The sequence below is a fragment of the Melospiza melodia genome, chromosome 2 (genome assembly GCF_035770615.1).
Source record: "Melospiza melodia melodia isolate bMelMel2 chromosome 2, bMelMel2.pri, whole genome shotgun sequence".
Classification (NCBI taxonomy): domain Eukaryota; kingdom Metazoa; phylum Chordata; class Aves; order Passeriformes; family Passerellidae; genus Melospiza; species Melospiza melodia.
Genome location: NC_086195.1, coordinates 14,461,067 through 14,605,245, shown reverse-complemented (window position 1 = coordinate 14,605,245; position 144,179 = coordinate 14,461,067). Strand labels below are relative to the sequence as shown.

Sequence of the window (144,179 nt, the reverse complement as noted above, 5' to 3'; positions counted from 1 at the left end):
CAATAGAAAGAGAGGTACAGACCTGGAGCTTACAGGCAAGTTTCTAAAGAATTGGAAATGCATCTGAGAAAGTGCAACCTACCTGACAGGCATCATTCCCTGTGCACTCTGCATCAAAATGTTTGTAGGAGGCTAAAGCAAAGGGAGAGAATAAGGCAAAATTTGGCCAGCAACATCCCTTGCTGCACAGGATACCTAAGGCTGTGCAAATATTTCCAGTCAGAAACATGGACTGCAACCCAAAATACAAATATGTATTCAGAGACACCTATTTCCCCCTAATCTTTACTTTTCTGATGTACATTGTCAGATGGTGAGTAAAAATTATTTTGGATCCCTAAAGGCACACAGGCACCTTCATGCTGACAAGAACACAGTGGAGGGGCTAATTGTTTAACTTCTCAGTTTTCAGTGGTGGCAGGCTATTAAATCAGCTTGGAGCTCACTCAGTACAATGCCCTCCAGTTGCAGAGTGGAAGATTTGTTCCTGTTCTCCCTAATTACTTTGGCATAATTAGTTTCTACTTTGCAACTGCCTTGGCCTCTCTCCTGCCAGCACAGCATTTTGTCAGCGGCCACTCCAAAGTTCACGTGTGCCATTTCACCCTGACCTACCACATCCTCTGTTCCCCTAAGGAATTTGGAAGAAGATACATTTTGCCTGGGGTGATCATTTAAGCGTTGTACATGTCCCTAATTATTTTCTTTACTAATTTTTCTAATAATGAGGTAAAGTTTCTTTGTAATAAGGGAACTATAACTCTTGCAAAATTCCAGTCCTCCTTTATGGTAGCTGGCTTTAGTGATAGTTCATGTCCTTTTGCTCACAGATGAACCACCAAAATGTTTTCAAAGCTCATGGGTGAGTACTATCTGGCCCTATTGATAAATTTCATTTTTAAATTGTTCCTCATCTTTATTATCTACAAAAAAAAAAAAAACAAAAACCTCTAGAGCAGGTATTTCCCCTTTGTCCACTGTGATGAAGATAAATGCCAGAGATTTGTTTCATTTTGCAGCAATTTTCTTATTATCCCAAACTCTTCCTTTTCAAAATGACGGTGTCTGCTGATGGACACATTGGATGGAATGCATTTGTTTCTCTCACTGTATAGTTTATGCAATAAATCTTCTTTTACTTTTCCAACAAGCTCTGTAGTAGGCAAGCTATCCTATGAGTACCACAGTACTACTGAGAAAATAATTTCATTTTTCCCTCCAGTGATGGGGGTTTTCCCTTTTTTCCCCAGCCAATTGCTACTGGTAGCCTACTGAAACTACCTCCCCCTTCACAGACTCCTGATCCTGAGGTTCTTGAGAAGATTTTCACTTTCTTTCCCCTTCCTACTAATTACAGTGCGTGTTCCTTCCCACTGACTTCACACAATCTTAAAAATTTACTTTTTTTCTTCCTTTGCTGGTTTAAGAATATGAACCAGTCTTAAAAAAAAAAAAAAAAACCATACGACACCTTGCGAGTGTTTTAGCACACCTTTGCAGCACAAATTTTTAAAATTCCACCTCCAGGGAGTTGTTGCACTGAAAACCCCTGTTACTTTTCTTCACTAAGCTGAGGGTCCCATGCCATCCACAAGATGCTGCAGAGACACAGACAAGCCAGAGAGCCTCAGCCCCAACCAGCAATGGAAATAAAGCATACACTATGCAGCAACTTTCCAAGACTCAGACACTCACCAGACTCTATCACACTTCATATAGCACAAGATAATCTAATTTATAATAATACTGCAGCAAACGAAAACAATAAATATATCTTCAATCTGCACAGCCACGTTTTGAGAAATGTCATTGTGGGCACAGTAGGAGCAATGTGTAATAAATGTTTCATTGGCTCCCACAGGTAAAATTTTTGCCAAGGCAGCTGGAGAAACTGTGCAAGTTTACTGGCCCTCATTTTCAAGCTCAGCATCTATTTGAGGAAAACAGCTGAGGACTATACACAAATTTATATCATAAAAATAATAGAAAACCTCAATTGCAGTGACATATTTAGCTCAGACTGTATCACACTCTTCTTTTGTTTTTATTGCTAATAATAACAGCAGTTTTACAACACCCAAAGCATGGAAAGTTTCAAAGTTTTATGTACAGAAAAAAACAGCTCTTGCATGATGGGGGTAAGAATTGACCAGGGTTGGGAATCCCAGCAATTGCATTCATTCAAAATTGCTCCAAAGCTTTCTTTTATGACAGACCATTTCCAAGTGCAGTAGGTGAGGGTGTGCATAACACAAGGATGAAAGAAGGTAGTAAAAGATAATATCTCCTCTTAGAGTCAGCATCTAACTCTAATGTTGACTTCAGAATGAGTTGAATTGGCTTTTAAGTTCAAAAAGTACTGAAGAACATTACTTCCAATGACTCCAAAGAGTTGAAGCATTCTCCAGAAAGCCCAAGATTTCTGAAAAATCAGGAAACTTAATTGGCACCCATTGCTCTCATGCTGCTCCTTTGGCATGCTCACCTACAAGGGATATTTCATGGAGGGATAAGTGTCCAAGACACCCTCCCACCTCTGACCTTGCATTTTCCAAGGTGGTCCCTTTAAAAAGAAGATCTCCCTTCAGGAGAGAAAGAATCAGTCTTTTTTCTGGCCTGAACAGAACAACTGAACGTGTACTTGGGAATCACTCATTGTTAATGGCAGTGCAGGCAGGAGAAAGTGCAGATATCAACATTTCCAGGAGGCTGACTGTGTTGATGTCTTTCATCTTCACCAAGAAAAGGAAACCAGAGCTGGGGCTGAAGCCCTTGTGTTTCTGCTGTGGGCCTTTTACAGAATTCAAGGCCAACTCTCAGAGCATCACTCTGTCTCTGAGAGAACACATGGTGAAGTTTCTCAAGGGGCCAAAAGACCATGGAGTGTTCTCCCACTTGGAGAAAGGACCATGTACTCAGAAGGATATGTACTCAAAAGGATATGTACTCAGAAGGAAATTTCAGCTCTTTCATTGTAGGCACCTCACTCCAGCATTTATCTTGAAAAAATATATCCACAGATCACAGTAGCCACAGAAGGAAAACATCTTGGACAACATTCACCCTTTCATCTTCAGTGCACATATAAACAAGAATGATCTGTAGCAAGATTGGACTATTTCTGTTTGTCTTGTTGTTGTAATGAAAATATTAATAAGATAGGTATTAAGTTATAGCGTTCCCTTTCCCTGCATTAGTAATTCTGATGGAAAACAATATGGACAGCTTATACTGTCCCTGGGCAAATATTAAATAAACAAAAGGCTCAAATACAATAAGCATTAATATTTCATGAAGTTGGGCAGACCATCAAGAAAGCTTTTCTTGATCACTTTACCTAGCATTCTCCCTGTGGGATTGGAAATGGCATTAATGAGAAGCAGAAAGAAATATTTCAAGCAGTGCAAGTACACACTGAGTATGAAAATGAACTCCTTTTTGGATGTCTCAGAGGAGCAGGGCTGTGCAAGAGACAATATTTCAGATGTCTTAGCAGTATATTTTGAAAAGTCAGGTAGCCAAATTCTGGTTTGCTTGTTACTTTATTTGCTGTTGCCCACAGGAGTTTTCAAAACCCTGCTCCATCAAAACACTTTGCAGATGCTGCTTCAGGAGGGTGACAGCTACTCAATATGGGACAATTTGGACCAGTGGATAACTCTGAAAATTGTGGCAACCCACAAGTACTGTGCAGTACCCACAATGGTTTAACCATGGCCTGAAGAGGTGCTGGAAGTGCCTTATTCTTTCACTGCAGGCTGGAAAGGAATCCAGCCCCAGGATCCCCAGAAGGGAATGCCTCAGGAGTGGGCTGGGCCTCCTCAAGCCAGCAATCTCATGGTCATTGATGTCCATGGAGTTTGCATTTGAAACCTACATGGGAAAGTGAGGAAACTCATCCACCAGAGGCAGGGGAAGCAGAGACCCAGCTGGCTCAGCAAGCACGTGTGCTGGAGCTGCAGAGCGAGAGGCTTTTGGATGTGTGCCATGGCCAGGGTGCACATGGTGATAATTTGTGCCCTTTCAATGGGATTTGTTTTGCTTGGTCTTAGACAATTATAGCACAGACATCTTCATCTGGGCTGGTTGTTATTCAAGGAGGAATAGGTGCTCCCAGGGCATAATTCATGTCCTCCTCAGATAGATGTCTGAAATAGAGCAGATGAATCATTTTCTAAAAGGACCTCCAGACTCTCCGTTGTCTCCAGAGTCATAAAGGAGGCCAGACAACAGGATCAGATGTAGACTTCTGCTTTTTGGCCTTATAAAATTAAGTGAGAAAAGTGTCACCTTTTGTGGCTGAGTTGCATTAGACTTGCACATTATTCAAGGTGAATACAGCATAGAATACAACCACCTTCATGTAAAACAAAGGACACCATAACTATAATTTTCATCAGCAAACGTTTTATTGAGCTGAGCCACATATAGTTTCAAGTCCATTCACAAGGAAAATGCCAAATACCCACTCTTCCTGGAAAAACTCACAGAATAATGTATAATTTCTTGAAGCACCTCTTTATGTCTCCTCTGGCATTTGTAAGTTTCTCAGAGCATGCATGGGCCCTTACTTGCAGTTTCTAATGCCCTAGCTTGGATGTCTAATATTCAGAGTGCATGACCTCTGTAGCCAGTTTATTTCTTTTTCTATCTGAGATTCAGCCTTTTAATGGATGTGGAAAGTTTATTCTGGCCATGGCCATTTATAATTATAATAAAATCACAGTTTTATTGTGGCCCTATATTCTTGAACTATGTGTACTCCCTACAGATTTTCCTGATTTCTAGAAGACAAAATGTGCTGCATGCTCTAAACAGTGGTTGATGACTACTGCTCTATTCCAGTAGCATTCTGTGCCATAAAAATATCTCCAGTCTGCAGCAGAAATTATATTCTGTAGTGCTCCTTTATTTTAATTCAGTTCAGCATTGCACAGTGATTCTGTTCCCAGAAAAGGAAGAGCTGGCAATCAATATGTTTAGACTGTCTGTAGACTCTACCCTGAATTAATTACCAATTAACTCAATGTATTTAGCACATTTGTAAAGCCCACAATGGACATGCTACATATTTATTTATAGTTATAGACGTCTGTTTCTTACCCAAAAAGGATCTTCTAATCTTTATGTAAAAACTATTTTTTTCAAATTGTTTTGAGGAAATGTGAAATGGTGTCCACAGTAGGCTTTATTAAATGTGTTAAATACTTGCTGCTAATTGACTGCTAATAATTCAGAGAGCTAAAAGTTTACAGTAGATGTATCTGCTCTGACTTGCCTGGCAAAAACATTTTCTCATTACTCATCAAGCAGGGTTGTGGTTAACTCCAGACACTGCTCTTCAACCATGAGCATAGCACACAAGGACAGAGCTCCTATTCTTGTGCACCAGGGGATTTAAGTGGCAGAGACCAGAAGTTCACAGTGCTCTGTTGGCTGAGAGTACCTGGGATGTCACATGAACTCCAGACACATCCCAGCTTTCCTGCATTTTCTGGGCTACCCTTAAGCATTTGGAAACAAGGAGCATTTGAAGACTGCTGTGAAGCAAAATGGACAGATTTCAAAAAATGAAATTAAAGTTAAGATGCTCTGACATAACATAACAATTCAAAGAACTTACAGGTAATTCAGAAAGTGATTGCATGAACACGTTTCCCACTTGCTACCCATATATATCAGCTCCCAGGGAAGGTTTCATTGTTCACCTTTCACCACAGAAACATTTTCAAATTAATTCAATTTCCTCTGCATTTTATACTAGAAATAGAGTTTCACAGAATTTAGAACAGGCTACTGAGGAAGCTTTAATATACTCATTATGCCATAACTTGGCCTTTTCTTGATTTCAGCATTTTAAATTCACATTGTCTTATAAGAACACCTTACCCAAGGAAAGACAGAAATTTTAGGGAAAGCGTCTGAAAAAAAAATAAATGAGTTTAATTAAACAGCCATTTTTAGATCTTTGTCGTTTATATTTGAGGAGCAGATTCTTTCCTAAGTACTAAAAGTGCACATTGTTACATTAATTTAACTAATAGGCATTAGTTATGACGGCCTGCTTGGTAAAGGTTCTGAGCCAGTGTCATTTCTATAGATTTATACACTTGGAAATGTGCACTTTAAATGAGAATCTTGCTGGTGTCAAAATTAAATTAAACTGAATTAAATCATATGCCTGATCACAAAGGCCTAAGATTCTTTTCAGAATCAGGTCCAAATTATAATCGTAACTCTAGCCTGACTACCGAAGCAAATTAAAAGGCAGTTCCAACTTCATTATACTCTGCTGAAGTTGCCGGCTATACAAACAGGGCAAAATCCTTAGCTCTGCAAAGTACTGGTGCTGGAGCACTTCCAGGACAGTTACTGCCACATTCACAATCTGAAAAGCTCCAATAGCAATGACATCCTGTGAAGCACAGCTCCTCCAGGAACTGTGATCACTGTGGGGTCAAAGGCTCACAACAAAATGAGCATCTCATACTAGATGCTCATCTAAGACTAAACTTCATCATCTCCATCAAGTCCCCACTCCTACTCCCCACCCTCTGAGTCTCATTTTCAGACCCAGAAGGGTCTAGAAGGGGAAGTGCTCTCAGGATTTGTCTGTCAATGTTGACACACAAATGTCTCTATGTGTTGATGTCCACCTCATCTGCAGTACTGTTGTCAGTCACAGTCAGTCCTGTCTTGCCCCAGAGCACACCAGTCAGAGCAGCCTTCACAGAAAGCAGAGGAAATGGGGCTTTGCCATCTTTAGTCCAGCAGTCCAGTGGTTTGTGGCACTTTGGTGTGGCACAGTCATAGTGAATATACAATGGGAGCTAGGAAGGGCTTTTCATCAAAGATGGAAGATGCTACAACAAACTCAGGGATGGAGTAAGACTCAGAGTAAGCCAGAATCCTTCCTGCTGAATTTGGACTCCTGTAGGAATCAGGATCTGGAAAATGGTGTCTTCCAAAAATATTTCATTTTGTATTTATGTGATTCCCACATGTGTTGGCTGACAGCAGCCACCTGCTGCTTCTGGGTCCATGCCAAAGGCTGTTACCCTCCCTTAAGCTGCTTGAAGCATCCATCAATGCATGATCAAGCAAATGCAACATCTGCAAGGCAATGTATACTGGGAGCTTTCCCAGCAAGAAGCCTCTCTCAGCTGTGCCATGCAGAATGTCTGTCCCTCCTGCTATGAGAAAACTCCCCAAGAATTCTTGAGAGAATCACAGAATCTAGAATCATCCAGATTGGTAGAGACCTTCAAGATCATCTATTCCAACCCAGCACTACCATAATAAACCCTAAATCCAGATGCCATGTAAACACTTTCAGAGATGGTGACTCCACACCCCTCTGACAACTTACTTCAATGCCTGACCTCAGTGAAAAACAAACTTCAGGTATCTAATCTGAATCTCCCCTGGTGAAACAGAATATCATTTTCTCTCATTCTTTCTCATGGCAGAAGAGACTGACCCTCTCCTGGCTACAATCTCCTTTCAGGTTATTGCAGAGAGCAATGAGCCTCCTTTTTCCAGTCTATACAGCCCCAACTCCTTCAGCTGCCCCTCACAGGACATGTTTTCTAGACCCTTCACCAACTCCATTGCCCTTCTCTGGACATGCTCCAGCACCTCAATGCCGTTTTTAAATGGAGGGCCCCAGAAGTGAACACAGGATTTGAGGTGCAGCCTCACCCATGCCAAGTACAGGTGAGCAATCACTGCCCTGGTCCACTGGGCACAGGATGCCACTGACCTTCCTGGCCACCTGGGCACACACTGGCTCACGTTCAGCAGATTGTCAAGCAGCACCTCCAGGTCACCAGGCAGCTCTCAAGCCCCTGCTCCTCAAGCCTGAGGTGTTGCATGGATTGTTGTGACCCAAATGCAGGACCTGACACACAGGCCTTGCTGTACCTCAGTCCTCAGCCAACAGATCCAATTTGTTCAGATCCCTCTGCAGAGCCCTTCAACCCTGCAGCACATCAGCACTCCCACCCAGCTTGGTGTCATCTATGAACCTACTGAGGGTGCACTCAATCCCCCCACCCAAATCATCAGCCAGTTGCTCCAGGAGAACGCTGTGTATTGAAATAATACCAATATTGCCGGATGGGGCATGCCTGGGCTCGTCTGGCCCTTGCTGCTTGACCAAAGGCAGCAGCTGTGGTGGTTTCACCTCAGAGACACCTTTGGCTGGCTGGATGTTGCAGCTGGGCACACAGAGGCAAGTCCAGGCAGGCAGGAGCTCAGGTTTACCTCTGGCGGAGAGGCTTCAAGGCAAGGTGAAGGAAAGGAGTCAGTACTGAAGGAGAGTTTTTGATCCTTTATTCCTGGCCCACAGGCCTCTGAAGGCAGCAACAGCTCCAACAGAACCACAAACCGCGAGGTTGCTGTGTCTTTTAACCCCAGGGAGAGGGGGAGGGCAGGGGCAGGGATCCCATCAACCAGGTAAGGGGCCAGAGTCTCAGGGGACAAATGGCACCTGGATGGCCCAATGTCCCCAGGGCTGAGAGGCATCTTTTGAACTCTGCCAATCATTCAATGCCCTTCTGGAATGCCAGGATTGACAGACAGCCCTCAGCAGGGGTCAGGGTGGGAGAAAGGAGAGGTGATTGACCCCCCTGGGGAAGAAATCTACAGGGAGAAACCCGAGGTATCTGAGGCAAACCATGACATCACACCGCCACAGCTGTGTCAAAGGCTTTACTGAAGCCTAGATAGACAACACCCACAGCTTTTTCCTCATTCATTCAGGGGGTCACTTTGTCACAGAAGGAGATCAGGCTGGTCACACAGGACCTGCTTTTCATAAACCCATATTGGCCTGACCCCCTAGTTGTCAGCACATGCTACATGATGGCACTCAGGGTGATCTGCTCCCTGAGAATGGCTGGCACAAGTCATAGCACAAACATATCAGACCCACAAAATCAAAAAAGATAACACCATGTCCTTTTACACGTTGTAAATATAGGCTTAGGCAGGCCCCACCTCTGCCAGGCTCTTGGCAGTCAGAAATAAGACCTTGGCAAGAAAACTCTGGGTATCATTATTGATCACAATTGATCTCTAGCCTTCAATCAATATGGCATTTGTTAAGTGAGGCGTGGAAGGTATGAAGTACATGAATGTCAAAGTTGTACCATGAAGCATCATTCATTCATCAAACCCTTGCTGACCTGACCAAACACAGTCCTGCAGCATCCATGGACTTTTAAGGAATGGTGTTAGAAACTAGTGTGGGTGAGATGAAGGTTTATACTTTGGGGAAAAGAAATTCTATCATGTGTATGTATCTCTTCCTTAAAGATATGTGGCTCATCTCAGGGTGAGATTTAGGGAATCTCTCATCATACAGTTGGATCACAGCCAATCTAGAAACCTGCCAAGTACCAGTCATTAAAAGTGATCAAGGGAACAGCCCTTCCCCTATGATGTCACAATACTGAAAAAGAGCAGACACAAACAAAAGGAGACACAATGCTCAAATCCACAGATATATCCACCCTCCTTCCACCCACAGGGTCTGCTGGGACTGGGACTGATAGATGTGCTGTGCTGGGGACAGATCACCCTCTACAACCCACATCTGCCCTGCGAGAGGGAGCTGTGCTCTGCAGCTGTAATTCTGAGATACTCAAAATATGCCAGACACCAAGCTTGTGCCCAGCTTTCTCCAGCCTCTCAAACCCTGCATAGCTCATCACTCCTGAGGATCATCTCACTGGTTTCCCGCTCATCCCTCTTTCCTGCTCAGAAAACAAAGCATCTTTTTCCATATCTACAATCAGGAGCCAGCTTTGTGCAGCTACCATGCCCAAAGGCAGCCTCTTGTCAGTCAGTCTCAGAAGTCTCTTTGAAGGCTGGTCTATTGGCTGCCTATGAGAAGATTGAGGGAGAGTGGGGGTTTTTTCCATTTCTTTGTATTTTCTTTTAAAGAGCTTTTCTTTCGAAGTTATGCTCAAAGGAATGCTCCATGCAATGTTCTCTGTGGGACAGGAAAAATATTACAGTTAAGACTTCTGTAGAAAAACATCATTTATTTTAACAAAAAAAACATGAATTATTTTTACAGAACACAACTTGTACTACTGTGCTACCCAAACACATGCAACAATAACCTGTACATATAGCACAGCTTTATTTGGAAACAAAGTCTGATATTGCATTTTTCACAGGTGCTGAGGTCTTCCTCCCCTATTTTAGTGCAACCAAGGTATGTCAGTATAGCTATCCTGTCTCACTTTTCATTTTCCCGAATAACTTTGAAAACTGTTGTTCCCTGGCAATGCTTCCATGCACACCTGCATTCAAAACAAACTCGTCTGTGCCCTTCTTCAGGGAAGGAATATGGTGGAGGGAGTGAAGGGTGATACAATAGCTGTCCTGCCAGCACTCAGCAGGGCAACACAAACAAAATCAGCAGCCCACTTAATTCTCTGAAATGAAAAAGCACATTCCTCTGGCAGAGCACCTTATAAGTCCTATCCAGCAGGGATCTCTCCCATCTGTGCACACTGAAGAGCCACAGATTGAATACCAGAAGTATTGTCATACCAGAAGTATTACAATGATGACTGCTTGGCATGAGCTCTCTTCCAAGTCAGAATCAAGCTGCAGAAGCAGCTCCAGTGACTTACTAAAGTGACCTGGACCTTGATAATAAGCTGCATCATCCATGTAGAAAGTAGTAGCAGCCATGGAAGGGACCCACAGGCCTCACATCCTCACCCTAATATTCCTTACCACAGCATCCAAAATCACTGAGTAACTCAAACCTTGTCATTTCCACCAGGACATTGGTAAAAAAGGTAAAATCTCTGCTACTTCTGCCAAAAGTAACTGAAAATTCCTTCAAGCTTCCTTGGTCCCTAATGAGTGATCATTAATCATGGGTACTTTCTAAGCACAGTTTAGAGTTTTAATAAATGCCAAATAAAGAATTAACAAGGCCATAATCAAGTAAATATGTTCCTTGATCACTGCAGCAGGAAGGTTCAGAGCCAATTAAACAGCATGCTGTAGTTCCAAGCCTTTCCTGTGTTCCTGCACATTCCTCCACTGGCTGCTTGCAGGGAGCAAGGCAGACTCCTGTTTTCACCTGTCTGCTGTCATAGGAGAAATCTGACTTCCCACTGCTTCCCCAGAGGGAAATGGAAATGAGGGGAGAGGGGCTCCTGACCCGGTTTAGTACAGTGTGTGCAAGACCTCAGCTCACCCACACACAGTGGTGGTGTCCAGAAGAGATGCCTTTGGAGGAAGGAAGCCACAGGAGGGAGATGGTTAGGTTAAATGCACAAAGCACATGTCTTATCCAAAGAATGAAACTGAATGACTGTTTCAAAGGAAACAGTCCCTTCCTCCTCCACCTCAGCTTGCAGGTACTTCCCTCTCTCCCAGCCACCTCCTGCAGCTCCAGCTTGGACTGGGAGTCTCTGCTCTTCGAGGAGGGGGCAGTACAGCAAATCCAAGACTGACTTGCTCCCTGTCCTGCCTCCCATACCACAGCCTAATTTACAGACAAACAGCTGTGGGCAGAAACAGAGCACAATTTCACTGACCCATTCCAAGTGCACAGAGAAAAACCCAAAGAAATGTACAATCTAACTTGGGACAAACAGATCCATCCCACGTGCCAGGCAGGAGAAGGCAATGACAGGAACAGTGCCCAATCACAACAGTTGGCTGCTGCAGGACTGAAGGCATTGTAAATGCACACCAGGAGAAACCATCAAGCTGAGATGAAACCATCTGGACCCAGTTAGGCAGCAGCAGCTGGCTGGGGAAGGCGGGGGATGGTTTGAAGGGGAATAATGCAATCACTGGTTCCTTTATGGATGGCAACTCTCTAAAACCCTCTAGGCCCTCTTTTCAGCAGGATGCAGTGCTAATCTATGATACCCAGGGCAAAGTGCAGTTGGAGAAGCAGCCTTTTGCTGTGCAAACTACACCCTGCCTGGGAATTAAGATTGTAATGATTGAATCTATCAAAGCAATGGGAGAAGGTGAGGTGGCACAAAATGCTGCAGCAGAGGCAATCACCATTCAACCAGTGCCCAAGAAACACCCACAGATAATGATGGGGCTTCACAGCTTTGGGTACTTACAATCTACTGAGTCCGTAGTGACCCGAAAACCTACAATTGGCTTTCTTCTTATTGTGGACCTCACAGACCTCAACCCAGCTGAGAGCATACAGGCCAGAGAAGAGCTGGATTTGTCAGTGTCCACTTCCCATTGCAGTTTTGACACACATCAGGCAAGTCGCTTGAACTCAGTTGCATTCTCCCGAATGGTTTTTTTCACGCCCCTTGCTGGTGTGACACGACACCCCCAGGCCTGACAGATGCAAGTGTCACAGTTGGAGCCAGGGGCAGTGATTCATGGAGCATGTGATGGCAGCTAAATGTTCATAGCAGTCATGCATTTGCCACACTGAATTCATGGAGATCTGTGATTTATTTTCTGCCTCCAGGCCCTGACTCCCTCCCTACAATTAACCCTGCCCAATCATCACTACCAAATATCAAACCCCACTTTCAGCCTTCTGTCCCCTGCCCTATCCCATCTCTCCTGTCCCATTGTGTGCCATATCCACATTCAGCCCAGGCTCCTCAATCTCCTTTCTCAGGTTCTGTCCCCTCCTGAGCTCCAGCAGAGCTCCAGGCCACCAAATGTCACTCTGAAGCCACCTGGGCAAAGTGCAGTTCTGCTTGCCTGGTGAATCTCTGTGTCTCCTCTCCTTCTCAATGGACATTCCCAGTGCCTGGCCCAGCTCAAGCTGCAGTTTTCCATCCTCTGGAAAGCTAATGCCTGGGGTTTTTTTAACCTTTTTTTTCTTTTTTTGCTAAGCTGCTCAGGGCTTTTTTTCCCCTTTACTTTTCTTTTGTCTTTTTCTGCTCTTGGTGTCTTTCCCTCCCCTTCTGCCAGCTCCATTGTCTCCAGACTCAAACCAAAGAGAGCCCCTTTTTCCCTCCCTGGACAGGACACTGGGAGATGTCCTCTGCTCCCATCATGCCCCCAGAACCTGTCTACACCCTCCCTTAGGACACCTGTGTCTTCAAAGCAGCCTTTCAAACCAGACTATGTATTCAGTTGCACAAACTTCCTTTGTTTACTGTAAAAGAAATCTTATCAACTGATGTGCATGTCTATTACAGCCACCTGATGAGGTCTCCAGGGTGAGAGAAGGATGAGAATCTTGTTTGATGATCAGAAGGCTGGATTTATTGATATATGATATATAATACATTATAACTATACTAAAAAGAATAAGGAGAGAAGTTGCAGAGGCTGCTAAGCTAAGAACAGCATAGAAAAGAAGAATGCATAACAAAGTTCTGTGTCCAGCAGAAAGCAAGGACAAACTCTTCTGTGAGTGATCAGCAAATCCAAACACTCACAGAAGCCCAATCACCGCTGCACCTGTTACATTCCACACCAGCCGATAACAATTGTTTACATTCTTCTTCTGGGGCCTCAGCTTCCCAGAAGATGAACAAATCCCAAAGAAAGGATTTCTATGAAAAAATGTCTGCGACACATGTCTATTTACAATCCAACGCTGCAAATAGTTGCTGTAGAAAATGGAAAAAACTTTGGAAGTGTAAAATTGCATTAGCATTTTTTAAACAAAACTGCTTGCTTCAGAAAATTTCATGGCCACCCAGAAAGAGTTTCTCTTAATACATGCTGCCAAAAAGAAAAATAAGTGTATTTTGGGTTAGACCAGAAGAACTTCTCCATGTTTTATTGGTTGGTTACAAAAGCAAAGACCTCATTAGCATTGTTCTGATACACCTTTTCAAATCATACAGATGTAACATTTGTTTCAGATCCGTGGGTGGAAAACTTACTTTTAAATATTATCTAATCCATAAAAAACTATACTTATGTTTTATTCCATGTAGTAGTTACCATAAAATCAGTCCAAAATATATCACTTGTATAGTATGTATTTATGTATGACTCTCCCCCCACTATATATCCCATCATGCCTGCAAAGTCTTTAAAATGCATTTTGAAACTGCAGAAACCTCAGAAAAGAACTGTGAAAATTATTCCAGAGTTGGAGATAACATTGCACCACAAGGCATTTTTAAATCTTGCCAGGAAGAAGACTCAGACATTGCTGGATTACAGTATCTAAGGACCTCTGGGGGAAGCTTTTCCAGGTGGGAGAAGACTGTTTAATCCACCAGAGAAAAGCATGTAAAGGAATGATGTTTGGAAGCTGAGGCTGATGAGGAATTAGGGACATGGATTTAATAGTGAAGATATTAACCAGTACAACAAGTGGTGGAGGATGTTCTTGGTGTCTTGAGGTCTTTAATGCAGAGTGGATGCTCTTCTAGGGACCTCATTTATCACAGATACTTTGCTGGGATCTCTACAGGAGTGTCAGGGTGAGATACATTGATAGACCTGCAAGTCCCACTTGTATTGGCAGGTTATGCCAAGATCCCTCCTAAATACATAACATGGATGCATTTCCTCTTCCTTGGGACTGAAAACACTGGATGGACTTCATTTCCCAGGATGTGTGTACGTATGTTGAGACGTGGCCAGGACTGTGAGGTCTCCCACACCTTACAGAACAAGCTGAGGGATGTCTGATACCTACAGATGATCTGAGAGCAGCTTCACACCTCATACAGCAGCACTGCATCCTGATGCCACACTGAGGGACAAGCATTCCACCGTCTCTGATCGGAATATCATTGACTGAATTCCAAACATAATCTACCAGCAGCATCAGAGACATTCGTGGAACAGTTTGATCCAGCAGACACCAATTACATCAGGCATCTGACCACCTTGTGAGATCTGGATGCAGTCATGGAGAAGATGCAGTGGAATTTGCTTTATTCTTTTTATTATTCCATCTATACTGGAGGAAACGCAGATATTCCCCTCCTTAGTGGAGAGCAGAAACAAAGAGCTACTGAGGGGAAAAAACCCTGTATTTTTCATCGTAATTCACAGTTTCTTAACTCCTCTGTGCCCCATCCAGTCAGCTGCAGACCTCACCAGACTTGTGGATGTGGTTCTTGCACATCAACTCAGCCATTAGGTAAGGACACTAAAGGCCATTCCTGCAGCACAGCTCCACAGCAGCTGGCACAGCCTCTTCCATTTGACCCTCCAGCCCAAAATTCAGGGAAAGAGAGCTGGCTGACAGCTGAAGTGGATACAAGGAGAGAACTCCACCTCCAAGGGCTTTCTGCCCCAAACAGTCTCTGTTTCAAGAAACTAATGAAGGGGCTTGTGATATCAAAAAATACTATTTGTATGTTTTATGCTGCCAGTTTTCCCTGATTACTCCTGATGTGCAGTTCATAAATATTTACCAACTTTTTTATTGGCCAGATGATTTGCTACCCAAGTTGGTGGTACTATTCTTGTCAGTAATTTTATTTAAGAAAAAAAAGCTCATTGTTTTATTAAAAGGTCATTAATTTAGCTGAAAATACCATTTTCTGCAGGAGATATTCCCTCCTGTGATTCAGTAACACAGAAATAAACACTCTCTAATTGTCCAGAGACAAACTGCCTTCTAGAAATTAACTTCCCCACAACATTTCATTCAGGCAGTTGGTAGTTTAATACTAAACCAATTAAAAGCAATATAGAGCTACATGAATAGGATATTAATTTCCTCACCAGAAGTGGAAATGAGTGGGTGCTTTGATTCCCACAGGGAAGGCAGCTCCACCAACCAGCAGCTTAATCTACAAAGGCTGCAGCCTCAAATGAGAGATTCACTGTGCACAACCGGATCATTACGCTGTGTGGCTATTATTGCTACAGACAAAGCCTCATCCAGTCTGCAGTAGCCTCAGGAAATACTGAAAAAATAAAGCAAGGTGATCTTCTTACAAAAAATAAAAAAAAAAAGCCCCACACTTTCCCCTGTAGCTTATCAGATTGTATGGATGTGATCGTTGCTGTGCCAAAATCTCTCCTGTGTAAATTGTCATTCCAAATCAATTCTAAGTATGAAAGTGCTTACATTGAACTGATCTGTTCAATCTCTTACTTCCAATTGCAGACAATAGTGGAAAAGAGCATTTAATCCACTTTCAGCATCTTCTTTTATTGAGGATTAGCCACAGGAAACAATATTAGTTCTCTCTATGCATTGGGGTGGCATGTGATGCTATCCAGGTAGGGATAGAAGGAAATTCAGATGAATTCTGCTGACAAAGCTCCTGCAGTCTGAAGTGGGACTGGATCATCCATGGAAAAAAGCCAGCAGTCCAGAAGCCATTTCATCTTCCTCTCTTGTGCCCCTGGTGTAGTGGCCAGGCCAAGAAGAGAAGGATGAAGCAGGATCATTGCCCCATCAGCCCACCAGCAAATACACTAATAAATACTTCCACACATTGAGAGCTAAATCTGCTTTAATTAACATTAGAAACAGATGTATAAGAGATGAAGCATGAGAGAAGATGCAAAATACAAGGTAACAAAATGAAGATGCAATAATGATGATAGGAAACTTTGCCAGAGTTCTATAATGATAATTGATTCTTTAAATGTTGCACATCCCAGGCAGCCAAGACTCCTATTTAGAGTGTTGTATATCAGAATTGAGCAGGACACCCAGAGAGGGGTTTTAATTTATTTTTAAGTTGTAATCATCTAGTCCTTGCAGAACAATTTATCATATGTCACCAAATAAATAACACTTCAGGGCATTTAAGTTTCTTAAAATCACAGCAGCTGCTTTTCCAAGTGCTCTCTGATCTGTGTACATCATTACAGGGGTCTTCAACATGTTCAATGGATCCCAGTGAGGTTTCATGTAATTTTTATATTCATATAACAAGAAGTATTATCAACACACATTGTCAACTTCAATATGACAACAATTTAGCATTTGAATTTTCACTCAAGCAAGGTCAGATCAGATGAGGAGTTCAGAGGATTTGCAAAGGGGAAAGGGAGAGAGAAATTCCACCCAGCAAAGTATCTCCAAGCTTCCCCAGCCCCATTGTGCCCTGCTTTTCCCCAGAACTCAGCACAAAACTCAGCTTTGCTCAGCAGTACATTACTTTGTTCCTAGTGGGTTAAATACTAACCTAAATTTTTGCCTTCAGACACCTGGAATGACCTCTCTCCTCCCACCTCCCTCATACATGTTCACACTGCAGGGTGAAAGGAGGGCCCAGATGGCTTAAACCTTTAGCTGTAAGCCTAAAACCTCTCTCCTCTGGCTTACAGGAGGTTCTCTGTCTTCACAGATCCACCAACTTTTAATACTCAATAAAGCAAAAAGGATCTTTATATCCCTCATAAGGTCAGCTACACAGTTCAGTATAAACACACAGTTCAACACCAAACATATAATTCTTTTTTCTGTTTTCGAATTGTCCAGCAGCATACCCCAATATCTGCATTGTGATGTAGTCCCAATAGCCTCTGTGTAGATTTTTTTCTTTTAGCCTATCAGTAAAATATACCTTGCCAGTTTTGAGCATCTTCAGCTAAAAGCATTTTGGTTTACAGAATAATAAAGCAATACATTTTTGTTCGGTGACTCTGAATGTAATACATGGCTTTCCTTGCAAGCCTTGCTGTGGATCTGAAAAAAAGAAATTCATCATCATTTGCAGTATTTGCTGTAATTGTCAACTTCCATGAATACCATTGCCAGCAAAGTACTTTACAAAAACATTTGAGGAAACAAAAAAGGGAGTAAGTGTGAGTACAGTCAAAGAGAAGTTCCTTAAAAATATGAATGAATATTCACCCTGTCCCACAGTTGTTTCCAGGCTCCTATCAGTTGAAGTACTATCCTGAAAGCTGCTTGCTGGCTAGAGCCAGATATTGATTCAAGCTAGTGCACTCTCACATTGTCATCTTGCAATAGCAGCTGGTGGGATGTCACTCATTGCAGCGAGGGGAGGAAAACACAGAAAATCCAAAGCAGATAGGGGCGTCCTTAAATGCATCTAATCCTTTATCTGTAGGGACTTAACCAAACCTCCAAACCAACACACAGATTTTTAAGTTCATTTTACCATTCATTTTCAAACTATCACAGTGTAGAAGCCTCTGGAAGTGCCAAGTCCTTTTTAACTCCCTCTGCCATCCTGCAATAGCTCACATTGTCACCCTGTCACTGAAAATACACCCAGCACCAGTTTTGACAACAAATCTGTGAAGGCAGGGTCTTTCTCAACTTAGTTAATGAAAAGCTATTAGTTTGATTGCAAGTTGGTAATTGTTCTAGCTCTGCAGAAAATGCCATTAAAATAATTTTTGCAGAACTCTTTTAATAACTAGCTATTTTTGTAGCACAATTGTTTTTAAATCTCATGAGGCCCATGTGTAATACATGACTGTTCCAGCCTACAGCTCTCAGCACTCAGAGGGTTTATATCAGGCTTCAAGTTGTTAATTTGTTATGGTAATCAATACCTTATTCTTTTTAACCACAGAGGCAAACTCATTTGCTCTTTTCAGTTTGATACTGGATTATGAGTGATTTACATCCATAACTACTGCAAATGCCGCATGACACCTAACAGCATCAGCCAGGGATTTATAACTTGTTTTCCACTGGGTTTTCAACATAATTTGGCTGCAAGTTGCCAGATGACCACCAGCAGTATTTGATGGTTTGGGAGCAATGCTCAAAGATGATTGCATCGATAATGATATATTCATAAATACATCAAAACAAAAATTGAAAAAATCAGATCTGATAATCAACCAGTCAGTCCTTTCCATTTTACCAGCTACCATCCATGCCTGCTAGAGTAGCAGAAAGCAGGCACTTGGAGCTTACCAGCTCTATTACATCTATCAACACCTTTGAGTTGTGCAGGAGCATAAGTAAATCTGATAAACATGTCTGCTAAACAGATTTGTGTCAGCTGTAAAGAGGCTTTTCAGACTATAATTTCTTGAAGCGTTTCCCAGGTGTCATCCTAGGTTATAAATTATATGTAATCCCAAGTGTAATCCAGAAGGAAAAGAGGATATGGAAATTTCAGCATTCTTTTCCCAGTGGTTGTTACTTCATCTCACATCATCTCTTAGGTTCTCCTTAGGCCACCACTGTGATGCTTTTCACATTTAAAGAACATGGTGAAGACAGACATGAAGGCCCATAAATATAGATTTGTTTACAGGATTCGGGGGTTGATGATATTTCAAATACATTAATTTTTTAATATTTTTAAAGGTTAGAATGACATTTCTTTCTTCAGCGATTTTCCCTGAATTTCCTGTCATTCACTGGAAGCTTCATTCCTTCTTTTGATTCCTCTTTTATATATAGTTTTTAATTGCTTTCTCAGCACCACAGATTTCCTGACCTATTCTTTTAAAATTAGTTTATTGCCATGGTCACACTCCAATATTTCATCTGGATGACACTAAACTGAAATGGCTTAGTTTATAGGCCATGTAATTTTGATGAGTCTTAATTTTGCATGAAGATCAAGAAGCCAGGGCAGGAAAAGTCATTCATGGAAAGTGCCTTCTCTCTGGAAGAACACTCATATGATGAACTCGTTCCTTGATTGAAACTATTTCTAATTACATTAACCATATTCTCCCTCTAATCTCCCACCATTACTAAGCTTGTTATTTCATTTCCTGAAGCCCTTGCACTTCCTAACTGACATCCCATATGAAAATATTATGGCTATATCTAACTCCAGCATATTTCAGCCTGATGTCTTTAGCTAGACCATAGATATTGAAACATACGAACCTTTTATTTTGCTAATAGTCCAAAAGAGAGTGCTTTGGCATAAGATCAGTCAGTGCTTGTCTAATGTAAATGGCCCTCATAAAGCACTGATTCTGACATTTATTTTAAAAATTCTCATTGCTGTTTTGTTTGCGATAAGTATGTACCAGGAGCATTTCCAGAACAACGTGACATAGAGCAAAATACGGGAAGCATTTGCAGGAGCTCAATCAGCTGACACTCAGTACATGGAAAACCTCAGGGGAGAGGAGTTTGTCTTATGCCTTAAGAGTGAAAGCTGAGCTCTGGCAGAGCCCAGCAGGGAAAACCTTCTGCAGTAAGAGCTGTATAGCACTGACACTTCAGCCGCTGGATACCTCTGCAAACCTCAGCTGAAATGTCCCTTATTTCAACCATGAAACTGGGAGAAAGGGTGGTCTACAAGTACCAATGCATTAATCCCATTCAGCAGCAAATCACTGCATTGAACTGCATCTTAAAGGCATCAGCAAGGTAGGTCTCTCCAAGCAGAATCAATCTTAGAAGTTCCTGCCTCACCCTTATCACTGGACAGAGGTAGCTGGGTTTAATGAAATATGGTTCAATAATGTATTTGCACACTTAGCCCTTGAGTTCAGCCAGTTGCTATTTCTAGGTCTTGCTAAACATCAACTTTCTCAAATACAATAGAAATTTAAAGTCATTTTCAGTTTACTTTTTCCCTACTTGTTGTGGTGTTGAGAGGGTCTTTAGGATGAGGTGAGAGACAAGAATTTGACTCTAAATTCTCAGAAGGTTGATATATTATTATATTATATTATATTATATTATATTATATTATATTATATTATATTATATTATATTATATTATATTATATTATATTACATCATATCACTATACTAAACTATAGAGAAAGGATACAGACAGAAGGCTAGAAAAGAATGAATAATAAAAACCTGTGACTGACCAGCTGGACTGGGATTGGTCATTAAATTAAAACAATTCACAAGCTGGGTAAACAATTCTCCAAATCACATTCCAAAGTACCAAAACATGGAGAAGCTGAAGCTTCCCAGCTTCCCAGGAGAAGAAATCCTGGTGAAGGGATTTTTCATAAAATATCATGGTGACACCTGCTCTCTTTGCATCAGTAGCTGTGTCTTACTACCACCTAGTCCAAGATAACAGTTTTATTTTCCACTTAGGTTTTCAGCTAAGCACCTTCTATTGCTGCTAGAGAAAAAAAAAAAAAAAAAAAACAACAACAGAAAGACATGCTTATATGACTTCTTGAAGCACTCTCTTGCCTGATGTCTACAAAATATGTCAACATTGAGCTCTGTGCGTGCTGAGGTCACTGTACCATGCTGAGCCACTTTGCTGCCTGTTTTCCTGGCCTCCTCAATATGCTGTCAATACCACTCGTCTCACATCCTAGCCCAGGATTGCAAGCTCCTTCTTCCCACAGCAAACTCTTCACAAGCCTGTGCAATAAGCTACTAGAATGGGTTGTGGTCCATAACTCAGTGTCAGTAGCAGCACCAGCAACTAAACCCCCAGGGGTTTCACAGGCTTGGCTACAAATTAATAGTTGACTAAAAACTCATACAGATAATTCAGTGTTCACAACAGAAAAATCATGGCTAGGAAAAGGAGCAAAGACACCACACTGATCTCATTCTAAAGGGCAGTTCTTCGGATTGCATAGAAGAGCATAACAGCATTGGTGTCAGTAGAATTATGACAACTGATACCAAGGACAGATGTGTCAGTCTTTCAGTAAAACTTACATGATGCAAGGTCATTTCATAAGGATTTATTGAGCTTAATATGTTGCTAACATTTGTCACTGGGCTTTCATTTCACAGTTTTTAAACCAACAACATCTCAGTAATCCCATGAGGGAAATAAAATGTCATATGACTTAGCACCCAGTGCAATTTTTCAAAGTAAGTGTTCCTAAACAACCTCACAAGCCAAAGTTATTCCCTCAACTAATCCATGAGAAAATGCAGATGCTAAATCTGTTCTTAACCAATTTGAGCAGCACTCACATAAGTCTGCCACCCACATCCTGCTTAGTCAAATCTTCTAAGCTTTCCTCAGCCCTAGCTATGGTGGTGTCCCATCTTTTTGAGGATTACTGATGCATGGCCAAATATAGAAAAGACAGTCTAGAAAAAAGAACAGCTGTGAGTTTGTGTATCAGCAGGGAGACGAGCAACAGCCTCTGACTGAGTCTGGAAACAGCAAACAGTCCCACAGAGAAAGAAGGGCTTCAAACCACTTCAGCAGGAAGGCCAGAAACCTTCTGTCATTTCTAGGTCTCTTACTGGGAAGCTATCAGCATGCTTAATGATTTGATGAACTTCCACCCATGGCACAGAACCCTCCCAAGGTCAGGAAATGTGAGAAATAAACCTAATGAAGAGAACACAGAGAATTTTTCTTTCTCTAACAACTTCTAAATACCTGTGAAAGCCAAATCAAAATTTGCCCCTTTTTTTTTACCAGAAATAAATATTTAGGTCAAAATCCCCATTTGCTTCAGATTGTTTTGGTGAGATTTCAAGGAATCAGTAGAGTAACTGAAGCACAGAAATATCTGCTTCTAGCAGAGCCACCAGGAACCCAGCATGGATTTGTAGTCTATCATATTTAATGTTGCTGAGTGATCCAAATGAATTAGCATTGATTTTTCTGTATATTTGTCCCTCTCCAAGATGTAAGCACTTATTAATAATACCAAAACTACTATTCTAAGAGATATTTTTTTCTTCAAATTATTGTGAGTTGTTTTGGTTTTGTTTTTTTTAATTTTCATTTTTGTCTCTTCTTTAACATGCTGTTAACAGGGTCAAAATTCCTGGGAGCACATGTATACTAAAACTGGCTTAGTAGCTCCTCCTGTAGGGAATTATGCCATAATCAGATAACCTGTCTCTCCACCTTCTCCCAAATCATGGCTTCATTCTCCAATGTGTAGGATTATTTCTGACAAATAAGTAACAGCTAATTTAAAATGGTCTACATGGCACATCAAACCCTTTTTCCATCAACATTTATTTTTTGACCCCTCAGGAACATACTATTTTTTCCTTATACAATAGTTTGTTGGTTTTTTTTTGGTTTTTTTTTTTTTTTTTGAGGAAAATACTATTACTATTGCAGAGATTTTGTAAATTCTCATAAAAGCAAGGAAAAATGCAAAGCTTGTGCAGTGACACCAGCTGTCAGCTCAGCATTTAGTTAAAATGTTAAGAGACGGAGCCAAGGATAAATTTGAAAGCATAATCTCATATATATCATGATGAATCATATCTTGAACTGCCTTACCTTAACTAGCCTGGAAGGGTGATTGTGAGTGAGTTGTAAGCGAGATGTCTGAGCCTTTTTGGAAAGGAACTACACAGTGTGGCAAATTTATGTGCTGGAGGAATAAAAATTTACAAGCAGCTCTTAAAGTTGGTGTGATATGTATTAATTAGCAAAGTTACAGTGACATCATTGCTAAATTTATTTTTACAGAACTACAGATATAGTAGAGATGTAGTACTGTAGGAAGCCATGTAGACATAGGCAAGAAAATCAAATAAAACTTTACTGGTGATCAAGATTTCTAGTTGAAGTTCAGAACAATATTTTGTTTCCTATAAGGGCCAGACTGAAATGTTAAAAATACTTTCTTCTGGCCATAAATATCTGTAATTCTAGGATAACATCACAAAGGTACTGGGATCTTGTATCATCATAAACAACAAGATTTGCCTGCAAGATCCAAGTATCATGAAGGCATGCAAATAATAAATGATTGAGCCACTTTAGATTTGAATAAAGCAACATCTCTTAAACTTAACATCATTGGAGCCAGGTACTTGTTCCATGCCCCATATTCCTTGCATCTGTGTTAAACCTAGTATCATAAAAGGTTAAGGGAAGAAAACCAAATCTAAACTTGCTTAAAAAAACACCCCAACCACATCTGAGAAACCTTAGGACAAGTGATACATTATAGATGCATAGCCACATTGAATTGAGGAAGGGGTAAGGGTGAAAAATAAGCACTACAAAGTGTCTGTATTTATCTTAAATAGATAGTAGAACAGTTTAAGCTAAAATGTCAGAATTTAAAAACAAAATAAACCAGAGAATGGCTGAGGGTGTTATGATCCTTTTATTGGAGAGATGCATCAACCCAAGTTCAGGTGCAAACAAGACCATAGGCTGAAGTCAATAGTACAGATTTTATTTACTCATAAATGTGAGGAAAAGAGGGAGGCAGAAAGAAATAGGAAAGATGAAGGGGGAGAGAGTGGGGGAAGAGAGAGACAGATTAAATAGAAACATACCCCCACCCATGGATCCAGCAGCATCCCTTTGTCCTTCTTCACCCTGGTCTTCTCAGCGACGGGTTTCAAAACTTCCTAAGGTTTCAAAACTTTTCACTACTTACACATTTTAGCAAACAAAGGAGTTAGTGCTCACTGGATACACAGTTTTCTGATTCTATTAGTTAAATTATTCTCTTGCTTCCAATGCTAATCAGTTCCATGCTCAGTCTTTCTCTTCTTTTGATTAGGTGGGTTCTTGGATTCTGTGGGCTGAGCACGATCTCCCTCTGCCAGAATTACCTCTGCTCAGTGGGAGATTTTGGGGAGAGGGTCTGTAGTGATGCAGAGTCCCCACACAGTGCAAAGGAGAGCCACTTTAGGAGAGGCACAGGACAATGCAGTGTAAAGGCTGTGATTTATTAATAATGTATTTTATTGCAAAAACTTGATCTTTTTTAAGCAGTTAGCCAGTTATCAGTTTACATAGTTTTAAATGATAACAAATGAAATGTAACCAACCACCATATAGCAAGATGTGAACACACCATGGTTGCATAACTTGTTTTTCTACCCCTAATTCAGCTGAATTTCCCACAGTCCTTTTCCACTTAGCTGAAGTAGCAGCCCTGAGCCATGATTTTACAAGGCCTCTCCTCTATAAAGCCTTTCTTGTAGGTAACAGGAGCTGCCCTCAGCACGGTTGCTGAGGTTTCCTCCCTTGGGGATTCTTTGCAGTGTTTCATTCCTCTCCCCCACCCTGTTTACCTCTCCTCTAGCCTGAGATAACACACAGGGAATGGAACCACTTTTATTTTATTTCAAGCTCCCATCAAGTGCCTTAACTGACAGTCCAAGTTTCAGGAATCCAAAGGCATATTCAGGGGCCAGGGGGACACTTTGGTGGTCACAGGTGCCATCTGTCCCCTACCTTGGGGTGATCTTTGTTTGACTGTCAGTGTGCTTTGGGGCAGTTGTCCCTCCACACATTTTGGCATAATTGGGGAATTTACCCAGGATGTGCTAGCCAGACCTCACCAGGCCTGGAATTAAAGCCATCCTGTGTTTATATCAGGGCAAAGTCCTTCTGTGATTTTAACAGTGTTTGAGACAGGCAATTGTGATCTCCTTACAGAGCTTCAGAAGTTTTTGGGAATTATTTGCCCCTCATCTGCACTCATCAGCAGAGACAACAAACAGTTTTGTCTGCAGTGTAAAGGGGAAGGGACATTGTGGTATTCATATGCCCTCTGAACAGAGAGAGATGGAACTTTCTCAGCATTCTCTGGAGAAAGGCTGTGAGAGAAGCAGAGAAAAGAATGATCAAAACAATTCTTTTCTCATTTGCTGCTCCTGTGTTTGTGCCCATGTGAAATGTGTTCTGGAGATTGTTTACCCAAGGTGGTTCCTTGATTGGGTTCTGGTGATGGTGTTTTGGATTCATTGACCAGCTGGATCCACACGTGTATGTGTGTGTGTGTGTCAGGACTCTTGGGCAGACAGCCATGGGTTTTCTAGTTACCTACTGATAGTTCTTGTTAGTGTGATATAGTTCTAGTATAATATAGTATAATAAAGTAATTAATTAGCCTTCTGATATCATGGAGTTCTGCACATCACTCTTTCCACCCTTCAGGCATCGTAACACCAATAGGACACAGAGAAGCCTCACCCAAGAAACAGTTCTGAAAAAGGAAAAGAAATATCTCCAGCTTTCACAAAGAAATCCTGTATAACAGATGGAGCAATTGTAGGTGTGAAGTATATTTAAAGTTTGCATTTATTTATTTTTTATTTTTCTCTACAGTAACTTTGCTGTCAGTAAATAATCAAAAACTTAGCCCTTTGCTTTACTATTTTTTATCTAAAGGCATATCTAATGTTCAAAGTGACTGAAATTATTCTAAAAAACAAAAAAGAATGGGGGGTTTGCACTTCTATGGAGATAAGATATCTAAGCAAAGAAGCCTTCCAGAGAGTTAGGAGCCAAGACAACTTTGGGACTTCCAGGAGTTGGTTTGTTTCCAGCCACATTCCCTTTGTGAGCTGACATGAAATAGCAGGATGGAAGGAGAGATTTCCCTGGGGTGTATTATCCTGATCCCCACTGCAGGTGGTAAAAAAGACAAGGCAGGTTTTCAAGAAATTTCATATCGTTGCTGAGTGTTATAACCATCTCCCAGTATTTCTGTGAGTGAGAGGCACCTTGTCCTTATCATTTGTTAGGCCATATGTCACCTTTTCAAATCTTTCTAACTTCAACAAGCTCATTAACAATTCAGTGCCAGGCCCAAGTAATTTCAGGGCTGATTTCTGGTCGAGTTAAAAATGAAATGGTCACCAAGCAATGACTGCACATCTCAGGTTGGTGCTGCCAGGTGCTCCTTTCCCTCAGTCCCCCTTGCTTTGGACAGGACTACAGAAGCCTGCATTCCCACCTGTTTTCTCATCCTCCATGGGAAGGTGATCAGTGCCACAGGATGGGATGGCTCTGGGCCCTCCTCTGTGCAGCAGCAAAAAATCAGGGTGTTGTGTTCTCCACAGCAATTCAGGAGGATGCAGTGTAAAGACTGTGATTTATTAGTAATGTATTTATGAGACAGAAAGCCTTTAAAACTACTGGGGAAAGAAAAATACAACCACATGGACAGTGTCTTTAAAAGCAGTAAGAATTCACCCTGTTAAACACGAAGCATCTACAACTTGCTCCCTTCCCTGCAAGCTCAGGACAACAAGTATTTTTCAGAACCAACTTCTTAAAGACTTGGTTGCCCCTGTAAAGTCAAGAAACTCAGCTCCTAGACCCAGCAGAACCTTTTTGCACAAGGACTGACTTATGTGGAGATAAAGGTTTTTTTTCAAATTGGTTTTATGTGTGAGTAGGAACTCCAAGACTTTTGACCCTTAAAGACCTCAGAAAATTGGTCTTCTACTGCAAGGTGCAAGTCTGCAATCATCCTTTTTGTCTTCCCTGAGAACCAAGTGACAGGTACCTATAGAAAAAAGGGGATAAAATCTGCTGTAATTTAGAAAGTGAATAGCTCAAACAATCCTCCCTGTAGGGAGAGGGGATAAGAGCAAGAACAAACTTACAATAAGTGTTAGTTTAGTGTTAGTAAATAGAGTACAGTCAACATACTTCTGGTATCACATCCTGGCTCCAGTAGTAGGCTAGGGCATGGTGCAGTAGTATCACTTTCAATTAAATAACTTCTCTTCCAAAGTTTTAACATGAACTGAAGCTTGGGAGAGTCTATTACAAAGCACATTCAAGTTAAAAAACTATAGGAACAATGATTTGTCTCAACTACACATACTTGAAAAATCTTCTTCAAGTTCACAGATAAATCTAAGATCATGTCCATTCAAGAATATTACACAGCACATCTAAGAGCTGTATTATAAAGCTATTTTTTAAATAGTGAAGATCTTAGGTCTAATATTAAAGGTTAAATTGACACTTTCAGATGTGATACTCATGAGGTTTAAATAAGAATACCAATATAATATTAAGCATTTTTAATTAGAGAGAAGAGTTAGTTTTAAAAACCGATTAACACTTGTTAAGTGAACTGTCAAATTAACTAATAAAATTTTAAAACTTAGCATAACTTTGATATTTTTGTTTTTAATGCTTTTTTTTCAGTGACTAAACCAATTCTTTCTACTTTGTCTTATCCATCTGGACCCCTGCTGGGAAATGTCATTAATGTTTCAGACCCCACTGAGTGGCAATAGTGCTACTTGCTGAACAGAGATAATTGAAACAGGGACAGGTATTTCTGAAAGCATTTCCAGAACTCCTTAGAGACAGACATATAAATCTGGAAAATATTATTTATCTTCCTGCAGAAACTGCTGCAGTAGGAGGGCAGATACCGGTGCTGCTGCTGATTTGCTTCTCAAGTGCAACACAATATTTTGGTCTGGTTTATACCAGGTTTGCAAGGCTTAGACAAAGGCCAAAACTTCTTTGAAAGGCACTCAATCACCTGGAGAAGGAAAGCAATTTAATATAAAGAAACATGTATTACTTATTCAGCTGCTCCATCTTTCTGAAGAAAGTGCCCTTGGTCCCAGCGATGTCTAGAAGCTCTCTGGTGGAACCATCTCCTGGCCAGCACCTCTGGAAGCCATAACTCCATAGCTGGTGTCTGAAAGAGTGGTCTGGGAGGACAGACACACAGCCAGCCAGCAGAGCAGCCAGCTCACCCTGAGCTCACCCTCTGTTTGCCACTGCTAGGTGACCACAGACCTCACCTCACCACGGCCAGCAAACACCAACTGCTCTAGGTGGGCTGTGTGTGACTTCAGAGCATGTGGGGAGCTTTAGGGAACTGGCAGGCACACAATCTTCTGCTGTGGCAAATGTGGGATGTGCCCCCTTGCCCAGAAGTTAGTTAGTTCTCAAGAGCAAGAGCATGATACTGCTTATCACAGGGGTCCTGTGCACCTGTCAGTGCCACAAAGGTAACAGGGAGATGTTGAAAAGAGTGCAAATGGAAGAGACATCTGTGGAGATGAGAGTATTTTCTATCAAGTGTCTACTTAGATAGTCAGCACTTGCCATTTTCACAATGACCTCAACAACTGGGGAAAGCAAGTGGAAGAGCCATGGAGACCGAAGGAAGCCCCTGCACACACTGCAGTGTATATCCCTCCTCTTGGGAGCTCCTGAGGACAGCTGATGCACCCAGCTGTGGCCACCAGGCCTTTTTTGCAGACCCTTCTCAACAGGAAGCCCCTTTTGAGGGATGCAGGTACAGCAATAGGTGCAAACAAACTTCCATCTGCAGAGCCCTAGCTCCATCTGCCTTGTTTATCAGGGCCTATATTCCCATTTTGTGGGAATACAGCAGCATCCCCACGGTGTGAATCATTACAAGCTGCAAACTACTTGCAAAATATGGGCACACGTACTCCAACCATGCAGTACAGCAAAGACAAAAAACTTTTAACTGGCTAAGTAGACACTGGCTAAAGGAGTGAGAAGGTCTGTGGTGCCACACGCTGTGGCTGGGGGCTGGTGCTCTCTGCCTGTCTCGTGGCAGCACTGCTGAGAGGTTTGCTCAGCAAGGCCCAGCAGAAAGGATGCTATTTTACACTGCAGGTGGTTTCCAAATGACTGACTCCAACACTGGAAACAGCTCCAGCGCAGCAGCACAGAGCTATGAAGCCTGGTTTGTCCTGTTTCACAGCAGCTTCCTGCATAAACAAGCTCTTTCTTTCACACATCTTTTTACTCTTTCCAAATCCCATCACATTGCAATGCAAAGGAGGCTGCGTTCAGGATATTTGTTTTTTAGCAAAACTGTTCTCACTTCTCTGTAGGTATTTCCACTGAAAATATCCCAGCTGGGTGTAGTGACAGCATCTGAAATGTGATACGACATCAGAGACATGAAAGAGATCAGCACTTAGCCTGCTTGGAGGGGGCGGGCGAGGGGGTGGTTTATCTCCCCCTGGACATCACGGTGCTGGATGAAGTGAGATTTCTCCCCACAACCTTGGACCATTTGAGGCTGGGGCACCCCACTGAGGGCTCTGGCTGGGCACTTCAGCCCTCTGAAAGCCATGGCCATCCCCAGCATGGGGCAGGAAGGGAGAGACTTGTTGGGAAGGATGAAAGTTTGACAAGTCTCACAGATATGTATGTTAGCAGAAAAAATTTTGAATGTAGAATCTGAAGAAGAATAGAAATGAAAGTTTTGATATAGAAGGAAAGAATTGCTGAGCCAGTCTCAGTGGATAACAAGGAGGCAAAGGGTATGTATGTCAAAAGGGGTTTTTATGACTTAGAGCAAAGGATAAACCCACCTCAAACAAGGAGATGTTTTTACCAAGCAGAAAGATAGCACAGGCAAACAAGCCTGCTGATGTTGCAAGTAGAAAAAGGTCTCAGAATTTTTCACTGCAAGAAAACTGAAAAACATCTTCTAGCTTAAATTGTAATGGACTAACTTTTAGTGATTGGAGAATAGTAACATGAATATGGTAATTATAATAGTTATGATAGGCTATAGGTAATAGTTAAGGTATAGATTGGTTCCACTTTATTAAGCTGCCCAGGAAATAGAAGTCTATAATGCATTTGTAACCTAAACTCAGGGTCTCCAGGCCTGCCTGCAGCTGGAGCTGACAGCTGTAGGCACAGGCTCTGTCACCCACGACCCTGGACTGCTGTAATGTCTTGGATGTGATAAACTGCATTTTGAAGAGGCACCTGGAGTCCCACATCTCTCATTCAGGCTCTTACTGAGACTGACAACTGCTCCCAAAACTTCCAGCTCCTCTCCTCCTGCCAGCAGCTTGCATGGCCACCACTCTTCCCAGGGAAGTGACTCAACCTATAACCATGGGGCAGGGTCCAGCAGCTGGAAGGGTGTCAGGGAGGGAAACTTCTTCAGAAGTGGAGATGAATGGATGGTGGATCCTTTAAATTTAATCCTGCATCTTGGAGATGTCAAAGAATTACAATACTTCTTTAAAGAAGTAGTATACAGCCTTTGGAAAACACAGAGATATTGAAATGCATCACTGAATTTCCCTTGGATTTAACCCAAAGCTGACATTTCTCTGACTAATTCCACTTCTTTCTCCCTTTCATATCCTCAAACACAGCTAATTTTAGCAAGAAAATAATGCTCTTTAGACTCATCAAGACACTCTGAAGATTTTTTTAACAATTATTCCACTTACGCACTGTGTCAGTCCCAAAGAAAAGCACAGCTCTGAAGACCCAAATATGATATGACATGATCTGCTCCTGGGTTTCCACACAGAACATCTGTATCCCACTGCTGCTCCACAGTATTCATGGACTCCATCAACTCAGCAGCCTGGAGTTCACTTGGAAAGCTGAATGTGAGTTAAGCTCACTCAACAGCCACAGAAATCAGGAGCAATTTCTTGGCCACAAATAGGACACCTGCATTTCCACTGGGAATTACTTTGGAATTCTTGTCCCATCATGGTAACTACATTTTGAGGGATCCTCTTGCTATTACAGCAGCTTTAGCAGCTGTACAGAGCTAAGTAGAAGTGTAGAGTTACCTATTGTGGGAGCTGGCTGGAAAGAGACAGTCAAATCTGGCTCAAAATAGATGTGCATTATTTCCACTTATCTGTACTTTTCTTTGGTTGCATCAGTGAAAATCAAAACTGAGAAGTGTCCATAAGAAAAAAAAAAAATTAAATTAAAAAAAAAAACCACCCAGTAAACATGGGTTTTTTGATTTAAATTCCCAGGCACCACTTTAAAATTAAACACTTTAATTATGAGTCATAGTTGAAAGTTTATGATGTATTTCTAGTCCCATATAGGTGCACCTGTGATGTTAGCCCTAGGCAAAAAATTAAAAGATTAGAATATCTCTACTATGATATCACAAAAAATTGACACAATAATTCACCGTCCCTGTTGGCAGGTCACAAAATAATGAAAATTATCAAAACTAAGTACAAATGAAAGTACCAAACAGAGGAAAAAAACCCCAAACAACACACTTCCAGACTTTGAAATTAAAAACTTAGAAACTTTGTCCAACCTTAAATTTTTTGAAAGGTGGCCTTTTGAAAATCTTGGATTTTGTTCTAAGGCCAAAGTAAAAATTAATTTCAATATGTGCAGATTTTGAAAGTTGACACCAAGGTGATTTCCCTGAAAGCAGTAGCTTCTACAACACCAGTATGAACTGATGTGAGATTCTCAGACAGGCTTTAGGTCAATAGGAGAAAGGGATGTTTTACACAAAATGACTTCTCCAAAAAAAAAAATTCTTTAAAGAAAAAATCTGAGACATTTTTAGCAGACTTCAGACACAGATAACAAAGGTGGGGGAATCCATATTCTTTTTCAGTGACATAATTTGCACTTGCCTTGCAAAACCAGGCTGAAATTATTTCACATCTTATGAGAGGCATTGTCCACACAGGGAAGCCAAAAAATCTTATTATCTACAGGCGAAATAATCTGAGAGAGCAGAAATAAAGAGAATAGGCAAGAGATTTCTGTAGTGTCCCTAGAGGAAGTGGATCTGAGGGCATCAAAGAGCATGGGGAACTTTGTGAAATACATTTGAATAATGCCTTTGAAATAGGAAGACTGGAGAGACATGAGAAGTGATAGAGGAACTGCTAATTTACATCCACTGTCTGTCTGTGCAGGCAGCACACCAGTGCCCTGAAGCTTCCAAGCCTTAGTGCCTGTCACCCAGTTCTGAGAAGGCACCAGAGCAGTGCCCTGGCACTGATGGCAGAACGGGGAGCAGCAGCAGCTCAGTCACCCTCCAGATTGGGCCAGTTATTTCTCAGTCACTCTCCAAATTGGGCTGATTTCCCCTATTACTGCTCTGTGGCTGTAAGTGCCCCAGGTCAGGTGGAACCTGCCTTCAGGTCTCATCCTCCAGGAGCACGAGAGAGCTGAAGCTGATTGATCTGAATGAAAAGAGAAGGAAGTGAAAACACTGGCATCTTCTATTTACCAGCCATATCCAGCAAATGCATTCCCTTCCAATGTAGGAAGGGTCACCTTATCCATTTCAACCTTTTATGTTTTGTTTTCTGTGCTGAGATTTTCTCTGAACTGTTCCCCCAGACTTGACTTCAAGATCTGAAAAACATATGATGGAACCTGACAAGAGTAAACCTTGCTCAGCTATAAGGCTCACAGTGACATTTCACAAGATGACTCTTCCCTCACATATAAAAACAGCAGAAAACATAATTTTCTTTTCCTTTTTTGTCCTTTTTTTTTTTTTTTTTTTTAATAAACCAGTTTAGGAAGGCAAAGTAATTCACCAACAGGCCAGATGAGATTCCAGGCCAGGGTGAGTGAAGCATGAAAGCTGTTTGTTTGAGAGAGGAAAGGACAAAAGAGGTCCTATTTTTTTGCCACCTCCAAATCTTTGCTCAGGTATCTAGTCAAACCTCACCCCTAAGAGCATCATCAGATAAAGACTACAGGCATTCCTTGCATCCTCACTTCTGTTCAGATATAGCCACAAAGAAAGGGCCTCCTGCAGCTTTGTCATCTGGGGTCAGATTCACCAGGGGTAGGGTGGGAACATGAAGTTACCCATGGAGCAGGCACCCTGAGACCCCTGAAACCCTGACCCAGCTGGCTGATCCAGCTCCACTTGTTCCTGCCATCCTTCCTAACACAAAGGTTGGCAATTAAGCTGCCCTTAGCACGAGGTTAATGACAGAATTGTATCTGTTCACTGTCAAGCAAGAGCAGCCATGATCTGGTCTGCATTGGTAAGTTGCTTATAGGGAGGAACAGAAAGGTCTAAACCACAGAAATTGAAACTAAGCATGGTACAAAGTTGTTTTGGTTTAGATCAAATGACACATACACAATTTTTGAACCACAGAATTTATGTGCTTTCCTAGTGATTAATATTTAAAAAGATTGTTTGGCACTGGACACTCAGTACATGTCTTGCAAGGACTTGGCAGAGAGAAGAGGTAAGTAATCAGAAATGTGCCAAAAACTTGTCAAGGAAAAACTTACGCTCAATACTAATCAAGCTCAACTCTGTGCCAGTCCTCCCACTCATCCCTCCATAGGAGAAAGTCTTGCAGCGTGAGCCTGCCCATGCTGCTTCAGAGACAACCAACACCTTCCACAGTCAGCTGACAGAAATGAAAGTTTGGGAGGCTGAAAACAGAGAAAAAATATGAAAAACACAACTCACCTTCTGCTTTGCAGCAAGGATCACTGCTGGGCGCAGATCACTGCTCTGCTCAGGGGATTTCCAAGAATAAAAGACTTAATTTGCATGCCTGCAGCACTAAGAAATAAATTTCATTGTGCCCCTCATCCGGCGTGTTTTGGTCCCCAGTGCCATTCCTTCACAGCAGCCACCATATTTTTCTGCTACGAAAAAATTCATGCTAGAGGCTGTATCAGACTCCAAACTCATTAAGAGTTGTCCCTGTCTGGATGAGAGATGCAGTTGCAGAGCAAAGTCATCCCTTTGCTTGGCACTTCTGGCATTCAGTGTGCTAAAGGGCTCCTCTGGGATACAGCCCATGCCCAGACATGGTGTGGGGCAGGGACACGCAGGTGGGGTTGGTCTGGAGTGGGACAGGGACACACAGGTGGGGTTTGTGAGAAACAACTGCTCATTTTGAAAATTTAAAGAGGTTTATTGAACCTTAACAAAAATACAACGAAGGACTACATAAGGAAAAATCTGCAGCGCTGGGAACTGCCCCTCATGCATTCCATGTGGCCAGTTCACCTTCAGGATGGATCTTTTATACCCCTGGGGTTGCATCAGCCAGCCCTGGCCCCTCCCAAAGTCTGTCAGACAGCTCTTCTTTGCCATTTATCAGTGGAAACTGCGTTCTTGTCACTGGATTGGAGGTCAGGTGCTGCCATGCCTCACCCCCTAAGCACGAAGCTTCTCCATTCCCACCTGCCCCATGCAAGGGACACATGTGCAGCTTCTTGGTACCTGTCCTGGACAGCCCAGGCTGTCTGATGGCAACAATACAGGGGGGAAAGGGAACTGTGGGGAGAACAGAGGGCATCTAAACTACAACAACATAACAGGCCACATTTCCTGCTCTCCCACCTTCCCTCACAGGGGCTCAGGGTTCCTTTCCAATATTAGTGAGCACGGCTGATGAAAGCCCTGCAAAGCCCAGAGTGCTCATCTTGCAGGATGGAGATGGAGACATTAATTATCATGCACGGGGGTGGGAGGTCCTTGTTGGAGCCACCAGTGTTGTTAGCACTCCCATCATTAATTTGCCTTCTGAATTACTTGCATCCACAAGTTTAAAAAGGTAGGGCTATTCATACCACTTTTTTGCACCTGAATTAGAAAATGTGTCCACCAAAGTGTCGAAATTAAGTAAGTGCTTTGAAATATCTCTTGAATAATATTTCTATCTCCAATGACTATAGAGAGACCCCAGAGACAAGAATTTCTGTCTGAATCTAGGTAGTTATAGTTAGCTGGTGTGCACCCCTGTTTCCCATACAGTTTATAGACCTTGATTTTATTTAGGCTTAAAAATAGGATGCATTAAAAATCTTCTGAGAATCTAAACCAATTTACAACTGCCTATGCACAGAAAGTTTCACTAACTTCAAAGTGTTTGTTAATATCACTCTACCCACACAGGGTACACATGTTTAAACAACTGCAGAGTCAGAACTGCATTTGACTGGGAATCTGAACCAAACCCTCTCTTAAATTTTTGTCATTTAAAGAAGAAATATATTTAACACTACATGGAGACTGCACTACATCAAGGATACTCATGGAAAGTGAATGTTAAAACAGCCAGGCCTACATGGGCACCACTGAAACACAGGAGAAAAGACAGCCACAACTTGTGTCACTCTGGCAAACAGCATTAGGAAAAGGAAATTAATCTCCCAGCTTCCAAAGCACATTGAAAAAAAAATAAAAAACAGAAAATTACTGCCCTCTTAATATATATATTTTTTTCTCTTGTAATGTTTGCAATCTCTTTTCTTTCACTCTCTAATCAACATTTTGAAACACTAAAAAAATAACACACATCTTTTCTACAGTGTTTATTTCCTGGAAGGGAAAGACAATCAGCAAACATGATCACCACAGTGGCAAACATGAGTCCAAAGTCAATTTTCCCAAACTTACTAAAGCAAGTCCCTTTTCCCCCTCAGTGAGAGATAACACACAAGTGTACAACCAGTAGGCACCAAGGGGATGGGGAAGAGGGGGAGAGGTGGGATAGAAGAGGCCCAAGCAGTGGAGGTACATGCATTATTTGCTTTAGATAATAGTTCAGAAACTGCTCAGAAACAATAGAACTCTTCTGGCTCTAATCTGCAGCGTTAAAAATATTAAGGTTGGAGAAAAAGTGTGATGGAGCAGCAAACATTTAAATATTGTTGTTTGGGAATATTAGCAGGAAAAGGAAATGTAGCCACTGCTGCTGGCACATTGATTTTCTCTCTCCCCATCTCTCAGCAAGGGTTCACACTCATCCTCAGCAGTCCTGCACACCAGAGTGACCCACGCTGCTTCTCTTGCTGGAGTTGGCAGTGGGGAAACACCAGTGTGCTTCAGAAGGCATTTCAGGATCCCTGGTTCCCAGGACTGGCAGGGGTCACACCAGACTGTGGAGCTCCAGTGATGCTGTTGTTCTTTCTCTGCCTGATGGATGCAGAAATCGTGGTCAGGCTGCTACAACAAAAGGAGCCCTGGCCCCCAGCTTGCAGTGCTGTACAAACTGTTCCCTTCCTCATTTCCAGATAAACAGACCAGTCTGGCCATGAGGAAACAGTCCTCTTGTGGTGGTGGCTTCAGGTGTAAACTGTAACCTCAGAAAAAGCAAAGACAGAGCAGTGCAGAGTTAAAAACTTTTCATTACATCTTTAATTTCAGTGTAACTTTCAGCCTATTATCTGAACAATAACTTCTACCAGTTTTAGATTCTCACTGCTTTTTCCCCCTAAAATAAAAATCTTTGCAAATTACAGTTGTTGTTATATTAATCACACTTTCTGCAGCAGGACCTGTGGCATGGAGGATTAATGAGCAGATAACCAAGAACTAATACAGATAAATGAGATCTACCTACCTCTACTTCAAGCACTTACCCCCACATGCTCCACACTGGAGCAAAGAGATCAGATAGTGTATATTTCTGTGCATCCTTAAGGCACCAGCCTAAAAGCCAACCCTCTCTAATACCCTCAAAGTACCAGGATCCCAGGGAATCTACAGCCCAGATAGTCCAGTGTGGTATTTTCAGGGTCCCCTGTAGCAGGAAGGAAATGATGAATCTGACTCCACATTCTTAGAAGGTTATATTATATTATATTATATTATATTATATTATATTATATTATATTATATTATATTATATTATATTATATTATATTATATTATATTATATTATATTATATTATATTATATTATATTATATTATATTACATTAGCTATACTGAAACTATACTAAAGAAAGCGAAAGGATACTTACAGAAGTAAGTACAGAAGGTTTAACAAGATACTAATGACAAACTTGTGACTCCTTCCAGAGTCCCCACACAGCTGGATGGCGATTGATCATTAAGTAAAAACAATTCACATGAAACCAATCAAACTAGCACCTGCTGGATAAACAACGTCCAAACCACATCCCAAAGCAGCAAAACACAGGAGAAGCAAATCAGATTAGCTCCTGGATGTCAGGGCTAGAAGAGGCACTTGGAGCAGCTGTGCTCAGCCCACCCTTAAGAGACAGAACCCAAATATCCCTCCACAGACCCAACCAACCCATCTCTGATTAGCATTCAGAGGGGCACTCAGACTGGCTATGAAGATATCAAGGGATGGCAAATCCATCATTCCTTTCATTCATTGATTCCTCTAGTTAATCCTCTTTACTGAGAAAAAAAATTGGGCTTCACATCTGAGTCCTTTATAATCTGTCACCCTCAAAATATGAAACTACAGTCCTGGAAGCTAAATGTTCAGGGTAGTTCTGTGTAAGTCTCTCTAAAAATATATTCTCTTGGACAAACAGTGTTTGGACATCTGACCAATCAGCCACATCTGGATGAAAACATTCATTTTAATTATATGGGCACTTTTCTTTAAATCAACTCTTCTGCCAACACTGTGCACCTGTGTCATGCACCTCACATTCAGAACAGGGTGCTGTTTCATCACAGAACTTTGCAGGGTGGGCAGGAGGAGCCAGAGCTGCCCAGGAAAAGATGTGTCTTCACACACAAACTGGCAAGAGGTTTCATTCAAGCATGCGCTTTGTAGGAATTCCAAGAGAAAAAGAAAGTGGTGGGTTTTTTTGATGTAGGCTCAAAGACACCATTTTCTGCCCAGTTGCCTTGTTTCATGGAATGTCAAGTAAATCTGCCCATTTAGTAGACATAGTCTGGCAATAAAACACGGTGTGTGAACAGAAAAGGACTCCTTATTCTGCTTTAAAGTATCATAAATCAAATTTGTCCTTACACACAAACTTGTGCAACAAAAATTGTGGAGTGTGAGCCAGCACGAATTTCAAGGAATTAACTGTATTTTAAAAAGTCATCCACAGCATCTGAACATGACAGCAATAAAAACTTATGCAAAAATAACTGCCCAGAGAGAGAAAAATGCACTTGGTGTTAACAGTCCAATAAAGATACCTTAAGATATCAAAGGTTAATGGAGGTTTTAAAAACATTAATGATTTAATTTCAATTATTTTAAGAACAACCATATACTTAATGCTTTACTGAGACTCCTTGGGCTTTGCTTTTCCACAGCAAACAGCAACTTGTGATTCCAACAAGGGCAGTTCACCACTTGGTATAAGGAGATAGTAGTTTAATAAGACCATAGGACAGCCATTTTTCCCATAATTATCTGACAGGTTTTTATCCACTTCCAATCAAAACCTTGTTCCCACTGAAGCATTTAATTTCCTTAAGTTGAACTTTAAAATTCCCTTGCAGCCATCAGGCTTGGAGTCTTTCTTAATATCACTAACATTTACAAAAAACCAAAAAATCATTCTATGGCAACACTCTAACCTTTTAGAAGAGTTTTCTTCTCTTCCCAGTGCCAAAGGGAGGTTTGGAATTAAGCTAGCAGCAAACAAGGAAGATGAGAGACCAGATATATCTGCAGACCAGAGCATGCAGAATATATATGCAGCCAGGGAAAAAAAGTGCAATGTGTGTGTTTTTCAAATGCATTTCATTGGAGGGAGTTTATAAGAAGAATTAATGATAGTCAGAACTCAAATCTTCTCTCTCTAAAGGGCAATGAGTCTTCTGCAAAGAAGAGATGCTTTCAGCTTAATTGTGGAGTTAAGTAAATAACTATATTTTTGACCAGGCAGAAGAGCAAAGATTTGCAAGAATTTGAATTGCATTTGAAATTATCTGTGATTTTAAATTAAGATGTCTCTAGAAAAAATGCTGGGTATTATCTTTCACATAGAACTGAAAGTGAAATTGGCTTCTCTACACAGAAGGTCCTCTCTCCACGGTACAATAAATTGTATTAATCCATTAGCAGAAATGTCAAGCTCAACTGATAATTATCAGCTGGCTTTGTAAAACCACCAGCCATTCCTCATTAAATTTATTAAGAGATCTAACTGGAGAGGTCCATTCTGAGATATCTGATGATCTTTCACTTAATGTAACAACCTTCTTGCAGCACAAGACTGCCTTTGCTGCAAAATGCACCTTGACTTGCAGGCTCCAGGGTTTCACATCAGGCAGAGAGGGTTCAGAGCATCCTGCCAGTCTGAGCAAAACTGCACCACAGCCAGGAAAGAGGGATGCACCACAAGTTCACTCCTACCATGCAAAATCCAGGCTGGAAGGTGTGTCTGTAAGCCAGGCAGGGGGATGTGAGAGCTGGGGCTTGCAGGTCACAGGGAATCACACAGTGGTGCTTGGTGTCCTTTTGGGTGGCAGCGCCAGTAACAGCTCCCCTGGCACACCCACAGCCCCTGTCCCCATCCAGAGCAGCCCAGCTGGGTCAGACTCTTGTCTTCTTTCTGCCACAGCACAAAGTCTGCATCTGCAGGATTGGTTCAGAGCGCTGAGGGAAATTCCTGCTCTGCTGAACACAGTGGTGGATTTCCCAACTGTTCCAGCAGTGCTGGTGTTTAGAAAAAGGGCTGTACAAAACAACATTGGCTTGCTGGTGAGAGGGATAAGCAAGAAAGATTGTTTTGGTTTATTCCAACCCCTCTGCTTTATTCCTAATGGCTAGATTTATGCAAAAAAATGCAGAGAAATGTATATCAAACAACTCAGTTGAAGGGATTTTTTTTTTTTTTAATCAAACGTCACCAAGATAAAATTTTGCCAGTTCTGCTGAAAAAAATAACCAACCCAGAAAATCTGTTTTAATTTTAGACAATCCTAACACTTAATTTACCATAAAGACTATGGACATACCCAGGCAAATGCTGGGGGTTTGCACATTGGGGTGACACTGTTTATAGCACAGCCTCGGTGAACACAAGGAGGGAGAAGCATAAAGACTTAATCTGTTCCCCCTGGAATGCAGAGCAGCGCCCTGTTGAGGCAGGGCTGGGCTGCCTGCTCTGTAGCAGCATGTATAATGGATGAGACTTTCAGGAGGTGGGTGTTCAGGTGCCAAAAACTGATGCTCACAGAACCGTTAGTCACTTCTGAAAAGCCTTTGGCAGGATCCCTAACTACATGGAACCCATCCATAGCTGTACAGCTCACAAGTGGGATGCTACAGACTTAATGGTCTGTTCTCAAGCAGATATACGGTTTGTTTTTGTTGAGTTATTGAGTTTGTTGATGGCTTCTTGGAGCAGAATGGGATTGAATGAAAAAGGGAAGGTGATTCACAGAAAAATGGCTCAGCTGACCAAAATACACCTTCTCTACTCACTGGCTGTCACTGTCAGCTCCAGCTACAGACAGCTTGGAAAGATTTTTTCCTTCCTTTCTTTTTATCTCTCACTGCACAACAACATGAGTGTGTGCCCTTCAGAATGACTGATGAAGGCCTGAAAGCATTTTAGGAGCAATAGGGTAAGAAGAGAGGCTGAGGAATAAGCCTGGTCCTAGTTCTGCCAGAGCAGTTCAGGAGGAGAACTATGTGGATATATCACACCAGAAGGGAAGAGCTGGCAGCACCAAGCCTTTAGCCAATTGGTTCCTTGTCAGCAGAAGACACTGGTCACCAGGATGAGAGGGGTAAGAAATGAATGAGGTTTGAAATGGCCATGGCTTATTTCCTCCTCAATCATTGGCAGTTCATTTACTCTCAAGTCAACAACTTAGCAGTTGTAGACAATGCCATCTCCTTTCTTTTATGTGATTACCCAAAAGGATTAAAAACCAGTTGTTTTTACTGCCACTTACTTTTAGAGCCATTCATGAGACTGAGCTTCAAAACAACAACAACAAAACAAAAAAGGATGCAAAACGTAACAGGCAGCAGAGAGCAAAGATGCACAGAACAGCTCCTCAGCCACTCAGCATCTCAGCTGCACTAAACAAGAGACCCTGCTGGCACTCAGGCCACAGGGACTGTGACAATAACAGGGCTTAGAACTGAGACACTGCCCTGTGCCACGGCAGCACCTCCCTGACCCAGAGCAGGCACTGCAGACACACTGGCAGGGGCAGAAATGCAAGAACTGCATGTGGATTTTCCCTCTGTGTGGAGCTAGCAAGGGCTGCATGGAATGGGCAGAAAGCTGCCCACGAGAGCAGGGAGGAGCCCCCCTGGGCTGGCAGCAATGCCCACTGCAGATCAAGGTAGAGGAGGCACTTAGAGCTTGTGCAGTCAGTCTTGTCTGTGCCTGCGCCTCTCCCCTTGAGATGACTCTGCAGTGCCCTCATCCACCTCTGAGATGTCCAGCAGCAAATTTTAGTATATTCTATATTCTTCAGCTGAGTCTCAACCCATGCGGCTCCTCTAGCATACACTCAGACTTCTAATCTTCCAAATGTTTAGTGGATCTGAGCAAAACAGGAAGCTTGACATGCACAGAGAGCAGGGGCAAAGAGGCAAGTTGTGAAATTATTTGTGAGGAGGATATAGGGGGGAATGGCTTTAGACTGAGAGAGAGTAGGTTTAGATTAGATATCAGCAAGAAATTGTTTAGTGTGAGGGTGGTGAGCCGCTGGCACAGGTTGCTGAGAGAAGCTGTGGATGGCCCATCCCTGGAAGGGTTCAAAGCCAAGTTGGATGGGGCTCTGAGAAACCTGGTCTAATGGTCTAAAGGTGTCCCTGCCCACAGCAGGGGGTTGGAACAAGAACATCTTTAAGATCCCTTCCAACCCAAACCATTCTGTGATTCTATGATATCCTAAATCCTTGCTTTTTGTTCATCATGGACTTTGCAGTGCCATTTAGGCACCTGCTTATCCAAGCAAAACATTTTGCTAGATGAGTAGACCAAAACTAAGTTTAGCAACTCTGTACATGTACCCAAACAACCCAGCCATTCCATTGCAGCACACAAAATCTACTGTGCTGGCATGGCTGGTTAGCAGTCAACACAAAAACCAATTCAGCCAAAATCTGACAAAAAACCCCAGCCTATTAATTTGGTTCCCATTTAACACATATAAAGGAGATCCAAGAGGATTTTCAAGGGAAAAAAACTACATAAGGGCTCTGCTCAAACATCCCATGGGTCCCTCATCCCCTACCCCGGGGTGAATTCAGCAGTGACATGATCAGCTCCTGGTCCTGTAATGGTGCAGGGCTGTCATTCTTCACCCGCCTTTCATGATCTGTGCATTTGACAGGCGTGTCACCTCTCTGCAGGGCTCAGATACAATCTCAGGCACTGACAAGGGAATGAAAACCATTTGGCTTAGGTACCAAATTGCCAGTCAGGAGAACAGGACATTAGGATTTGCCTCTTCCCCAGGCAGCTTTTGACATTTTGCAATTTGCAAGCATTACCAGAGGGCTTTTCACACCTGCCTGGAAACAGAAGTCAGGGCTTCATCATGGCAGGTCGAGTCTAACACTCTCTGTCATGATGACTTTCAGAGCAAAAGTATCCAGCTCTGCTATATAAAATCAGCACTTCACTCACAGCCTGCCTGACAAATCAAGAGAAATCAGGCTAATATCAAATGCTCTTTTAAAAGTCCTCTGGAACTTACCAGTACAACCTGTAATAGGTCAACCTGTCTTTAGGTAACTTATTCCTGGTCTTCAAAATAGAGATTATTGACTTTTAAGTAGCACTTACTGGAAGGATGGGTACCTCAACTGAAAACAAAACAAAACAGAAACCTTAAACTCAAGTATTTACAAGCAGACTAAGCACCTCTCACATCCAAACCCAGTAAATTAACCACCTTAACAATTACAAACCACTGGTTTAAATCCCACTGCTATCCAAATGGCATACATTTAGAGCCCTAACATCAAATTCATTTTATCAGCCTACATCCATGCATCTCATTCCTGTTCTCATGAAGACACTTGGCACAGGCCAATACACGGGAAAGATGCAAGAAGGGAAGGGATGGATAAGCACTGCCTGGCTTGCTCAAAGCTCAGCAGCCATTGAGATGAGGTCACAGCCAGCAGCTAAACCTGGAAGCAACTCAGCTGTGTAAAGGCAGTCAGCCGGGCTGACAGTTTTCTACCTGCACTAAGGCACATGGGTTTATCACCTGGTGTTCATTGATCTGTGCAAATTACTTGCCAAATGTAAACTAACTGGTGCACAATTTGCATAATCAGCGACATGAAACTGAGGGTAATATAGCACTTGTGTATTTATGCCTCCCAGGAGTCAACATTGTGCTAATATCAGTGCATAACCCTGTCCACTATAGGAACTCACCCAGGAGACAGCTCCAAAATTGTTTGTTTTCTGCATGACACATGTTATGTGCTCATCACAGATGTGGGGTAGCCTGCAGCCATATCTGTCCACCTTGGAACTGCTGAGCTGAGGTCAAAGCAGCAGTAAAAATGCAGCCTGGCATGGCCATGCATAGCCCAGGATAAGCACATGCTGGCTGAAGCTGCAGAGCAGCTTTGCTCTTCCAGGGCGCTGCTGGCAAAGCCAAGTGGAGAACAAACCCAAACACAGTGCCACCATCCAGGCCTGTAAGCTGATTCAAGTGTGTTTTAGTTAAAATGTATTAGACAAAATGATCATTTGGCTCTTTTCAACTACATTCATGTTCATCAGACTGCAGGAGAGGCTATTGCCCCACCTAAATACCCTTCAGTCAAAAACAAAGGTAACTTGCATCTTTTTGTTGGTGGTGTCTGCATGAGGGCATTTAATTACTTCATAAACCTGAGTGTGAAAAGGATGGATACTCCCATTTTCACCAATTACTCATAAATATGTTGGCCCACATCATACACATTTTTGAAGAGCATGTTAAGGATCTTAGCAACATTTTTCCACTGTCCTGAAAGACTTTAAGAAGGTTTCACCCACCCATAAACAAAGACCACTATGGAGAAAATGTCTGTGTGAATCCACCAAAACCAGCACTGTGGAAAATATTTTCTCTTTTGAAATGGAACAAAATTATTTTATGAACTATCCATGAGAAGCCATTCTAAGGGGAAAAAAGGGAAATATTCTTAATTTCCACATAGCAAAGGGGATAACTGTCTGTCTCCGTGTCCATGGGGTTGCCCAGGTCTAAACCATTGTTCTGGGGAGTCCCAGGCCCAGAAAGGATTCATGCAAACCCCTGGCAGTCAGGGGGGTTCTGAAAACACCAAGGATCCAGGAATAGTGTACAGATCTACTACATATGTCCAAGTCACCTTACCAGAGCTAAAACCCAGGAGAAAGAATCTCAAAAATTACTGGAGATATGAAAAAACAAAACAAAACAAAGCAAAAAAAAAAAAAAAAAAACCAAAAAAAAAACATTCCTTGCAGTGAAAGGCTTCTTTATCTGTTCAGTTCATCCAAGAGAAGGTTGAAATGTGGCTTGATCACAATTTACTAGGGGCTGCACCCAGCTTACAGCCAGTTTCCCTCACCAGCAGGGAAATCATCCATTTTAGCAGACTTTGATGCACAGTTAAACAACACATTGCTATTTTCTAGTGCTTCTGCTGTAGGAGAATGGAGTTTGTTTCATACAAAGGCAAGGCTTACCAGGAATGTTTGATGGAATAGAAAGAACCAGTTGGATCCCTAATAAGCTTGGAAGAAGGTACAGATAACTTCTTTCAAGTACCAGTGTGGAAAGAATCCTCACATCCTCAGTGGTAAGACTTCCTACAAATCCTTCACGTTTTTTAAGGAACTGTAATTCTTTCTATATTTTTGCAAATAGTGGGTTTCTTCTGTGCAGTTAACACTTGCTACTTGCTGTTGCCCACTGATGTTATCAATTTCTGTTTGAAATACAAGAAATGAACCATCATAATTTTATATGCATTTGGGAAAAAAATCCTTCTTCAGAAAAACCCAGACTTTAACATTTTACCAAAATAGAGGAGATTTCATAGCCAGATTCATGACCAGATCCCTGTGATATCTGATTCAGCAAGTCACAGCCTGAAGTGAAAGCCAGTACTTATTAGCAGAAACACAAAGCATTTCAGCTATTGAATTTGTCAGGTGTAGTGCTATAACAAAGACCACAGTAATTGGCAGCAGACTGATCACTTGGCTTGAATGCAAAGGCTAGAGCAGACTAATTTTTATAATTAAACATAAAGTGTTGAAAAATTAGATGCCTGGCAATTATGAGATGGGAGAAAACACACCTTGTTCTACAGTGGCTAAGCCCAAGAAACATGTGTGCTCATTTCATGATAAAATTCTCCACTGTTTCTCCTATAGTTTTGGAAAGTTACATCATGGGCTTATAAATTATTTGCTTCATCAGACTTTCCAAAATATTACTGATTTCAGCTTGGTAGCTATAACATCCATCCTGGTCATGAATATTTAGGATTATGCACCCATACACAGATATACAGACACACATAAATTAATGTGTCTATGTGAATACTAACACATACATTTTACACACAGACATATATTTCTAGATGTAAAAGTTTCCACTAACAATTTGACAGAGATGTAACCTTTCCCATTACTGAATGCTATTGCATTTTGGCTACTAATGACTAGCAGGGCTCAGAAGTTAACACACAGAACAGGCAGGCATTACTTCTGTGTGATGCTTGTTTGTAGATCTTGACATTTCTCTGAAGTCAGCCACTCAAGAAAGCAGCTATGGCCACTTGGAGGGCTCAGAAAAATGAAGGCTGACCTAACAAAATCAAGGAAATTTGTGATGAGTCACTGTCTGACACGTCAGTGTACCCATCACAGGATCCGCTGGGAAGGAGCCCTTGCCCACCATTTCCTCAATGAATGGATTGGGATCACAGAGCAATGCTAATCAATACAGAGAGCTAGAGTAGCTTCAGAAGGATATTTAGAAAAATAATTATACAGGATGCAACATTTCCAGACACCTTTCAATCCACTTGGCAGCACGATGCCCAAGGAGCACAGAAACAGCCAACATTCAACCATGCCCTTTAAACAGTTTGCCTGTAGAGACAGTGCATGACTCACAAAGCAGGGTATTCTCAGCTGAGACAGCAGCTTCTGACTCAGCAGCAGGCAGACAAATGTCTGCTGGTAAAGGTGATGAAAAGGTCACCCTGATAACTTCAGGGAAGGAGGAGCTGGTAAGAAGTTGAGCTCCCTACCTTGGGCAGCACACTTGGGCTGCAGAAGCTGCAAGGTGTCCTGGTGGTGCAATAATCAGTGAAGCAGTTGGTGCATTTTGAACTGATTTACTAGTTCTCATAACTACACCTTCCAAAAAGAAGCTGTTCATTGGATGTAGAGGATGACACGTGTGGCTCTGCCTCACAGAGTCTATCCTGCAAGTTCTTCATAAAGAAAGGAATTCAAAAGCAAAACTGTTCTTGCTGTTTACAGACCTTAAGCAAAATATGTCCCAGGCTAATATTCATCCATCCCTTCTCAATAAATTGTTAAAATTTACTTTCAAGTCAAAGCATGTCTCATCAAAAAAGGAAATTAACGAGTCAGATGTTGAATCGATCCTGTGAATCCAGCAGGGAGGGAGCCACCCTGATCCCCAGTGTCTGCTGCTGTCCCCATGGAAGGACATGTCCCTGGCAGGGACAGCCAGCAGGACACTGCAAGAGTTCTCAGACAAAGCCCTGGGGTACCACATGCAGCACTGTCAGTCAGAGAGAACAGAAGTTTCACAGGAAAACATGATGGCTGGCTATTGAGAAAAGTCCCCCTCCTCCTGCATTGCCTATAAGCCAGAAATGATGGCAATTGTTAGCAAAGACAGTAAAGATGAGGCTAAATGTAAAGAAACTGCACTCAGAAAGATGCTGTGTGGTTCTGAGCTCCTCTGAACTTGGTGAGGAGTTCAGAGCATAATAAACACACCTCTAAAAGAAGCAGCTACAAAAACTCATCATCACTTTATGAGCTGTGTTCATGTTCTGCAGTGGCATTTTACTTACTAATAGCCTGCTACATTACCCAAAATAGCACCATAAAGAAGACCCCTAGAAAATCTTCAGTGTAAATTTGAGAAAAGTATCACATACAAAGTGAGAAGAACTACTGCAGGGATGCCGTGAATTATCCAATAGCCAAAGTTTTCCCTTTTTTGCCCAGGTTATAGATTCACTAAGGAGTGTTATACTCACCTGATACTGGCAGTGAAAAAGTTTAGTTTGGCCTTGTAAAGGTGGGGTGGAAACTTTCTAGAATGAAAAGACTCAAGTTGATGAGAGGACTCCCATCCATCAACTCAAATGTGCTTCATTTCTTCCAGTCTTTGAGTATAGGTCTGTAAAGAGCAAATGTTGAGCCATCATGACTTTGGAAACAGAGACTCAGATTTACTCAGATGAGAAGAATTAAGACTAGATAAGTTCACTGAGAACAGAGAAGCTGGAGCATAACCTGTGGGTGTGAAGTTTGGTGTGAAATCAGAGTGCCTCTGCTATGCCATGAAGACAAAACTCACTGCATGCCTGAAGGAGGGTGTGAGGGCATGGTGGGGTGTCTGAAGGATGTCAGAAGGATGGTAGGGTATCTGAAGGTGCAAATCTTGCAAGAATAGCAGTGGAGGCCTGCTTAAAGTGCAGAGGGATAAACTTGGTGCAATCACAGCCCTGCTGCTCTTTGGAGATGGCTGCTTCTACCAGCTGTCACAGTGACTGGGCAGCACCTCAGAGAGCTCTGATGGGCAGGGGCCAAACCAGTCAGAGAATGTGCTGCTGTTCAGGCAGCATGGGCAGTCAGAGAGCCAGCTCTCAGGGATGCTGTGTGTTATTCTGCTGCAGATTTTCAACCAATGCAGCTGGGTTTACACCATCCCTTGGCTGAGGGAGCACATCCCCCCCTAAAACATGGCATGCCTAGGGAGGGAAAGGGGTGCCAGCTCCCCCCTCCTCCTAGCTCTTCACTTTTGGGTTTTACCTGTCCTCACAGAAAGATCCCGCTACTGCTGAGGTTGTTTCCTCTCCTCCAGGACTCTTTCCATGATTACTTGCAGAGATCAAGTGTCCTACAGAAAATCTGTGCAGGTGCTACAGAGCTATCAGATGGCAGTGATTCCCCAGCTGATTGCAATAGAGTTTTTTTAGTTCCTTGAATCACTTCCCAGAGATTTAAGAAGGAGTTCCCTGCAGCATAGGATATTGTCATTATGCAGCACAATCAGGCACTGTGATGAAATGCTCTTTTTTCAACAACAGGGCTCCCATGAAGCTCTGAGAAGACACAGAGGCTTCTGACACTGATTGGGCTGGCAGATCTGGTCTTGGATTTCTCTCAGTCAGGTATCCTGAGCTCTGTGAATAAATGCCACAGTGCAGATGACAAATGGACCTTGTTCACTGCCTCAGTCAGGTATCCTCCCCTGGTCTGCAGGGAACAGGCTGTGAGGAGATCTGTGATGGAACCTCTCTGCCAGGGCAGAGCTTGGGCTGAGAGGCACCTGCAACCCACCCCGCCACACATCACATATCCAGAGTAAAAAGGGAAGGAAACATTTTGCTGCTCAGAAAACTGGTAGGCTTCTTAACAGCACAAGGGGTAGGCAAGGCCAAAATGAGAAATCTGACTGCAAGCCTGAGCACCTTGGTTTCTATTGAGTTTTCTGATCTCTAAGAATATGTGGTCATACAGAAAGCTATTTCATAGCTTACCCATGCCATTACCCTGTGCTGTGTAACCTGCAACCATTACATGTAGTATATCCCAATTTCCCACTCAGCAGGTTCACTCATGAATGAAAAGTGAATTTGATTCTCGAGCAGTTGGTCCAGATGCTGTGGCTGACACTGGCTCTCCCTCCTGCTTCTGACAGATCACAGCAGAGCACTTCTGTCTGCAAAGCAACATCAGCATGTCAAGAAAAATCAATGAAAGCAAGAGGAAAAAATGCCTCTGGCTCTGCTGGGCTTTTAAAGCATAGCTGCTCTTGAGAGCTTGGGAAAAGCACAACGCTGAGGAAAGTCCCCGGAGAGCAGAGGAACTTTGGAATCACCTCTGGAGGAGTCTCAGGTCTCACTCTCTCTTGCCATTTTTGCTGACTTTAACTAAGGTAGGTCAAGTCACATGTTCCAGTGGCTTTTCAGCTGTTTCAGTGGGATGAGGATCCACCAAGTACTGCTGCAAACCGCAGTGCCAGACATGCTTTGAACTCATGCCTCATTTTAAGAAATGCAGCAGAAACACAACATCAGGAAACATAATTTGTATCTTTTTATTTGTGCACTTAAGTGTTTTTTTCATGACCAAGCAGTAGATATGAGAAGTTTTTGTCTCACAGAAATCTCCCGTGTGGCCATTGAGCACTGAATGCCCTTCAGAAGCTGGAATGTGCCTCATGCAAGGACGACGCTCTACAGAGCACTCAAAATGTAAATGCCATCCCACTGGGCCAAAGACTTGAACTGCTGTAGCTTAGGATGATGAATTTCTGGCAGATCCAAATCAGGTTCCCATTAAAGAACTTGGGACAAACTGCAGAGGTGAGCAGCCACAGGAGGAAAGGTGTGATGCTTTCCAGGCTCAGGAGTAATGAGCCAGGTCAGCATTCCAGGCTTCTTGCTGTGGACTCAGGATACCCAGGGCTCAGAAGGGCACCTCTAACTAGAGTTCCAGAGAGCTCCTGGGTGACAGAAATACAGCTGACAAGGATGTCATCTGCTCTGAGCAGCTGGCAGCATGACTGAATTTCCCTCATTTTAGAAACACCTGTTTTCTGAAATACAAATTTTTCATAACTTCTGATGTTATGCAGAGCATTTTGAGGCTGTCCCGGCCTGATTTCTATCACAACTGTTCTTCAAAAACATGATCCCAAAATTTCACTCTTCACTCAGACTAATTCCATACTCCTCATCCAACAGCTTCCTATTAGAAATCCCAGAACTGCTCCTTCTTGTCAATGCAGCCTTCAAAACCCAGGCCCAGCAATACTTCATGGACAGGTCTTTAGCTCATAGAAGTATCTATCCCCAAACATTCTTCTTCCTTTTGTCCTTCTCTATATTCTCTCCCATGTGCTTTCCTGAACTCCATCCCATACATTTCATCTTTGTTTGAGCTTGGCACAATTATGAAATATTATATGACTTAGTGAAAAGTCATGTCATTCAATTGGTTCAACAAGCAAAACACTCAAATCATAAATATTAAAATAACAAAACACATATGTTCAAAATGATGCTTCTGTTTTACTGTAGGCATTTAAAAATCTTAATAAGAAACAGCATTTTATTTAAACTGAAGGATGTTGAGACTTTGAACTTTTTTTGACCAGGTCACATGCACAGGATAAGTGATTACACTCAGCCATATATCCATTTCAGAGGACATACAAGCCCCTGCAAACACAGGTGGCCACGTGGTTCATGAAGTTGGCTGTCTTCCTACTCCACTGCACACCTCTGTTTATAATTTTCTGCTTATTTTCCTCCAGATTACACCCTTTGAGCTTGTTTTATCTGGCTAACTGAATCTTTTGTTCAGTCCAAAAGTTTACACAGTGTCTATTTCACATGGCTCAGGGTAAAATAAATCTTGTTCCATACATTGCACCAATAGAAAAAATAATTATTCCCCCTATTCTTCTTCAAATACCTATCTCTACTCTTCTCCACGGTCAGACAAACTCAAAGACTCAAAGGGATCCCTCTGTCAATATCTCTGTTGCAGGGAATGAGTACAAGAGAAGAATACTCAATGGTGCTAATGCAATAAGGAAGCTACCGGGCAAGCCCTGGGCCACAGAGACAGCGCACAATGCTTGCATTACCATTTCAAGAAGATTTTTCAAATCATAGACCTTGAAATCTAATATTTGCAATTGAAATTGTTTTTCACCATCCTGGGAATAAGGGTCAAGAAAAAAGCTAATGATGGCCTTACAAATTTTACACACAAAATAAGCATCCCTTACGTGCGAAACTGCTCTCAAGAGATCACCTCATTAGCAGCTGCAGAGTCTGAATTCTTTGGTCCTGACATTTAGACAGGAATCCAAAAAGCCGCCATGAATCACACAGACATCTCAGACTTAGTTATTCTCAGTGAATCCCAGCTGCCCTCAGGGGCCATTTGGAGTGTTCCTTGCTGAACCACTCTGCATATTGTCCCTGCCATTTCCAATCCCACTCACCACACTGCTCCTGCAAAGGCCAGGTGAACTGGGAGACCATCCAGTTCCACAGAGCTGTGGCTTCAGATTCAGTCAGCACAGGAGAAAGGGGATTCTGAGCAGAAACTCCTGGTGTAAGTCACTGGGAACTGTGCTCAGCTCTGGGGTCCTGGCCTGAAAGGGCCTTCCCAGCTGCTTTGTACACCCTGTAATGTTTCAGAGCCACTGCTCAGGTGTGACAGGGGTGTTTGTGGGTCCAGCATGGCAAGACAAGCACTACAGGATGCAGAAACTACAAGGGGAGTACTAAGATCAGTGGGAAGGCTTAAAATGGCTCTGCCATGGAAATGGATCACCAGAAACCCTCCAGGAAAAGATGCTCAAAGGAAGTGAGGTTTTCTTAATGAAAATCAAAACCCAGTTTCTTACTGAAACAAAACACCCCAAACGTGCCTTGCTACTGGAACACCAGCCTCACTTTATTCCCCTTCCACACTGGCACAAAGAATTAGGCCAGGCAGCCTTTTGTCCCCCTTTTTCACTCTTCAGCCCCCAGAAGCCACACAAAGAAAGTATGCAGACACCAGATTCTTCTTTCAAACATCTTTAAACCATTCACCTCAACCAAAGCAGGTCTCAATCACCCCTCTGAGGAGAAAGCTATCAAGCCTACAATTTTACTACCATCCAGCCCAGTTTGTTGACCTATCTCCTCTGTCATTCATGTGAGCAATGTAGGGAACAATTTAGCCAGAAAAAGGCTTTTCATTCACAGCCACGTGCCACCCACACAGTGGCCAAGCCTGGGCTCAGAGGTGGGGCTGGGAAGGAGGAATGCAGTGGGCACCATTCTGGGATGTACTGCCTTGCCATCCCCTCTGTCCGTCCAGCACCAGGGCTTCTGCTGCACACTTGGGATGAGCAATGTCACAGGCACAGTATTATTGATATTTGGGGAGTCAGTTTCTGCCATCCACTGCTTTAACTTACCTCAGAAGGAGTCAGCATCCAACAGATGACAGGTGCTGTTTATACCCAAAACATGAATGTATCAATCTGGAAAATACCCACATTCAAAAAGAAACCCAGTGGGGAATTTATAGCTCAACCAGGCACTAAAGGGTTACTCTTTTCTGCTCCTGACTCTCAGGAAGGTCACTCCTGATTTCACACCATCTTTCCAGAATCAGGTCAGTAGTGCCACCCTTGGTTTGTCATTGCAGTGGTGACAGTAAATCAGTAAATATAGAAAAGAATAAAAGCTGAAGGAGGAAAAGGCAGAGAATGTGGCAGGAAGGGGTAAATCTTCCAGGTCACTGAAGAAAGATGCGCCTGTTACCTTCTGTGTGAGAGTTTTCTCAGCACAGTCCTGCAGCCTTAGCTGTGGATTGTCTCTGTGATTCCCTGTCATTGCCTGAAGACAGAAACAGGCCCATAGGCTGCACCTGTCAGCGCTCAAGCTTCATTATGCAGAGTAGGATCCAAACAGGCATCTCAATTAATCATACTCATGTATTAGTAAGTAATTCATTAATTCAATAAACTGCTTTAGGCCATGGCATAATCAGTCATGTCAGAGATTATAACAAAAATCACAAACCAAAGTGTTAAACATGAAGCCATCCTTGCTGATTCATCATTTGTAGCAATCATTCATGGCACAACAGGTATACTTTATATACTTTAAGACAGGTGACGTGAAAAATTTATCATCTTAATTGTGCAGATTTCCTCTATCAGATCTGCTGGCTGAGCAATATAAGATCTAAATTGCAGAAAACTCACATGCAAACCAACTTAGAAAAAAAATAAACATTTTTGTGATCTGCTCACTGATAGCCAGTAAACACTCTGCTTGATGAATGGCACTAACCTGTGCAGTAACTTGTAATTGCTCATCCTCCAGCCCTCAGGCACAGGGCTGAGAAGGTGCTGTAAGAATCAAACCAGCCCCAGCTGGAGCTCTGAGAGCCCACACTGAGCAAGCTCCTGCTGCAACGCCGTATCTCCATCTTCCTAATTTCTACTGTCTGTTACAAAACAGGCCACTGCACCACATGAAGAAAATGTCAATCAATTCATTCATTTGGACCTATCCATTTGGTAATGTTTTTGTGGCAAGGAAGAAGGTCCACATCACAGAACTCAAAGGACTGGGCTTGAAGGACCTCAGACCCTGATGTCCACTGAGCCACACCTCTCTCATTGTTAGCAGATAAAAATTACAGATTTCAGATCTCAGGATTACAGATCCCAAGTAATATCATCCCCAGGCAATGTATCCCAGCCTTTCATTTTGTGTACATTTAGAAATGTTTTCTTACCATCTTCCTCACACACTTCTTGTTATGCCTACCACACACTTGGAAAAGGTTCTGCTCCCTTACTTTCTGCAGTAGATTTTCCTTTTGTGCCTCTGAAGTTTGCTGCCTTCTTCCCCATCCAGTTTCTCTTCTATACTCATGATTCAAACTGTGATATTTTGGGGTCAAATTCCCTTACCTATGCAGGAAAAAAATGCAGACTCAGAGAGAACAAGACTGCCTGTAGATTAATACTTGTGTCATTAAGTTGGTTAAGATAGGCAAAATTAAGTTAAAGCTAGAAAAAGAGAGACAGGGAGAGCTTTTTTTAAAAAATTGCCCTACATACAACAAAAGAACTCATTCCTACTGACAGACCACTTCTACATCTTTTTAAGCCCAGGAGAGGGTAAGCTACAATGCAAGGAACAAAGATGATTTCTCCTCCTTCTGCAAATGAATTAAGTTATAAGTTTTATAGTTATAGCAAGCAGAAATTGAAAAAGCTTGCTGAAAAATTCACAGTTCACCTTTTCCCAAAGAAAAGGCCCTGTTTCATCCCAAAAAAATTCCCATTTGACAAGTTGCCATTAAGTGAATACACTTTTGCTTTCATTGTCCCAGCTTGCAGATGGCATTTGGAAGTTGAGTTCTGCAGAGGTGAGTTGCTGCTCCACGTTGCCTGAATTGAAGAATGCACATTGTCACACGTCACACATGGTAGGGACATGTCCAGTGAAATGACTAGACGTGACACAGGCTGCATTCTCACCATAAATTCATCATTGTAGTTTGCATGATTTGCCTATAACAAAATTTGCAGTTCCTTACATATCCAAAGCTGTTACTTTTACATATGAAACAATTACACCTCTGGTGACATAGGTCTCATGTGGTTAGGATGAACATTTTATCTGCCAGTTTACAGCCATAACAACTGGCCTTGCTCTTGGAAATGTGCTTATATGCTCTGCCTACTTATAGATCAATGCTGAACTGTTCTGGAGGTTCATTACAAGAGATGCTTCGAGTCATCAGAAGCAACGTGGGATCACCTGTAAGAGCCTGAATGAGAGATGTGGGACTCCAGGTGGCTCTTCCAAATGCAGTTTATTGTATCAAAGACATTACAGCAGTCCAGGGTGGTGGGTGACAGAGCCTGTGCCTACAGCTGTCAGCTCCAGCTGCAGGCAGCCCTGGAGACCCTGAGTTTCGGTCACAAATGCATTATATACTTTTATTTGCTGAGCATCTTAATAAAGTAGAACCAATCTATACCTTAACTTTTATCTATAGCCTAACTATTGTAATTACCATATTCATGTTACTATTCCCCAATCACTAAAAGTTAGTCCATTACAGTTGAAGCTAGAAGATGTTTTTCAGTTTTCTTGCAGTGAAAAATTCTGAGACCTTTTTTCTACTTGCAACATCAGCAGGCTTGTTTGCCTGTGCTATCTTTCTGCTTGGTAAAAACATCTTCTTGTTTGGGGTGGGTTTATCCTTTGCTCTAAACCATAAAAACCCCTTCTAACTAACACACCCGTTGCCTCCTTGGTTAGCCAGTTATACAGGCTCAGCAATTCTTTTCATTTATATCAAAACTTGCTTCCATCTCTATTCCTTCTTCAAATTCTACATTCAAAAATCTTTCTGCTAAGCACACATATCTGTGAGACTTTCTTGTCAAACTTCCATCCTTCCCCACAATCACCAAAGGCCTGATCCTGGGGAGGGCTGTGTGCTGCTGTCCCTGCACAGAAACCCTGACAGTGGTTGGAATCACTCAGGACACGCTGAGGACTCAAAGCTCTCTGTAAGAGTGAGTCCTCCTCAAAATGGAGAAGGTCATAGGGATAATTATTTTTATGTGTTAGGCTGGGGATAAGCTCAGTAGACATTAGATGTTTTCCAGCTCCTGCCTGTTGTATCGCCATTTTCTTCCAACTGAGAGTCAGTACAGTAAGGGCAAGATCCATCACACAAAGCTGTCTGGGAGTCTGGTCTACACTCAGCAGGTTTTGTCCTGCAAAGTCAACAGAGAGAGGGGTGCCTTCCAGAGCACAGTAAATTTTAGGATATCCTAAAACAGATTGTGGAAATACATTAAGTGGCTCCCCAAATGCCTATTGGAGATTAGACATTTAGCCTCACAATTGTTAAGATTCAGCAGTATAAATTACCCAAAAGGTAAAAAACTAATTCTTTTCCAAGCAAAGACCTGGTTTTATTTGAAGTTTGACACTCCATGCTTGAGAGGGGGTTAGAGAAGCTGGGCAGCAGCACACACCATGAAGGTCAGGGTGATTCTAGTGTCCAGGATGTCAGCTGGTCCCACAGTGGTGCAGCCCATGAGTGCCTCCAGCTGGACCAAGGTGTATCCAGGTCATCCCCTGGTTGTGGTACACTGTTACACAGGCAGGCATGAGCTCCCTGGCCTAGGAAAGGAGCTGCATTTCAGGCTCTCTTTACCCAACACAACCACTTGGGACTATTTCTTCACATTTCAAAAACCAAGTAATGCAGGCTTTCTCCTGCAGGGAGCAAGTCCAGCTGAGCTGTCACTGAGATGCAATATGGCAGCTTTCCTCCTGTCTCCCTTGCCCATCGTTGGAAAGGAGAGCCAGCTCCCATCTTTTCCATCAGTCCATGGCATGAGTTTCCCTGACACAGGACACCATTGTGTAATAAAGGTTCAGACTGACTGCTGCCTGCCTTTCACACCCTCTGTCACTCCTCAGCACTGGGGCTGTCCCTGCAGTGGAAGCAGAGACCCTCTGTATTCCTCCTTGCTCTTGCTGCTGCACAGCCTGTGTCATCAGCCCCAGCTCACTGTCCAGACACATGGAGCCCACTGAAGCACAGAATTATTTCAGACATTCACTCTGGAGATGGCAGAGCAGAGCTATCCTTTTGTGGGATCATTCTGTTCATCAGGAAAGCTGCTGCCTTTGCAGGCACCTGAGCGCAACACACATCCCTCTAAATCACTGCAGTCCAGGTTCAAGCTAGAAACTCTCCTCTTCACCTCTGCACTGCCACAGAGGTTGGAGCACATGGAGGACAGACCAAGAACAGGATTTATGAAGAGCTGCCCCAGGTACAGTGAGAAGCATGTTTGATCTTCCTTCTCCGAACCCCAGTGGTGTCTCCTGGTGAGGCAGAAAAGCACAGGGACTGTGCAGTGCTGAGAATGCAGAGTGCCCTGCTGCCACCAGTGTGATAAGCAGAAACAGCTTCCTTTTTCAGTCAGAGTTTTCTTTCTTCTTTTTCCTAATACTGCTTATTTAACTCTTTGTCCAGATGATATCTGGCTGACAGCTGTGCATTGAGAAAGCACAGAATAAACTGGTTTCGCACATTTCATTATCACTGAAAGGGTAACAAATTGCTCAGGACTTGCAGGGAATTCTACTGTCAGGAAAAGCCATCCTAGTAAAAGGCTAACCACTTCTAACAACAACCTGTGATTTTAAGACTCAGAACTTATAATAAATAGTATTCAAATGCATGCTAAACAGTCTCAGTATAGTTATCTACTAGAAACCTTATTGACAATATTTACAGCTACTAAGTACATTAAGATAAAAGGTTCCCACAAGTGATTCTAGAGTATCAATTTTATTTTTTTTATATATTATACATATTATAGCTTAAGAAACCAGTAATTCTACATTCAACTGAGGAAAAACATTTTGGAAAGAGCAGATAAGGTGCAAATATCAATGTTACAATGCAGAGCTTGAAAAAAAAGTCAGAATGGGTTTTGGTGTCCTCAGAATGAGCATCCCTGGATCTAAAGTTATTTGATGTCAATGGGAAGGCTCCTCTAAGTAGTCTTTTGGAGGCTTAGAAACTCTTTATAGTCATCAAAATCAAAACAAAAGTCTTTCCTTTGGACAGAAACAGCTTGGAAGTATATATTTAAAAAATGCAATAAAAATAAAAAGCAGGATGGTCTTTCCTGAACAGCAGGAATTTCCTTTTAACTTATGTAGCCTTGGATTGCTGAGGAGAGGTGGAATCCTTTGTGGATGTGTGTCCATTTGCCTGTATTTTGATGCAAATATGAGTATTTTGTAGTAACTTTAAATGGAAAGAAAAACCACAGCAACAGAGAAATATTAAGAGTTGTATGAAATGGTGGAAATGCGCACAGTCTACTGACACACAGCCGATGGATTTTGCCCAGCTCTAGATAAAAGCTACAGTTGTGTCACTGAAATAGTGCTTTTACAAAACCACAAATTCCCCTACAAAACAGATAATTTCCTCTCAAATAAACCTCTTCTAGGTAATTAAAAAGACAGAACATTAAAAAAAAACAAAAAACACTCTTTCCTAGTGTAATTAGAGTTCCTCAAACTAATGGTCCAAGGAATTCCCAAATACTCAGATGCCCTCTTAATTGCAGCTGAGCAGCTATAATGGTAAAAAGCAGTTCCAGATAAGTCAGGGCTGGAGGGTAGACAAGCTGTAAAACCCATTCTTGCTGGAAAACCTGCCAAGGCCAAGCACTGAAGGTGGCAGCTGCATTCAGCATCATTTCCCCATTCTGCAATAAAGTTGACAAATTAAGTGACATTTAAAACAAGAAATCTTGCTTGAATGTATGTGCAAAAGTATGCCACACTTCACTCTTGGAAGGGAATATCATGCTAATACTGAGGAAATGGCTCTATCAAGGGACAAAAAGCCCAAATATTTTAAAAGCAAAGGGCTGTCTTTTCTGCACACATCCCTATTCTCGTTAAATATGAAGGATGAAGAATAATTCTTCCACAGTACAAACACGTTCCTGACTTTAAGCAGATTTAACTAGACGGCTTCATTGGGATACTCTCTCCATTAGGCATATGTTTAAGCACCTCAGCAAGCCCAGGGCTGATTTTGCAAACAATTTTATCACACAAGTAAAGAGCAATAGAAGGAAATTGAGAAATAAAAGTTGAAAGAAAATCCTCATTAGTTTCTAGATTTTGAGGTTAAAACAAGATTTTCTCCCAACATAGGGTGTGAAAGTGGACACATTTTTCAAAGGGGCTTAGAAGGCAGCTCCTTATTGCAACCCTAAAACACCTCTGGCCATTCTGAGGAGGCGGCCATGTGGGCATTGAACTGATTTGAAAATGTGTCACATCTATTCATACTTCCTGACTATTACCTTTAAGTGACCAGATGATCTTTGCATAACATTCACATGTTTTTATGTTGAAACTATATTCACAAATATGACCCGTGACCATCTCTCAACAAGTACAGAAGTGCCAAAAATTGCACATCAAGGCAGAAAGGTCAAACATTTCAGGGCTTGCTACTCCAGGCTGGTGCTCAGTAAATTTTGCATGAAGCTCTTATTTCAGCCAAAACTGAGATTTTTTTGTGTCCAGGGCCCAGAAGGGATGTACTCATTGCCACAGCTGGTGGCTGCACAGCACACAGAACCAAGCTCTCATCAGGGGTTAACAGCAAAAGAGCAAGAGGAAATGGGCACAAGTTAAATCCATATGGAGATAAATTCTCCATGAGAGTGGTCAGACACTGGAACCAGTGTCCAGAATGCTCAAGGGATTACCAGCCTTGGAAATATTCAAAACTCATCTATACAAGGCCTAGTCTCAATTTTTAATGTCACCCTTGTTTAGTGGACAGGATTAATCATACAATCTCCAAAACACCCTGGCTGCCTGAACAATGCTATGACTGCATTATCCTCTCTATACAAGGATTTAAATGCACATACATTTTTGGCAAATATTATCAAAGCATTTTCTGGTGACATTTGTATATGGGTGTTCTCCTTTGCATACCCAGAAATTCCTGGTTATTCAGCAGCATACAATATTCCCTTTTTTCCATTTTAACTGGGTTGTCTGACATCAAAATGAGAAATAATAGCAGACAAAACCGTTTTCTTTTATTGCACCTGAGATACAGAATGGTATTTCCCCTCAAAATATCTTTTCCCCCAAATCCACTAAGATTGAATATTTGTTCTTATATGACTGTACTCTAAAAAGAGAAAAATATGAGCAAGCATTATGACAGACAATTTAAATATAAATAAATCTTTTCAGTGCCATGACTGGAGTATAATAAACCCATAACTCAGTTTCATGTATATTGACCTAAGGATACATGAACTTTGTCAGAACAGTGGTACTTTTCTAAGTATCACAGGTTCAATAGATCTCATTTCTCTTTTTCTCCAGACACACACAAAGAAACCCATTAAATGTTTTGGATTTAGCCAATACATTTGAATGTAACTTTTTCTGTTTCCTCTGAAATCTCTCCAAAGTGGAGAGTATTTCTCAGCGGCTCAGACAGTGAACACATTAAAGAGGGAGATTTTTGAAAGCATAAGAAAACAGAAGTAACAGCAGTCCTGTCTCTGACTGATGGTCAGATGCTAAAACTCTGTCTCCAACAGCAGCCAGAACCAGACACCTAAAGTGGAGTCTAACAGTGAGGTGAATAAACTGCTTACCCTGAATGCTCCTCCAGCCTCCACCAATCTGCCGCTCAGGGACTTTCAGAGCCTGAGGTGATTTCCATGCACTCAGCCACCTCCACAGAGTGGTGAGTGCTAATGGCCAGGTTAGTCCATCATTCTTATGTATGAAGTCAGGATTGTTGATGTCCAGTATGTCCCATTTTAGATTAAATTTCCTTTTTTTCCTATTTTCCTGCCCAATCCCTAGGCATGCAATATTTTTCTGCTGTTCTGCACAATCAGCTTTCAACTTTACTACTCTGAAGAATTTAGTATCATCAGTACAAGTCTGTCAACAGTCTATATTCATCCCCTTTTACAGAACATTGTATATAAACTAATTCATAAATTCATATTTTGAATTCCACAGGGCTTGGCACAAAGCATTCTGGATCTCTCTTCCCTGGGAAAACTTTCTCCTTTTACCCTCTGTTACCTATCTTTTAAACAACTTTTTACTGTTTTGCCTTCCTTCTTCTCCTTGGATGCCAGGGCTTGTAAAGGAATCTTGGGGAACTCAACAAAGAGAGGGGCTGATCTCTTCCCCCCGGTGTCCACTGGCAGCGTCTGTGGGACTGGTTCAGAGCTGCATTGTCAGGGGAGGTTTAGACTTGGTTTAGAGACATTAAGAAGCATTTCTTTACTGAGAGGGTGGTCAGAAGCTGGAAGAGGCTTCCCGGAGAGGTGGTGGATGCCCCAAGCCATCACTGTTTGAGAAGCATTTGGACAATGCCCTCAACAATGTGCTTTAACTTTTGGTCACCCTGATGTGGTCAGGCTGTTGGGCAAGATGTTCCTGTAAGTCCCCTCCAACTACTCTAGCCTAGTCTAGACTAATCTAGTCTATATCTAGTTTAGTCCAGTCTATATCAAACAGCCTGGAAACCTGTGTGGGTGGTGTCTGCTGCAGCTACATGCAAAGAATACCAATAGGAGACACACACACCTTTCCACTACACAGCATGTGGAGTGACAGCGTCCAAACGTGATATTCATTCTCACTTCCATGGATTGTACTCTTTACTGACCCAACAGGTCTGCTCAGTACAGATGTTTGGCACCAGATTTTCCCTAGTCACCTTAAAAATTAACAACCCATTTAATTCCTAAAAAACTGGCAGAAACCAAGGAGTTGTGCAAGAGAGTCTCTACAGCACAGGTAGCAGCTGAGCAGTTTTATCCTCATGTTCCTCTGGAATGCTGGGGTAAACACCCTCTCATCACGGTGACTCGCTGTTTTTCACTCGGTGTCTTTGCTCTAAAATTAGTCACATACTTTTGGTGATTCAAAAGTTCAAAGCTGAGCTAAGAGCAAAGCAGATTATATTCCAAAACTGTATAAGTGCCTCACTCCTATTATCCTGTAAGAAACAGTTATGAACATGATGTCTTTAGATGAACTACATGGATAGATTCCATAGATATAAGTATTTTCTAAGTAAAAGTATCCATTCAAGTAATTCTGGTAAACCTGTTGCTATTCACTCAATCCATGTTTACAGTGATGAAGTTCCAGCTGCATAGTCCTGCCCTTGTCTTGAGGCAGCCATTTACCTTCAGTACTTTGTACATTTAGGAGTGTTCTGTCAATGAAATAGAAATATAAAATATATAAATATACATATACAACATAAATGCAAATATATATTCTATATAAAGATATATTTATGTTATGTTATGTTATGTTATTTTTATCTCAAATGCCTAAGCACAGCAGAAATGCCACTGATGCAGGTCTACACAAGGGAATTTCATTTCATAAGTTGTCATCTTCTGTAACTATTTAGCACAAAAGCACACAAAAGAAAAAACAAAGCTGAAAAAATAAAATTTTTCATCCATTGGTGCAATCTCCTCTCCCAGTTAGCACATTTCAGCTGGCACTTACTATGTCATAGTAACTGGTTCATGGACTCACTTTCTTTAATTTAGCAAGAGCTCAGCTGCAGACCATGGGTTCCAATAGACCAGTACAATCCTGATCTATATTTTTCCACGGTGGGAAAAAATATGAGCTCACTGTTTCAGAGACTGGAAGTTTTTGTGCAGCAATATGAAATTTTAAGTAGATCCATTATATATCCCTATGGGTTTAGAAAGAATGCACTTCCTTGCCTCTGGAATAATTCTTGGATGCAAAAAAACCCAAAGTCTCTCCCTCTAATCTGTCTTTCTGGCAACAAGGCCAGCCCTTTATCATTACCCTAATGTTGTCAATTACTTTCAGCTAATGCCAGATCCCTCTCATTAATGTCAAGAAAACATAAGCTCCTCTCCTTCCCTGAATTCCCCTTACGGAGGCAAGTGTTGCCTGTAGTGGAATGTGTGCCCAACTGCAGTCAGTGGGAATTGCTGTGTGAGGCTGTAAACACACTGCCTGCCTGATGCTCATGCTGCTTAAGACCTGAGAGGATGAATAAAAGAAGTTTCATCGCTGCATGCCTCTTTTCTAACTCAAAGTAGGGATTAGGAATTGTGAACTTTTTTCCATTGTGAACTAATAGGCATAATAATCCTATCAGTGTTTGCATTTTTGCACTGGTAAGTGGCTTTGTTGAGCAGTCTGTATCTACCTTAGACAACACACACAAAAAAGAACTTAAAACAAAGCATTCAGCCAGTGCAGGATGTGTGTCTGTGCAGGGACCTGCCTGTGCCCCCACCCAGCTGCAGCAGTCCTTGCAGACCCACCCTGGCAGCCCAGCACTTCACCCAAACCCCCTCCCTTACCTCACACCACCTCCAGCATCTCCCAGCTGCAAATCCTTCCCACCACTCGTCAGCACCAGATTTGGCAGAAGCTTTTTTACATAAATCTGTAGCAGAGAAACCCACGGCGTTGGGAGTGGGGGGACAGCATATTTATTGCTTCTGCAGGGCAGAGGGGAAACTCAGATTATTAAAGCTCAGTTTTCACCACTGGTGGAAAAAAATAGGACTAAAAGAAATGGTTTTACAAAGTGTTTAAGCTGCCCACCCACAGCATGTACTCAGCATGCCTATTCAGGTCAGCACACTATTTCCTATGAGTCATGTTCAGCTGTGCCTTAGCTGCATATTTTAGTCAGAGTGATCTTAGCTGAAGCCTGTGCTGTGAGGAGGCTGGCAGTGTCCAAATTTGTTCTGGTATCCTGGAATTTGCTCCTTTGAGTGTCGTGAGTCATTATAATCCTACAGAATTAAACTGTTTCTGCGTACCATTCCCACTGAGCTAATGAAATAGTTAAAAACCCCATCCATGGTAGAGAATTGCAACACAATTGTTAGAGAATTAATAATACAATATGGAGGTGGGTTATACAGCTCAAATGCAGCTACACCAGCATTATCTAGCTGAGCATGCTTCTGAGGGAAAAAGCCAAGGCTTCTTTTCATAATGCAGCTGCCAGCTTCAAGTTCTTATTACCCCTCTCTCAGCAAGGAGCGTGACTATCGTTTTTGGCTATACAAATGTGGGGAAATAGTCACAGAGCTGCTCTCAGGAGACCACTCAGCCCACAGAGGGATGGTCTCCCAGCCTCTGATGTCTGCTGCAGGCCATGGCTTGGGTGCCACATGTGAACCCCCAGCCTCCCCAGGCAAAGTAACCAACAGCCATTGTTAGAAACAGAAGCTCCAGCTCTAAATCCTCTATCCAAAGAAATATCCATGTTGTCATTTTCCTCTAACCTAGCCAGTCCTGGTCCCATGAGCACTACAGAGTACATTTTGCTGGGAGTTAGAGTTTTATGGTTCCTTAAGTCTTGCCCAGCCCTTTGAAAACCCCAAGCCAAGGACATCGGTGCTCATGGCGCTGCAGCAGCAAATTGCATTGCTGAGATGCTTTTTCTCTTACAGCTCATAAGCAAAACCCCTAATGGCTGTTAGGGTGACAGGCGCCACAGCCCCAAGGGATGAGGAGGCTCCAAAGCTTCTTTCACAAAAAGTGGGGAAGGGGAGCAGACAGGAACAGCAGAATGGAGCAGAGGGGAAGACCGAGCAGTTTACAAGATGGTTTTGTTTCCCCTGTGAGCAGTGGGCTCACGCCAGTCACTGCTGGGATGAGTCCCTCACCCAGCCCTGGCTGCACACACAGGGAGCAGAGGCAGAATGACTCCCCACACCCAGCAACCATTCCACCAGAGGCAGAACAATTTACTGACTTTGTGTTAAATGGGCAGGCTCGTCACTTGGGATTACAATTAACGCTGGAAGGAGATCCAAGGAGTTGTAAAAGTTTAAAGGCATGCCTGTCATGTAATATTCTCTTCAACTTAAATTATATCAAAAATCTGGGGCACATGCCTAATAAGTAAGAGTAGAATTAATCCCCTAGCTGTCAGCAACAGTGCTCTGAAATGGTGACTTACATCTAATTACATATTTTTTTAAAGCCTGGCTGCAATCAGTTGGTTTCCGCCCCTCCTCACAAAGAGAGGAGCCATGGCTGTGATGTGAGATTACAGGGGCATTTACACTTGTGTTCAAATAGTTAAAGCTGAATGGGCTCAACACCTCCAAACTCAGAGCAGCGCAAAATGAGAGCTTGCAACCAACACCCTCCAGCTCTTTTATGCCTGAGAAAGGGCACAGGAAACCTTCTGTGCTTAATGCATAGTTCAGACCCATTTCCTTTTGATGCTCTCTCCAGCATCCCTGCTGCCACCACTGACTGGCCAGGCCATGCCACACCACTGCAATGAGAGCCAGGTAAGAGGCTCCAGAGGCTTGTTTGGGGTTTTTTAGGGAACCTACAATGCCTCCTAAAAGAGAGGTTAAGATAGGAGGAGTGACTAGAAAGCACAAGCTCATACATTTTTACGGTATTCTTAATAATGTTATGTTTCCTAAGACATTATAACAGTGGAGCAATCTAACCAGGTTAGAAAATCCTCTTCTGAATTTTCTTGCTTTTTTCTCCTAGAACCTTATTTTTCTAGCTTGATGTCTATTTCCATACTGAGGCTGATATCCACTGTGGGATAGAAGTGCATGAATCTTATTAGCTCTGTTTCCTCAAATGAAGGTCAGTAGCAAATTTGTTATTTGTTGGAGTTAATATTGCAGTAAAACAAGAGAATTTTAATCTGTAGGAAATACTTCCTACAGCAAGCTAGTATAACATTTTGGGCCTGCAGTTTCAGACTAGTTTGTATCAACCCTGAAAATGGGGATTGGAACTAAGGAGCTACTGATGAATGAAAAGACCAGTGCCTAAGCAAAGAGAAATTAAAAATTACAGTCAGCCTTTGTACTGAGATGTATTAACTCAGCTTTATGTTAATTTCTAGTGTTGTAAAACCACATCTCACAGCTGACTTGGCCCACTCTGCACCTCTGCACACTTGGATGCCCCCAGTAAAATGCATTTTTTCCAATAGGGCCTGATGAGGCCCACAGTAACTTTTGACAGTGCATGAAGTAAAGCTGGTAAGAGCAGCCTCTCTCCCCAAGTCACACCAGACTACAATAAAGTTTATATTCTTATTGAAAAACCTGTCTCATGATTCCCATCAAAAATATGTTTTATTAAACCCCCTCTAGACACAACTGATTGGGACTTTTAATAATGTATTCAGGTTTTCTCCCATCAATCATCCACCAAATTGTTCTTTCTTTTTTTTTTCTTCCATTATTATTGAAAGATTAGCTCCACCATGCAGCACTAATTAGGAAGGAGGATTGATTGAAAAGGCAGCATTGCATTGAACAATTGTTGCTCCATTTTTTTGCCAGGTTAAGGCAGGCTTCTGCCATTATTTTTACATAACCCAGCCCTTAGAGACAGAAGCAACATCCTGCAGAGAGCAGAAACTACTTGCTTTGGAATACATCTATAAACCTGACAAGAATCAGCATCCAGAGACTGCTCCAGCTCCTGTCTGCAGTCTCTGAAGTTTTCAGCTGAAGTATAGTGAAAATGAGTTTCTGCAGTGCTGGATCCCAACCAGAGAGGAGAGTGGGTACTGCAGGTTTTCACTCAGGAATCTTCAACAAAAAGCAACAACAACAAAAAAAACATCCCTTGCTTTTATTTGATAAAAGCATCTGTAGGAACTGTCTGTGTGAGGAGGGTGAGAAACTTGTTATTTTCTCTGGCACTGGGAGAGCAAATGAAAGCTTCCAGCAGGCAGTTTTGCTAATAGGAATTTATTTAGTGGTAGCAGTGGTTCCTGTTCCATCCTGGGGATGCAAGCTGGGGAGGGGTCACTGCAGCTGAACTCACATCCCATCCCATCCCATCCAGGTGGGTGCAGAAAGGAGAACCCAAGGAAGTCAGACCAGGCACAGACATCCAGCACCCTCCCTCTCCCTCCAAGGTGACAAAGTTGGAGCTGAAATCACACAGCAGCAGCATCTTTGTAGCAGATTGAAGTAATGCTGGAAGAGACTTGTCTGCTCCTTGGTATGTGCCATTATGCTTTTACAATATTCATTAGAAAGAGGCCCAAATTACAAAATATGGATATCAATTTGGCCTGCCCAGTGGGTTAAATGTAGATGTACTAGCTTGAGGAGATGAAGTTAGACAATATAAATTCTTGGGCAGGATTTGCATTCACTTCAAGGCATCTGAACTTGGAGCTGGTTGGGAGGAGGGCTGAGGCATGAATGAGAGATTTCCCTAAGAAATGGCTCCTGACAAACACAGAGAGGGCCAGAGGAGCTGCTCCAGCTACAGGAGCATCCAGCAGCCTCTTCTGGAGTGGGGGAATACTGAAAGAGGAAGAAAAAATTCATCTTTCAGGGAAAGGAGGAGAGTTCATAAGGACATTTCATGAGGCCAGGTAGCTGAAGGGGTGGCCAGCTTTGATCAGTAACTCTGATAAACTGTACACAGTCCTAACAGCATCCTGAAAAACCCCTCACAGGTCCCTTCCCTTGACTCAGTGGATCTTCACAAAGAAAGAGAAAAGCCTGAGCATTTCTTGTAGCTTCATTTCAGGGTTTAGCCCAGGCATGACTGCAAAGCAGCTTATTGTTTGTTCAAGAGCACAGCAGGAATTTCTTTCTCTCTCCAACAGAAAGAAGGTAGCTGGGATCCAGGAGAGGAGCAGAGATATTCTAAATACATAGGAAAGGGATAAATGAAAAGATCAGAAATATTGTCTGAAACTAGGTGTTGAAAGGAGCAGATATACTGTCCTCTGTGGATGTCCACTGCTGAAACCACAGCAGCCCAATTTCCAGCAGGACTTTCATAACACTACCACAATAATTAACCATTAATAAAAGCAATTCCTGTCTGGGTTGGTGGGAAAATACCACAACACAGATGATTTCATTGATTCTCACCTTGAGAAAAGGTGTGAAAATTAACCTCATTGGGGTCCAGGAAGAGCAACTTTTCAAGCCTCTCCTTATTTGTCCACTTCCTAAAAGCAAGTCCCTTCCCTTGGTCTCACCTCCTGCACGAGTCTTCTTTTCATCTCAAACCAAACCAAACCAAACCAAACCAAACCAAACCACGCTCGGTTCTCGCTGGCTCAGAGGGGAGCAGAGGAACTGAGGCAGTTTCTGGATCCCTGAGGATCCTGAGCTCTGACTCTCTCTGTAGGCAGTAAGTAGAAGGATGCTTCATTTGGTTTTCCATCTTTGCAAGAATTTAAAAACCTGCTGAGATCACAATTTGCCATCGTCTGGCATTGCTCTCACTGTCTTCAATGAATCCTGGCTCAGTCATCCAGTGAATCAAAAATTCTGTGCCATTTCTCTCCAAACCTCAACATCTCTCCCCCTTGGCAGGTAGTACTTCCCGGAGCTGTTTCCTTCTCTTTCTCAAGGAATCCCAGCACATCAGCTCCACCTCTCTGCAAGGTTCCTCAAGAAAGTTCTTTTGTATAAAACATTGGCCCCGATAACTGCAAATGAAAGACAAATTCAGCAGATAAATGAGCTCGATATTATTTTATTGTAATTTAAACAATCATTTTTGAAGTGTGTAAGATTATATAGAACCTGTAATCAGAGCCAAGAGATGTCACTGAATAATACATGACATGATATAAATTAAGGAAAGAATGATTATATGTAATAAAAAGAATAAGAAATTTCTTCTTGCAGGAAGGATAGGAACCACATTATTGCTGAGCAGAGAGTGATAAAAATCATCTCCTTATGAATAAAGCAATGGGAAAAGGAAATGCCAGAGAGAATGGAAACGACCAAGGAAGGCTTGGCCAGGACTTAGTAAGCAAAGCCAGGGGCTTATAACTCTTCCCAACAGAGCAGTGCAGTGATGCTCACAAATAATTTATTCCACCACCAATGTATAAACTACTGATGAGTATTTTTTGTTTTTCAGAGGGTTTTGCTTTCTACAGCTTCCTGGCTGATAAAAAAACCTGGCACAATGGTGAGCTGAGTCGTGTCTGGAGAGGGAATTGTGAGCCAGCAGGAGAGCAGCCTCCCTGTGCTGCAGCTCCCCTGTGTAACTGGGGGGTCCTGGCACAGAGCACAAAAACCTCTCCAGACCTGATGTTGTGCTGTTCCTCCCACAGATTTACCTCATCCTGAGTCAGCTGAGGGGTTAAAAGTGTATTCATTCCATGGAAATTCAGGCCTCCGCCATCTCCTGTATTGAGCAGCTATACAATGAAAGAAATTGCCTGTGTCCAACCACCCACAGCAGGCCAATCACTCAAGGCAGGATCATCAGCCACCAGGGTGTGATGAGACCTCTAAGAATGTGGCAGCCTGGCAGCACCAGCACTCAGAAGCTTCCAGCTTGTAAGGACAAGATTTATTACTGCCTGGCCCTCAAAAGCTTGCATCCCCAAAGAAAGCGTGGCAGACTAAAACTTGTACCCCTTAAACCAGAATTAGTGATGGTTGAATAGAAGTTCCTATAGAGTTGAACAACTTTTCACCCAGCTTAGAGGAAGAAGATGAGAAACACAAAGAGGTGCCATGCTGAGGACAGAGCAGCAAATAACTGTGCCTCCTGTCCTGTGGTCTGAACCTCCACTGCCTTGCAGAACGAAAAACAAAGAGGTGCCCATACTCCAGATAAAAATTCTGCCACAAAAGTAAATTGCAGGGTCAGATTTGGTGGACCAAAGAGGTGTTTTCTGCAAAATCTAGTGACTACCCATAGGGGGAGGTGGCAGAGAATCAGACACTCATCTACTGGGCTTGAGAACTTTTACTGGAAATCAGACAAAATTAAGTTCTTGTTAAAAACAAACCATGATGTTTCCAGGGTAGATCTGTAGATAAAGATGTGCCTTCAGCTTGAGAATGAACAAAGTGCAAAACTCACTTTTGCATCAATTTAATTATCTTCTTAATCTACGATCCTCCTATCCCATAATACATCAGCCCTACACAAATATTCCAGCACAGGTACAAAACCCTTGCAATTGCTTTCTTCCTGCAGCCAGCAGGAGAAGATAACCTTATGGTGTTGCAGCTTGGGCTGGGAGTGGGAAGCAGAAGGGCTGCAGTGCTGACTGAGGCAGAGCTGGGTCAGCAGCCTGAGCTGGCACCACACAGGGCTCCAGCTCTCCTGCCTGGTGGAGAGAAGATCCCCAAATCCCAATACAGCAGTTTGCAATAAGAAAAGGGTTTTTGCCTGGGATTTTGGTTTTTTTCAGTGCTGTGACTTCTGAAGAGGGAGAAATGCCCCGTTAATCAGGAGAGAAATTATGTTACCACAGCAATTTAGCATGCAGGATTGATTTCTAAATGAAAAAAATATGCAGCCTTAACATCATGTCTGGAGACATTTCAAGTACAACACATAATTCTCCATACTTTCTTCATTTTAAAAATTAGTTCTTTCAACTTCTCCAGCTAACATCCTGATGGCTGCATATCCATTTCTCCTCCATTATCTGTTTACAGTGCAGCATGTCCAGCAGACTGTCTCATAATGCTTTTCCAATAAACAAAAACAAAAAAATTAGCATTAACATCTGCACCTTGCTTCATAAATTCATCAAGTCTCTAGATTCTGCTGTGATTTTCCTTGGTATCTGTGAGTTTGGGGTGAGCTTTCCAGCTGCTCTCACTTTCTTGGGCAGCCATTGCAAAACCCTCCCAGCTGGCAATGGTGTAAGGAGAGTAATGGTCAGTTTTCAGTGAATGAAACTTCAGAGTTTATAGTTTATTATTTTGGACAGAATTTGTAGTTTGTTAGTTGTTACAGAGTAGTCTAGACAAAAACAATTCTGACTAAAAATAATCATCTTCATTAGAAAATTCGATTCCATTTAGAAAATTCAATTCTATGAAGGTGATGCTGCACATCCAAGAAGGAATTTCTAGCAACCAAAAAAGCTTTTTTGCCTACTTCAAGTGAGGACTTACAATCTTTAACCTTACAGTCACAGAGATGCATGAGCTCAGAAAAGTACCTTGCAAATTCTGCCTCTTCTAAGGTGACTGGAACTCATTTAAAAGACATGAAGAGTGTTTGGAAATTATCTTTTCTTAGCAGTATTTACAGATCTTTTTTAAACTCTATCTGTTTCTTCATGGTTGGCTTGCAAGTTAGAAACATTGATAATACCTTGCTGAATAATAAATATTAATGCAAATATTCATTTATTTAAGCTGCTTTGAAAGACTCTGTGTCATATTCTGCCTAAAGAGACCTATTTACCACTTCTTGAAATTTTGAATCTTTTTAAATACCCATGATCTTAACAACCCTCTCCTGGTTTTCTCCATCTCCACTTCCTAAAAATTTTGGATACAATTCTGTTCATAAAGCCCAGTAGATCAAAGAGAGAACAAACCAAGTTTAATAGGTGATTTATCCTTCTAATTTTTATTTTGCACTTACCTGGTCTCTTTCAGCAGAGATCTCAAAATATTTTATAGAGCATATTAGGTGATAGATAAATTACACCTAATAACATGCCAGGAGGTAATACAGTAAGATAAACACAAATATAGAAAATTTAATTTTCAAAGGTCAAATAAAAAGTTATTTTTAAAACCAAGCAGATCCACTAAAGGGTTCTACCTATGGTTCCTGCAATTTACTGTATGAAATATGCCAAGCCTGATTTGCAGCTGCCTTCATCTTTGTGTAATTATTTAGTGCAGTGCAAGACAAGTGTAAAACAGGAGTAAAACTGGTGCCAAATCTGAGTAGCACAGGTATGAAAGGATGAACAAGGGAGAAGAAAATGCAGAATCCCTAAATTCTTGCCCATCATGACCAGCTGGTCTCTGGTTCATTAACTCTCTTGTTTGCCTACCAGCATAAATGATAAATTTTGTAGTGCTCTGTTGACAAAAGGGCTGGCTAGTTATCATTTTACTGATGGATGGCTCTGCAGCAAATTAAATCATTATAGGTGTACTCTAGGTGTCATATCACCTTTTTCCTTCTGGTTTTTCAGCAATGACATATAGGTAGAATTAGAATTCAGATTTATTTTTTAGTGTGCTGTATATCAGGTAGCCAAATCTGGGTCTTAAATTTGACAGAATTCTCTTAACCATAAGTTTATATCACATACATAGATATCAGAACTCTCACATCTTGTTGCATGGGCCTCACTTGACACTTGTATCATGACAGACAATATTAAATGCAACTTAGTTTGAACAAATTATCGAAAGTGTAAGGTAACATTAAAATACCTCTCCCTGAAATACAAAGTTACTGATTTAGCAAACTGCTTCTCATAACATTATCCCTTCTTGTCGCCAGATGTTCCCCACCAACACTTCAGCACACACTCATTCTCAGCAGGGACTTTATATTGAAGGAATTTTATATTGAAGCATTAAGAGGCACTCACTAGACCCACTGTATTTTGGGTCCATCCTACCTAGAAATGAACTAGAAATGTTATATTGGAAAGATTTTTTTTTTTTTGGCTAATGCATAAGCTACATAATAAAACTCTGGTGAGGAGGAGGAGATCTGATGATACTTTTTTTTTTCACTAACCACAAAAACTTATAGCTGTGTTCCAGTTCAGAGGCAAATATTTTATTTTGACACAAAAGACTCAAGTTTTGAAGCAGTTTGGCTGGGTTTCTCTGTAATGGTACATTCCCCTGCTGTGAGATTTTGGTCCATGCCCACCTTTGGTTGGGATATTTTTCCTGAGCAGTCCCACCTCCCCTCTTACAAAACAGCTTTTTCCCACAACTTGCAATACCTACATTTGGCTCCAGTTGGGGTAAATACTGACAGTAACATTTCCAACAGCCTAAAAAAAAATTAGAAAACATATCATTCAGAAACTGTATTTATGCCCATTTCATTGCTTCCCTATGGGAATTATTTCTTTAATGTTGATTTTTTTTTTTTTTTTCTTGACAGGATAAAAGCCCATATTAGGAAAAAAAAAATCTTGAGGTCTAACCTTATGTCTCCCAAAAATGAAATCAAAATAGAAAGACAAAATATTCCTTTAAAAATAAAAAAAATACCAACAAGCAAAACAAAGCAGGCATTTTTTTAAATCACAAAACCAGAAAAGACAATGCAAGTCACTTTTAAATTAACAGCAATACTAGCTTATTCTTCTGAATATGATATTAAAAAATCTGTTTGAAAGCATAAATGGTGAGATACCAGGCTAAGTGTTTTTACAGTGATTCTGCGACTAAAGTGCTTTTTGTGGTACTGTCCATGCAAAGACCTCCCAGCAATTTTCCAGCGCTGATGCGCTAACTCCCCTGACATTGACAAATACACTGCTGTTCTCTTTAGCAGTTGTGGGAGCTGAGTCACAGAATATAAAGTCCCTCACAGGAGGCTTTACAAGAAGCCAAAGTTTCCTAGGTGTGTCAGTTCTGTAACTCAACAAGCAGGCAATTTCCTCCACCCTGCAGGTGCCAGGTTCAAAATCCCCAGCTGAAAATCCCCAGCTGTACCTCCAGCAGCGTGGGTCTCACACACCCTCCCTCCCCTCTGGGACATGGACTTTCTGCGGCCCCCATCACCTCTGCCTTGTCAACACCTCCAACATAAATATCCTTAATTTTCCCACTATAAAGTGTGCCTAAACACAATTCTAGAAAGGTCTAGATGGAGGATTTTGTGTTCTACTTGAAAGCCACCCTCAGCTGCCGACCTACCCTAAGACACCCGACTGCTGTGTCCTCCTTACACCTGGTGCTTCTTCCCAAGCTGCTGTGTTTGCTCCACATGCTCCTTTACATCCAGTTCCCTCCCAAAGCATCTCCATGCCTTCACTCCAATTCCCACTGAGTCTGGAGAGGGCGTGGGAGGGTAAAGACAGGGAGGAAAAAGAAAGTCTGCAATTCAACAGACCCTGAGATACATTCATGCTGCAGTGAGAAATGGTGTTATCCTTGCTTTCCCCACCTCCCCTCCTCTCCTCCCTCACATCTACTCCCCTGCCTATGATCAGTATTTGTCTCACAAAGATGTGACAATCCTTTCTCAGGGCAAGAAGAGGAGCAGGAGCAGGAGAGAGTGGTGCAGGAGCTCACAGCCCTCTCTCTCCCCAGCCCCAGGCCAGGGCTGCTCTCCATGCCCTCCCCAGGCAGGGGCTGTGCCTCTCCTCCTGCACATCAGATTCCTTGTGTGTTTGGGAGCACATGGGAAAAAAACAAGCTAAAGAGGAAGCAAGCCCTTCAGCTTGGCTCAAATGCAGTTTTCAATGCTTAACCTTTTTAAATGGCATCAGCATTGCACCACAATTAGATTTTAATATATCATTGCCTAAAACCATGTATCTTCATTCCAAGTATTATTTACTGTAGAAAACATCTTATGATGACCTGCCACCACAGCTGAAATACATTCACATCTGAAATACATTCCAGAATTAATTAATTTATTAATTATCATAAAATTTCATAGTCAACTCTTTTAATCATGCTGTCAACGGCCTGTGTACACAAGCTGGGGAGTACGCACACCTTCTTTGAGGTAACACTGGTTCGCATAAATCACAATTATGCAATAATCACAGTGAATAATAACCAGAATTCACAGTACAGCACATTCATCTTAGGGAAAATGAGAGTGACCAGGGTGGGAAAAAAACCTCCAAGACCAAAGATCTTGCTTGTGCTGATAGCAGAGGCTGGCAGATGAGAAATACAATGAACCCAAAAGGTAAAGCAACTAAATTTACCATTGGTTCTTGTAAGCAATGTATGATCAGTAAAACCCCATTGGAGACATGTTTGAAGCATATTAGGAAATGGGGAGAGGGACAGCTTCAATTAGGTGAATCTTCCTGGTCCATGCCTTGTTTTCCACAAAGGCAGCTAGAAGTGTTGGAAGTGAGCTGTGGAACAGCCCTTCATACCAGAAAACCACAGAGCAAAACAATGTTTCTCACCCCCTTATTGAAAATAAACTACAAACCAGAGCTCCTCCTCAAGGCTTCCTAGCAGGGCACTGGGAGCTCCTTTTCTCCTGCTCAGTTTAGCAAAACATGCAGGGAAGGGAGGTGATAATCCCCTGGCGACATTTCACTTAACACTTCTCTGGGAGGCAATAATTCCTGTGTGCCACAGGAACCAGAGTAATGGAAGCAGGCTCTGTCTCAGAGAAGTGTGTTAATGCACTTGCAGCACATAAAGGACATTATTATGAGCTTAATCCAAGTTTTGATGAAAGCATTGTAAAGCTCTCCTTGGTGACATTAGGCACTTTCACTTAGAGCAGGTGCTGTTTGGCAGCCCTGAACAATGAGAGGCTCCAAACCAAAGGAAACCCAGGGCTGACCCAGGGATATCCATATGGAGATGGATTCCACACACTGAGGTAAGTGAGCCACATCCTCCATCCCTTACCTTCAGGGTGAGCACAACAGTTCTGGCTTCAGTAAATAAGCAAAAATAAGCACATAGACACAAACACAAAAGTAATAAAGAATCACATTGGAGCTTTTCTGTATTGGGGCTGTACAAGGAATTTCATTTGCTAATTCACAAGAGAAGGCTAGGAGCATAAAACTGAGGAACTGAGCCCTATCCCTTCCTTTTTTTGAAAACTTATGTTCTCCCTAGAAATCCCTTGGCTCATCCACCTTGTAGGCCCAGGTTCTCTCCACCTTCTTTGTGCACCTAACATCAAGTTTTCTTCCAAGCTGGTTTATCTTCACCACCAGTAACATGCAGCCCGCATGCTAACATATCCTTATACATTTTTAAGGGCTGTTGTGGACTAAGAAATGTTTCATGAAGAGATGGAGAAACTAGGAGAGAGCAGGAAAATGAGGCTAACCAGAGCTGAAAGTGTTAATATGAAAATGTATCTGTAAATTATGGCCTTTGCTATTTTTAGCTATCATTTTAGAAAGAGCAATAATGATGGGCACCACCTTTGTCCTCAACTCCTCAAAGGCAACTTGTCCTCACGACTTTGTCACTGCTGCATGAATAGGAGATGCTCCCTAAGCAGACAGGGAAGGCAGAGCAGTTCTGCATGGGACTGTGCCCAGTGATTTAGCTGCAGAGCTGCCACTCATTTTGCCATGTTGCTGTAGAGAAGCTAATGAGCCCCACTGAGAGTCAAGCTTTATTAGCCTCAGTGCATGTTTGTTAACCTTGTCTCACCATCAGGGACAACACTTGGCCAGCACAGGACAAGGGTCTGTGCACCAGGAGCCTGCACACAGACGCACCACATGTTCTGGCTCTGTCCCTGGTGCACTGTTCTGCCCCAGGGTCCCCAGTGCCATGGCCAGGTGGGGAAAGTGGGGGCATCATTCACCCTGCTCCCCATTTCTTTCCCACCACTTCTTCTCCCACAGGCAAACATTGCAGAGGGCCTGCTCCAGTTCAGCAGAAACAGCACTCTGCCCTGCAGCTGCTGCCCACCACAGGAGTAACCAACACACTGCTGGTACAGCAGGGCAACTTCAGCTTTGGAGCTGAGCTGATGCTCCTTCTCAGCGAACACTGTCACCAGGTGTTTGGCACCTACACTCCTGCTGCTCCAGCTGCACTTCAGGCCCAAAGGGCCAATGTTACTACAAGAGGACTGGGGATACCTGGTGATGGACCTGGTGATGGACCACGCCTTGAGGCACCTTGGCCTGAGCCTGCCTCTCCACACAGGATATGGAAGGATGCCACAAGTCCATGGCAAGGCACCCAGGGTGCTCAAGCTTGTGGATTGCTCAGGGCTGCAACTGCCTGATTCTGAATCAAATGTGGAATGTGTATGTGCATGGAGATTAGGTCAGATGGTGACTTTAGGCTCTCACCCTACAAACGGAAAAAACAAAATAAACATCCTTAATCTGAAAAGAAGAAAATAAGGAAAACAAATTGGCCAGAACCACACAGAACCGCTGGGCCACAGACAGGAATCAAAGCTGCCTTGAGTCCTTGCTTACCCCTTGTATTACAATCCCAGCCTTCCTGCTCCAAGCATCCCTTTGGTTACTACTGAGAATATGAACTAAAGTTGTGCATCATCTTTAACAAAAATGCCTCAGATGATCCAAGGCATTGGGAATTAATTCCTTAATCCTTTTGGCTGGACCCCATGAGCTCATTTCAGTTGTGGAGCATTTCTGGAGTGTGTTGCCCTTCTGTACTGAAATAGCTACGCAGATCAGAACCTGGGCACAAAATTCTCTCTATGGCACCCCAAGCCTCCAGGTCTGCCCATGGCCTGCCTTCCCCAGCCATGCCTGGGCTCCACCGAGCACATCTCTGCAGTGCCTCTAGCAGGCACACACTGTCTCTATGGCAATGAGAGACAGGAAGAGCCTGGGAAAGATGCTGCAGAAAGGACTGTCTGGCACCAGGAGGAGACAGCAGAATGTGCAGGAGACCAGAGCAAAACATTCCCTGCAGGCTTAGGAAAGTGATGTGGCCACGGGATGACAATAAAGGATCCAAAGGAAAACAGCAATAAGTGTCAGTTTGCTTCAAGTCAGGTTTTCCTTGCCATTAATGTTTTCATTACCTTTTATTTATAATGGATTAAATTTTAACCACACAGTACTCTAAAAAGTGCTTACTGTGCACCACCCAGCTCGATCTCCATCAGGCTCCTGAAAAGTGTGAAATGTAACCTTTCCAGCTCTCTAGTGCAGAACTGCACTGCCTGTTATGTACCTTGCTGTGGCACAGGAAGGGTTATTATGAAATAACAAGTACTGCATAAGAGCACTTTCAGGTGCTCTCTGTATTTGTGTCAGGCTTTTCCCTCTTTGGAAGAACTGCAGTTAAAAGGCATTACATTAGCATAAAAACCATATTTAACTAAAAACATAACTACTATTATAACTGATGATTCAGAACAGGAAAGGAAGGAAAGTAAGACTTCCAATTCACTCTTACCTATTTATTGTTTCCTTTTTAACACTTCATTCAGACAAGAGCAATGAAATGGCCTTGCCAGGCTCAGTCTCTATTTATAGCTTCTTTTCAGTACTCAGGTACTAGTGCCTTCCTGCCTCATATACAAGAACAAGAGAAGTATATTTTAAAATGTACATTTTAATTTTGTCAGGATTTAATGTGTCACTAGAGAAAAATGCAGCAAAAGTCTATAAGTTTCTGCTTCTGCTATACACCAAACTACTGATCATGATCAAGACAATATGACAGGGATTATTAGTCACATTAATTGTTACAATTCATACTCACAAATTGGTTTTAAAGCTGCATGTAGCTATTTGCTTTCAAAATCCAATAAAATAGAAAGGTCAATTTTTTACTTAAATCACTAAAAAGAAGTCACCTACAAAAGCTGCTGAATTTCATCTCTGTAATTTCAGGGGACAGATTAAGAAATTGGGCAAATTTTTACTTGCACCAAGTAAATGAAGAAAAAATGCAGCATGTATTTGCAGGCTTATTCACCCATGCTGTACCCCTACTGCATGCTCTTTCACAGCCAACTATTCTCTGCAAGTGGGTAGGAGTGAGGGAGAAAGTGGGAAGAATGAAATATTGGGACAAGTATGTAATCCTGAAGTCACTGGAGAAATCAATACATTGGTAGTATATTCAAGTTCCATATGTGTGTGCAAACAAAAGGCCAGGACGTATATATAAATCTGCATATGGTATATGGGACTTCTGAAACAACTCCCTGAGACATATATTGCTGCCCTACTGCTGTGCTTTTCAAAACCCACATCTTTTCTGAGAGAGAAAATGTCTGCACCTAGCAGATTCTAACTTTGTGTGGGTGTATAACCGACTTGGTTACCAAAGAAACTAGTTCATGTTCTACACCACTGAAAACTAATATTACTATCAGAATAAATAATTGGAAGGAGAGGAAAGGAGAGGGAAAGGGGAAAAAAAGAGAGAGAGAGAGAGAGAATTACTGCACTGCAGATTTGTAACAACCAATTAATGGCCAGGGAGAGAAATGCCATAGCCTCTGTCACAAAATTTTCAGTCTCCCTACACCAACCAAACAAGCCTTTGCTTTCAACGCAAATATTTCAAACCCAAGCCTACACTGCTGTGTTCACGCACCACTGCACTGCCTACACGACGTGTTTTCTGCATAAGTGAAGGAAAGTTGCAGACATCTTGTACTGTTGCCAAGACACTCTGACACTTGCTCAGAGACTCTGCTGCTGCCGCTGCTGCTCAGGAATCCTCTGACTCCCTGCACTCCAGTGCCGCACCTGGGCACTCCCCGGCTGCCTGCACCTCCTGCCTTGCTCTTCCATCTGTGGAAGGTGAACAAAACCCCAAAGAGCAGAACCGGACCTTTTCTTTGGGGCAGAAATGCTGTATTAGTTCATGCTCGCTATGCTGGCAGGGTAACACCCATATGCTTCACGCAGCCCCGCGCCAGCCCCACCAGCTGCTGTTTCAGGGGGTTTTGGCCGGTTTTCCCAAAGGGCCACACCAGCGCTGTGCCCGCGGCCGGCGGCAGCTCCTGCGCGGTGCCGGTCCCGGCGGGGCGAGGCGGGAGCGCCCGGCAGCGCTGCCCGACACCGCCGCCCCGCGGCCCCGCCGCCTGCGCTGCGCCCGGAGAGCCCGGGGGGCTCGGTGTGCCCGGAGCGCCCGGAGCTGCTCGGAGTGCCGGGAGCTGCCCGGTGTGCCCGGAGAGCCCGGAGCTGCTCGGTGTGCCCGGAGTGCCCGGAGCTGCCCGATGTACTCAGAGCTGCCCGGAGCTGCCCGGTGTGCCCAGCGCTGCCCGGTGTGCCCGGAGTGCTCGGTGTGCCCGGAGTGCCCGGAGCTGCCCGATGTACTCAGAGCTGCCCGGAGCTGCCCGGTGTGCCCGGAGCTGCTCGGTGTGCCCGGAGTGCCGGGAGCTGCCCGGTGTGCCCGGAGAGCACGGACTGCCCGGAGCTGACCGGTGTGCCCGGAGCGCCGGGAGCTGCCCGGAGCGCCCGGAGTGCGCGGAGTGCCCGGAGCTGCCCGATGTACTCAGAGCTGCCCGGAGCTGCCCGGAGTGCCCGGAGCTGCCCAGTGTACCTGGAGATGCGCGGTGTGCTCGGAGCGCCCGGAGTGCCCGGAGCTCCCCGGAGTGCCCGGAGTACCCGGAGTGCCCGGAGTGCCCGGAGCTCCCCGGAGTGCCCGGAGCTCCCCGGAGTGCCCGGAGTACCCGGAGCGCCCGGAGTGCCCGGAGCTCCCCGGAGTGCCCGGAGTACCCGGAGTGCCCGGAGTACCCGGAGTGCCCGGAGTGCCCGGAGCTCCCCGGAGTGCCCGGAGTACCCGGAGTGCCCGGAGTGCCCGGAGTGCCCGGAGCACCGGGAGCTGCCCGCTCCTCCCTCCCCGCGCTCCCCTCTCGTCCCGCGGGGAAGGCGGCGGAGGAGCCCTGGGAGCCTACAGCGGGTCTGAGGCGAGGGGAAAAGGGAAACAGGGCAGAGGAAAGGAGAGCAAGGAAGAGCGGAATGTTCGGGATCTGATACGGACGTAGGACACAAGTGCACCTTGTGCCCGGCAGAGGCGGGGACGTGTCCCCATTCCACGGCCAGCTTTGGCCGAGTGCTCCCCAGAGCCAGCGAGCCCCTTGCAGGCTCCTTCCAAGAGCTGGAGGCATGGGGACCCCCACAACATCACAGTCAGTGTAAATGGAAGGCGCTGTTTTCCTTACAAGAATTAATCGACTCCTTTCTTTCCCAGGTAATCCCCTGTTTACAGTCTGTGGCTGATGCATCAGCGGGCTGGTGGCATCCCCCAAGAACGCTGAAAGCAGCAGACACTCGGCAAATGGAAGAAATTACAAAGCTTTACCAGGAGACGCTGGAGCTTAGCAGCCACTCTCCACCCTCAACAACACCTTACTGAAGGTTTCCCTTTTTCATTACCTTTTTTCTCACATCTGTGAGTTTGATTGTGCTAAAGCCTGGCCACTCTTCATATCCTATTCCCTTTTCTCTATCAAGCTGCAGCTGGTTTCACCTTTGTCCAGGTCATTCCATGCCACCTGGACCTCTGGCTACAGATTAGTGACCCAGGCATTAGTGTCACTTATCTTGATTTTCTCTTTCACTCAGAGGATCTCCCAGCCCTGACAAGAAGACAGATAACAAAATTCAGAAGCCAAAGCTGAGTTCACCCACCTTACTGCAGCTGTTCTCCACTCAAGCCCTTTCCTCCCATACTTTTACCCAGACAAAACTCTGCTTCCTTGCTCTCAAATATGAGTCTTCAGGCAGCCAGACATAGCAGTGAGAGGCAAGGACAAAGTCTGATGTGCAAGAGGCTGTACAGCTATGTGACTCCTGAGTCTTTTCTTTAAATCTTCTTTCCTCTCGTTCCAGTCACAGCAAGATTCCAGCACCTACAGCAAAAGACACAGGGCCTGGCCTCCAGGGAACAGACTCATTCCATATGCAGCTCTGATTCCTTCCTTAATTGACCCTGGACACCGAAAATGAATGGCTTAATCCTAAAAAAAGCTAGTGTGTCAGCGCGCAAGTAAAATGTATATTTACACTAAGGCCAAATTAATGTCATTTTGGGACCTGAATTTAGGTCCCAAATGGAACATTTCAGTGCCTGACTCTGCAGCATGAATGCTCCTTAATACATATCTGCATATAAATTCTGGAATGGGGCCGGGGATGGGGACAGATGTCTCTATAGCAAATGGTTTCCCAACCCCTACATGAGTCCCTGAATGCATTATTGCCAGAGGACCCACTGAGAGATCTGGAGACTTAATATAGAGGCTTTGACCTCACAAGCTGAGAAGGAAACTTTTCAAGGGAGAATAAAACTCTCCCTTTACTCTGATTGTCACCAGTCTTCTCTGGCAACAGAAGAGACACAGGAGCACAAAGAGGGGTGATGTATGGTGGTGGGGAAAGACACTTCTCCCTGTTCATTTTCCACTCCTGTAAGTAATGTGCTCCTCAAGACCAGGATTCATCCTCTCACTGTTTTATCCCATCTGCTGGTCCCAGATCCCCTCTGCACCATTACTCTCCATCAACTGCCTAAGATTTCTGTATCTTCATGCACCTCTCTTCCTCTCCATTTCAGTCAGGCTAATTCACCTTCCATCATATCAGAGAAGGATGCATTAAAAGAAAAAGAAAAAGAAACCCAGGAAAACAATCTCCCTGAACCTCTCAGAATTGCCAGGGACCAGAGCAGCCCCTGGCTTCCAAAAAAAGCAATTGCAAAGCCCCAAACTGAGCATGCTAAATACAGTGTGGTTTAAGCAGCCATCTCTTAGGAACCATCTGCTTAGCATGTGCAAATAGTGACTTTGGAGATTATTATGATATACTGAATTTTGGAAGGATTTTACAGGAACAGCAAGAGAAGGCTCTAAGTACTACTGTGACATAAGTATTACAGAATAATGAAACACTGATTTTAGTTTTAGAAATAGAATTCATCTGCCATGAACCAAAATGTAAGCTTGCAGCAGCCTTGAGGGAAAAAAAAATACTCGTAATGATTTCCTCAAATGTACAGTAAATTTCATTGAAATATAGAACAGTCTTTCCTTGTATGATATTCCCATGCAGTCAAAATAAAGTGTGTGCTCTCAGGTACAAAGCCAAACTCAATTAGTATTATACACAAACCAGAATATACCCTGAATGCTGATCAGAGGCAGGCTGATGATTCATACTGCCATGGTCTGCACATTCGGATTTGCAAGGAAAGCCAGTGTACAGCTTGATAAGGGGTTTTGATCCAAAAATAGGCACAGATGTGATTTTAAACATTTGCCTTAGAAAATTAGGTTTAGACACTCTGCTTTAATTGTGTGTCATCTAATGCTGATGGGCACTTACCCAGGTAGAACACCAGCTCCTCAATTAAAATGTAAAGCAACATGTAACATTTACAGTAATGTAATTCTATATTCATGAGCAGAAAGAGCTGCTTGGAATGCAGCTTTCATAGAAAGCAAGCCCAAAAACCCTATGAAGATGAAACGTGCATCATACAGTAGGATAATTCCCTGCTTCTCTTTTTATCCCAGAAACATCAGGAACAATTGGAAAATCAAGCCAGACCTATGAAAAGCATGTAAGACACAAAGGAATCCAATGTTTTCTTATTTTCAATACACATCTGCTTAATCATCTGATGGTTCTGAACTGAAAATGTACGCCTTAAGAACAACTGATCTCTCTCAAAGACTGCATGCATTTCACCTGCTCATAAAAGGTACACCTGTGAATTACTAATGTGGGTTTCTTCCAGCACTGTACAATCATGCTTTGTCATGAGAGACTTTTAGTGCTAAAAAATAAAAACAGGCTTGTTTTTTTTGTTGTCTCACCCTAAATACAGTACTCTGAGAAACCTTCTCCTACTGTCCTGCATATTCTTTACATGGCAGTGTGGGGTAAGCAAGTAATGGGACACTTTAGGAGCTATTTTAATATGGTTGTGGTAGGTTTTTAGTGAACATGTGTTAATATAAGGGGTGTAAGAATGGCAAATCCCTTGCATTATGATAATGCGGCTGTTTTGTTTTGTCTTTTGTTTTGCCTCCTGAAGGTCCTAAGAAGCTCCTCTTCTATTTTTCTCCTGATGATAGCCAGTTCCTGTCTTCATCCATGGGTACTTACAGCAGTGCAGGGGAAAGATGAGTTTGTGACAGGCAGAAAGGACAGCAGCACAGAGGTACAGCAGCACAGAGGTACATCCAAACTGCTGACAAACACATCCCTGGTGCATTTTTCTGGTATTTGTTGAGAGAGCACTGGTGCAGGGCTGTAACAATGGCCATCTGGGATCCATGTTTGTGGGAAGTCGAAAATGGGCTGGCTAAAGAGTAGGCAAAATTCACTTCCCCTTTACAATTCATTCTATTTCTTGGCTCATGACAACATAAAAAAAAAAAAAACCCAGTGATAAAACATAACAAAGTGTAATGTTAAGGATGATCTTACAGTAAGGGTTCTGAATAAAACTCTGCACTGGTTTATCATACTGTGTTTCCTAAATGCTGTTAAATTGCTGACTATAGTCATTCCACTCCCTGTAAGAGGCACACAACCTTTATCATCCCAGTGTTAAAACCAGGGAAACTGAGGCAAGGAGAGAGTAAAAGTGAATTTCCTACAGCAACACAGCACTTGTAGAACCTGATTCCAGCAGCTTTCAGTCCTTGGTCTGTCATCTATGCTGCATCCTATAAATGATGCAAAACCCCTGTGATATTGTCTAAAATCTACTCAATCTGATACCAGTCCATAAAGACATTCTGAAAGACTGGAGAAAAATTACAGGGTTTTTTAAAATGTCCTTTACTGAAGGTCTCTTACTTTATAGCCAACAACACTGTCAATATGACTCAATATGCAATCTAGATGCAGGTGGAATAGTGTGACAGAGCAGTATGAAGACAATTCTGAGTCAGTGTGCTGTCCCAAAGCTGTACATCTGTAATATATATTTAGATGATTGTTTTTACTAACAGCTTTAGAGACACAAAGCCTAGCCAAAGGCTGTAAAGGGGATGTAAGTCAGAATATAAAGAAGTAAAGCAGGGGAGAAATGGGTTGATCAGGCCTGTCTACACAACTTGGCTGCTCTGCCAGGGACTTCCATCAAACCCACATTTTCTCTTGAAATACAGAGTAGATGAGCTAAGAGGGAGCTGTTCACTGTGCTCAGTAATGAGTCTCTCTGCATCCACAAATCACAGGCTATTTTTCTTATGCTTCATCAGATGTGGAAGTGTGACATCTAACCTATTCTTTGCCCATATCTTGGAGTCACAGAAAATAATGCTGTCTGACAGAGTCCTCCAAGATTCCTAGTCCATTCTTCTGCACCAAAGTGGGATTTGCAATACTTATGTCACACCTTTTACATTTATCCAGCTTGCTTTTAAAACCCACTAGTACTGGAAAGGCTGCACCCTTCTCCACATTATTATTAGAAAAATGTCACCATCAAAAAGCATTTTTAATGTCCAACTCAAACATCTCCTGCTTTTACTTAAGCCTCTGTAAATATATATAAAATATATATAAACAAGCATTTAATATGTTCCGTAAATACAGTGTATGTATATATTCACATATACATGTGCATTTATGTGTGCATATGTATGTATTCATTCCTAAATCTGAAATCAGATGCTAACCTATTTTAATAGCTCCATGTGTTTTCTTCTGCTTTCACTTGCAACCTACTTCTTTTGCCCATTTTTGTATGAAGGCATATAAACAAAAAGAAGCATTCACACTATTCTAGGACTTGCACTCTGCCAAAAATCCCAGTATCTCCAGACATATTTACTAAACTCCCAGTTAATGTTTTGTTTTATACTAAAACTTGTCTCTTAAAGCAGTGCTTTACCTTTAAAGTAGAGATTTTATACACTTAACTGTGATAGTTAAATGGAAAATACCTATTTTCTTAAAATAATTTACCCACAAATGAAACCTCTTTTCTATTTTGGTCCCTTGAACCCTGAATATTATAATTCCTTTTCTAGCAGTATTCCAATATCAGAATAATCAGGGCTATTCCAGTAAGAACTTTGAATTGTGCACCCAGGGTAACACATACATAGCAATGCTTCTTCATTGGCACACAGACATTTTTCCCAAAGGATATGTTGTTTAAGTCTGTCCTCTTATTTAGACAAATTCATGCTCTTGATAAAATTTGTGCATTTCCTATTCTTTTAGAAAGCTGCATCACCCAGTTATCTAATACAACTCCACTCAGTTAACATCAACCAGACCAAGACACCAAGCAGATTTATTGTGTTGTCATCTGTTTGTTTTGTTTCCTAAAATGTAGTATGAAAGCTGTAAATGGACTCGTCTGCTTATATTAGCTGTAACATTTCAGTACACCAGGACCATTCAGACTGCAATTCAAAACAAGAACTTAATCCATCTTTCTGCAAGGAAGGACTCTTTTTTATCAGGCCATTATTATTTATGGTGAAGGAAGGACCTTTCCCTAGATCTGGCAGAAGTGTCAGCAGACACTCTTTTAAAATGAACAGGGGAGAGGCCATGATAAATAGTCTGGTCAATCACAAATATCAGAGAGTGGAGTCAAAAACATAGCCAGAGAGAGACCCAAAGGTTTCAGCTTAAGAAACAAATCTGGATCTAACAAAATATGGGGGAGCTCAAATAAAAGCAGAGCTGTGGGTTTGTGCAGGCTATGCCAATATGCAAGGGAACAGATCCATCCTTCCCCTCTACTGATCTTTCATACAAGCAGAGGGAAAGAAAAAAGAAAAAAAAAAAAAAGCAATAAGAAAAGGAAAAAAGAACAGGCTCACTGGCTCCCTGTCACATTCCAGAGGTTTTTTTTCAATCTATTCATATTAATGGCACAACTGGGGATTTCTAGTTTTTGTATCATCACTGCCAGGAGCAGGCTAATGGAGCATCTCAGAGACAGACCACAGCTCCAGCCACACAGGGCACTTTCCTCCTTTTATTACACTCTGTAGAAGATGTCACACATGCTTTCCTTTAGCAGCCCTCATGAATCAGCAAAGAGCTGCCAGAGAGTGACCACCAGGGCACTTGGGAAAGAATCAGGTGCCAGCTGTCATATTTCTTGGTGATTTACATCATTTTTGTATATCTCTCTCTCCACTTGGAGGAACAGGCCAGAGAGGAGCATTTACATATTTGCATTTTACAGGACAGACTGCAAAGAAGAGATGTTGTCATGCAGGAGCAGGAGGGAAGATTTCTTTCCTGTCAGCAGATGCAAAAAGATATTTCAGTTGCTGTGAATTCTCCCAAGATCTGCATTAGCAAGTGCAATGTGTGGAGGGTGTGTGTCCTGTCACGGGTGGCAGCACGTCAGGGCGCCAGGGAGAGCAAAGGGCTCCTCCACAGCTCCTCCTCATCTTTGTCCCTCTCTTCCCTTCCGTTTGGTGAACATTAGGGGCTTGCACACACTGAAGGAAAGCTTCCAACGTGACTGATTTTGTCAGCAGCCTGTTTGAGGGAGGTAAGAAATCAGCCATCTTGAACTCCAGCAATGAAATCTGTGGGTGCAGACTGCAAAAAGTGTGGCCATCCCTCGCAGGGTATTGTTCTGGTTTGTACACTGGGTTAAGAAAGCAGCTGTTCTTGAGACAGCCCCATCCTTTAGGACCCAAAGGACTGGTGTAGAGAGGGAATACACAGCCTGTGATGCTGCTTTGTTCCTCTACTTAATTTCTTCTTTCTCTGGTTGCACAGTTTAAAAAGTCACCTTAGTTTTGGGGTTCTTAAGCTCTGAGTATGCTGCTTGTGCCCATGATGCCCCATTCCTTGGTCCCAGCCAAAAGAAGGTGGGACTGAGGAGAGGAAAAGAGGCAAGTGAAGTTTCATTGATTAAATATAAACTACTAACTGCACTGGGACCAGCTTGCCATTTCCAATGTTTCTTCTAGAAAGTCCTTTTTAGTATAAGAAAATTGTCATCCTTCTGGGAGAAATGCAGCACATAAGAGCAAAAAGAGTGATACTTTTGTATAATATTCCTACTGTGATGAAACCCAGCTGGAAAGAAGGAGGATGCCTCCTTCTGCTTCATTCTTCTGCTAACTGCAAATGGACAAAAGTTGCAAGTTGAGAGGATCCCTCACCAATCAGCAATGGGAGATTAACTTTATCATTAACCTTGTCTGTGCCCTCACCAATTTAATTGGCATTGGCCCAGGTCCCAGACCTGAGGCCAAGAAATATAGAGCAGAGTTTAGTCGGGTGATGCAATGAGAGCCACTTCTCCTCTCCCCAGTCATCCTGGACTGGCTACATGTTGTCTTGATCCCTTGGCACAAAGCACAGGGTCTTTCCATGTCACCAGCAAGACTTTGAGCCAGTATAAATGAGCACGACATAACCAATGTCAATAAAAATTGTTTTGCAGCCCTTAAGAGTCTAACCATAATTATTAAACTCTCCTTGAAATTTTTCTTCTTAGTTCTCTTAAAAAAAGCCTTTGTTACCCATCTCCTCACTGTGGTTAACCTCATTGTCTCCAAGATCCAGCTGGAACCTGCATTACACTTTGCTCAGTGCCCTGTTGCAAAAAACATTCCCCACTGGCAGCACTAAATCCCCTGCACATGCTCCTAAAATATCTTCTGTGGTTCCTCATGCCTAACTAAACAATGCAAAACCCTGATTCTCTGCATACCTCCCACAGCCATCCCAGCTGCTCCTGACACCTTTCCTTTCCCCTAGGCCCTCTTCACTCATCTGAAGTTACTCACCAGGAATGCCCTCCTCCATCACTTCTCTCAGTTTTTTCTTTCATTGGACCACTTTTGGGGAGTTAAGAGAAAGAAGTTATTTTAAATAAAACCTTGTCAACTTCTTCCTCTCTAAAACTTCCCATCATAACAAGATTTGAGCAGATGCATAAAGATATGCTCATTTCTGGATGTTTAAGTCATTCTCAAGCCCTCTGGCCTGGGCTGCTGTTGACCATGACACCATGGCCTCATGCTAATTCACATTACCTGTTTGTCCTTGAGAGCCTCTGAGCGTGGGTCAAGGCAGTCTTTTTGCAGGGATCTGAGAGTCAACAAATGCTCCCCAGCAGACAAATCTGCTCTTGAAAGCAGACTGGAACCCTGTGCAGATGCTGCCTTTGAGTCACATCTTCCCCATCTCCCTTTTATACTCTGTCCCCAAAAGTAGCTACCCTGAGGCGTTTGCTTTGAAAGGACATAATCATATTGTTCCCCCCTCATTATCCCTATTCCCAGCATCTGCACCTCATTGTATGGCCATCTCTTCCCATCATTCTCTCTTAATTTAGTTTGGGAACTCTCTGGAGCAATGAGACATCATTATCTATTTTGTAAAGCGCCATTCAGAGCCGTGGCAGAGTGGCACACATACGTGACAGAAATCCTACCCTTCCCTTTGCTCCAGAGGAGATGCAGAGCAGGGGAAGCTCAGTGCTCACTGCAGCTTGTGCTGCCAGCTCTCCCCTACAACACAGGCAAGAGCTCACCAGGCTTTGGTCTCCACAGAGTGCTGTGGGAGGTGTCCAGCTGTTCCCCTCCTGACAACCACAATCCCACAGAACACATTTGGATGGCAATTTCTGGAGTGCCAGAGCAACGATGCTCAGTAGCAAGGTGATTTCACCACCTGCAAAGTCAGGAGTAGGCAGGTTTCCCTGCTGGCTTGGGAACACGCATAGGGTGCCTGCAGCATTGTAATGTACTCAGTGCAGCTCCAGAACACAGCTGAGCTCCAGTAGCACATGTCAACATTCCCCTGTATGTTCCTCCCCACAGACAACCCCACAGCCAAAGGCAGGGCAATTATTTGGGCCAAAGGGAGGAAGAATTTTGTGGAGTGAAATCCTGTGACTCTCTTTGGAAAGACATCATTTCCACTGTAGCTAACAGTGCAGCCTGATGCTGGTTACAACAGGCAGTAAAACTGACACTGCTCTGGGAAGACAGGGGAACCTCCAGCAGAATTGCTGATGCATCAGTTTTTTCCTCTATACCCCTGCAAAAATGCATATATATATATTGTTAATGGTTGGGTTCATGTGATTCTTTGAGTCTTCCTGGGGTCACCTGTAGCTTACCCAAAGTTAATGTGCTGAGAACTGGGTTAGATGTCAGATCATCAAACTAGTTTTCCTGAGATACCCTGGAGAACTGTGCATTGGCCACTGGATGGTTACTGAAACAATTAATAACCTCCCTTCCTTTTTAATAATGATAAAATATCTTTAATGGAGACCCAAAAAAACCAGCACAGATGATACTGCCTGCAGCAATGACAAAAGTTCTTTGCTTGTTGCTAATGATGTAGAGCACCAGGCACATCCTGACGTTCCCCTGACACACAGAGGTGGGTAAGCCTGTGTTCAGATCCGTGTGCAGTCATGGCAGCGAGGGGAAAGTGCTGGACTGGGACACAAGAGACCAGGGCTCTGAGCCTGACCTAACAGTGAATGGTCACCTAAACTCGGGTCCAGCTCTCTCCCATGTCTGTGCTTGTATGTTCGCCTTTGAAATATTCTTTAAAATATATTCAAATTGGATTTTCTTTCTTAAACTTACGTAGGACTGATACAAGCAGTGGGGACCCACCTCTGTGGGAGTGGAGCCGAGCAGGGGCAGGATCGTGTTACAAACCCAGCATCCCTGCACTGGGCACTGTGGGTGCAGCTGCACTGACCTCACAGGCAGATCACTCCTGGAGGGATTCCTGGCCTTGGGCAGGAAGAACCAGGAGATGTTGGTTCTGACCTTGGCCGTGCTCAATCAAGCCACTCGCTTGCTCGCCACATTACAAGTGAAACATGGAAAGAGTTTAGCATTCAAGCTGTGTGACCTAGCTGTGAGGAGACAGGAATGATGTCAAGGTTTTGTACATGAAGCGTCCATGACAAAACATTAGCTTAGGTCAGACACTACTGAAATGTAAAAGGGAGGATGACCCTAGGTTGTCAGCCTATCAACAACCAAAACAGGGAGGCACTGCCGTTTTATGCAGCAATACAAGTAACAGCTATCAAACAGAAACTTCCTTGCCTCAGATTTGTACAACCACCGGCCTGCGGAGTAACTGGACTCCCATTACCAACACCTTTGGATTGGGAAGCAGCAGCCTGGGCCAGATAACAGGAATCAGCGTGCCCAAATACGCCAACAGCTAGAGCATTTGTGGTCGTTTCTGTTATTTAGATACAATTTGTGTTTAAAATCGAGGCCGTGCCCCCGAATCGCATCCGGTCTGTCCCTACACACAGGTGGGCAGTGCGCTCACCCACCCGCTGCCGGGGTTGCGGTTCGCGCTGCGGGGAGCGGCAGGGGAGCGCTGCCCGGGCACGGCATGGAGCGGCAGGTGCGGGGCTCAGGCGCGGGGCTCCCGGCGCGGGCCACGGCCGGGGCAGCCCGGGGCAGCTCCGGAGACGATGTCGGGTGGCCGGGGACCGTGAGACGGGCAGGGACAGCCCCGCCGCCGGCACCCTCTTTCCCTAATGGGCATGTGCGGCGCTCGCACATGCCCACTCGGGCGGCGCGGGGCCGGCGGGCTGTGCCGCGCTGCCGGCGCCGCCGCGGTGGCCGTGCGGCGGGACCGAACGGGGCGCGCCGTCGGGCACCCCGGGACGCGGCCGGCCCCCGTGGCCGGGGGAAGCGCCCGGGCGTTTCTGGCGGCGGGTCCCCGCAACAAAGCCCCCCACGAAACACACGCGACTCCCCCTCCACCGGGGGCGGCCGTTCCGCGGCCCGCCACCCGCCCGCCCGTCGGGGCCGCGGGCAGCCCGCGCTGCTGCCCCCTCGTCCGGGGGGCGGCGGTGCCGGCGGCGGCGGCGGGCGGGGCCGGGCGGGGCGGGGCGCGCCGCGGCGTCCCGAGCGCGGCCGGCGGGCGGGCGGGGGCCCCGGCGGGAGGCGCGGCGCTGCGCCCGCCGCCCCGAGCTCGGCGCCGCCCGGCGTGGCCCCGCGCCCCTGGGCGGAGGGCGGCGGCGGCGGGGGCGCCGCGGAGGGCTCAGCGCGCCCGCCCCGCCTCGCCTCGCCTGCCGCGGCCGGGGGATTAGTCAGCAGTCTGCGGGCAGCCCCGCTCCCGCGCAAACTCCGCGGCGGGGGCGGGGAGCGGCGCTTGCCCCTTCCCCTTCCCGCGGCGGGGCGGCGGCGGGGCTGCCCCCCCACACACACCCCCCGGCCGTCCGCGCCGCCGCTCCGCGGCGAGGGACGGCGGGTTGGGAAGTCGGGCACCGAGGGGCTGGGAAACTCCTCTCGGGCACGGCGGCGTTGCGGGAGGACGAGCGCCCGAGGCGCCCCGCGCACGCACAGGGGCGGGCGGGCGCGCACACACACCGCACACACACGCACACGCGCGGCGGCCGCCCCCGGCCCCCCGCAGCCGCGGCCGGCGGGGAGGCGGCGCCCGGCGGGGCTGCCCCATGGTCTTGAGGGGGCCGTGGGGGAGCTGCGGGGGCCCCGGCGCGGCGCTCGCTCTCCTGCGCGCCCTCCGCACTAGGATGTTGCGGCAGGTCTTGCACAGGGGGCTGGGGACGTCCTTCTCCCGGCTCGGCCACTTCGTCGCCAGCCACCCGGTGTTCTTCGCCTCGGCACCCGTGCTCATATCCATCCTGCTGGGCGCCAGCTTCAGCCGCTACCAGGTGGAGGACAGCGTGGAGCACCTCCTGGCCCCCACGCACAGCCTGGCCAAAATCGAGAGGAACCTGGTGGACAGCCTCTTCCCGGTGAACCGCTCCAAGCACCGGCTCTACTCCGACCTGCAGACGCCTGGGAGGTACGGCCGGGTGATCATCACCTCCTTCCGCAAGGCCAACATGCTGGACCAGCACCACACCGATCTCATCCTCAAGGTAACCCCGGCGGGTCCCGCGGCCCCGAGCATCGCTCCCCGGCCCGGCCCGGCGCTCCGCATCCCGCCCCGCTCCCCGCACCTGCCGCCGGCACGGACCCAGCCGCGCATGCCGTGCTGTGCCCGCCCGGCTCGGGCGCTGCCACCGCAGCTCCCCGGTCACCTCCCTGCAACAGTTGGGACGCCAGCCCGCCGCGGGAGCCGGCACCGCGCTCCCCGCTCCCCGCCCGCGCCGCGGGATCCGCGCTCTCCCTCCTTTTTTTTTTGCTTTTTTTTTTCCACCCCCACCCCCCATCTTTTTCTTTTTTCCCTGTTTTGCTTTTATTTGCTTTGGGTGAGCGAGAAGGGCAGTCTGGCTGGCTTAAATAATTTTTGGTGTCTCTCCACTCGCATGGCAGTTGTGCTCCCGAGTTAGGGCATCTCGGGCTTTCATAAACTCAAACTTCAAAAATAGTTAGGTACCAGTCTATCAGGCTGCCGAGAATGGTTTAAGGGGCTGCTGCTGTGTCTGGACTGCACTTCTGCATGGAGAGGGGTACCACAAAACCTTCTTCTCTCTGCTCATCCAGGCAAATGACATAACTCAGCAGCTTATTTTTAGTGGGTAGTGTTTTTTTCCCCTCCACTCCCAGCCCACCAGCACCGGTTCCATAGATGAAGAGAAAATCCAGCCCAGCTGTGGACTGCAGGCATGGTGCAGCCTGTGCTGCCGGTTCAAGTTAGAGCGGGCAGCATCCTCCCACTTGAGCAGCACAGAGTGTGCAAGTCACAGTCTGACAGGACATCTCACTGTGCTATAGATCATAACATGTCAGAAACCTGCCTTTCTTCAAGCTGGTGCTCTAGTTTATGCCCCAGTAGTTTTGAGCAATCCTGGAAAGAAAAACAGGGATGATAGATGCAAAAACTTGAGTGTTAAGAGGGTCAAGTTCACTCAAGAGAAAGGAAAGGAACATTTTGAAATAAGCAAAGGTGTGGCTAGCTCAATCCTGCACATTTTTGCTGTTGCCTTGTGGAAGCCCAAAAGATTTCAGCATTGGTTTGGTTTTTTTTTCCCTGAATGTCAAACTGTCAGCCCATATAAAAGCCAATGTTAATTCTTCTTTATCGCTTCAAGGAGTGTCTCTTCTAAAATGAAAAAACAGATGCAAACACCTATTGTAAGAGATTTCAGGGAGACCTCTCTCTTTACTAAACAATGAAATAACTGTTACAGTGAATTTATTTATATTTATTTTCCACTGTAGGCACATACAGAACTGTGGTACAGAGCCACACAGTATTTTCTGTTATCTTTTTGACATATTACCCAACAGTAATGAGCAAACATTTAATGAGTGTCAACTCACTAACTACAGTAACAGCAATGTTACTGGTGAATGAGAAAACTCCAGAGAAATTATTTTCATTCCTTCATTTTCTTGCACTGTGAATTGCATTTGCATCCAGTATATGCGCATTTACTCAGTCATAGGACAATAATGATAATGGATTTTTTCTCTGTACTGCTTTCTCTGGAGATCTGTAGTTTTATCAATAGCAGAGTGACACACAAATAAATGGTACTCAGAATCTTTCTGCAGGCAAACTTCTGCATGAGATTTATCACGTCAGCAAGAGAGGTATAACTTAGAAAGTTCTGTCAGTATTTAACACAGCCCCATTTTTAATAGACAAAATTCACGAAAAATATTATTTTTCTTTTAGTGAGATAATGAACACCATTGCCATTTGATTGTTTAGACATTGTTAGACATGTCTGATGCATTATTTCCAACTCTCTACTTATCTAGTTAATTCCAGTATGTTTTGTGTAGAATGGATTAAGTTCCTGATGATGCTTCTGTTTGTGGGCAGAGGCAGGCTCAGGCAGCTGCCTGTCCAGCCTTGGGGATGACCCATCCCATGGGCTGCAGAACAGCAAACAGGACGGAGGGCTCCTGGCTCCCAAAATTGTTCTGTCTGTGGTGATGCAGGCCTACATCATCTTGAGTTAACAGGGCCCACCAAGGGAAGGAGAAAGGAAAAGGTGGCCATCAAGGCTTTCCTATACACCTTTGGTTCTGTGAAAGGGAGAAGGGAGCAAAGGCAGCCCCAGCCGCAGTCCAGAGCCAACCAGCTCAGAGGACTGTGCTTGTAAATTAGTGCCCTGGGTGAAACCACAGAGTAAATCCCACTCACGTTTCTGAAGCTGCCATGGAAGCACAGGCAGGGCAGAGAACCAACACGGCAGCTTTTGCTTTTCTTTCCTTTTCTGGAGGATGACCTCCCCAAGGGAGAGGTTTTGCTTCGGGATAAATGTCAGGTTGGATGCTGGCTCCTCCCACATGGCTGTTGCTGCATCTCCACCCACAAGCAGGAGGATGGGAGGCACAGGAGGATGGTTGCCCCAGGCAGATGCAGGATGCTCTTGCAGCACATCTTGTTGGTTTCCTTGCCTGCCATATCCCACTTCATCTGCCAGAGAGGGAGAAGAATGAGCCTTGAGCAGCTACAGCTTCCCCAGTCATGTGCCAAGGAAAGGGGATTTTCCCTGATCTAGGCAGAGGAAGAAGTCATCTTCTGTTACTGTTCCTGAGTAAAGGGATACAAAATTTTGGGCTCTGAGCAGTGGAAACTGAAACATAGACGGTCCTGTCAAAAGTTCATCAGTCTAACATCCAAGTCAGTTCATTATTCAATGAAATTACTGTTATGGTGACATCTCTAACACACTCTGGTTAGCTCAGTGCAGCTCTTGGTGGGCACATGACCAGGCTGACAAGTCCCCATGGCCAGTGCTGCACGATCCCTTGCTGCTGGCTGGGAGGGGGTTCTGGGCAGGCTCAGCCCCAGGACTGTCTCAGCCCAGGTCTCAGGCAGAGCTCCCAGAGCAGGAGCTGCTGGAGGGCTCCCACTGTCAGTGCACATCTGCCAGCGCCACACTGGCTGCTCCCAGCACAGCCCCAGGTCCTGATGGACGCACAAGCTGCTCCACACAGGGGCTCTCCTCCTTAGCAGAGAGGTGTGTGGCTCCCTTACAGAATAGTTTTGCTTTTGAGATGATGCCAAGTACTCTTTTATTTCTTATTTTTGTGTAAATCTCTATCCATCGTTCTCATAGCTCCCTGTAAGTGCTTACACCATTCTAGGCCTGCCATCCCAACATTGCATTTCCAGCTGCCATAGTCATTTGCAGAAGGGAGAAATCTAAACATATCCTGTCTCTGGTCTTGAATAGGTGTTCCAATAAAAAGCCTTGGTAGAATCTCAGATATGGAAGAGATGCATCCTGAGACTGAGATATTGTGGGAGGACAATAATGAAATTTTACTTGCTGCAGTACCTGCTCTATAGCTGAGCATAGGTAACTGGCATCCTGTGCTGTTGTTGTGCAGGACGTTTCTTCCTCAAGATTTGTCTTTTGAGAGAGAGAGGTAGGAGGTAAAAACCCCTAACTGAAGAAAGTGTGCTTTTACCCCTGCATTTCCAATGAGTGCTTAGAAAAGCAAAAATAATTGGGATACTTGATGTGGACCATCATGCAGAGGTTCAGATGATTATATAAGGTCTGTAGAAATTCTCTAAAAAACCTAGAATCCCACCTAAAAATAGTGTTACAACAGCCCCCCTATCCTTTCATGGTGATATTTTCACTTGCAGCGAGAGACTTGTTAGGTTAAAGTTATACAAACTCGTGGGAATACAGACCTTGACAGATTTTTGAACCTCAGAAAATACATTCGAACTTAGAATTTGACACACCGATCCTTCTGATTCTGTTTATTCCTGTATGCTTACAGTGAGTTAGCTGCGCCGTACTAAAGACTTTTTTGAATTAAAGATTTACCCTTTTTTGCAGAAAAATATTCTCTTTCCATTTCCATTACTGTGTTTATAACAATAACACAGTACTAATATTTTTTTGGCAAAAACTCCGCTTAAGATATCAAGACATAAAGATGAAAAGGGATTGAAATGTAACACGCCTTACTGAAGGGGATTGTATTTGCAGTTTCCTTCTATAAAAATCTGTAGATGACAAGGGTTTTTTTTTCTTAAAGAAACCTTTACTAACTACAGATTTGTAGTGCTTATAGATTGCTTCTCTCCTAAACTGGCCATTATTTGATCTAGGTAGCTGACTAAATATGTATTTGTACACACAAATAAAGTAAACTCAGTTATTTCTGTTTAAGGACACATTTATTTAAGAACTTCAGAACTTCTGATTGCTGCAGAACAAAACAGTTTAGCTCCAAAATCTTGCAGACCTCATACTTGTTGGGGTTTTATTTCCTCTCTCTGCTCCCTAATTATTCTGTTCCTGTTAACGTGTGTGTTGGCACGCTCTGTCTGCGGTCCTCACGGATTTCCTCACTTACTTTGTACGTGTGAGGAAATTCGTGGAGGAAACAACCCTGTTTAGAAATAACCACGTTCCCTTGTCTGTGGTATTCCCAACTGCTTTGCTGTACAAACACGGCACGCTTTAACCATTACTTCCAAAGTCGGTGGAAGGGGGTTGTGATTGAAAGCTGGGTCTGTTGCAATCCTTAATAACACAAGGTATCCATTTTTCAGAAACTTTTGGCTACTCCTGAATGCCTGGACACAGGCAGTCAGCTGTGGATCTAGCAATGGATGTAGTAGGTCTCCACCTTCTCAGGGTAGCTCGGGCGCTAAAAACACTTCTTGAGAAACAGGCAATAGAACACACAGTGCATTCTGCTGAAAACAAAATAAAGGATGAAGTCATGTCTTTAGAGCAAGGCTGTAAGATGAGGGGAAGAGTCCTAATACAAGAAAAACAAGGGTGTGAAAGCAGCAGAAGTGCAAGCCTGTTGTCATAGCAGCACAATGCTGCAGGGCTAAAATGTATCTTATGCGAAAACAGATGAGAATTAAGATACGCAGGTAAGATCCAGGCACAGCCAAGGAAGAGGGAAGGTAAATAGCACGTTGCAAGGACAGTGTGGAAGTGTGTGCAGAAACCCCCCTGAGCTCCAGTGTCAGCAGCAGCAGCTCCTCAGAGTGATTCCTGCAGGCAAGAGGGTTTGGTCTCTCCCGCAGGCGCTGGGCAGCGCCTGGAGCAGAAGTCCTAAAGTTGCCTGTGCCTGGGAGGATGATCACATCCCCCTGGTGCCCCCCACCCCTGGCCCTGCTCCAGTGGCACCAGCCAGGACAGGGCCCCTCTGCTCTCCCTCCTGCTTCACTCCATGGTGTGATGCTCCCTGCCAGCCGAGCAGCCCGTGCTCAGAATGCCCAGCATCCCGTGTTGCCTTGCCTTTCCTGCCTTGGAAGGTCAGACTTTGCTTCCCCTCTAGCAAACAGAACACGTGGAGGACAGGTGTTTTCAATAGGTGGCTGGATGTGTTATGTGTGCTGGGGGATCACCCCTCAGGGAGAGCCCACAAGGAGGCCAGGGACATCTGTGCATCACAGCCACCGAGACCAGGCCACCCCCAGGCAGTGCCACAGGGCTGAGGGAGAGCTGCCAGGGCTCCCCACTGACCACACTTGTACTTCCTAAAAGCTGGGACAAGGCCCTGCCTTTAAATTGGGGTTTGCAGCCAGAGAACCCCCTCTTTCTTATTGAAAGACAGAAGGAGGAGCCGAGTTGTTAAGTGAGACCGTGGGCTGTGAACCTGCAGCTATTAAGGTTTCCCTGCGGCGCAGAAGGGGCTGTTCCTCAGGCTTCTGCTTGGCAAGAGCCCCCTGAGAAGCAGTACAAAGATGGAAGGGTGTTCATGGAGACATCTGAAGTGCATGGAGAAAGCCACCCGTGGTGGAACTGATGCAAGATCAGACAGAAGAGAGAAGTTTTGTTCTTTTTTCCCCATCATGAAAAATTGATCTTGTTGCCGCACACCAGGCTGCGCAGAGAGGTTTCTGCCGCCCAGGTGTCCTGTCATCCAGCAGCAGTCAGCCCAAAAAACAAGAGTGGGCTTCTCTCGGTGGAACAAATTCAGGCAGATTTACAAGGTGTTAGAATTAAGATGGTATTGACTAGAAAAGCTTCTCCACTTCAGATTAGAAAAGAAAAATCATATCTAGCGATTTTCTGTAGCTACCAAGAAGACAGATGGAAATGTAAATGTACGCACATCTGCCGCTCCGAGCACTAATAGTTGTCCCTCAGTTGATGACTTGTAGTTGAACCATTTTTAGATTTTATTTTTCTGAAAATTGTTCGGAGAAAAGATAAATCCTTGTGGTTTAGACAGCTGAAAAAATTAGTTGCAAAAATAAATCCCGTGCATAATTAGTATCTTAGCGTCTCTTCAGGAAACCTGATTGTAGGACTGAGAAAAAGAGCCAAACTACTCAGAGCAATCCTTGCTGCTTGCTCTCCAGCTGTGACTTCTAATGCTTATCCCGAGCCATTAGGATCTGTTGGCTTCCTCTGCTGGCTGTGTGCAGGCTCCTCATCCCTTGCTAGGCTGGCGTGGCCAGCAGGCCACTGCCACCACCCTCTCTGAACCCCTGCCCTGGACCCACAGTCTCGGACTGACAGTAGGGCACAGCCTGGCCAGGGGCTCCCTTGCCCTCCCTCTCTGCACCTTCTGATGAAAATGCACTCTTGAAGGTTTAATTCTGCCCCTATCTGCAGAACCCACAGTGGAGATTTTTTGTAAATTGAGCTGGAAGCTGTGCAAGTCTTTTCCCTCTCATAACCTTTTTACGTTTTGACTGAGGCCACCTCTTGATGTGAATAAAAAAGTACACTGCAAAGGTATGAAATGCCAGAGATTACTGAGATCATAGAAGAAGTGGAGAAATTTATAGCTATCCATTAAAGGCATTTTCTCCTCTTCACTTTCCTTGGCACAAGTTACCTGTAAAAATTACTAAAAGAGTAAACCAGCATCTCATAAAAATGAAGTGTATATTTTAAATTATTGTCTTCATCCTGCTTTCTAGTTTTTCAGTCTTGAATCCAAACAGTAATAAAATTTTAAACAGTAATGGGTAATGAGTTCAGAGCCTTCCCAGTCTTTCCACCATAATCATGAGTTTAGACATTTTTTTCTTTTTTTTTTTTTAATGAAAGCTGTGATTAAAAAAAAAAAAAAAAAGGCAATACTTCAGGCTCCAGGACTCAGAAACAACAGACTTGGTGAAAATGACAGCAAAAATATTCTAAGAGTGGCAACACTGCAAAGCAAAGCTAATATTGGATTTGAACCATCAGATGGAGACTGCAAGACTAAATAAGTCAAATAATAGCAGCAACACCAAGGTAATACGGCTTTGCATACGTGCTCCTGAGAGTTAAACAGTCTGCCTGCCAGATCACTGGCAGTGCAGGAGGACATTCATATATCTAGCTAGTTTTGTCTCATTGGCCATTCATTGACTGTATGTCAAGCACAAAGTATAGTCAAGTCCTTACAATGAGTTATGTCCTCAATAAACACCGCATATCACTGCTCAGCAGCAAAACCAAACATATCTTTGAGGTATATATGATAAGCAGGAGGTAGCTGTACACATCCTTATGATTAGAAATGGTGTCTGTGGCTGACCCAGCTTCCAGGAGAGTCAGGATGTGTTTTCATGAGCTGGGCATGGGAGCTTGTTAAAGACTGAATGGTCCCACTGCATTTTGCTGTGGCTGTCACTGTGGAGTTTCCCTGGGAGCAAAGCTGTGCCACCAGCAAGATGAGATCCAACTGGGACACTGGTGGTTGGGTCCTCATCCCCTTTGCCCACAGATTTGATCAGGGTAGGAAATTATGTAATATGAGTTTAAAGGATTTCTGGGATTGGACCATTGTGCAGATGAATCAGCAGTTTCTAACCCATCCCTGCTGGGAAGGGATCTGTTTCCTTCACAGGGAGGCTGCAGACTTCTTTGTTACCTGATTAAATTAACAAAATTCTGGAAATACCTTCTCACTTTGGAATTAAAGGATTTTTCGACAAAGCAAAGGGGTACAAGTTTTTCTCACCCCTTCTTGTAGCTTCCTGCACCTTTTGCAGGGACTTAAGAATAAAAACAAGCTTTCCTTTCTGTCCTGACCATACATCTCCAAGTACAACCTTTTGCCTTCAGGCTCAGCTTTGATGGCACTGCTGAAAGTTGTGCCAAGCTCAGTTCAGAGGAGAGCTGGCTCATGGAGCCCAGTGTGGGGCTTGGCCATCCCAGGGCCCCCAAACTGACCCTACTGAGGGGCTCTGGCTCCCAGCACCTCTCTTCCTGTGCTGGTGGCAGCAATAGGAGGACCACCAAAAATAAAACAGTTGGAAGAACTTCCAGCCATGGCTCTCTGAGGGCCTGGTGCAAATGGCATAGCCCAGGATAAGTGGAAGGATTTTTGCTTCCTGGCGTCCTCCTGGGCCCACGGACAGAACCAGCTGGCAGGGAAGTGCAAATTCACCACCTCTCATCTGTCAGCTGTGCCACAGGATTAGACATGGCTTGGTGGGGAGGTGTGAGACCAGTACAGCCCACACCTGGAGATATTTGCTGCAAGGGATTTGTCTCCGGGTTGAAACCATCATTCCTCTCTGTCTAAAATAAATAACCAAGGGAGCATGGGACTTAAAGTAAGCAAAGACCAAGACCAAGATGTTACCAAATGCAAATGACTAAAGACTAAGGGAAAACACTGTTCTAGAAATCTCTAAGGTGGTGCAGGACACATAAATACCATTTTCAGAAGGGAGAGGGGAAGTCCAAGGAATGGTCACTGTTTAAACAATGGCAGAAGGAAGAAGTGGATGTTATTATTTCATGTCTGAACACTTTCAGTGTTATTATTTCATGTCTGAACACTTTCAGGGACTGTGTGCCACTATGGTGAGGGAGCTTAGGTGGTGCTGTGCAGTTCTCATGCTGCAGTGCTCTGGCATCTCAGCAGTGAGCTGCCTTTTGGTTCCTTGCACTGTTAGCTAGCTGAAAAAGCTGTGAGTGATGAGCAAGCAGTGCATGTCTCCCTTCAAGAAGAACCATTCATTCAGATTTTGTTATTCCTTTAAATTTCCCTTTCTCCTAATAGGATCAGTAAGGAGAACAGCTGGCTCAGTGAGGATCTGGTAGCCAGTCATTTGTCCCAGGATTAGGTGCCAGGTTTATTCCAAGTTAAATGGTTACTTGCTATTAGAAACCTCTGCACTGAGTAGTGCAATATGCATTATGCATTAGCATATTGCTGATGTTGTCCCCATCACACAACAACCCTTACCATCAGACTGAAGTTTCCTGGGGGACCTCCTGGTGTACCATAGGTAAGGCAAATTGCAGACTGTGCAATCCTGTGAACTCACAGGATGTGCCCTTGTAAGCTCTTGGAGCTTCTGTTTTCTGTGGATGCCATTCACCCGGGGTTATGGCTGTGGCACAACTGAATTCCCAGCATGGCAGCAGAGAGGAGAGTGCCATGGGACTGCAGCTCTCCTCAGGGAGGAGGCAGCACCCTGTGGCTCTCGGGCTGCCACAGGCAAGCAAAGGGAGAAAGGAGAGAGAGGCTGCACTATGCTGCAGCACACCCTGCCCTGCGCTGAGGCAGCAGAGGGCTTTCCTAGCATCAGGTCTGAAAAAAGTGCAGATAAAGTGTTGTGTTTGTCTTGAGAAGGGAAGTCTGGGTCAGAATTCCCAGTGCTGAATCCCTGGGCATGCTGGTGCAGTTCTCAGCATCCTTTGCTGGGATGGAGGGAATGGCAAGCTTTCCTCTTCTTTGGCTGTTTGCCGCCAATTTGAGACCAAACATTGTGGCCATTGGCAAAGCTCAGAATATATCTCATATCTGCTCTAAACTGCACAAGCTTGCAGCCAGCTCCAGGGGCTGCTCAGCTGCCAGGATGTGCCAGGACACAGAGCTGTCTGCCTGCTTCCCTGTGCTCCCCAAAGCCCCGTTGCTGAGAGGTGGGATGGGCAGCACCTGCTCCAGCCCAGCGCGGTCTCAGGAGCACCAGGCCACTGCTGCAGAACAAGCTCCTCAGCCTCGAATGATCATTTCCAAGAGGGAAGGAGTATTTTAGGTATGACATTTCGTTTCTAGCCTTTCACTAAAGATGAAGTAATAGATGAGGTTATTTTATAAGCTAAATATTAGAAGAAAGTGCTTCAGATGTGGAAGGAAGCAAATGCTGCAGTGAGGCAGGGTGGGTAAATAGCAACACACACTGTTTGATAAAAGTTGCATGTCAGTTTAGTTTCTTCTGCTTTGTGTCACTCCATAGATCCTCTCTGAAGGAGTTGTATTGTGAATCTAATAAAGGCAGGAAATTCCTTCTATTCCTCCTGGTTTCCCTCAGCTGCGATCCTTTATGTGATGCCTTGTTTTATAGCTGTTGTCAATGAAAACCATTCAGTAGCTCCCACTGCAAAAAAATTAAAATCAGATATCTGTCTTTGATCTGGTAAATCAGGGCATTTTCCCCAAACTGTAGTCACATACAATAGGATTTGTACCCCAAAACAGCGGAACTTTGCAACTCCAAACTGAAAATATGGGAAGTATTCCCCCATTTCTTTGTCATGTTTCTGCAAATATTTTATTTTGTTTTGCTTTAGAAGAAGTTGTGCAAAAGACTCTAAACTGTTGCACAAACAATTACATTTTTTCTCCCACCACAATGGAAAATTTTCTTTCTCACCATGGCCAGGTATCATGTTCTCACAGAACTATGAAAAAATTTGTTAGTTCAGTTCATTTCTCAAACTTATGTTCCTAATGTCAGTATTGAACTGTTATTTCTGTCAAAAAAATTAAAACTACTCAAAGGTGGAAAAATACACCCCCAAGCTGCTAGAGAAACAAGATGAGAATATAGGAATGTTGTAATCTTTGTCTATATGATGTCACTTTATCCTGTGGAATGGAAGCAACATAACTAAATTTATACCCATCACAGAGTGTGCAATGGAATCACAAAACAATCAGGTTGATGGTACCATATAAATTAGGAGGGGGAAGGGTGGCTGGGTGGGCTGCTGCAAATAAGTCTCAAATACCACACAAAAGTCACTCTGATACAGGGGGTTAGCCAGGATTATTAGGCATTTTTTCCTTTGCCCTCAGAAGAGTGTATAAGCTCTACTGCTCTCCTGTACACTATCTTCTATTTTTTAAACAGTGTTTATCATCAGACAGAATGATACACAATAGCAAATTCAATATTTTTTTTAAACACTGTAACTCTAGCCTATTTGGGCTATTCTTTTGCCATATTTTATATTTCTTGTTTCTTCTATGTTGACTAAAATGGATTCAGAAAAGGTTACAAGAGTTTTCTGTATTTTTCAAGAAGAGATGGTAATTTTTTCTGCCTTTCTCATGCTCAAAAAACTGAATATTTTTGGGATCAGAGCTCAGGCATGGCAAACTTGAGAAGGATGAGAAACAAAAAGGAAGGTGCACTAAGACTTGCTACACCTAAATAACCTACAAACCCTAAAGTTAGGGGACCCTCACTAATTACCAGAACCTCTCAGAGAGAGCAAGAGAAAACCAGTGTCTGTCTGTGCCATTGCTTCCTGCTCTCAGGCTGCTGAGGATTTGATGGGGGAAAGAGAGGGGAGAAAAGAGGGCAAATTGGTTTTTGCCAGATCTCTTTTCCCTGCTATGCCAATGGTCTCTGTAGGTAGGACATGCAGCTGTGGCCTGTGCTGGTCCCCTGCACTGCCGGGCTGCCAACACATCCTGCACGGGTGGCACACCTGGTCATGGTGCTCTTCTGCCTTCTGTACTTCAGGTTGATCTCTTGAGAGGGTAAGTGGGCAATTCTGAGCACAACAGTGTCCCTGGACATGATTGGGCTTTAGCTGGACCTGTTGAGTTTACTTATTTAGAGAGGCCAAACAGCAGCTGCACGTGGCCCATATGCACATCACATTATGTCGGAGTTACCAGCAAAGGACACTGGGGAATAATACTGCTGATTTGATGCATGTTTCCTTTTTTTTATCTTTTTTTTTGCAATGAGTGTGCTATTAATACTGCAGTCACCAGAACTTTTGTTGTTGTTGCTTAGATCAATAGCAAAGGGACGGCAGTGAGGAGCTGCTGTGGTTCTGGCTGCTGCTGCACGAGATGAACTGGTGAATAACGTGTGTGATTTCTCTTTCCCTTGTAGTTGCACTCTGCAGTGACCAGGATCCAAGTTCAAAGACCTGGTTTCAATTACACGTTTGCCCATATATGTATCCTGAACAATGACAAGACATGCATAGTGGACGACATAGTGCATGTACTGGAGGAATTAAAGGCTGCTCGTTCTTCTAATCGAACTAATTTTGCAATCACTTACCCGATTACTCACTTAAAGGATGGCAGGGAAGTGTACAATGGGCATCAGCTCGGTGGGGTCACTGTGCACAGCAAGGACCGGGTGAAGTCTGCAGAAGCCATTCAGCTCACCTACTACTTGCAGGCAATCAACTCCCTGAATGACATGGTGGCAGAGAAGTGGGAGTCCATTTTTTGTGACACTGTTGAACTTTTCCAGAAATCCAACAGGAAAGTCAAAATGTACCCTTTCACTTCCTCTTCGCTGAAGGAGGATTTCCAGAAGACAAGCAGGGTGTCAGAACGCTACCTGATCACGAGCTTGGTCCTTGTGGTCACCTTGGCCATTCTCTGCTGCTCCATGCAGGATTGTGTCCGCAGCAAACCCTGGCTTGGCCTGCTGGGATTGCTGACAGTGACCCTTGCCACCCTGACTGCTGCTGGGATCATCAATCTCACTGGTGGGAAATACAATTCCACCTTCCTGGGAATCCCCTTCGTCATGTTAGGTAACTATCTCCTCTCTCTCTTTTGTGTGTTTGTGCCTCCCTGATGCATTTCCCAGCAAGCAGACAAGCATCACTGCATGGTTCCTGTTGTCTCATTCCTGCAGCACTGCCCCATGCCAAATCCACACTGCCTCTTTTCCTAAACTGTTTTTATGGTGCCTGGACATTAAAATCATGTCTGGGGCTCTAGTATGGCACAGCACAATGCTGTGGGATGTGGAGCCTGTGCAGTAGCAAGGAATTCCACTGCAAGGCAAATGCTTTGCCTTTTGCAGTGAGGGAGCCCAGCTGCTCCTTCTCTGTGGATGTTTGATTCTGGTTTTGGAGGGAGACCTTTGCAGTGGTCCCCATGCACCACTGGCAGCATCAGCTGTGCTGGCAAATCAAAGGGCTGCCCATGTTGGGCATTTAGGGAGTGCTGGCTCCTTTGGAGACCAGAGTGATGCTGTCCTGGCTTGGCAGGTGTCTCCCTGTGGGATAAGAGTGGTAGTTGTTTCTGGGTTGCATTTCTCCAGCAGTCCTTGTGTTGGCTGAGCAAGTGTAGGGAGAGTTTCACAGCCCTGGGGTGAGAACTTTGGCAGCCCTGGTCAGGGATGGACCTGCAAGCTCAGTACCAGCACATCCCACGGCAGAGGGTTATGGAGGGAAGGGGCACTGGCTGCTCCCTGGCTCCTGTGCCAGCAGAGATATCCTTATCTCCCTGGGGTTTGTTCCACCTTCACTCACTGTGGAGTATGGAGTGGTTTCAGTTTGTTTTATTTTCATTGAGGGTAGGAAAGGGGAGGACAGCAGTCTGGCCATCTTGTTCCCAAACCAAAGTCAGAGCCCTCTCCTGCTGGCACCAGGGCATTTGTGGGAATTCTGCATATTGTACCCAAAGAGGCAGAAGGACTTCACAGGAGACAAAACAAGAGCTCTGGAGAGTTCACAGCCTCTTTGTTTGTTTTTTGTTCATAACCAGTGTGAAAAGCTTTGTGCACTGTAGGTGTTTAATATGTCCTTGTTCACGCCATTATTCATTTGTGGAGAATAATACATGCATTGATTTGATCACAGCTTCCCCAGCTGAAAATCAGTGTTCAGTAATCCTTCAGATTTCAAGTGTAAGAGTGTCTCCACTGACTTAGTCACATCATGTAGTGATATGACACGTTTTGAGCACAGCTATTTTTATATCCAGCACCAGGTTCCTGTGCTGTGCTGGTACTGTAGTGCTGCTGCACTGTGGTATTGTTTCACTTTAATTAAAGACTATGCTTCAGTGCATCACACTACCAGTTAACATACAGAATATATTCAGTGACAAACAGAATCCAGCTACATTACATCGGCTGTCATTTCCAGATGACATCCGTGAAAATTAAACTACATTGTAATCTAGAGGAAATGCAGTGCCAGAAAGTCAGAGTCAAAAGAAGGGTATCTTTCTAACCTGAGTCTCTGGGGTTTTTTGGTGAGTTTTTATGCCTATTCATGTATTATGAAATTCAATTCCTCAAACTAAGTAGTGTATATGAAGTGTAACTTTAGATAGGAGGGGATTTTCTGGTGTGTTACAAGAGTAGCAGAAAAGCAGTCTAAAGTCCAGACATATGAAGTGAAAGTACGTGAGAAAACTGACTCAAAAATATGAAATATTAGCTTTGTTTAGGGATCAAATATCTGCTCACTGGGACAACCTTTCAGATCTTTAATTTACTAGTAGTGACAATGCTGAGACTTGAAATCCTTAAAGACTTACAGATAACTATGAAAAGTTTCATATGTCTATTTTAGTGCTCCTTTAAGTGCCAAGCTGTATAGTCAATTCTGCTTTTCTTTTAGGTTTTTTTTCTTTTTCCTGATTTTTTTTTTGCTCTTGCTTGGTTGAAGTATTCCACTCTTAAAAGGGCAGCTCAGGTCCCACTGTGAACGAGTCAAGGTAGAGCAGCCAAGTTCGTGTAAATCTTGTCCGCTTCCCCAGCTGCATAAAATCTCCCAAGGGATGGGAATATCAACAGGTGAACAGAAGGCACTGACAGCATTTTGGAGTTTTTAATGGGAACTGTTTTAAGCTGGCAGATAGCTAGAAGGGCAGGTTGGCCTTTTTTTTCTTCTTCTTTAAGTACAAAGGCAAGATTCATGCGTTTTGAGATGTATTTCATACCTAGATGTTGTTTTGCTTATAAAGGATGTTTTAAGGCAAGGCAACTGAAGGCTGGAGACACTCAGAGCCTCCATTACATCCTGCTGAACTGCTTCCACTTAATTCCAGTGACCGTCAGATTAGATCATAGATTACCTGACCTTTAGAAAGCCAAAGGATTTCTGGCTAACGACATAGCCCTGTATCTATTACTCATAATCTCATGGCTAAAAGCGGAAATGAGATAGAAAAAATGATTACACCGGACACATTTCAGGCACAGCCCCTTTACTGGTATACATCATTAATGAAGTTTCCCTGGTTTACAGCAGCTGAGGATTTTTAACTTTTCATCAGCGTTGCGGAGGCGGGGGGACACTCTCCAGACATCATTTGACACAGGATGAGATTACATCTTTCATAACAAATAGTTTTCATCATGCACTCTGTCTCCTCCTTGGACCACTTCCTCCTGTGTTTCACTGCACAACTACTACAGCATTTGCATCATGTCTAACCTGAGTTCCCCTTTTGTGACTTAGCTGTCCTCCTTATTTATCCATTGCATCTGGAAAATAATTTATTTTCTTTGTCTTTGCATATTTGGTACCACTCTCACTTGCTCGGTCTTCTTCCTTTTCATCCCAGCTTTCCTCAGACTCACACAGACTGTGTTTACCAGACTTCCAGCAATCTTCTTACTTTTGACCATTCCACATCTTCCATGGAGTGTGGTGCCTAAATCCAGGCACAGGATTCAGACTGAGGCTTTCAGCAGCACATAGAGTAGGAGGAGGATTTTTCACATCTTGCATATGGCACTGCTGTTCATACATCGCCATATGTCATTCATTTTTTTCTCAGCAGTATGAAATGGTTGGCATTTGGTTGGTGGTACATGGTAATTCACAGATCCTTCATGTCATTTTCTACCCTGTTTTCACAGCCATTTATTCCAAACAACATGCAGAAGTTTGCCCCTGTCCTTGCTGAATTATAGCTTGTTTATCTCTCACCATTTCTCCTCAATAAGTTTATCTGGAGACCATCACTGTCTCCAAGATGTATTAGCTGGTCAGCAATGTTTTGCAATTATCAACCTTTTCATATTTTCAAGAATTACTTTCTGAATAGGTTGTCCAGTCACAAGCCCAGTCTAAAAATATAGGCAGTATGTCTGGAAAACAGTCTGATCAAAGTGCTTTGTAATACTTCTTCCATTCATCCTGTTTTCTTTGACATCCCTTATTCATCAGCCATTTCCAAGAACAAACAAGCTACAGGGAGGAGTACCAGCCTCTGTAGATGTTGAATCCTCAGCTTTTCCATCAATAGGGAATTTAAAAAGTTACTAAATTACCACGACTTACCAAATTACAGTCTTAGGCTGTGTAAGTGTAGGCAGCAGGAATATCTTTTGCCTGCTCCACCTGTTAAATATGACATGCCAGTTTAAACACGTCATACTCTGGTTTTAATCTTGGTAGTTTATTCTAATTTATTTTACTTTTCATTAAGGCAGATAATTGTAAGCCATCTTACAAAAGATGAGTCTGCATAGCCTGAGTTTATCACTACTGTGATGACTTTTATGGTGAGGCAGGTTTCTTTTTTGTTGTCCCTGATTTCTAACTCAACCACAAAAACTGAAGCTGGGAGAAATATTGCCAGAGACCCCCTTCCCCAGCAGATACTAAAGAGTGAAGGTTCTCTCTGGTGCCTGGAGGTCCAGCTGTGAGAGGCTGTGGCTGGGGCTGGCCTGAACCCCACTGATGGCTGTGGGGTGAGGCAGCAGAGTCCAGGCTGGCTGCAGCCACTCTTTTCTCTGGGATGTCTTGTCAAGTCAAACTGGGAGCTGCTCTTCTCCAGTTATAGGTTAACACAGGTACTTCTAACCTGAAAGTGAAGCCTAAAACTTGGAAAAATTAGCAGGCTCCCACCATTGGTCTGGACATAGTATGAATTACCTTATGTCTCTGTGGTTTTTTCAAATTGCCATCCACATCTATCAGTGTGCAAACAAGTAATTTAAGTACAAGTTTGCTGACATGTCTAGATCTTGTGAATACTTTGCCAAATTAGGGATGTTCATTTTTGACCACAGGAACCAAAAAAAAAAAAAAATTCAATTCTACAGTTAGATTGTGTTTAAAATAGCTGATTTATAGTGTCAGCTGAAAAACAGAATTAAAATTCTGATTTCCTATTGCCTTCTTCATTAAAAACTACAGATGTTTGGTCTGGCACAGATGCTAATATATCCATCATAAGTTTCCCTTAGACATTTAATGCTGTTTAAAAACTGCCAAACCTTTAAAAATTATGTTTTCCTCAAAAACATCACAGCGTTACCAAACAAATCGTTGGACAACAACCAGCGCTGTCTGAACAAGTTTTAGGCGTGACTTTTTTTCCCTTCCCAGAGGCAGAGTGGAAACCTAGGCACTCAAAAGAAAATTGCAACATAGCCTTTGCACTGCAAGCTAGCAATGTGTTTGCTGTTCCTTCAGAAATGGATACAGCTTACTCGGGGAGAAGTGGCTCTCTGCAGCTGCCAAGTTCGTGAAAAGCATCGGCTCTGTGAAACCGCGCTGGAACGCCGGGCGCTGCCAGATATGGGCAGGGACACAGGGCCAGCTCCCTGAGCTTATATTTAGCCTCCAGTGCTGGCAGGGGAAAGCCAGGTAGAAGTTATGAGAGTGGCTTCAGCATGTAGCACACTGTAAAAGGAAATTATAGGCAGCCGTGTGTGAAACTCAGCAAAAACGGGTAAATGAAAACCCCTTCTTACAACCCCCATGGCATCCCGCCCTGCAGCATGCCCCTTCTGGGATGAGAGAAAGGAAAAGCAGTCAGCAGAGAGATCCAGGGAGGGATGGGTGGGAAGGAGCAGGTGGAAATGAAGGCAGGACCCAGGCAGGGTTCCCCTGAGGTTCAGTCTCAAGTGGAGGAAAGTCAGGGGGAGAAGGAGACACCCTTGCAGGGCTGCGGAGGAGGCTCAGGAGCAGGTGAGGTATGGAGCACTTTGGAAGGTACCTGGAGGAACCAGGGCTCATAGTGGCACCTTACAGATGCAGAGGAGTTCCAGTCGCTTCTTAGAAACACAGATTTGTTGGGGGCACTCCTTCCTCATGGCTTGCCTTGGGGAGAGCTGTGCTGATGGAGAAGTGAGCTCAGATACCTGTACGGGAGCTTTACTAATGCAAAAAGTTGGAGCACCATAGATGGGATATGAGGTCAGAGACAGCTGGAAAATAAAGTTGGAAGGAAAAAGACAACAGAAGAAGAGGGGAGATCAATGTGTTTGATGATAGGAGTGAAAAGCACAGGAGGGCAAGTGAGAGGACTGCTGAAGGTTAGAGACCATGAAGGCAACAGGCAACTAAACCCAGCAGGGCAGCTGGCAAGCAGCACAAGAACCTGAGGGTGTTCAGGCCAGCACACAGCAGTACATGGGGCTCACTGGTGCTGTGCCTCAGTCCAGTAAGGCACCTGGCCTGGCTGCTGCTTAGTTCTCTGGAAGAACATGCTGGTAGGGAGTTGCAACATATGCCAAATTCATACATCCAAAAAGCATCCATTATCCTCCCTATCAAGCATCCAAGTGTTTGCTATATTCAATAAAACTGAAGAGTCAACATTGGTTACATATAGAGAGTCAAAGACAGTGAAGCAGCCCCTCCACAGGCCTCCCCAGTGCCCTTCAGTCCACACACAGGAGTAACACACACCCCCAAATGTTTGGCTTTGTATTGTATTTTTCCACCAATTTTCCTGCTGTCAGCTAATAAAAATGTGACACTTACTGAATCTGTTTTTTTATTCCCCAGTTAAGCTTTCTCGTTCTACCTGTCCAACTGTCCCTCTGCTGTCCTTTCATGCTGTGAGGAAGCATGGCCTCTTTCAGCTGGCTCAGCTGCTGCCCCCATGTCTCTTTCTCCCATCTCATCCATCTCTTTAGCAATATCTGGCAGCCTCCTCCAGCAGGACTCACCCATCTTCCTGCTCCAGGCCAGGGCATCTCCTTCCTAATGCCTGCACAACTCTCGGCATCTTTTGGTCTCCCTAAGCTTCCTTCATCTTTTCTGCTGTTTTTCACATTCCTGTCAGTGTTTCCCCTCTGCCATTTTGGTTGGGTTTTCTTTAAATTTCTCCTCTCTCATCCTCCCCTCTCCTCAGCCACAGCTGGGCCCATTGCTCCCACCATTTTCCCTATATTCTTCACAACTTCCTTGGCACTCAGCTAGGTCCCCACTGTGCCCTGCAGTTGTATCTCAGCTGCTTGTGGTTTCCACCATTCATCCTTTCCTTTTTTCATGCTGCCAAAGCACTCCAAGTACGCTTGGTTTTTTGTCACTCCATCTGCTCAGCTTTCCCAGTTCAGCCCTGCACAGCTCAGTTACAGTCCTAAAGCATTTTGTGGTTTGTTCCTTTCATCCCTCTTCTAAGAAATGAATAAAATTATCTGGTTTTATCTACCCTGAACAGACAGAATCCCAGGGCTGTCACTTTCCACATCATGCTTTTTTCTTCTCCCTTTTCTGTTCTGAGTCCCTCAGTCTTTTATTGTGGATTCTTACATTTTATGACATCTCTAAGCAGCCATGCATCTTTTGCAGTCCTTCAAGCATCACATGGTATTTTTGTTTCTCATGTGGAAGAGGGAGTAAGAGCAGAAGTAGGTTCCCAAGCCACCCTTCCTCATTCAATGTTCCAATTAGTCCTCTCACCAAAATCAGCACTGTCCACCCAAGGTGGAGCTGATTAATCACCTCCTTCCCCTGCTGGTCTTCCCCACTCCAGCTCTCCTGAAGGATGATGTCTCCAACCACTTAAGGAACCCAAGCACAGAAGCCACTATCGCATGGGAAACAAATAGACTTGAAAAACAAATGGTGCAGACTGTTTTAGACAGCAGCCCTTTCCTGAGCAGTTGGAAAGCAGCAGGCAGAGCTTGCAGCTGGCACACAGGACAGACACACAGCCAACATGGTGCCCAGGCTCCCCCTTCACCAGCACAAAGCCCAGAGAAATCCCTGCACACGGTCGTGCTTCTTGGCTTCAGAACACTGCTGATGACTCAGATAATTTACAATGTTTTTTGGAAGAGAGGAGCTGTATCCATAGGAAGTCAATCCAGAGAACATCTTAATGTTGAAACCAAGTGCTGTACAGCCATTTCCTCTTCATTTTTGGTGCCCCGATATCCACTTGTGAAAAGTATGTTACAGGTGATGCAGCATGTTCAATGAACATTTATTTATGCAAAGAGGAACAGAAAGCTGTTCCACTTTCACTGTCTGCATTCTTTTAACTGTGAGGAACTCAGTGCATGCAGGGGCTCAGTGGAGCCTTCGTCAGAGGTGTCCCAAACAGTCAGAAGTACTGAGTTTGGCACTGACATCCTGATTTTCTTCAAGTAGTGAAGTCCCTCAAGAGAAACTTTCACATATATGAGAATATACTGGAAGTTCAGAGGTTAAAGAAAGGAATCTTGTCTCTATATCTACATCTACATATCTACACGTAGAATGTGTGTATGTGTGTATATATATATATATATATATATTAGTTTGTGGTACACTTTATATACTGGGCCTGGGTGGTCAATGAAGACCTGGGGAACATCAGCAAGAACTGATATGACTTCATTTTAGGTCTGGCTGCAAGAGAGATGGTGCACATTGTGAGCTTCAAATAAATGACATTCCCCAAATAGACAGTAGCCTAGAGGTATGCAGGGAGGGGACCAGTCATTTTCAGGTCATGAAACTCTGGCAGAGAATCCAGAGGTGAATTAACTAAATTGGAGTAAGTCTGGATGCTTTGAGAAAAGCCCAAGTTGAGTTCCAAACTTGTAATTTTTTTTTTATCAGTAAAAATAGTGAGTTGGATGTGCTTTAACTGAATTTTTGCAACTTTCTGAACATTGTGTTTCACATATGGTTGATCTATATATTATGAGTAAGAGTAGTGACAAACATCACTAAAACAGGAGAATTTAAGTGTATGCCTGAGATGTTGCAGTTGTAGCTTTCTCGCCAGAAAAGGAGAAACTTGAAGAGTGGTAAACAAATTCATATTCCACTGGCCCATGTTCCACTGGGACAGCACTCCTAGAAGCAAATGATATTTTAGCTTGTAGCCTTAGAAATTTAAAGCAGATTGAAAACCTGGTTGCCCCAAGTGTACCCAGTATGCCTTACTCCATCTTCAGGAGGTTTGCCGTGTGTCACTTGGCTGCTCTGTACCATGGTAGATATTAACCTAGCACGGGTGATTGCAGGAGGCTCTCACTTGTAAGTGCTTCTTTTCCACAGCATGCATAAAATCTGTCCAAAAATTACCTAGTGATGGAAATCAGTTTTCAGTTCTGTCTGCTGATATGAGTCACAGCATGTCATACGTGAGACAAGCCCGGGTTTCTTAACAGACTAACTCCACGTGTGACCACATCCTCAGCTAGTGAGGCTCGAGCTTTGTGCACCATGGGAAAATTCATCCTGCCAGCTGTACCTGTCCTGTCCTGGCACTCTCCCACCATGTACAGCTCCCCTGGTGCACAGGGCGAGCTCACACACCCTGGGGTCTGCACCCATGCCAGCAGCAGTGGGGAGCAGACCCTGCCCTCCTCCTTTGTTTTCCTCCTCGCGGTTTTCTCCTTCTCTCTTCAAAAAACAGCTCACCCAGGGCACTCTTCTTCCTGGGAGATTTCCTGGTGTTTCTGAGCTAAAGAGGATGAAGAGGCATTCCTGGGAGGACTTTGGGACAGGCAGATCCTTTGGAGGCCAGACAGAGTCAGGTGCTTGCTCCAGAGCACAGACTTGCATGTACGGCACAGGTTTGGCTCAAATGCTTTTGGTTCACATCTGCAACAGGTCTGGGGGGTCAGTAGAGGAGCAAGCCATGCAGACACAAATATTCCAGCAGCTAAAACCAGATTTTGCTAACACACATCTCCTTCTGTTGCACTGAAAGAAATATGACTTTTAACTTTTGCCATGTCTTTTGTGAAGACATAGGAAAGCAAGTGACACGTTTAAATAGAGCTGACAGCCTGCTATTTAAATGCCAAAACAACCCTTTACTGATTTTTAAGTGGAATAAAAGTGGATTTTGAACTATAACATAGTTTGCTTATCAAAATACAAGATCTGCTCAAGTTTTGTCTCAAATGTATCTCTGTTTTTAAAATGTGTTTATATGGCATTCTTGCTATCACTGTAACAACAAAATCTCAAATATTACATTGTTTCAAAAGTAAAAAATACAAGAAAAACATCCATCTTTCTCCCAAAACCTAAATCAATAATTTTATTTAATTGAAATCAATGGGTCTGTTCAGGATTTACCATGTAAGTGCTGAATTGCATGTATAATCATTATAGTAGGAGGTTGTTAATTTAAACAGAAGTTGGTATACTTTAAAAAATTATTTTGAAAATGCAATATTAAATAGTAAGATTTTTTTATTAGTAAATAGCTCTAAAATACTCCAAAAATAAAAAGTAGTGAACCATGTTACCACCATCACTGATTAGGGATTGTGGTGAGGTCTAGGGACTATGAATATCAAGACATTGTTTAATTCTACTTAATTAAAATATTTCATTCTCTTTGTTTCTTTCCCCCTTAAATAGATAGAAAAATTACAGAATGTTTATCTGTGTCTTGTATATGTGCATGTATTTCTTCAAAGATAGAGATTTATATGTAGAATGATTTTTCATTTCAGTACTTATATGTCATCATGGTTTATATATATGTAATATGTGATCATAGTTTTAAAATTAGCTTGTGACTTGTACCATTTTCGTAAATATTGGCTCATTTTAATTTGTTTGCCATGATAAAAAATTGTACTGAGGAGTTTATAGTGTGTGTGCTCCAGGCACCCCAAGCATTGCTGACTGTGTCCCCACAGTTCAGGTGAGAGCGAGGAGGTGATTTCATATTGTCTGTGCCTGCTTTGTGCCCATGTGTACTTTTTAGTACAGGTCAGAAAGGGCTACACCTGACCCAAACAGACTGTTTCACAGGACAACAGAGAATTGACTGGGTGCTCCATTTGCAAAAGCTCAGTTTAAAAATTTAGGATATTATGGCAGACCCTCATTGCCAGAAGGTTGGGATCTAAATTACTGTGGTGCAGCAGATCCCTACGAGTCTTAGGAGAACCTACTCCCCTTTTGTGACTGGGAGTGCTACACAAGACTTAAATGAGGCCTCAGCCTTGTGCTGGGTTTCCAGACAGACTCCATTTTCCTGACTGTGCATTAAGCAATTTCAGTGCAGGCTTAATGGCCCAGAGAGTCTTTCAGCAGGATCTATGACTGAGAACATCATTGTGGTCTCCCAGTGTGAAGCACTGAGCACCAGTTGAAGACATCTTCTCTGCAGGCACCAGCCGAGGCAGCGTGTGCTGCACGGGGACACTTTCTCTTCACAGTGCATTTCTGTGGGCACAGCCACCCACAGCTGTGAAACACAGCAGATTCTGAGAGCATATTATTAAACATTTTGGTTTCTCTTACTTTGTTGCCAAGAAGATACTGCACAAAACACAGCTCTCTCTGCAGAGACTGAGGCAGATTTTTATCTGATGTACATGCACCAAGATACTGTGGTTTTGATGCTGGTAGTAAATTGAGGAATACTTGGGCATGCATGGGGCTTTGTGACTGGGATGACCAGTGCTTTTGTAAACACAGTGGGAGAGATCAGCCTGACACTTGAGGATGAACGGCTAATAATCAAATGCAAAGAAAACCAGTGATTGATCAAATGGTTTCATGCCTAGATACCTAACAGGCTCACCTACCTAATTTCAGTATGTGTCTCTCTTGGGAAGATCCCAAGTCAGATGTTAGTACCAGCCATAGTACATCTCAGGTGATAATATGTGTTAAATTTAGTACCCTTTAAAACAATAGTTGCAAATACAGAACCTACCCAACAGTGCTGTTACCATGTTTCTGAGGTGTGTTGTCATGCCTGGAATGCAGTTACAATCCTGACATGTGGAGTCTGTGGGACAGCAGGTGAATAAAGCCCTGCAATATGCACAGCCTATGCTTATACCAGTACATCCCATCCCATGTTGCTCTTCATGTGTCCCAAATTCCTGTACCATGCCTACACATAGCATTTGGGTTTACTTGGCCTTTGAACCTGTGCTTGGAGGTATGAATGAGTTCAGCTGAGCTTGTGTGGCTTGTGTGACTTCGATCACTTTGCCAAAGAGGATGCATTTAATGCTCCTCAACTGTGCACAGCCTGCAGTCCCCTAGTCACAATTTCCCTGAAACAAACACTGCTGCCTGGAAACACAGTTGTTTAGATGATACCTTACAGGATGTTAGTATCCTCCAGGATTTTACTCTACACTGTGAACTGGGCTCCCACAAACAGGCAAGTGTAGGAAAAGCAAGTAGGATTCACAGTGCATTTCTCAGCTCAGCACAAATGTTTGGGACAGACAAGTCTGCACTGTGGGATGTTCAGCAATACACACCCTCCTTCACGTCTGACATTCATGCAGCAAAACTGAGTGTTGCACCATTTATGGACCACAAGGTTGGACATTGCTTGGGGTTTGTTACAGCAGCATGCTAATGATGGTATAGCTGGTCAGCTCAACCCTTGCCAGTAAATCGTTATCCACTCAGTGAAAAAGTGTTGTATAAATTAGGCTGATTCTGTCTGCATGCTGAAGGATCTCGTTTAGCTGTAGTATTGCATTATTTCAGTGAGAACAGGCTGTGGAGCCAGATGTTTGCTTCAGCTGGATGCAAGTATTCTTGCTCTGCCTGTCACCCTCAGTAGCAGTTTGAGCCTGCTGTATGTTCTGGGCTGAAATCCTGCCTGCTGGGAGAGGCCACATGAAGCAGGCCAGGTCTTCAGTCAACAACTGGTCCATTGCAACTCCTGTGACAAAGGGAGTCTGGATTAGTGGCTTCACTTGGCTTGTCAGAAGATGGGAGCTGATGAGATCACTGATCTAGCTGGAAAAAAATAAGTCAGCAGGGGGAAATTATCTCAGCCTCTTTGTTGACATTACTGTAGAAAGCAGTTCTAGAGCTGAGCAGTGTCCATTGTTATTTTTAATACTGTCAGCTAGGAAAATTCATTGCACCTTCATTATATCATATGTTATTGCAGGTACCATTTTGGAAAGGGCAATTCCTGTGATGTGATTCTGATCTCCTATGTACTATTTTTGCACAAGAGCAGTTCTTGAGACCTTGCCTGCATTGGCAGCAAGCTAGGATATGCATTTACAGCATCCTAGTTATTTGATGTTAATTCATCTGGTGTTTGTCTCTGCAGATGATATTTCACTCCACTTTGAATGTGAATCAAGCTGTGCTTCACAGAGACCCACAAAGAAAGCTGGTGCAACATAGTTTGCCCTCTGTACATTCACACCCTTTTTCACAGGACACTAAATTCCTCTTGCAGACAAGTGCTCCAATTCAGAGGAGTGATTTCAGGCTTAAATCAACCTGAGTGGGACAACACTGGTCCAGCTGAGCTGATAGTGTTACAGGGACGCAGCCATTACAGTGCAAGCAAAAACCTTAAATCAAAATCCACACTTAACCTCAGATATTCCATCAGAGCATGCTTCCACTTCAAATTTTCAGCCACCCAGTTTACAAGGCTCCCATATATCCTACCATGAGTCATTACCCATTTCAGACAGTCTTTTGTGCCATCAGCATCAGGAAAAGATTTTGTTTCAAAAGTGGCCTTCAAAAAAAAAAAAAAAAAAGCTACTTTCTGATCCCCACCATTCCTTTAGTCCAGTGTGGACTAAAACAGGTGAATCAGTAGCCATGTGGGAGCAGAAAACTTCAGTAGGAGAGGGGAAGTAAGGCCTGAGAAGTGAGAAACACCCATAGCCCAACTTTGCCACTAGGGAAGTCTGCTCCTTCTGGAAGACTTTGATGCTTTATTGGTGTTAATTGTGGCAGTGAATGGGCACCATATACTCTGGTGCAGTACTCAGCCTCCCTGAGGGGCAGATCTGGTGTTGTTTTGTGTGCCTCTGCATTAAAATGGGATTAATAAAATCTATTTGCCCTGAAATACCACCTTCCACACAGAAGGTTGGAACTTCACAACTTTTAAGGGGAATTTTACTCAAGGATCAAACACATACAGAGACATACAACCTTCAAAACAGTAAGGACAAAAAAGATGAGACCCACAGTGTACTATTGTCCTCTACTTTCATAGATGGGTAAAAGTGCTAAAAGAAGTACCAAAAACCTCTTTCTCAGTCATTCCCCTCAATTTCTCTGATGGAAGAAGTCTATTTGGATATCCAAGCCTCATATTACCACAATAAGATCAAAACTTCACATGATTTTAGTGCAAAATTGATACCCCTCACTTGTTTTACAAAAGCAGGCAGCCGGCATTGTTTCAGGTAAGCAATTAAACCAAGCAAGTAGAGAACAGGTTTGTGACTCCAGAGACCAGCAGGTCACTTTGCTGCCCTCTCACAGGCTCTAAGGGTGGTGAAATCCCTTCTCCTCCCTCTGCTTTGGTCTCACTATTTGCAGTCAGGAGCAGAGCCAGCACTAAGCCCAGGCTGCCTGTGCCAACCCATGAGGGCCCCTTGCTTGAACAACCACTTAACAGGGGAAAGGATGCATTTCTTTTTTGAGGTTTGAAAATGGTACTAAAAAGAATCATTTCAGTGCCTGCACATAAGTAGTATTTTAAAATGAGGTAAATGATTTGATAATTTTAAGGAAGATAAAAATTTTCTTTCATTTTCACAACTTCCTACAAATGCTTTTTTTTCTGATGTAGGCTCTGCATTGATTTTGCAGAGCATGTGTAATTGCAAGACTTGTTTCTGAAGGAGGCAAATGAAACTTTTTATAGCTTTTTCAGGCTACTCATAAAAGTGCTGTATTTAAGCTAGGACTAATTTATCAGGTTTACTGGTATTATTACTATTATCATCAGGCTCTAAAATTAAAGGTAGCCCACCTCAGGCTAAAAAACCTGTGGAGATCCTCAGCATTAACAGTAGTTTTCTTCTTCATTTTCTTTGACTACAGAAGTCAGAATGTCTGCTCTGAGTCCTCCAGCATAAGGTAGGAGTATCTCCTAAATACAAAGCAGCAGAAAAAGAGAATAAGAAAAAAAGTTTGATTCCTATTTTGTCCAAAATACCTTTCTCCTCTCCCTTTAACATTTTCCTTTGACCCTGAACTTCTTTTCCTTAAAAAACTCCCATCTTTCTGTGTACTTCTTGTTAGCTCGCGATTGTACAGCCTGGCTGTAGGGCACGACCGGTGAATCATAGCAGCAAATGTCAGCAGGAAAAGATCTCCAGTAGCCCATTAGCTGTTTGAGTTCATATTTATTATTTACTGAATGACCGTGAATAATGAACAAGTTGCTCTAAATGATTGCAGATTTGCGCCTAAATCTCTATTAAAAAGGGAAAACCAGTTGAAGCAATTACAGAATTTACTTACAAGGAAAAAAATTCCCTTTGTCTCATTAATATTACATGGAGAAGATGTAGCAACAGTGAGAGAAATAGAGGTAATTGGTGCAAATTGATTAGGGATGCAAAAAATGAAAACTCTGAAATGACAGAGAAGTGAAAGAAATTCTCTCAAAATGCTTCCATGGAGATATCTACCCTAGTCTCTGTGGACTAGACTTATGTGAACATCAGCGAGTTAGAGTGATGGAGATTGTTCTCCAAGTTGTGTTTGCAGTCAGTATTTAGAGGTAAATTAGGTTAGGTAAATCCCATCCTAGCTAAATACAGCTAATCTTTGGACTGCCTAATTTGTGCTTGAGTTTGGGCCTAATTTTTTTCTGAAGAAACTGGATAAGGTCAGGAATGGCATTGGTGCAAAAGTCTGCAACTTTAGGCATGTCCTTCTCAATGTAAATGATAATTCTGTACCTGTCGTATAAATGGACAGAGAAATCACAGATTGTACAATTGAAGGAAAATACCAGCTCCTAGTACATAGATTGTGTAGCAAACAACAAAAGGAACCTATCCTAAAATAGGAAAGTATCCAAATATTTTTCTCTTGGCTTTGTGGAGCACATGTGGTGACGCCTCTTCATGCATTTACTTGAGCAGTTCTCTAAATCAGATTCCATTTTAGGGTAGTCCTAAAGATTATGTAAGAGCAAATTGTGGTTTTATCTTTCCTGCCTAAAGAAGGAATGTGGTATCAGAAGTCATGTTATCAGGCATTATCCAAAGCCTTATACCTGTTAAAATGTCATGTTCAGCATCATATTTAACTAGCTCTAATATCCTTCTCTCATTGCACATTCAAAGGTTCCCCAAATTAATATGGCTATTTGAGTATTTTTAGGCAAGAGCCTATTAATGCTGGGGTGGTTTTTTTTTACAAAAACATGCTATAGCTAAAGCTCATGATGGAAGTAATTTGTAATATTCAATGACCTCATTTTATTCTGTTTTGCTCACTCAATGCTAATGCGTATGATGCCATGTGAAATTCGCAGACGAGCCTGTCTACAGGACTCCTGGGAGCCATAAATGGATTAAACCTCTCACTCCCTACTTTGGCAAGTGATCAGTTACATTTAAATAAAGGTCAGTCTGTCTTTACAAAGAACACACTGAAAGCAAGCTTAATAGCTTTCCCTACTGAGCCTAGAACATAACTATTTGAAGCATAATTAGCAACAGGGTGCCAGTCACTGATTGTGCTTTTTGCTTGATTTTATGTCTGGGGAGTTCCAGTATTCCCCATTAGCTCTGAGAGGGGGCACAGTGCTAGTTATCAAATTGACAGTCTTGACCTGGCCTCTGAAAGCAGCTGTAAAACACTGTTGGGGAAAATTAAGATGAATGCCAAAGCCAGGTCTGTAATACTGCTACAAATTGGACATTTGAGGTCCATGCCACAACTCTAAATAACAAAATTGGTAAAATATCTGATTTGCATGAGAGTGTGGACTTCATTACACTAAACATCAGGTGATAAGGAGATACACTAGTTGTCCTATTGTCTCATCTTATGAGCTCTGTATTGTGACTTCTTTATGAAATACTCCATACCTATTCTTTTCAGCATAACAGAGTGACCAGCTCTGCCATCTGTCAAAATACAGATTTCAAGAAGGGTGGAGTGAATCAGCAACAACTTCCCCTACAGTAAAAGGTGCTGACCACAAAAGGGTTGTTTTGTCAAGTTAACTAAATATTTAGCCTGTATGAGGCATTTAAGAATTAACATGGTTATAGGCTCACAGCATCACAAAATGGTTTGGGCTGGAAGGGACCTTCAAGATCATCTAGTTCCAACATGCCTAATAGATCTTGTGGTGTTCCACTTCTTCAAAATACCTCATTTGCCTTGGGTTTATGGGCTGGTATTTATATCTCTGGTAGCAAAAGTGATAATTGTCTACAGGGGAAGAGAACAGAGCTGATACAGCAATCTTGGTACTCTGCAGACAGCCTGAAATTCTGAGAGATCTGTGAATTACCTTGACCTTCCCGACTGGAATATCAGCTTCAAAAGTTCAGTGATTGCACTTCAGTGTTATCAGCAACTAATTTAGCACTGATCATTTTATCTACTACTACCAGAGAAGATGGATAAGAGCAAAACACAGTGGACTGACTTTTTGGGAATTTCTGGAGATAATCCAAGGGCAGACCAGAGAAGCAGACAAGTGACAGCAAAATCAGCAAAAGAATGAGGAGGAGGAGGAGGAATTAAAAGGCAGCAAAGGGGCTGGGATTATATGGAAAAGATCTCTTAAGTAAAGATAAACGTTATAATAAATTATTATGAGAAAATATTACCATCTAACATTTTAGGTGTGATACAAAGACTATATTCTGTTTATCTCTGTGTAAATCGTCAAACTACATTTACTTCAGCTCCTCTCACCTGGTAGATGGTCAATGGCTGCATTCCCAGCCCAGGATCACTACCAGAGAGCAGAGGTCTGTGTCCTCCAAATGCATCTTGACAACATAGAAACTGTAAGAGGAAGATGACTAACCAGGGATTAAAATAAAAGCATGTACTTTTTCTGATTTACCTGCACTTGGGGGTTAAACACAGGATTTTAGGTCCATTCCTTTTGTGAATGGTATATCCATTTTAAGAGTCAATTAAATACATTACAAAATGTAGACATTGCCAAGAAATATAGGGCTGTATTTGTTTTATAAGCTCTCAGATATACAAAGAAGACCAATGCCTTAAGCAGCTCCATATCAGTTTTACCACTCTCCTTCTCTAAAATTTATTTGTGCTTTTATTTGTTTGTTTCATTTCTAGGATTTCTTTTTCCTGGTGGAAAATTTGTATGGGAGGTGGAGAAATCAGTAACTGATTTAATTGATCATTTTCAGTTTGTGTGGAATTTTCATTTTTTACAGGTTTTCTACAATGCAACCAACTAATGCTCTGCTTCCAGCACAGGCACTTCAAGGTCGTATTTCTTTGTTTTCACCACAGGTCAGATACCATCACCAGGAAAAACTAATTTGAAAGCATCTTCCATCTCAGGCACTCGGAAATAACGAAACAAAACAGCCAAGCAGAATAAAAAAATCCTGTTTCTTTTACCCATGGATCCTGTGCCAGCAGTGCAGAACTCTCCTCAAGCTCTCACAGTAAGGTTTGCTATGCAGGTAGCAAACGTGCTCCTGTGGTTTACACCTCCCTAATCATTTCTCTCTTCTACAGGACATTTCCTTCAAGCACTGGTAGCATCCAGCTGTGTCTCCTTTGAGCCTTTTAGCATGTTGACATTACTTTCTTCTGTGTAATTTGGTATTTGAATACACTGAACACTACCTTTGTTCTCTATTGTAGGTCATGGGTTGTATGGGACTTTTGAAATGTTGTCCTCCTGGAGAAAAACTAGAGAAGACCAACATGTTAAAGAGAGGACTGCAGCTGTATTTGCAGACTCCATGCTCTCGTTTTCTCTCACCACTGCCATGTACCTGGTCACTTTTGGAATAGGTGCCAGTCCCTTCACTAACATTGAAGCAGCCAGGATTTTCTGCTGCAATTCCTGTATTGCAATTTTCTTCAACTACCTCTATGTACTCTCCTTTTATGGTTCCAGCCTGGTGTTTACTGGCTACATAGAAAACAACTACCAGCATAGTATCTTCTGCAGAAAGGTACCAAAGCCAGAGGTATTGCAAGAGAAGCCTGCATGGTATAGGTTTCTTCTGACAGCCAGATTCAGTGAGGACACGGATGATTCAGAGGAAACGAACACTTACGAGAGTCATCTTTTGGTGTGGTTCCTGAAACGCTATTATTGTGACTGGATAACAAACACTTATGTCAAGCCTTTTGTAGTTCTCTTTTACCTTGTTTATATTTCCTTTGCCTTAATGGGCTACCTGCAGGTCAGTGAGGGGTCAGACCTGAGCAACATCGTAGCGACCGCGACTCGGACCATCGAGTACACGACTGCCCAGCAGAAGTACTTCAGTAACTACAGCCCGGTCATTGGGTTCTACATCTACGAGTCCATCGAGTACTGGAACACCAGTGTCCAGGAGGACGTGCTGGAGTACACCAAGGGCTTCGTGAGGATATCTTGGTTTGAGAGCTACTTAAATTACCTTAGGAAACTCAACATATCTACTGGATTGCCGAAGAAGAATTTCACTGATATGTTGAGGAACTCCTTCCTGAAGACCCCTCAGTTTGCCCATTTTTCAGAGGATATCATCTTTTCCAAGAAGTACAACAATGAAGTTGATGTTGTGGCCTCCAGGATGTTCTTGGTGGCCAAGACAATGGAAACCAAGAGGGAAGAACTTTATGACCTCCTGGAGACCCTGAGGAAGCTCTCTCTCACCTCCAAGGTGAAATTCATCGTTTTCAATCCATCATTTGTGTACATGGATCGTTATGCCTCTTCAGTGGGAGCCCCCTTACAAAACTCCTGCATTAGTGCTTTATTTCTGCTCTTCTTCTCTGCATTCCTGGTGGCAGACTCCCTGATCAATGTCTGGCTCACTCTAACTGTTGCCTCGGTTGAATTTGGAGTTATAGGTTTTATGACCTTGTGGAAAGTGGAACTAGATTGTATTTCTGTGTTGTGCTTAATTTACGGAATTAATTATACAATTGACAACTGTGCTCCACTGTTATCAACCTTTGTCCTGGGCAAAGAGTTCACAAGAACTAAATGGGTGAAAAATGCCCTGGAAGTGCATGGGGTAGCTATTTTGCAGAGCTACCTCTGCTATATTGTTGGTCTGATTCCTCTTGCAGCTGTGCCTTCAAATCTGACCCGTACACTGTTCAGGTGCTTGTTTTTAATAGCATTAGTCACCTTCTTTCACTGCTTTGCCATTTTACCTGTGATACTGACTTTCCTGCCACCCTCCAAGAAGAAGAGGAAAGAGAAGAAGAATCCTGAAAACCGTGAGGAAATAGAGTGTGTTGAAATGGTGGATATGGATAGCACCCGAGTGGTTGACCAAATTACAACAGTCTAACTTGATTTGTTGGTTGCTTTTTTACACTAGGTCTTACTGAGAAAAAAAAAAGAAACCAGTACTGACTAAATGTGTGGGGACAGGAAGATTGGAGGTTTTCCCCTCCCTCCTCAAAGCTAAATCCAGGAATATTCAAAATTATGGGAGAAATTAAAAATAAATTAAAAAAAAAAAGCAAGAGCTGGGGTATTGTACCTTGCTCAGTTCCTGTAACAGGTAATATGGGAGAATTTGCACACCCATGCAAAGAGAGGTTAAATTTTAGATGCATGAAGTAAGATCTAATGGAAGAAGTTGGGTTCTTAAGCAGTCGTCTGCATCGCCTGTACTGCAGATGCTGCAATTATTGTGGCTAAACCAAATCATGTTGAAAGGTCAACTGTCAAGGCTGAAGTAGCACTAAATGTTCGCTGGATGTAAAGGCTTTACAAACTTTCTGCACAGCAATAACTCAAGTCAGTGAGTCAGCTCTTATAAGTCTTTGCCATCACATTTAATATTTCTTTTCTCCCCTAATCTAAACATTTATGCAAGACTATATAAAAAATAGCAAACTGTACTGGGAAAGAAGGCAGTACACAGCAACCAAGTGCTTTCCAAACACCTTTATGTTATGAATCACTTTTTTTTTTCTAAAAGTATCATTATTTTAAAATTGAAATCATCCCTTGTAACATTTTTAATCATGGTTTTATAGCTGTTTGTTTTTCTTATAAAAACAAAAAAGAACAAAAAAAAAAAAGGAACAAAAAAATCCATGTGACTCTGTCACTCTAGAAAATATATAAGTCTATTTTGTACATGTCTCGCTACTAGTTAAACATGTAATCTGCTTTACCAACTGTAATTTTGTTAGCACTCTACTAAGACATGTGAGCGGATCTAGCAGCAGACAGAAGATGGTGTACTGAATATTTCAGCACCAAAATCCATGATACAAACCTCAAATACTAAAATGTCATCGAGAAAGTGAATGTTAGGGCTCTTTTAGTGAGAGCCTATTTCAGGCCATTCACTGGTAATGCACACTAAGAGGATTAGTGGGTAGTTTTACATAATGTATAACTTAATCCCTCAATCTTCCTAGAGTACCTGTAAAGCAATAGACCCTGCAGCTATGGGCTCTTCCAGGAGACAGTAGACAGTAAGATTTGAGTGGAACAAACTGAAGGTTGGGTCTGTGGTTTAGCAACAGCAAGTTCAACAACGTCCCCAAAGAGCCCATGTCTTAGGGGCCTATTGAAAACATCACATGTAAGAGGGAAAAAAAAAAACACCCAAAAAAACCAACTTAAAAAGATTACATTACCAAGTCTTTTTGGAGCCATGAGTTCTAAATCAATAATTCTGTCAGCATCTGTGATGTGGAGTAAAACAGATAAAGCAGCATCTCTTCCCTCCTCCACCCCCTCCACCCTTAAGAGCGACAGGCTCATTGCTGTAAGGTTTTATCATGTGGTTGAACCCCAGTGGGGATATGTAAGCCAATTCTGTAGGTTTTGCTGAGAGTATTCTGACCATACATTGCCTGTGATGCCCCAGTGGCAGGAGCTGGCTGGTGTGTGTCGGGTGGGTTCGTATGGACTGTTGCTTTGTGGTGCAACATGAATGTATTCCAATCAGACTCCCTTCTGCAGCTCATCTGGAAACTAAGAGCACTTGAAAGGTTTTCAGCATTTGGCACAAAGTTTGCTTCAATGTCAGTATCTGGAAGGGGAGGGATATTGCAAGAGCCTTGGGGCTTGGAGCACTGGGAGCACCATGGCTTGGGAGGCTGCTGTGGTACCTGTACAGCCACTAGGACGTCTGTGGTCACAAAACCAGGATGTGCTTCATTGCTTGAAACATCTTTTTAGCATCCAAATCCCAGTGACCCCCAAATGCCCTGTACAAAACCTGCAAATGCCACCTACTGAATATTAATTTTCCAGCAAAGAAATATTTCTGAAGCATCCTTCCTAGCAGAAAATAAGATAACCAGATATTTTGCCCTGAAGCAAAATATTACATTCTCACTAGCAAAACAAATCAGCAGAGCAGCTGGCAACATTTACTTTCCCCTGGATAAGTCCCTTCCCTGACCAGAAGAAAGGAAGCTGTGTCCAGGAATGCACAGGCTCTTTGCTTAAGTAAACAACAGTTGCTTCAGTAGCAGCTGGGAAGCTGTAACAACAACTTCGGCCTTGGCAGAACACAGGCAGACACCTTGAAGACAGCCAAATGAATGTAAGGCTAGGAAAAAGATCTGTTTCCCCTGTTTTTTTAAACTCAGGCTTGGGGCTATGTTTTCCGGCCAAAAAAATATTCCTTAAATGTACTTCACTGTAATTTTCTGTGATCATCAGTATGTTGTTTAAATACCAGTCACCCCGTCCCCTGGCTGTTCAACAGGCAACTGCAGTGGCTTTTGAACTTCTGAGGGCATTAGCAAATTAGCTGAGAGTTACAGAGGAACTGCAATTCCTCTGCAGTGATCCACTGACTTGTGTGACACTTGGAAATGGGACACGTGTCAGAGAGGCTGTTTGTACACTGCCGAGAGGAATACATGGCAAACACTGATTTTACACCTCTGCTATCCCTCATGCTATTCCCTTGCAAACACCAGATGCCAAGATAGTTACCATAAACCTCCTCACATCTAATTGCAGTGCATAGACCAGGAGCATCTTTAAAGAGATGTCCAAAGACAGGCTTGCAGTTTCACAGATCTCTTATTAAATCTCACCATGTGAGGCCTTCAGAGATCTTCAAGAAAGGTGATAAAACCAGGGACAAAATTACTTCTCTATCTCCAAACCTGTCAGAAAAAGGATGAGGAGGCATTCCTGTGACAAAGTGCTGCAGAAGAGGCTTGAGTGTCCACAGAAGGCAGGGTGAGAAGTCATGGAGTCTACGGTCTACGTCCTTGCCCCCAGGGCAGAGCCAGCAATGTAAATTTACAGAACAGAAATTTAAATAATTTCTGAAGCATGTTTGTCCAGCCCATTCCTAAAAGTCTTTTTAAGGGCAGATTCCTTTCCCAGTAGTTCCCCCCAGTGCCATGTTACCCTCTCTAGTAACCATTAACTCCTGCTAGCCACTCAAGACTGGGATGGAGAAGAGGAGCTGTGCCCCTTTCTACACAGGGATAGGACAGGCAGGAGACTGGAGCATCCCCCAAAGAGAGAAAACCCAGAACAGAGCCAGAACCAACTTGCATACATTTTTCACTGTGTTTCACATCAAGCTGCCATTCTGTTCCCCAGCACTGGCAGGGTACAGCCATGGAAGGGTCCAAGGTGCACTCAGCCCAGGACCGTGAGACTCGGCCTGGATCCTGATGTGTCTGAGGGATGCACCAAATGCTCCTTCTCTGCAGGTAGCTTGAATACCTCAACATGAACCACATTCTCAAGGTTTCAGACTATGCTAAGCCACTTTGGCCTTCCTCCCCTTCAACCTTTTCCTCTGGAGCAATTATCCTCACCAAAGTCAATGGACCTCCCTGCACTGATTGATTAGTAGGTGCAGATGCAGTGCTCTGTTCTCAGTCCAAAGCACGCCCAGTGGCTAACTGTGCATGAGATTTTACCCTTACTGGTGAACCTCCAGTTTGGAAGACTACCTAGGCTTAAGCAGATTTTTGTCATACTCTTAAGTGGCTTTTCAGCCCAGGTATCACTGTGGTTTTGTTTGCAATATAGATGATCCAATTTTTTATAAATGCAGTGAGTAGAGCAGAGTATTATACACTGTCAGGCACTGACTAAAATCTAACAGTGAAAATTTTAGCTAAGGCTAACAAGACTATGTAGGACTATGGCTCACTGAGCACATATATCTTCTACAAACATGAAAATTCCCATACAGTAAGGTATGGTGTACAGAATATTTTTACTACAGGGTAAGCATGGGGGAAAAGAGCCAACCTACCTGCATATGGCCCTCAAGATCAATCCAGTTTTCTTGTAATATAACTTCTGATATTGTGTTAGCACAAGTCCACTTTCAATTTACAATTACTCTAAATGGAGAAAAAAAAAAAAGAAAATTTGTTATAGCTGGAATAACTATGCCATAAACATTAATTGATGAAGACAGAATTTTCTGCCCAAAGCAGAAATGTGGAAATGTTCTAGTTAGATTAAAATTAGAGCTGGAATTGTTGAGAAAAACCTGTCTGTGAAAGAAAAAGAGCTTCTTTTCCAAAGACAAGCAAATACACTTATTATGGTCAACTGCATGGACCTGGAGGGAATTCAGTACCAAAGTGGCCTGAGGTTATGTTGAGTCACAAGAGGATTCACATCTGCTCTCAGAAGTCTGCTGAGCCAGCGCTGAATTCAGGTAAAACATGTACTGTAAATTGAAAGGTGTACTTTTAAATGTTTATTTCTAGGCTGACTGTCCTCCTGTGAGGCATGAAATCCCACATCAGCCAACACCTTTATTTTTATTCAAAGGGAAAGCAAAACTAAGTGGTGGCACAACTGGGCAGAGATCAGGGGAGTCCAGAAGGAAGACTGACTTCTCTGAAAAACAGAGAGAGCCAGCAAAGCAAATGGGTTGTGGGAGAAGACCTGGTGACTTCAAAACTTAGCAAAGTGGTGGTTTTTCCTACTTTGTTAACTCAGAAAGCAAATAGCATGTTCAGGGTGACACGGGAAGGGAAGCTGAGTTAGTGGGCATCAGCTCTGGGTTTGCTGTGCTCTCCAGTTACAGCAGCTCCTCTGGCATGGTTGGGAGCTGTCAGCAGGATGGGAATTGGGCAGGGCAGGGCTGGCACTGCTGTGGGCACTGGGGATGCCAGACCAGGGGCTGTGGTGGTGCCGTTTCCCTTGTCCCCATCCCACAGCCCTGCCAGGGGTTCCCGGGGTGTGCAGCCTGCAGAGAGCATCAGCTGCCCTGAAGGAACAGCTCCTCACCATTCTCACCCTGTGGCAGCACTGCTGGGGGGTTTTGATGAACCAGTGCTGTCATGGTCAGGCACAAACCCTGTAGGAAACCACTTTCTAGAAGCTCTTGGTTGGAAAGAATTACCCAGAGCCTTTTCCTCCCCTGCCTTTGCACACGTTAAAATCCTGATCCATAAAAATCAGATTGTACAATTTAGCTCTGTAGGGACCAAGTATTTCTTCCATGGCTTTATCCCTACATTTATCACTAAAAGTACCTGTCATTTATTTTCTTATCAACATTGTGAAATAACTAAGCCTTTCTGGGGAACACACAAGTCTGATGAGAAGGAGGTGGGGAGGGGGGAGAGCCCCTTCCCTTTCCCAAAGGTAGGAAGCATCTTCCACCCATGCCAGGCACTACTGCAGGGCACTCCAGTGACCCCAGCTCAGTGCAATGGGGAGGACAACCTTATCCCCTCTCCCTAATTTTATTAGAGAGCAGGGAGAACCTTTAACTCCAAATTTTGGGGGGAGATGGGCCCCAAGAAAGCCCTTGTGAAACTCATCCGCTGCCAGAAAAGCGCAGTGGGAAACTTCTTGTTTGGTTGGGTTTTTTGAGAAAGAGATGGCAAAAGGATCCCAGGAGGGCGTTTGAACACGAATTCCTGTCCATGGTGCGTGGGTTGGAGCAGAATGGCATGCCCTGCCATGCCACCCCTTGCCCTGTTGTCCTGGCACAGCTTTCTGCCTGGAGAGAGGGCACCTCAGCATCACGTGCGCCTGCCTGGGGCAGCCGCTTCTCAGGCACAAATTGTTCTGATGTCGTTGGCATTCTGCAAGTCATTACCTTTTTTTAATTTTTGGGGAAAAACAAAACAAAAAAAAGATCGGCAGAAACAATTCTAGATTATTTAAGCTCCAAGAAGTCTTAATCTGTGCATCAAATAAATGGCTTGCAAGATGTCAGGGGTTTTCCTTTAGGCTTTTTTTAACCTATTTTTACTATTTTTGTATTAATTTAGGGGAAAAATTGTATAATGAATCTCAATGTATAGCATAAGCCTAAAATAAAATGGCTGTCTCTCTCTTTGCTTCCTGTGCTCCCAAACTGCTACAGAAATCCCATGCCATCGCCAGTGCAACAAACTGATTTTCCTGGCCTAACCCAGATAATCAGGATGAGCGTGGTCTCCAAGTCCCCACAGAGAGGGGTGGTGGAGGAGTTCAGGGGCACCTGCTCAGCACAGAGCCAGCAATGTCCCCAGGATGATGGGCATGCTGCTTCTGCAGGAGCCCCTCTTGTTCCAGGCTGCACACTGCAAGCACAGGGAAAACCACATCCATTCATTTCCATGTTATTGGGATCTAAGTGCTTTTTGGGAGTGTTTTATATAATCCACCAGCAGAACTCCAGCCTCAGCTGGCAAACCAACAGCTAAGGCAAAAATCTGAAACTGATTTGATCAAAAACTACATTTTATTTCCTCAAACAAGACCTGGACCTTCTGAGATCTGGTAGGTAGACCTGAAGTATTACTGTTTAACAGAAGTATTGTGATTGAACAGACTTATTGCTATTAAAATTTTTCTTACCAAGACCTTACCATTCACAAACTCAGAAGCCCCATCATCACTGAGAGACCACCTCTCTCATCAGCACAACCACAGCTGCTGCTCTAGGATCTTCTGATGACTGTGCTCAATCATCTTCTTCCCATGCCCAAGCAGATAACCCATTTACCCTTCTTTCCTAATGTTTTGGAGAAGGGGATCAGCATCCATAAGGCCCATTTGGACCAACTGCTTCAAAGCAGAAGCAAACCACTCGACCAGGGGATGCGGGTGACAGCTACAGGTGCTATGTCACATGTGACTGCAGAAATGAGATATGCACCACTTTACTGTAAAAAGCAGGTGAGCCAGATCCAATCCCAAGTCACTGCAACAAATAGCAGGAGTTTGGTGTTTTGGCTACCAAGGGCTTTCAGGAACTTTAGTTTAATGGGAAGTTTGGGTCTGCAATTTAAAGGTGATTCCTGTCACCTGTCATGGCTCTGGGCCTTGTCCCTTTCAGTCATTCTTTCTCTCATTGCCTTAAATTCAGAATCCAGAAGCACTGTTGCCAAAAATTCTGTCTGAAACTGAAACTCAAACCATATCAATTTTTCTAATTGCTAGTGTGATGTGAGAGAGGCTATGTCTAAGCATCACACAGGAACTCAAAAGCAAAACCCCCATACCAGGCTGGTGTTCCTCATTTGTATTAGCAGGAGCTCCTTCGTGCAAATCTCCACTGATCTAATTTACAAAATTCAGCCTTTCCAAATGTATAATCAGCACGTTTCATTCTGAAAGTTCATCTGTACCTGTACCTTCAAAATAAAAGCATGTTAAATCTGATTTTTAACTTATCAAGGAATATAGTTCAGCCCAACAAATGTTCATGAGCAGCATGTCTGAATCCCACATGCAATTCTTACATTGCTGCATACAAGTCAGAATATTTTCACTCCCAAATGCCACATCTCCTTATTTATACAACTAATGTGCACACAGAAACTAGGCAGGATTGTGGACCCAAAACAGTGAAGCGTGCTCATGTTTACATTCATCCTGTATATATCACTTAAACTTTTAAAGGTTAGTGGCTATATACAACTCATTGAGAAGAACAGGATTTTTTTGCTGACTCCAGTTTACTGGCCAAAAATAACAAATATAAGCACTAGCTAGAAAGAACCAGGGAATAAGACATCCAACAGTCCATCCAATCATCCACTTGAAAATTTATACATATGAGAAATGTATGAATCATGTTAAAGGCCTTAGCTGGATATCCAGACTATACATAGTATATGTTATATATGAATGCAGAATATTCTATTCTTTTTGGCCACATTGAATCCTTTGAAATATGCTCTGTTCTGTGAGGAGGCATACTTTTGAGCAAAACTGACATTTATCTTCTTAGAAATTACCAATTTGCACAGGTGAAGTTTGCTGGAAACAAAATTTTAAATGTATACAAACAAACTGATGCCAGAAAACACAATTTGTAAAAATTATGCCTTCACATACTGATTATATTTCATAATAAGCAATCTGTTCCCTGATGCTACAAGTAAAAACTGATTTTTTATTTGTCAGCTATATTCAGGAAAATGAGATGCCCCACTAATGTATATATAGTGCATACACCCCCATAGCAATTATGTATTTCTTATACGCCCAGCACAAGTTGGCTCTGTATAAAGAGGAGGAAAAGCCAACCTAGAGATGTAGTTGAAAGCTGGTAGGAAGAATAGTTTATCTGCACTGAGATTAGTAATGGATCAGCAGGGGAGGAGCAACAGAGAAGTTTGGTAAGGAGTTTAGGAACAAAGAAACTTGCTACAGAAATGCAGAGCTGTCAAGAAAACTCAGGTTTTATTGTGTCAGGAGGATGAGAAAGAAATTATATAAAAACCCTCTGAGTTGCAAAGGGAAGGAAGGTCTAAGCTAGTATGAGACTGAGAAAAATCATATGAACATATGTAAAACTAGCAGCTGTAAGGTATATTAAGGCTGTTTAACAAAAGACAGGATCTGTCTATACAAGGAAAATAAAAAAATCACAGCTGCCTAATTATATGATTTCAAATATAGATTCAGTACCTCATTGTTTTGGAATAAAAGGAGGATATCATTCCTAATCTAATCTGGGCCCAGAGCTGAAGGATTTGACATGATCTATAAACAGTATCATACAGAAAAAGAGATTGGTCATGGATTCTGGCTCATAACTTACTTAAAAATGACAAATTGACCCTCACTATTCTACTGCAGCTCTTATTTAGAGAAGAGCAGCTGACTTTAATGTTCTGAAACAGTCATGCCTTCCTGACAAAAGACTTGTGTGCTGGAAGGATTTCTTTTGAAGATGTGATCAGTTTTCTCTCTGGACAAAGTGAGTCCTCAGGCACAAAACCCACAGCAAGAGGTGGGAAATTCCTCTCTTAAGGTGATTCCTGATTCAAGGACATCCATCTGCAATTGCATTTCTCTTTTCTCTCCTCTCTGCATACTGTTGCAGGCAGTTCCACACCTGTTTATTGACAGTCTGACCAATGAGTGCATGGTACCCCTCTTTGTGAGAGAGGTGGGGCTCTGCCAAGCATCCCCTGATGCTGGCTCCAGGGGCTGTGGCCACATTATAATTTCAGGATTATTCTAGCCCCTCTCCTGGGAGCCTTTCTGTCAATATCTTGGATCTTGCTGGAAGGGTGGCTACAATGGCTGTCACAGGACAACCAACAGCAATTTGCTGACCTGCCATGCCTCTGATATATGCAAGTGACACAGCAATTTCAGATCTAGCAAGGAGAAGTGTCCAAAGCTCACTATCAGGACACCAGGATATTTAATATCACCTGTGAGGATGTTTATACAGCAGACTTACTATATGGAATTTGCAGAAATAGGGAAAAGAGAGATAGAACATCAATTAAACTCCTTATTCAGCGCTTTCCATACGTCTCCACCAAAGGAAAAGTTCTTGCCTCACAGTCAGCGGTGATACCAAACATTAAGAATCTATTTTACAGAAAAATATTAAAAGGATTTGGCTTAGAAAGGGGAAATGTGGAGCAGAGATATGTGACCAGAATTATGGATAAGATTGCTAACATCAGTGAGTTCTTTCTTTTATTTTCTTTTTTTCTTTTTTTTTTTTTTTTTTTTTTTGCCAAGTATATCCCTCAAAGCCAGAATCTCAGAATACAAAATATTTGAAGTAAGAAGCAAATAATAAATTCATGGAGAACATTTCACAGGTAGAAATGACAAATACATATTAGAAACTATAAAGTCAAGGGAGACAAAAAAATCAATTCAGATGAGAAATGCTTAGATTTATTGTAGAGAACTCCATGAAAACTTGGACAGAAAACCTCCTAAATGTACTCACAGTCCTGGAGAGCTCTTCAGGTGGTCTGTTCCAGCACCAGATCAAAAATAAGGTAAGTTTTAAATTATTGACAACTACAACCAACAGAGCTTTAAAGCGTAGAACTTGGGTAAGGGAGAAATGGAAAAATTATGGGAAAAATACTGAATTTCTTACTTCTTGTGTTCATCAGCACCTCTCCACAGACTTCTCAGGAGTTACAGCTAATAGCTTTTGTTTAAAGCACATCCCAGACCCCAGCTCTCCCCTTCTTCCCCTGGAAGCCTGAGGCTGAGTTTCATTTTGTGAGTCTGCTTCCAAGGCAGATGATCCTTTTGACAGTGTCTGAGTGACAAAGGACCTGAGACACAGAGGTGAGCACAGAGCAGCACGGGAAACACCAGAGACATGGCAAGGCAAAGCCTTGTTCCTCCTTCATCAGACAGCTGTGCAAAAGAGGGCATTCCAATTTCTAATGTGCTTTAAAAGCTTATAAGAAAAATTGGCCTCTGTGAAACACTGTGGTTTCCCTAGGCAGTAGATGTGCTGTGGATGCTGTCCAGGCATCCTTATGCTTGTGCTTTCCCAAATCTTAGCAGCCCTCAGCTTGGCTCCATGCCACACAGTCCCTCTGACACTCATATTGCAGGTTTCATTGAGATACCTTTTTGGTGAAAATTACTTCTTTCACAACAAACAAATCTGTTTCAATATGAACTCTTCTATTTGCCCCAGGCTCCCACACCTGCCATCTCTATTCTCTGTCAGTACATCTGGAAATGAAGGTGGCCACAGTGGGAAGGAGAGAGCTGGAAAGCAAATAAAAGTCCCATCATTTCAGTTCAGTGGCAGGTAGTTTTGTGAGGCCCAATTACCAGAAATTTTGTGACCCTCATTTTCCAGTACCAAACTTTTAAAAGGTGCTCACTATTCCACTCCCAAGCCAGGAAGAACTATGGATTTTGAGAATACTCCAAGCAGAATATAACTGCTCTATTGAAACCATTTTGTCCAGTGGAAATAAAGCATTGGGAAGGGGAGGAGAGATTAATAGGGTTGCTGGATTTGAAATTTTCTGCTAAAAAGATTGGGTTTTCTTCTTTTTAAAGAAAGTTCACATTTCTACCTCTGTTCTGAAAGGAGAAGTCTTTAAGTCTGATAAACTCAAAGCACATTAATTCATATACAAAACCTTCTGTTCAGGAGAATCCAGATGTGAGCTGAGCAAAGATATCAAGGCAGTAGCAAATGCAAACAATAGCAAACATTGCACTTCTGTGGAAACACAGATTTGAATGCATAATTGGCTGAATGTTACCAAAAATCTCCTGATGCAGGAAAAATAAAGTCAGGGAAAGATTGTCAAAAAACTTTCCATGGTTTTTAACTTCTTGTTATGGCTCATCTGGATCTTTTACACTCCATTGAAATCTGTAATCAGTTTCTTTAGACATAGTTATCATTAATATACATTCAGCCATTGACCAAATATAAACCATACTCAGCTGGCCAGCCATAGATCTCAAGTAATCAAAGGTCATCCTTTACAGCTACCCCCACTCCTAAAATACATATCAAGTGTGTGTATTTCACAGAATAATGGGAAAAATCTATACAAAATTCTAACCTACCTGGAAACAATTTGCTTTAAACAAGCCAAACAGAATTTAAAAATTGTTTGCAGCAAATACTTTTAAAAGCTCAAAATGTGAAGGTAAAGTAGCTCTATTCAAACCTTTTGAAGAGAATGAATGAGAGAATGAATGTGAAAAAGCACATGGAGTGCAATTTGAAGAAGCAAGCAAGCGAATCATGACCAGAGAATGTCTATAAAACCTTGGCAGTTGACCTTCAATGGGTGAGGATGGTAAGTGGTTTGGAGAATCAGCATTTCATCAAGTGGTTGAGTATATTTTTACCCTTTTCAAATATGAACCAGCTCATCAGGTAAAAACTGGTCATGCAAGGTTTGTCCATTTGCCTGCTCTCAGTGAGCATGAAAAAAATCATATTCCTAAATGAGCCTGTGGTTTCTGCTGGCTTTGGTTAATTCCAGTGTGTTTCTGTTAACCACTAAGGGGACAAAACACAGAAACAAAAATCCTCCAAATCTCTATTGCTATTTCTTTTCTCAAGAATGTATCCTACACTTCCCATTACCATCTCCTTTTGCTATGCCAGACCTCTCTGATGAAATTCCCCAGTTTTGGCCAGTTGACCCAAGAGCTCCCCTAATGCACTCTTGCAATTGTAAGTACTCAGGGGTTCCACTAAAGGGGTGGCTGGATGCAGCTTCAGGACTGATTGTATCCTATGAGTTATAGAATTATGCACCAACAGCTAAAAGGACACAATTAAAAGTGAACTATTGTGACACACACTGTGTAATCTCATACAATCAAATGCAATGTTTAGTAAACATGAAACTCTTTGTCATTTTGTATTTATTTATACAGGTTTAACAAAAAATAAAAAATAAAGCACACATTTAAAAATATCCCTTTCTCCATTGTGTCTCTGCAGCATTATGCAGCTTCCCGTTGAGGCTGATGGGAAGGCAATGACTCGGCCAGGGCCTGGGGAACTAGGCAGTGACTAGCAAGGAATGTGCAGCTCTTGTTTGAATTGAATTATACCTGCAAAGAGAGGGAGACAGCCTTCCAGAGAGTGTGGGAGAGAAAAGGAACGGCTCACCAGGCATTTGCTAGGAGCTGCCTAGGTGGGAACACCAAATTTCTGCAGAAGTAGGAGCCTTAACTAGGTCACTGCCTAAAGGACTGCATTTTTCCAGCAGTGTGCCAGTAATGAAACACCAAAGGGTTTCTAATTCCTGGGCACCTCCCTTGGCTACAAAGTCTGGAGGAAAAAGGAAAGGGGAAAAAGGAAAGGGAAAAAGGTCTTCCACTTACAGCTGGAGAATTGATAAATCTCTGGCATGCACTCAAAGCAGGGAGGTGACACCAGGGAGCCAGGTGCTGCCAGTTTGCCCAAGGACCCATGGTTTATCCCACCACCAAGTCTCTGTACCACACAAAGACTCTGCTTTGCAGACCTCCAGCAGCACTGCCCCTCTCCTCTGGGAGTGACAATGCACATTTCAAGATCTCTGTCTTTCTTCAGAGGAAGGTTCTCTGGCACCTTGCCGTCCTGCAATGCCACCCTCCTTCTCTCTCCTTGCTTGTTCTCATCCTCATTTATCTCACAGACACACACACAAGAGATTGCTATGCAAAAGGCTGATCTCAGTCCATGCCCCTATGGCCTTAGCCATTGGCAAAGGAAAGCAATCCACAATTTTGGCAAAATCATCGTTTTTCTCCTTTCCTCAATACACCACAAGAAACAGAGAATGATCTAATGATGGATATTCAAAATAATGCAGAGGGAACAAAAGCCAAGAATGCTACTAATTTTTACAAAATATGTGCTGTGAGTTTAGTTTAAGTACAAAGAATGGAGAGGGAATATCATTATTTTCTACAACGGTTACAGAAGCAGTTTTGTGGTAGCAGTTTTGGTCTGCGCTTTGAATACAAAGCAATTACAATGTCAAATGGCACTATTTTGAAAAAAGAGAAGTGTTTCTGAAATTTAATTGTGTTCAAATCCCAGAGTAATTGTGGTACAATGGGAATTACCAGGTCAAATTTCAAATCTATCTCTACATTTTTATGATTCCATGCTCACATTTGGTGTACTCAGTGGTACCCTTAACAGACACACAAGGGGGAGATCCCACATGGGCCCTTCAGGGCCAGCTCCATTTAATATTTTCACTACTACCAGCATGGATAGTGCACAAAAGAAGATATTAATAAAGCATTGTCTGCCTAAGTTGGGAAGAACTGCAGAATTCTGAAGGCCGAGGACAGAGTCAAAACACACTCAGACCATCGAAAGAAAGAATGATGTGAAATCCACTGTAAGAAATTCAGAAAAGCCAAGTCCATGGGGGAAAGCGTAGTGCAAACACAAAGTATGGAAAAACTGATTACCCAGCAGTTTTGCAGAAGAGTATCAGAGATTGCACTTGGTCACTGCTTCACAGTGAATAAAAACTGTGGCAATGCTACAAAGCCACCACATCTAATCCTTATCCAATTTATTAAAAGAATCACATACAGAAGACATGGGAAACATTTTTTTTCTGTTCTCCTTAGAGGAGATGAATCTTCAACGGAACACTGTGGGCATGACCCTTGGAAAGAGTACGGAATTAAATGAGAATGAGGAATCAGAAAAATGCACTTTCTTCAGGAAAGTCTGCTTACTCTATGAGAGATGAATTTGAAAACCACAGTAACACTTTTATGTATGAAAAGGATATATAAGAACTGGTATCAAATGTTTCTTGTGTCCCCTGAAGGTGGGACGAGATACAATCATTTTAATTTGCAGCAAATATAAGTCAATTTGTATATCCTAATTCCAAGAATAGGCATGCACTGGGAATATGCCTGGGCTGGCTGTGGGACCATGTTTAGCAGGGTTTAAAGAAGAGGTTACACAAAAAACTGCTTGAAACAACCTAGATACCGATTCAGCCCCCTTTTTAACAAAAATCCAGTGTTTTCCATCTCAAGTATGGTATAGCAATTTAGGTTGCCCCAAGCTATGTCCCTTAAATTGGCTCAAATTATGTATTCAGAAACAGAGGCACCTTGAATTGCTTGTCATGTCTCTTAGCATAAAAGCTGGATTCGTGGCCTGTAGAGGCTGGGATGTGTTCAAAAAAATGGGAGATTTATGTGTCTGTAACTAATACTTTTAAGTACGGCAATTTAAAATTTGTAGCAATTCAGCCACAATAAGTGGAGAAAATGTGGTGTCTTCTACTGTTTCCTGATGCACTTTAATATGTATCTGTGAAATTCAAGCTCTTGAGCTCACAGAAAATCTCTGCTGTAAAACATTCAGTCAGAAGGGTCCATGAAGTACAGAATAACAGCAGAAGAAAGACAAATTAATTTTTTCAATCAACAATTATTGGAAGCTTAGGAGACAAGAAATACCAGATTAAATACTTTCCCCATTTCTTTCTTGCAAATCAGTCTTTGGGTGTTTAATGAGTTCCTATCGGTCTATGCAAATAATTCACAATGAATAATTTATCTGATATTTTTTCTGTTTGTGGGATATCTAAAAGCAAATTGGTTTCCTCTCACATATTCATTATTCAAAATTATATTAATACAGCCTTGGGTGAATGTGTTTTCACTGCAGCTGCTTTGCTCCACAATTCAGTTTTCATACCACCTATTTGGTGGCGAGGGTCCCACCAAATTTATCTTGTCCTCAGGGGAAAGATTTCTTCAAGATGTGTTAAGGTCCCACTCTCACCAGGCTCTGCAGGATGTCTCTGTCCACTGATGCCATGGAAGGGGTTAACCTCTTAATCTGAGCATCTGGATCTCATGTGGGCATCTGGACTAGGCTGGCTGGTGGGAACTACTGCCAGTGCTAAATTAAGGATCCAGAAGCACTACCAGTGCTAAATTAAGGACCCTTTTGAGCTCCCACTTTCTAAAATAACTGGCTGAAGAGAAGCAAGATTACCCAGGGAAAGAAAAGCAGCACACTTCCAGGCATCCCATTTCTGCCATTAATGCTCCTCCCTATCTCTTCCAATTGGCTGTTCTCAGTCAACAACATCATAGAATCATGGAATATTTTAAGTTGTAAAATACTTTAGGGGCAATCAGTCCAACTGTGTTTTAGATATATGGTTTGCCCACAAGAGGTAGGCAAAGGATTATGACCTTAGTTTTGGATCTCACTTTAATAATTCCTATGTGAAGGAAATTGCCACCATACTTGAAGCCTTCACCCTTTTGGGTACAGTCCATGAAACTCCTTCTGCTCCTTGGAACAGAGAATTAAATGCTTGTGTGGAGAACTTTCAATTCCCCTCTGTCATGAAGCTTAGGGATGCCAGACAGGGCAGCTAACACAACAGGCATTGTTCCTGTCCTGTAAAACACTGAGAATGCCAAATGTGACCAAGAACTGGCAAGGTCCTTCAGCAAGCAAATTTTGAATAGGAAGAAAAGCTTGAACTGCAGTTGTTTTTCCAGATGCAGTCAGATCTTTTGATAATCACATTTCTATAAATTTTCTCATGACTTCAGTGAAGACAGTTAAGGGGTTTGGTAACTGAACACAATGAAATATTTGTGTTTCTAGAGGCACTTGACAAGGGGACACACTCTATTAGAAGTCCAGTGTGTCCAGCTCCTTCAAATTCCTTCTTTAATGCTTTCAGAATGTAGAATGCCAACTACACTGCAGCATTTGCCTTTGAAGTTTCGTCTTCCTCAGAAGCTCACCTCAGACCTCCTCTTTCACCATCTCAGACTGCCAGAAGAAGTCATTCAAAGTTATCAAGAATATTTTTGTTCACAAATGGAAAGGCTCATTCTCTTTACTGCCATAAAAAGCCAGCTTAAACTGCTGACTGCTTGTGGCTAGCCTATCAATGTAAAAGTGAGAGAGCATGCATGGAGGAGATAAAAAGGGGCAAAGGAAAGAACAGAAAGCAGGCAGGGAGAAAAAAAAGATTAAAAGAAGAGGGGGGAAAAGTCAAAGAAATAAGTGGAATGGGAAGAAGCAGAAAAGGAAGGCAAAATATAGATATGCCGTCAGTACAAAGGAAGAAACAGTGAAGAAAAACAAGGATATTGGGAAAAGGCAGGGGTTATACCAGATCTTAAAATAATTTTAAGAAAACAGTAATGTCAAAACCTCAGTAATTGAATTTTTGCCTTGAAAAGCCACTGACAGCTTTGCTTAAATGTTTAGCCACATAAAATCAAACTCCACATCCCTGACTGCATGTATTTCTCAATGAAGTCAACAGGAATTGCGGGGGACGGGGTAAGTATAAGTCCAATTGTGTCAGGAACCCACGTCTTAAAAAGGAACCCGCTAGGCCACGGCAAAATATCCAAATATGGATAACATTGTAACCAGACCAGTGAAGAGATTTTTGCTTTTATTTCCAGCACATCAGTCTCAAAATACAAAATGGAGACATGACAGTTCACTGATCCACACCAAAAAATGTCTCCTCCAGCAGCGCCGGTACAGAAATACATAAAATCATCTCAGACTAGAATTCAGCCAATCAGACACAGAAAACACGTATTGACAAGCATTCTATCCAATCCCACAAAGCACACGCAATGATAGTTAAAACAAAGACTAGTTCATAAGAGACAAAGAACACAGTTCTATTCATGCTAACCTTCTAAAGATATACATTAAATAACCTTGTTGCCATCCTAAAGCCAATTCTACAGAAGCCTATTGTTATTTGTCACGTATGCTCTACTGCTTGGGAAACTTTTCTGCTTGCATGGGAAACTTTTCTGCAATGCTAACAAAACTCCAATCTAAGGCCTACATACTTTTTTTAACCATTTCTTAAAAATCCTCTAACCTTATGGATTCAAACAGGAATCAATAGCAACTGCATCATTCAAATCCACACTGTTTTCATTGTAGAAAAGGTAAATACAAAATTCTTTCCATACCTGCACCATTTCTCCATCTTTTTGTAGCCTCTAATACACTTCCTAACATGTCTATCCCAAAGCCACTGTTGTTAGCCTTCCTGAATTGATGGCATCCAGCTGAAGAGAAGCCAGTGAGGGAGAGCTCATATATTGTCTGTCCTTAGTAAATAATCAATCATTAAAGGATAGATTGGCAGCACCACAGCATTGTCCAACACTCAGAATCTATTTGCCTTGAGTCAGCTGCTCTGTACTTTCTCCCTATTCTTGAATAATTGAATACTACATCTTACATTTCTTTTTTTTTTTTATCTGTGTAAGGACTGGTCTTATCTGAAAAATATTGTAAATTCATTCAAATTTCATTAATTCATTGGACCTAATGTGAACTGGAGGTACAGGAAAACCAAATAAATTAGTAAACCAGCATCTCTCCACTACCTATTAATAGTGGTATTTTCTGTTTCCTTTAACTGCAACTCAGGCCTGCCTGGCCTCTCCCCCATCCTTTGCAAACGACACTGAAAAATTTATGAGCAGCCCAAACTTCCTCAATCATTTCAATATCTCAGACTTATAACCTATCACATAAAGTGAGTGCTCAAATGCTTGAATCATCACACTGAGGCCACGTTTCTTGGACCAGTGTTGTTTCCATCCATCCACCCGCTGGGTCTGATGAGACTCCTGCAAACAGGGGCCAGACAAGGAAGTAATAGTGTCACATAAGAGTTAGATAAATGCTTCACTAGTGGAAGCAGTTCAAAGATTTCTTGGCATTTTAGACAAATCCTGAATGCTGTAAGCACAGGAGCAAATGAGTGAGTAGGTCTCCTTTCAGACGTGAAGCTCAGGTGACCGTGGTGGTGGAGAGCTGTGGATGAGCACAGGGCACACAGGGTCACCAGGAGGGGCAGGGAGCTGATGGGGGCTGTGAAAAATGTGTATTTTATGATTGGCTTTTCGCAGATATTAAAATGAATATTGTATGTGTTGTGTAAGAAAGTAATGCTGTATTAATTCTCTTAAGTAGTGTGTTAAATATAGTTTTAGGTTATAACAAAATGTTAAAATAGAAACTATGCTATGTAGGATACTTTTTTCTAAAGAAAGGACTCACACTGAGATAGCAGCCACAGGACACCTAAATTTTTCAGAGAAAGGGAATTTATTGCTCCCTTATCAGGAGAATGAACTTCTTCCCACCTCACTTGGGCAGGGTGATGCTGTTAGGATTATGAGGAAGAAGCTAACACTGACCAGACAGAATCCTGTATTTGAATGGAATTTATGCATCATGTATGATGTGTATGAATATGCAACACGCTATTATTTTTAAGGGTTAATCCTCTGTAAACATGAGTCCTTTTTTGGGCTTATGCCACCCAGAAAAAAGTACCTGGACATCCATAACTCTTTGTTTCTATTGTCTTAGATTGTCCTAACTCATATTGTCCTAATTCAAATTATTGTCCAAATTATTATTACTCTAATTGTATTACTATTTTTATAACCATTTTATTACTATTAAACTTTTAAAAACAAGTTGATTGGCATTTTTCACAGGGGCCATGACAATCCAGAATGGGTGGCAGGTGGTCAGAGGGTTTCTGGAGTTTTTGGGGATGCCTCTTTCCTACCTTTCCATCGATCTCACAGGTGCTGACACAAGATCTCCCAGTTTATTTCTTTTCTCTCTGGTGGGCTTTGGTCTGTAACAGGGGCACAGCACAGCACCAGACCCAGCCCATGCCCTCTGGTCAGGCTGCCAGGCTGTCCCTGCCCTGTCCCAGCCCAGGGGACCCTCCCCAGTTGCCAGACAGGTGATTCCCTGCAGGAATCACACCTGCAGGGGACAGCAGGGACAGTGCAGGCACAGCTCCCAGCAGTGCCAGCCCCCTGCCTGCCTGCTGGGACACAGGAGGAGCTCATGGCCCCGTGCCTCAGCCTGAGTCAGGAGCACTAATGCTGAAAAGCACATCCTAAAATCCAACAGGCTCAGGTCCTCAAGACCATTTTGCCTGTGCAAAAACCTAATGATTCTTCATTTGGGCACCAGTCTAGAAAGCAGAGCCATGGTGATCCAGAGGGAGCTGTCAGGCCTCTAGATCTCTCTGTGTGTCTCATTTGGGATGGAAGACAGATAATAGACAATCAGGTTGATTAGCCAGAGGCAGTGACTTACAGCTTCGTGTACTGAGTGCTTTGTACACCTAAGCAACAGAACAAATTCAGATATATTCCTGAGTGGCCTACATAATAAAAAAATCTATATCTAGGCCCTAAAACAGGGAGAGGATTTGTCTCCCTTTTAAAAGTCAAGGTATCTAAGCACATAATATAGAAGGAAAGAAAACTTAGTATTTCCCTCAAGAGGTCTTTTAACAAAAGAATGTGTCACAATGTTTACAGAAGGTAGAAAATAAATTTGATAAAATAAAAATACAGGAAAAATATTATTTTTAAGGACAGTGTCACACAATATTTTTGGTTATGATGCAAAAGCATATTTTTGATTTGCACAATAAGATTCTTTCCAGAAATACTCACTATTAGTTGTAAAATGTCATGTTGTAAAGCAGAATCATCCATCAAAATGCAAAACAAGCAGGTTTCTTATTTTGGGACAAATGGAGCTCACCAAAGATATGAGGTCATGTGAAAAGAAGGAAAATTTTCTGTATTTTTCAGTCAGCAGGGTTGTGAGAAAAATCCTGTCTGAATCCTTGCCATTTATGTGATGTACCTGCGCAGCTCAAGGTTCCTCGTACACAGCAAGCAGGATGCATTAATCATGAGGAACAGAGGGCCTGAAGCTGCAGTGTGCCACTCCACTTGAAAAGCCTCTAAAACATGCTAGTGCCAGA

The 144,179-nt window shown here is 43.1% G+C and overlaps 1 protein-coding gene across 1 annotated transcript; it reads left to right on the top strand.

Annotated features, from left to right (window-relative positions):
* Positions 1-91,236: 91,236 nt before the first annotated feature.
* PTCHD1 (patched domain containing 1) lies at positions 91,237-125,667 on the top strand. Its single transcript, XM_063182456.1, has 3 exons — positions 91,237-91,631; positions 103,694-104,354; positions 122,340-125,667. The coding sequence occupies exons 1-3, from the start codon at positions 91,281-91,283 to the stop codon at positions 123,992-123,994; spliced, it is 2,667 nt and encodes an 888-aa protein (XP_063038526.1). The 5' UTR covers positions 91,237-91,280; the 3' UTR covers positions 123,995-125,667.
* The last annotated feature ends 18,512 nt before the right edge of the window (positions 125,668-144,179 follow it).

Coding starts and splice junctions, on each gene's coding strand:
- PTCHD1 (XM_063182456.1), top strand. CDS start 91,281: ATGTTGCGGCAGGTCTTGCACAGGGGGCTGGGGACGTCCTTCTCCCGG. Junction 91,632..103,693: donor ACACCGATCTCATCCTCAAG/GTAACCCCGGCG, acceptor TTTCCCTTGTAG/TTGCACTCTGCAGTGACCAG. Junction 104,355..122,339: donor AATCCCCTTCGTCATGTTAG/GTAACTATCTCC, acceptor TCTCTATTGTAG/GTCATGGGTTGTATGGGACT.